Source organism: Ambystoma mexicanum, chromosome 11 (assembly GCF_040938575.1).
Source record: "Ambystoma mexicanum isolate Mex_15411 chromosome 11, UKY_AmexF1_1, whole genome shotgun sequence".
In the NCBI taxonomy this organism is placed as follows: domain Eukaryota; kingdom Metazoa; phylum Chordata; class Amphibia; order Caudata; family Ambystomatidae; genus Ambystoma; species Ambystoma mexicanum.
In genome coordinates this window covers 129744535-129888713 of record NC_090934.1, presented here as the reverse complement: position 1 = coordinate 129888713, position 144179 = coordinate 129744535, and positions in this window count along the sequence as shown.

Below are 144179 nucleotides of genomic sequence, written 5' to 3'. Positions count from 1 at the left end.
ACAGATATGGGCCTCGGGTGTCCAAGCCACCGAGGAAAACAGGGAACCCCAGGCATTTTTGAAAAGAGGACACCCGTGGGAATCTGCAGAGGTGTGATTTGCGCCCATCGCCCCAGATTTTTTTACCCAGACAGCCCTGCAAAGTCGGAAATGTGGGGAAAAAAACGCTTTTTCCGCACATTTCGCTTGCCGCACCCATCGAAACACGCCCCCCACAACACATGGCCTACCGTCCCGCGGTCCCACAGGTGTCCCGATGAAAACGGTACCTCACATGTGTGGGTGCACCTACCTGGCCGCCAAGGGGAAAGCCTAAAACACAAGTAACCCCAAGTCTGTTGGCAGAGGGAAATCTCAGACATTCTGCCGAGCGGCGCAACTTACAGATATGGGCCTCGGGTGTCCAAGCCACCGAGGAAAACAGGGAACCCCAGGCATTTTTGAAAAGAGGACACCCGTGGGAATCTGCAGAGGTGTGATTTGCGCCCATCGCCCCAGATTTTATTACCCAGAGAGCCCTGCAAAGTCGGAAATGTGGGGAAAAAAGCGCTTTTTCCGCACATTTCGCTCGCCGCACCCATCGAAACACGCCCCCCACAACACATGGCCTACCGTCCCGCATTCCCACAGGTGTCCCGATGAAAACGGTACCTCACATGTGTGGGTGCACCTACCTGGCCGCCAAGGGGAAAGCCTAAAACACAAGTAACCCCAAGTCTGTTGGCAGAGGGAAATCCCAGACATTCTGCCGAGCGGCGCAACTTACAGATATGGGCCTCGGGTGTCCAAGCCACCGAGGAAAACAGGGAACCCCAGGCATTTTCAAAAAGAGGACACCCGTGGGAATCCGCAGAGGTGTGATTTGCGCCCATCGCCCCAGATTTTTTTACCCAGACAGCCCTGCAAAGTCGGAAATGTGGGGAAAAAAACGCTTTTTCCGCACATTTCGCTCGCCGCACCCATCGAAACACGCCCCCCACAACACATGGCCTACCGTCCCGCGGTCCCACAGGTGTCCCGATGAAAACGGTACCTCACATGTGTGGGTGCACCTACCTGGCCGCCAAGGGGAAAGCCTAAAACACAAGTAACCCCAAGTCTGTTGGCAGAGGGAAATCTCAGACATTCTGCCGAGCGGCGCAACTTACAGATATCGGCCTCGGGTGTCCAAGCCACCGAGGAAAACAGGGAACCCCAGGCATTTTCGAAAAGAGGACACCCGTGGGAATCCGCAGAGGTGTGATTTGCGCCCATCGCCCCAGATTTTTTTACCCAGACAGCCCTGCAAAGTCAGAAATGTGGGGAAAAAAACGCTTTTTCCGCACATTTCGCTCGCCGCACCCATCGAAACACGCCCCCCACAACACATGGCCTACCGTCCCGCGTTCCCACAGGTGTCCCGATGAAAACGGTACCTCACATGTGTGGGTGCACCTACCTGGCTGCCAAGGGGAAAGCCTAAAACACAAGTAACCCCAAGTCTGTTGGCAGAGGGAAATCTCAGACAATCTGCCGAGCGGCGCAACTTACAGATATGGGCCTCGGGTGTCCAAGCCACCGAGGAAAACAGGGAACCCCAGGCATTTTCGAAAAGAGGACACCCGTGGGAATCCGCAGAGGTATGATCTGCGCACATCGCCCCAGAATTCATTACCCAGACACCCCCGCAAAGTCCGAAATGTGCCCCGGACTTTGCAGGGGTGTCTGGGTAATAAATTCTGGGGCGATGTGCGCAAATCATACCTCTGCGGATTCCCACGGGTGTCCTCTTTTCGAAAATTCCTGGGGTTCCCTGTTTTCCTCGGTGGCTTGGACACCCGAGGCCCATATCTGTAAGTTGCGCCGCTCGGCAGAATGTCTGAGATTTCCCTCTGCCAACAGACTTGGGGTTACTTGTGTTTTAGGCTTTCCCCTTGGCGGCCAGGTAGGTGCACCCACACATGTGAGGTACCGTTTTCATCGGGACACCTGTGGGAACGCGGGACGGTAGGCCATGTGTTGTGGGGGGCGTGTTTCGATGGGTGCGGCGAGCGAAATGTGCGGAAAAAGCGTTTTTTTCCCCACATTTCCGACTTTGCAGGGCTGTCTGGGTAAAAAAATCTGGGGCGATGGGCGCAAATCACACCTCTGCGGATTCCCACGGGTGTCCTCTTTTTGAAAATGCCTGGGGTTCCCTGTTTTCCTCGGTGGCTTGGACACCCGAGGCCCATATCTGTAAGTTGCGCCCCTCGGCAGAATGTCTGAGATTTCCCTCTGCCAACAGACTTGGGGTTACTTGTGTTTTAGGCTTTCCCCTTGGCGGCCAGGTAGGTGCACCCACACATGTGAGGTACCGTTTTCATCGGGACACCTGTGGGAACGCGGGACGGTAGGCCATGTGGTGTGGGGGGCGTGTTTCGATGGGTGCGGTGAGCGAAATGTGCGGAAAAAGCGTTTTTTTCCCCACATTTCCAACTTTGCAGGGCTATCTGGGTAAAAAAATCTGGGGCGATGGGCGCAAATCACACCTCTGCGGATTCCCACGGGTGTCCTCTTTTCGAAAATGCCTGGGGTTCCCTGTTTTCCTCGGTGGCTTGGACACCCGAGGCCCATATCTGTAAGTTGCGCCGCTCGGCAGAATGTCTGAGATTTCCCTCTGCCAACAGACTTGGGGTTACTTGTGTTTTAGGCTTTCCCCCTGGCGGCCAGGTAGGTGCACCCACACATGTGAGGTACCGTTTTCATCGGGACACCTGTGGGAACGCGGGACGGTAGGCCATGTGTTGTGGGGGGCGTGTTTCGATGGGTGCGGCGAGCGAAATGTGCGGAAAAAGCGTTTTTTTCCCCACATTTCCGACTTTGCAGGGCTGTCTGGGTAAAAAAATCTGGGGCGATGGGCGCAAATCACACCTCTGCGGATTCCCACGGGTGTCCTCTTTTCGAAAATGCCTGGGGTTCCCTGTTTTCCTCTGTGGCTTGGACACCCGAGACCCATATCTGTAAGTTGCGCCGCTCGGCAGAATGTCTGAGATTTCCCTCTGCCAACAGACTTGGGGTTACTTGTGTTTTAGGCTTTCCCCTTGGCGGCCAGGTAGGTGCACCCACACATGTGAGGTACCGTTTTCATCGGGACACCTGTGGGAACGCGGGACGGTAGGCCATGTGTTGTGGGGGGCGTGTTTCGATGGGTGCGGCGAGCGAAATGTGCGGAAAAAGCGTTTCTTTCCCCACATTTCCAACTTTGCAGGGCTATCTGGGTAAAAAAATCTGGGGCGATGGGCGCAAATCACACCTCTGCGGATTCCCACGGGTGTCCTCTTTTCGAAAATGCCTGGGGTTCCCTGTTTTCCTCGGTGGCTTGGACACCCGAGGCCCATATCTGTAAGTTGCGCCGCTCGGCAGAATGTCTGAGATTTCCCTCTGCCAACAGACTTGGGGTTACTTGTGTTTTAGGCTTTCCCCTTGGCGGCCAGGTAGGTGCACCCACACATGTGAGGTACCGTTTTCATCGGGACACCTGTGGGAACGCGGGACGGTAGGCCATGTGTTGTGGGGGGCGTGTTTCGATGGGTGCGGCGAGCGAAATGTGCGGAAAAAGCGTTTTTTCCGCCACATTTCCGACTTTGCAGGGCTGTCTGGGTAAAAAAATCTGGGGCGATGGGCGCAAATCACACCTCTGCGGATTCCCACGGGTGTCCTCTATTCGAAAATGCCTGGCGTTCCCTGTTTTCCTCGGTGGCTTGGACACCCGAGGCCCATATCTGTAAGTTGCGCCGCTCGGCAGAATGTCTGAGATTTCCCTCTGCCAACAGACTTGGGGTTACTTGTGTTTTAGGCTTTCCCCTTGGCGGCCAGGTAGGTGCACCCACACATGTGAGGTACCGTTTTCATCGGGACACCTGTGGGAACGCGGGACGGTGGGCCATGTGTTGTGGGGGGCGTGTTTTGATGGGTGCGGCGAGCGAAATGTGCGGAAAAAGCGTTTTTTTCCCCACATTTCCGACTTTGCAGGGCTGTCTGGGTAAAAAAATCTGGGGCGATGGGCGCAAATCACACCTCTGCGGATTCCCACGGGTGTCCTCTTTTCGAAAATGCCTTGGGTTCCCTGTTTTCCTCGGTGGCTTGGACACCCGAGGCCCATATCTGTAAGTTGCGCCGCTCGGCAGAATGTCTGAGATTTCCCTCTGCCAACAGACTTGGGGTTACTTGTGTTTTAGGCTTTCCCCTTGGCGGCCAGGTAGGTGCACCCACACATGTGAGGTACCGTTTTCATCGGGACACCTGTGGGAACGTGGGACGGTAGGCCATGTGTTGTGGGGGGCGTGTTTCGATGGGTGCGGCGAGCGAAATGTGCGGAAAAAGCGTTTTTTTCCCCACATTTCCAACTTTGCAGGGCTATCTGGGTAAAAAAATCTGGGGCGATGGGCGCAAATCACACCTCTGCGGATTCCCACGGGTGTCCTCTTTTCGAAAATGCCTGGGGTTCCCTGTTTTCCTCGGTGGCTTGGACACCCGAGGCCCATATCTGTAAGTTGCGCCGCTCGGCAGAATGTCTGAGATTTCCCTCTGCCAACAGACTTGGGGTTACTTGTGTTTTAGGCTTTCCCCCTGGCGGCCAGGTAGGTGCACCCACACATGTGAGGTACCGTTTTCATCGGGACACCTGTGGGAACGCGGGACGGTAGGCCATGTGTTGTGGGGGGCGTGTTTCGATGGGTGCGGCGAGCGAAATGTGCGGAAAAAGCGTTTTTTTCCCCACATTTCCGACTTTGCAGGGCTGTCTGGGTAAAAAAATCTGGGGCGATGGGCGCAAATCACACCTCTGTGGATTCCCACGGGTGTCCTCTTTTCGAAAATGCCTGGGGTTCCCTGTTTTCCTCTGTGGCTTGGACACCCGAGACCCATATCTGTAAGTTGCGCCGCTCGGCAGAATGTCTGAGATTTCCCTCTGCCAACAGACTTGGGGTTACTTGTGTTTTAGGCTTTCCCCTTGGCGGCCAGGTAGGTGCACCCACACATGTGAGGTACCGTTTTCATCGGGACACCTGTGGGAACGCGGGACGGTAGGCCATGTGTTGTGGGGGCGTGTTTCGATGGGTGCGGCGAGCGAAATGTGCGGAAAAAGCGTTTTTTTCCCCACATTTCCAACTTTGCAGGGCTATCTGGGTAAAAAAATCTGGGGCGATGGGCGCAAATCACACCTCTGCGGATTCCCACGGGTGTCCTCTTTTCGAAAATGCCTGGGGTTCCCTGTTTTCCTCGGTGGCTTGGACACCCGAGGCCCATATCTGTAAGTTGCGCCGCTCGGCAGAATGTCTGAGATTTCCCTCTGCCAACAGACTTGGGGTTACTTGTGTTTTAGGCTTTCCCCCTGGCGGCCAGGTAGGTGCACCCACACATGTGAGGTACCGTTTTCATCGGGACACCTGTGGGAACGCGGGACGGTAGGCCATGTGTTGTGGGGGGCGTGTTTCGATGGGTGCGGCGAGCGAAATGTGCAGAAAAAGCGTTTTTTCCCCCACATTTCCGACTTTGCTGGGCTGTCTGGGTAAAAAAATCTGGGGCGATGGGCGCAAATCACACCTCTGCGGATTCCCACGGGTGTCCTCTATTCGAAAATGCCTGGCGTTCCCTGTTTTCCTCGGTGGCTTGGACACCCGAGGCCCATATCTGTAAGTTGCGCCGCTCGGCAGAATGTCTGAGATTTCCCTCTGCCAACAGACTTGGGGTTACTTGTGTTTTAGGCTTTCCCCTTGGCGGCCAGGTAGGTGCACCCACACATGTGAGGTACCGTTTTCATCGGGACACCTGTGGGAACGCGGGACGGTGGGCCATGTGTTGTGGGGGGCGTGTTTTGATGGGTGCGGCGAGCGAAATGTGCGGAAAAAGCGTTTTTTTCCCCACATTTCCGACTTTGCAGGGCTGTCTGGGTAAAAAAATCTGGGGCGATGGGCGCAAATCACACCTCTGCGGATTCCCACGGGTGTCCTCTTTTCGAAAATGCCTGGGGTTCCCTGTTTTCCTCGGTGGCTTGGACACCCGAGGCCCATATCTGTAAGTTGCGCCGCTCGGCAGAATGTCTGAGATTTCCCTCTGCCAACAGACTTGGGGTTACTTGTGTTTTAGGCTTTCCCCTTGGCGGCCAGGTAGGTGCACCCACACATGTGAGGTACCGTTTTCATCAGGACACCTGTGGGAACGCGGGACGGTAGGCCATGTGTTGTGGGGGGCGTGTTTCGATGGGTGCGGCGAGCGAAATGTGCGGAAAAAGCATTTTTTTTTCCACATTTCCGACTTTGCAGGGCTGTCTGGGTAAAAAAATCTGGGGCGATGGGCGCAAATCACACCTCTGCGGATTCCCACGGGTGTCCTCTTTTCGAAAATGCCTGGGGTTCCCTGTTTTCCTCTGTGGCTTGGACACCCGAGACCCATATCTGTAAGTTGCGCCGCTCGGCAGAATGTCTGAGATTTCCCTCTGCCAACAGACTTGGGGTTACTTGTGTTTTAGGCTTTCCCCTTGGCGGCCAGGTAGGTGCACCCACACATGTGAGGTACCGTTTTCATCGGGACACCTGTGGGAACGCGGGACGGTAGGCCATGTGTTGTGGGGGGCGTGTTTCGATGGGTGCGGTGAGCGAAATGTGCGGAAAAAGCGTTTTTTTCCCCACATTTCCAACTTTGCAGGGCTATCTGGGTAAAAAAATCTGGGGCGATGGGCGCAAATCACACCTCTGCGGATTCCCACGGGTGTCCTCTTTTCGAAAATGCCTGGGGTTCCCTGTTTTCCTCGGTGGCTTGGACACCCGAGGCCCATATCTGTAAGTTGCGCCGCTCGGCAGAATGTCTGAGATTTCCCTCTGCCAACAGACTTGGGGTTACTTGTGTTTTAGGCTTTCCCCCTGGCGGCCAGGTAGGTGCACCCACACATGTGAGGTACCGTTTTCATCGGGACACCTGTGGGAACGCGGGACGGTAGGCCATGTGTTGTGGGGGGCGTGTTTCGATGGGTGCGGCGAGCGAAATGTGCGGAAAAAGCGTTTTTTTCCCCACATTTCCGACTTTGCAGGGCTGTCTGGGTAAAAAAATCTGGGGCGATGGGCGCAAATCACACCTCTGCGGATTCCCACGGGTGTCCTCTTTTCGAAAATGCCTGGGGTTCCCTGTTTTCCTCTGTGGCTTGGACACCCGAGACCCATATATGTAAGTTGCGCCGCTCGGCAGAATGTCTGAGATTTCCCTCTGCCAACAGACTTGGGGTTACTTGTGTTTTAGGCTTTCCCCTTGGCGGCCAGGTAGGTGCACCCACACATGTGAGGTACCGTTTTCATCGGGACACCTGTGGGAACGCGGGACGGTAGGCCATGTGTTGTGGGGGGCGTGTTTCGATGGGTGCGGCGAGCGAAATGTGCGGAAAAAGCGTTTTTTCCCCACATTTCCAACTTTGCAGGGCTATCTGGGTAAAAAAATCTGGGGCGATGGGCGCAAATCACACCTCTGCGGATTCCCACGGGTGTCCTCTTTTCGAAAATGCCTGGGGTTCCCTGTTTTCCTCGGTGGCTTGGACACCCGAGGCCCATATCTGTAAGTTGCGCCGCTCGGCAGAATGTCTGAGATTTCCCTCTGCCAACAGACTTGGGGTTACTTGTGTTTTAGGCTTTCCCCCTGGCGGCCAGGTAGGTGCACCCACACATGTGAGGTACCGTTTTCATCGGGACACCTGTGGGAACGCGGGACAGTAGGCCATGTGTTGTGGGGGCGTGTTTCGATGGGTGCGGCGAGCGAAATGTGCGGAAAAAGCGTTTTTTCCCCCACATTTCCGACTTTGCAGGGCTGTCTGGGTAAAAAAATCTGGGGCGATGGGCGCAAATCACACCTCTGCGGATTCCCACGGGTGTCCTCTATTCGAAAATGCCTGGCGTTCCCTGTTTTCCTCGGTGGCTTGGACACCCGAGGCCCATATCTGTAAGTTGCGCCGCTCGGCAGAATGTCTGAGATTTCCCTCTGCCAACAGACTTGGGGTTACTTGTGTTTTAGGCTTTCCCCTTGGCGGCCAGGTAGGTGCACCCACACATGTGAGGTACCGTTTTCATCGGGACACCTGTGGGAACGCGGGACGGTGGGCCATGTGTTGTGGGGGGCGTGTTTCGATGGGTGCGGCGAGCGAAATGTGCGGAAAACGCGTTTTTTTCCCCACATTTCCGACTTTGCAGGGCTGTCTGGGTAAAAAAATCTGGGGCGATGGGCGCAAATCACACCTCTGCGGATTCCCACGGGTGTCCTCTTTTCGAAAATGCCTGGGGTTCCCTGTTTTCCTCGGTGGCTTGGACACCCGAGGCCCATATCTGTAAGTTGCGCCGCTCGGCAGAATGTCTGAGATTTCCCTCTGCCAACAGACTTGGGGTTACTTGTGTTTTAGGCTTTCCCCTTGGCGGCCAGGTAGGTGCACCCACACATGTGAGGTACCGTTTTCATCGGGACACCTGTGGGAACGCGGGACGGTAGGCCATGTGTTGTGGGGGGCGTGTTTCGATGGGTGCTGCGAGCGAAATGTGCGGAAAAAGAGTTTTTTTCGCCACATTTCTGACTTTGCAGGGCTGTCTGGGTAAAAAAATCTGGGGCGATGGGCGCAAATCACACCTCTGCGGATTCCCACGGGTGTCCTCTTTTCGAAAATGCCTGGGGTTCCCTGTTTTCCTCGGTGGCTTGGACACCCGAGGCCCATATCTGTATGATGTGATTGAGTGACATTTCCGGTGTGAAAACAAACTTGGGGTTACTTGTGTTTTAGGCTTTCCCCTTGGCGGCCAGGTAGGTGCACCCACACATGTGAGGTACCGTTTTCATCGGGACACCTGTGGGAACGCGGGACGGTAGGCCATGTGTTGTGGGGGGCGTGTTTCGATGGGTGCGGCGAGCGAAATGTGCGGAAAAAGCGTTTTTTCTGCCACATTTCCGACTTTGCAGGGCTGTCTGGGTAAAAAAATCTGGGGCGATGGGCGCAAATCACACCTCTGCAGATTCCCACGGGTGTCCTCTTTTCGAAAATGCATCGGGTTCCCTGTTTTCCTCGGTGGCTTGGACACCCGAGGCCCATATCTGTATGATGTGAGAGTGTGACATTTCCGGTGTGAAAACAGACTTGGGGTTACTTGTGTTTTAGGCTTTCCCCTTGGCGGCCAGGTAGGTGCACCCACACATGTGAGGTACCGTTTTCATCGGGACACCTGTGGGACCGCGGGACGGTAGGCCATGTGTTGTGGGGGGCGTGTTTCGATGGGTGCGGCGAGCGAAATGTGCGGAAAAAGCGTTTTTTCCGCCACATTTCCGACTTTGCAGGGCTGTCTGGGTAAAAAAATCTGGGGCGATGGGCGCAAATCACACCTCTGCGGATTCCCACGGGTGTCCTCTTTTCGAAAATGCCTGGGGTTCCCTGTTTTCCTCGGTGGCTTGGACACCCGAGGCCCATATCTGTATGATGTGATTGAGTGACATTTCTGGTGTGAAAACAGACTTGGGGTTACTTGTGTTTTAGGCTTTCCCCTTGGCGGCCAGGTAGGTGCACTCACACATGTGAGGTACCGTTTTCATCGGGACACCTGTGGGAACGCGGGACGGTAGGCCATGTGTTGTGGGGGGCGTGTTTCGATGGGTGCGGCGAGCGAAATGTGCGGAAAAAGCGTTTTTTTCGCCACATTTCCGACTTTGCAGGGCTGTCTGGGTAAAAAAATCTGGGGCGATGGGCGCAAATCACACCTCTGCGGATTCCCACGGGTGTCCTCTTTTCGAAAATGCCTGGGGTTCCCTGTTTTCCTCGGTGGCTTGGACACCCGAGGCCCATATCTGTATGATGTGAGAGTGTGACATTTCCGGTGTGAAAACAGACTTGGGGTTACTTGTGTTTTAGGCTTTCCCCTTGGCGCCCAGGTAGGTGCACCCACACATGTGAGGTACCGTTTTTATCAGGACACCTGTGGGACCGCGGGACGGTAGGCCATGTGTTGTGGGGGGCGTGTTTCGATGGGTGCGGCGAGCGAAATGTGCGGAAAAAGCGTTTTTTCCGCCACATTTCCGACTTCGCAGGGCTGTCTGGGTAAAAAAATCTGGGGCGATGGGCGCAAATCACACCTCTGCGGATTCCCACGGGTGTCCTCTTTTCGAAAATGCCTGGGGTTCCCTGTTTTCCTCGGTGGCTTGGACACCCGAGGCCCATATCTGTATGATGTGATTGAGTGACATTTCTGGTGTGAAAACAGACTTGGGGTTACTTGTGTTTTAGGCTTTCCCCTTGGCGGCCAGGTAGGTGCACCCACACATGTGAGGTACCGTTTTCATCGGGACACCTGTGGGAACGCGGGACGGTAGGCCATGTGTTGTGGGGGGCGTGTTTCGATGGGTGCGGCGAGCGAAATGTGCGGAAAAAGCGTTTTTTTCACCACATTTCCGACTTTGCAGGGCTGTCTGGGTAAAAAAATCTGGGGCGATGGGCGCAAATCACACCTCTGCGGATTCCCACGGGTGTCCTCTTTTCGAAAATGCCTGGGGTTCCCTGTTTTCCTCGGTGGCTTGGACACCCGAGGCCCATATCTGTATGATGTGATTGAGTGACATTTCCGGTGTGAAAACAGACTTGGGGTTACTTGTGTTTTAGGCTTTCCCCTTGGCGGCCAGGTAGGTGCACCCACACATGTGAGGTACCGTTTTCATCGGGACACCTGTGGGAACGCGGGACGGTAGGCCATGTGTTGTGGGGGGCGTGTTTCGATGGGTGCGGCGAGCGGAATGTGCGGAAAAAGCGTTTTTTTCGCCACATTTCCGACTTTGCAGGGCTGTCTGGGTAAAAAAATCTGGGGCGATGGGCGCAAATCACACCTCTGCGGATTCCCACGGGTGTCCTCTTTTCGAAAATGCCTGGGGTTCCCTGTTTTCCTCGGTGGCTTGGACACCCGAGGCCCATATCTGTATGATGTGATTGAGTGACATTTCCGGTGTGAAAACAGACTTGGGGTTACTTGTGTTTTAGGCTTTCCCCTTGGCGGCCAGGTAGGTGCACCCACACATGTGAGGTATCGTTTTCATCGGGACACCTGTGGGAACGCGGGACGGTAGGCCATGTGTTGTGGGGGGCGTGTTTCGATGGGTGCGGCGAGCGAAATGTGCGGAAAAAGCGTTTTTTTCGCCACATTTCCGACTTTGCTGGGCTGTCTGGGTAAAAAAATCTGGGGCGATGGGCGCAAATCACACCTCTGCGGATTCCCACGGGTGTCCTCTTTTCGAAAATGCCTGGGGTTCCCTGTTTTCCTCGGTGGCTTGGACACCCGAGGCCCATATCTGTATGATGTGATTGAGTGACATTTCCGGTGTGAAAACAGACTTGGGGTTACTTGTGTTTTAGGCTTTCCCCTTGGCGGCCAGGTAGGTGCACCCACACATGTGAGGTACCGTTTTCATCGGGACACCTGTGGGAACGCGGGACGGTAGGCCATGTGTTGTGGGGGGCGTGTTTCGATGGGTGCGGCGAGCGAAATGTGCGGAAAAAGCGTTTTTTCCGCCACATTTCCGACTTTGCAGGGCTGTCTGGGTAAAAGAATCTGGGGCGATGGGCGCAAATCACACCTCTGCGGATTCCCACGGGTGTCCTCTATTCGAAAATGCCTGGCATTCCCTGTTTTCCTCGGTGGCTTGGACACCCGAGGCCCATATCTGTAAGTTGCGCCGCTCGGCAGAATGTCTGAGATTTCCCTCTGCCAACAGACTTGGGGTTACTTGTGTTTTAGGCTTTCCCCTTGGCGGCCAGGTAGGTGCACCCACACATGTGAGGTACCGTTTTCATCGGGACACCTGTGGGAACGCGGGACGGTAGGCCATGTGTTGTGTTTGTGTGGTTTTCATAACGTTTTGATCCATTTGCTGGAGCCCTTTGTCTCACAACCCTTTCTTTTCCCAAATGTGACCTACATTTAGTCGCTGCTTTAGCCACCATACACTTTTGTAACCTGCACAAGTCACCTACCCTTGAAAAGGTCTGCCTGTGCTCTTTCAAAAAATGTATGGCTGCTGTTCCTCACCACATTGGTTTTCCCAATTTACACATGCTAAGTGCGTCTGGTCAGGCCGTGAGCGTAAAACTCCTGTGTACCATGGCTCAGTGTTTGGCTTGTGGTATTGCTTGTTTTGTACAAACACTACAAAAATGGTATGCTTTCCTAACTGCAAGAGTCGGGGGAATGTAGCGGACCATTGCTTTTCTCAGAATTCATAGAAGCCATTGCCGTACCAAGCCAACCATGTCCAACACATACCTTTTTTTTCAGTCATTTTCCCGCTTTTCCCCCATTCGATGGCAGTTTCCCCTACCTTGTTGTTGCCTGACCTATACAAATCACCCCTTCCTAAACTTGGAATTTTGTCTACTTTCCAGAAATATATGCCTTTCTGTCCTCCAATTTGGCTTTCCTGCCCTTTTCTTCCATTCCGTCCATGCATGTCCAATTGGCAAAAATGGCAAAAATCGCCTACCTCTCACAAAACGGTTGATAACCCCATCAAAATAATTTTTTTCCATTTCCACTCAACCTGTTCCTGAAAGCCAACACATTGGGGAACTCAGCACAGCAAACCATTTGTTTCTAGCTCTTACAAGGAAAAAACCACAGGCTTCTTTGTACATCATTTTATTGGCATTTTTTGAAAAAACCCAAAATTTTCGCACTTTTTCCTTATTATCTCTCCCCCCCCTACAGCAACCTGGGATTCCTGGGTGGCGTTACGACCGCCTACATGTGGGAAAAAAAGGAGCCAAATTTGGCCGAGATATCTCATGTAACAAAAAAGTTACAAGCCATTGAATGGCCACATACCAAAATCACCAAAAAAGGCTCTGGCACTGGGGAGAAATACCCATGGCACTTAAAGGGTTAAACTAACATGGTTGACACTCTGTTTTAATTTTATCGGTCGGCTAGTCTGGGTCCAGAGGACCTTGTTTACACAATCTATTAGGGGTGACAACCTTCTCAGGAGGTCATTCCCTAGTAAACAAGGGGTGCCCTCTGGAGTCACTACTATGACCGTGTGTTTCACCTTGTGTCGCCCAATTTTAATGTCCAAGTCTGCAGTCCTCTCAACGGGAATTTCCTTCCCGTCAAAGTTCTGCAGTTGTCCAGGAAGAGAGGTGAGAGGAATACGGTAATTCTCCCCCCTTCCGGCATTTAGTTCCTCAAACACCCTTTTGGACAGAAGGGTAGCTTGGGATCCAGTGTCCACCAGTGCCAAAATTGTACCCTGCCCTGTACTTGTACTGGGGCATAGTATCTTCCCTCCTTCTCCTCAAGGGGGCACAGATAATGCACATTTTTGGACAACTGGAGGGCTAACTTTCTGGTTTTGGACATTGCTAGCGAAGAGATTTGGGCAGAATTCTGTGGAGAGCCTTGGGAATCTGAAAGAAAAAGTTGGCAACTGGAGATCAGAGCCATTGTGGGTTACTTTGGTTCCGGTTCTGGGCCGCCCCGCCCTTTTTGGAGGCAGTCATCAGGATGGGTTTGAACCAGGGGATTTCGGTATTGTGGGTTCTGGGATGAGATGATGGGCGGCGGTAGCTCAGTCTCCATATCTCCCCAGTCTGGATTGGAATCCCTTGGGACCCATTTCTCCTTGGGAGGAGTTCCCCCATCTCTGAAGGAGAAGATCCTTTTCCCAGGATCTTCTGAGGATCCCTCTCCCTCAAATTGGAAGATACCTCCTCTACAAAGTGGGTCTGTTTGGGTCCTTTGTTTCTCATACCCCCCTCTGCTCCTTGGGTGGCAGGCTTTCAGGGGTAGGAGATTTTGTTTCTGGTTCCTGGTTTTCCAGGGGCTGTTTACAAGTTGGGAAGGAAGCTTCCTCCAAGGCTTTACATCCCCCTTCCCCTTGTGCCTCCTCCCTGGGAACCGGTGTGTTATCGGGGTGCTGCCCCCGTCATTGTTCTGGAGCACCAGGTCCAGAGTTTGGGGCATTCTGCGGTGGCATGCTCATCTGAGGGTTCTGTTGAGCCCTCAGTATGTGACCCAGATCTCGTGCCATATTTTGGACCTGGCGCTCAAACTGGGAAACCCGCTCGGGCTGATACGGGGCTCTATTTTCTCCCCTTGGCTGATCCCGGGAATGGTAGCTATCCCTTCTCTGGTAGTACCCCTGGTTGGGAAGATTGGGAAGATTTTGGTACCCCTCCACCCTTGGCCTCCCCTCTCCCGGATTAGGTTGTCTGGGCTCAGGGAATTGGGGAAAGAAGGATGGATGATTTTGGGGTGGGAAATTGGGTGGATACCTGGGGACCAGGATTTGGTGAATTTCTGCCCTCCTGTGGGAAGTTAGGAGGGAAGTTCCCCGGGTCAGGTGCTTGGCTGGATCCCCCCCTTTGGGATGGAGGAGTCCACACATAACCCAGGATTGGTCGGTTTCCCTTGTAGCGGGGACTTACATAGTCAGGGGAGCGGGGGACCCCATTTGTGGGACTACCTCCTCGACTCCCTGTCTGTGACTGGCCCGAGGGATTTCTGGGTTTAGGATTATTAGGTGCAGGTAGGTTTTTAAGTCCCCCCATCTCCAAGTCTAAAACGGGGGCAACCTTTACCTCTGCCACCTTGGCAGCAGCAGGGGTGCTGTTGGTTTTGGGTTTTTTGGGCGCATTATTTTTATTTTCTATGGGCTTCTGCTCAATGACCCAGTCTAAAGATCTTTTCTCGTGAAAATCTCTCACGGGCTGGGTCATGATATATTTGGGCAAGGCATGGAAAAATGTATTGACAAATTCTCTGCTGTCTGTGCGCACCCTTCTGGTGGTCTGCGCAAAGGCACGTTTCAGTTCTTGCACGAATTCTTGTGGAGCCTGATCCTCCCCAAATTGCAAATTGTAGGCTGCCTTGCGAGCCTCTTGAGGATTTCTGTGAACAGAAAAATGTTTCAAGATGGCCGCCTTATAGGTGGACCATCTTAAATGATTTTGGTCCTCCAGCCCCGCAAAGAAACTGGAGTATTCTGGTGAGAAGGTCCACTTTACATATTGAATACAGCTTTGGCTGTCCTTCAAATGGAAAGTCTCCATCATTTGCTCATAAAGCTCCAAGTGTTCCCAAACAGAATACTTGGCGTTCTTGTGATAAGGCGTGATGACACTTCTTATTGCCTTTATTTGCTTCAATGGGTCCTTAAGCAAGGCCCTTTTTGCCTTATTGGCCTTTTTGGTTCGGGTAACCCTGGTCCATTCATCCTCTGACTCAGAGGTACTGCTCCCAGAGGTTCCTGTCTGATCTTCCAGGTTTTCCCGGATTCTGCGAGCCTGGGATTGGCTGGCAGAAAGTGGGGACCTGGTCTCCTGTGTCCTGCGCCGTTCAGAGGAGTCTTCAGATTCCTCCTTGCTGCCAGGATTTGATGGGTACCCCCCCCCCACTGACCTAACTGGGCAGAAGTTTTCAGGATGCCCTTAATGGGCCTATTCTCCTGGGGTTCCCCACTAAATTGCACTGTGCTTGGGTGCCCATACCCGGATGCCCGCCCATCCATTCCTGGGAGGTACTGGCCTATGAGCCCCATGCTTCTGGCTGGATAGTAATCTGCCATCCCTGTGGCCCGGTGCTCATGTGCACCAGGGGACATGGGGGTGGCAGAGTCCAGGGACTGAGAGAGATAAAGGCCTCTGGTACTAGAGCTCCTGAGGTTATGCTCAGGAGTTTCCCTTTCCCAGCGAACCTGGTCTCTATCCGCCCCTGCTCCCTGTGGCAATGCAAGAGCCTGCGCTTTCAGTTCCTCAGTTAAGGCCTTACTAGACTTTATCAGTCGCTCCTGCATCGCTACCTGTTGTTGGAGCCTATCATTGTGCTGACAGAGAGCCTCATTTTCTCTCTGGGCCTCCTGATTCGTCCTGGAGTACTGGGCCAGTCTCTGCTGCAGGAGGGTTACCTCCTGAGCTGTGTCCCTATTGGCCTGCTCCTTTCTTGCCAGAGCATCCTCCACCCTCCTGGTGTGCTCTAACAAGTTCTGTTGTTCTATTTGGAAGTCACCCAGTCCCTGGAGGGCCAGGTGATTTTCTTCCATTTTCCTTTTTAAGTGGCAGACTTCCTGGCCTAAGGTATCCCTTTCCTGACTAAGAGCCTGCATCTGTGCCGCCAGGTCGTCCCTTTGCCTTTGGAAGGCACCAGCTTTCTGGCGCTCCTGGTCAAACTCTGCCTGGGTATCCAGGTCTTTCAAAATCAGTTTATTGCTCTCTGCCTTCTCCCTATCTAGGTGGCTTTGCAGGGTGACTACCTGCTCAGCACATGCCCTATTGAAGTCTAACTGTTGCTCCAGCTTTTTCTGGCTCTGCGGTAGGGAGTCCAAACCTTCTTGGTACTCCTTCTGCAAGGCCAGAAATCTGTATCCTGGTCCGCCTTTTCCTGTTGCAGCACAACCATATCCTCCTTTATTTTAGTGATGTACCGTCTGCTGTCATTTTCTGACTCCTGGCTCCTGAGCAGCCTCTGCTCAGAAGAGTCCAGATCAGATTGGGCCTTCTGTAGTGCCAGCAGTTGCCTACTCGCCAGATCTTGGCCTTCAGCACATTTGTCCTGCATGGCTCCCATATGTAAATATAAATATGTCGCTACCCTGGCAATCTTGTTGTGCTCATCCTTGGCCTTAGGGGCCATGCATAGTTCACTCAGGGCCACATGTAGGGGACCCTGATCTCCCCATATATCTGACCCTGTTTCAGTGACCTGTTGCGCGATTGCCTGCAACCAGACCGTTTGGTCCTGATGAGTCCACTCACCTCTCACAAATAGCTTATGTAACAAGTGTTCTCTGGCTATTTTCATATCTACCAAGGTCATCATTCTGGAATTTGAGTTCCTTCCTGACTTACAGAAGTTTGTATTTTATTTTTGCAAAACAGACCTTTTCCTAAGCGTAACACAGCGTGGTGATCCGACCGGATATGTGTATATGGTCAGCTGGCACACTGTATTAATCTGCACAAGTGATAGATCTAACCCAAACGTCCGGCTCGAGCCCCCACTTTGTAAGAGGATTCAATTCAACACTACAGCTAAGTCAATGCCTAGTCTGGGATACTGAATGGAAACCCTTATTGATATATCTTTATGTCCAGTTCATGAGTTCTGGATGACTACCCCTATATGACACCCCTCTCTTGGAATCCCCCTGACCCCACTGAGCCAAGAAGTAGTTCTGTTTTGCAAGTTAAAAGGTTTATTTGAGAATTTAAACAATATATATATATATATATATATATAAATAAATTAATAATTGAATATCACACTTAATCTGAGCAGTAATCAATAATGGATAGTCTGGCACTAGCACACTTCTTTATAATCAATGATGAGTGGTTATAGGATGGATAAGATAGCAACAATACTTTTATGGTTTCAAATGGATGCAAGGTGGAATGAAAATGCAGTACAGAAAATAACTTGATATGATTTCAACAAAACAATGTAATCACTTTTCTCTAGCAATCCACTCCCCCCTTTATGCAATGCAATGAAATGGAAGGAAAGCACACAGTTCTCAGAAATGCAATCAAATGTAATTCAGTTCACCCAGCAAGCTTAGACTACAGAAGTTTGAAACACAGGCCCAAAATGCTTTTATATGTGCTGGCAATGAAGTGAGGAATATGCTGAAAATGGTTTTAATTCCCTTTAGGAGGTTCAGGGTGAGTGAAATATACTTGGAATGAGTTCAGGCTCACTTTAGCAAGGATCTAGGATGGTTCTTAAGAGGCAAACAAATTTTTAGCAAGGAAAGAGATGACTGCTGATGGTTACACGTGGCTGGATTTTTAACCAAATCGCAAATCGCGGTAAAATTTGCGAGTGCGAGAATCATGATCACGGCAAAATATAAGCAAGCGAAGCGAACCTGAAGGTTATAGTAACAAGGGGCAAACCAAGTTAATGGAACTCCAAGGGGACGCACCACAGGAAGAAAAAAATCTTTGGAAGCGGCAAGGGTGTTCTTTAAACCCCTTTGTGGCGACAAGACAGCACTGTTAAACCAGTGATGCATATAGCCCTATTGAAAATAGCATTGGAACAGTTGCATTATCCAGTGCACATGTCAAAAGAGAATCTAGCAGCGACAATTGCTGAAGACTGGGTTATACCGAACTTAGCAGAGCACGTTGCATTTTTTTATGGTGAACTATATAATCTGCCAACAGTTCACAGTTGGGCATACACTACGAGTAATTAGTGGAGTTATCCCAAGGCCCAATAGACCTTTTTAGCACTTGCATGTCTATTATGTCGATATGATTCAAGTATGTAACGGATACAGATATCTAATTGTTGTGGTGTGTCATTCTCTAGATGGAAAGAAACAGGTCCATGTGCACACTCAGACTCTACCTGTGCGGCCAAATTTCTGGTGAGGGAGGTATTTCCCAGATGGGGAGTATGTGAGGTCATGCGGTCATGAGGTCAGATAATGGGCCTCACTTTGTTAATGCAGTATTCAAACAGTTTAGCTTGCTGCTTGGTATAAACCACATGTTTTCTTTGGTGTATCATCCTCAAGGTAATGGCATATGCGAGAAGCTCAATAGCTTGTTAAAGTAAAGGATAGCTAAGTTAAAGCTTACTCTAAAGAAGGGATGGCTACACTGCCCTTCATTGGCACTGTATTCGCTCAGAAACCAGCCTGGTTCTGACCACCACCTTACGCCACATGAAAGCATAACAGGCAGAAGGATGCACATGCCACTGACACCCCGAGATATAGCTAGAGGTGATGCCCAGCCGACAGAGGACGTTTTAGGATCTGAAATGCAAAATTACTTGAATTGCATGACATCTTGTCTTACTGAAATTTCAGGACAGCTGCAGCGATGCAGAAAAGGGTGCAGGGCATCACAGAACACAGAAGGAGATACTTCAACAGACCAAATTCAAGGTTATCGTCTACCACAACTGTTCCCTGGGGACACAATCCTGGTGAGAAACCACAGGAGAAAGAAGTGGGACAAGCCAAGGTTCAAAGGACCATTCAGAGTGGAGGACGTCACTCCCTCTGCAGTCAAGCTACAGGGAAGAAGAGCTTGGATATTCCTGAGTGACATCAAGCTATACATCGGAGAAGGTCCCCTGTCCACACCCCAATGCGTAGAAACTACAGACGACAGGGAAGAACCACAGCACGTGCAGACGAGATCTATGACGAGGAAGAAGGATGCATGACCAGCAAAACAAAGACAAAGAACTTTTGTGCCAAGTTGTGGCTTTATTTTTTGACATTTCCTCTGAGCAAAACAAGGGGATAAGGATATAAACACAGACACTCTGTGCATCCTAGTTGTAGGGTGAAGAAGAATAAATTGTACGTACAAGCCACACCATAGGTTATTGACTTTGAACTTTGGACTGAGGCACACGGAAGCCTTATAAGAAAAGGATATGCCAAATTTTGATCGAGGACACACAAATTGGAAGATAATACAGTATCCAGACTCTTTTCAAACAGGAGCATTATTTGGACTCACTTATGGTGTCCCCAGCAGTGACATCACTAAGGACGTTTTAATATATTTTGAGTTATTGTTAAGATCGTACCTGTCGTTAGTGGGAAGGCTCACTAACATCACTGAATTTCTTCAAGACCCTGATAACGAAAAGACAATAAGGAGGCTGCTCATTATGATTGCCGAGCAGTTCCTTTTGCTTCCAGAATACACGAAGGACAAGACAAATGTCCCAAGCAGAAGAAGCAGTGAATAGGCTTGTCAGCGTGCTATTCTTTCACCTAATTAAAGACTGTCCAGATCTTGTTTGGAGACACATTGATGTCTTGATATTTCTTCGATATCCAGCAAACACAGAACGTTTGAGTATAATCCTGAACGGAATCATAATTCAGGTTGCTCTTCAAGCTCATCGAATTCACAAAAGCTGCTCACAGTGAGTGCTGAGCAGTTTCCAGAATTCAGCAAGTACAAGACAAATGTCCCTGTCACCAGAAGATAGCAGACTGGCAAGCAATTTATTCTTGAGGACTTACCAAAACTTGTGGTGGGGCCTGCCAGTGCTGACGTCCTCACTTTCATCAGAGACCCAGCAAATTCTACACAGGTGAGCATGCTCCTGCATGATATTGTAATGCAGGTTGAACTGTCTAATCATCATCAGAATTTCTGGAGAAGATTGTAAGACTTTCTGCTGAGGGACAGATCAAGAAAGCGTTGCCAAAAACTTCACTCCTGTTTATGCTGACAAGAACACAACATGTCTTCTGGAGTGAGACAGATAAGAGGCATTGACTGGGAGCTTGTTTATTTTGAACACTCAAACTAAGAGACTTGCTGAACTTATTACCTTATTTTGACAGTTTCGTAGACAGAAAAGAGAACTGTTTCCAGAGACAAGAGACAATCTGTTATTCAGGCAAAGAAGGACAATCGTTCCAGTATCTTCAACCTACAAACAGAAACAGCAGAAGACAGAGATAACGGTATTACCTAGAACATTTTAAAAAGTTTGATTTCTTTCCTTAGATGATCGAGATGGGCAACCAAAGTAGTAATGTTGTCATCCCTCAGGAGGAGAGGAGATCATATTATTCCCGGACTAAGTGTTGTAGGTTGACATATAGAGGAATTATTTACCTATGCATTATATTCATCGTTGTCTTACTTCCACTAACATTTCAAACTGCATTTTTTATTGGTGAACAAAGCGTTCAGATTCCAGTTCACCCACCTAATGATATAAGCATGAAACCCACAAAAGTGCCCAGACCTTACATAGGCCCTCATTACAACCCTGGCGCTAAACCATGGCGCTATTAGCACCATGGTTGGTGCCGGTGTTGTAACAAGTCCGCCATGGTGAAATGGGGAAATACCACCCCATTCCAAGGTTGGCGGGGTGGTATTTCCCCATTTCACCATGGCCCTTCCCCATTCCCATTTTCGCCCACAGGGCTCTATGGGACTGGGGAAGGCGCTCAGTACGGTACCGCAAATTGCACCGAGGTCCCTTTGCGGCACCCTACTTTAACGGCTGGTAAAACCAGCCGTTAAGGTCGGGTCCCGCAAAGGGAACTCGTAATCAGGCGTTAAGGGTTTAACGGCGCTGACACCTTTTACAGCGCCGTTAAACCCTTAACGCCAGGGTCGTAATGACCCCCATAGTCATTCCAGTCCCTAGAAGGTCTCATAGTGGAATGAGAAAACTTGAAATGGATGTGATGAGCAATAATACACACTCACTTGTGGTAACAAACAAATTGAAAAGCCGCAGACAGGGTCAGCAGAACAAGCATGAGAAAAGGTTAATGAAAAACACATACATGCAAACGATGAGTGCACATACACCAGGTTTAGTGTCAATAACTGCAGAACCACAGTCCAAAGAAGGGGAGTTGTTTGGACAACCTACTATGAGAATTTCCACACCAAACGAAGTAAAGAGACACATGGAGAAAGCTGAACTTTTAGAGAGATAAAAGGAGTTGGAGAATAAACAAACAGAGACAGCATTGACAAGCACACCTAATCCAATGAAGAGAACAAGCACAAGTCCTGCAAAACTATCACGTGAGGAGATGATAGCAGAATCAATTTGGTCGTTCATAACCAGAGCCAGGAAAAGACAAGAGGACAAGGAAAGAATTGCCAGACTTTCTCCTACTCAAATGGTACAGATGAAGATGCCTGGACCATGGATGGAGATGCCTGAGAATCCTCCAGAGAGAAGGAGCTACATGGATGCTATTAAGGATGTGATGATAGCAAACTACTTGAAAACCTTGAAAATAAAGAGAAGCACACAAGAAGACAACAAAGAACTAAACGTCTACTTTGACAGCACAGCACACTTGGGAAATAACATCTGGTACCAACATATGAAAGAAGTTGGACGGTGAAATTCAGATGAGGAATGCTTTGTTTGTGCACTCCTACCATACAGCATTGGGCAGCTGACGATCTTCCTTAGCTGTGGAAATAGATGTCCAGACAGCTCATTGTCTATCACACATAGCAATGTGCAAGACCAGAGACCAGTTAATGGGAAGTGATGATTCACTCAAATGGGAAACTGAAGAAATGGATCCAAATGAAGATGATCATGTTCCTCCTTCCAGGACATGAAGACAAGAAATAATGGGAAAAAAAGCACATTATAATCAGATATGAAAAGCCTGGAGTTAAAGGAGTCGAGATCAGAAGACAGGCAAATCAAAAACTGAACGTTCAAGGAAAAACTCCAGAAGAAGATTGGAGTTGGAAGAACAGAGACCAAATGCAAATTTGGGGAACAGTGCTTTCACCAGACGGATGGGAGAAAGGAGTAGTGATCTGCAGAGCATGGATGGTCTTCGGTCATTACCAGCCCACCATTGACATAGTACGAATTGGATGCAAGCCATTATGGCCAAAACTTGCTAAACTATTGACATGGGTCAAAAACAGAGGAGGACCCTTGCAGAAAGTGCCATTGGAGAGCCCATAATTCTGCTTCAGGAATAATGGCACAAGAAAAATGGGAGTGAATCAGAATTGTGACCAAGTCTTTGACGCTCCAGGAATGGTACATGGTACTGCAGTGATCATGGAACATTATTGGGAATGTGGATCCAAAGCATATATCGCACTGCCAAAAAACTGGGGAGGTGTATGCACACTGGTGAATGTCCATGTTCCAGCGTGGGTGATTCCAAAAAGTGATCTGAATATGGACAGTTTTCCGAAAGCAGATGCTCACCTAAGGAAGAAGAGATCTGTGGAGCTGTCATGGCCATGGGGCAAGGGCCCAGGCCTTCATCACCCCCAGGGGCTACATGGACCCAGTCCTGGTGCCTTTGGCGCCAGGCTCATAGAAATGTGTGCTGGGTACACTCTGTGCCTACAGTACGTGCATCAGGTCCGGTGTGGCCATAGAAGAGCATTGGGAGGCACGTGCTGGAATCCTTGGGCGGGGCAAGGTGGAACCACAAGGCATGGCTAAAGGGAGGGGCCAGAGCCAGCCTATATAAGGCCAGCCCAACCACATGCCCTCGCTTCGCGTTACTCTGCTTTGCAGCGTGACACTTACCGCCGTATCTCACCTTGATTCTGGTACTCCAGCTCTGAAGACCATCTTACATACCTGTGCCCAGCCACTCCATCGTTGAAGACACACCTACCTGACTCGCTCCATCGCTGAAGTGCGCCACCTGATCCCAGCTGCTCCATCGCTGAAGGCGCACCTACCTGACTCCAGCCGCTCCATTGCTGAGGCGCGCCCACTTGATTCCAGCCGCTCAATCCCTGAAGGTGCATCTACCTGATCCCAGCCACTCCATCACTGAAGGCACACCTACCTGACTCCAGCCACTCCATCGCTGAAGGTGTGCTTACCTGAATCCAGCCACTCCATCGCTGTGCATGCACCCAACCTGCACTACGTCGGAGTCGGGGCCTCTTCTCTCCCGATTTGGACTTCCAGCAACGATGGAGCCTTTCGCTTCATCTACGCTTCACCAAGGTGTCTTCCTCCGGAGCCACCGAACTGTCTTCAAGCATCCGGACTGTGCTCCACGCTGTCGGACCACTCCTACAAGGGAAACAAACACAACAGGTTAGAATAGCGAACTCTGGGCTGCATCTGTCGGACCACTCCTACAAGGGAAAAGAACACAACAGGTTAGAATAGCGAACTCTGGGCTGCAACTTACTTGAGTCTTGACTTCCATTATAATGGCCAGTTTACCTGTTGACCTTGAGAGTCCATCATCCTCAGGGGAATCCCAGGATTTGCGCCACGCTTCCGATCCATCATCTTCACACCTATAGGGAAGAGCAGAGACATGTGAGACATCATTATTGCTTACCACCAAGTCAAGACTCTTGCTAAGACATTATTGAAATAACGAACAATAACTAAAACCAAAGACTTACCCTCCAAGTGGATTGGTCACAGCTTGTTTGTTTGTTTGTTTCTTTCTTTATTTGTAATGCGCTCCATACCCAGAGGCAGCAGGGCGCAGCAGGAAAGAGAATGTGAAGCTTACAATGTTACAGAGTTATACACTTATGCATAAATATGCATGTACAAAAATTACAGAAATATACAATATACAGTATCCTGAACAGAATAATAGTTGATATAGAGGCACAGTGCAGTAAGATATATGTACAACAAGAAGGAAGACTAGGGGTTGTTGGCGTTCAAGTGTTTGATAAGGTTCCTTCTAAAGTGTGAGAAGGGTTGGTCAGCTCTTATGTTATGTGATAAGGAGTTCCAGAGGGTGGCAACTTTCACGGGGAAGCTATTGCCTCCTATCGTAGAGAGTTTAAATCTTGGGATTACCAGACAATTAGAATTCACGGTTCTGGGCTGTCTGATGGCTGGTTTCCTCTTGAGTTTGTCCATGAGGTAGCTGGGTGCAGCATTATTGAGAGCTTTGTGTGTTAGTGATGCCATTTTTAGATGGATTTTATTCTCAGTGGAGAGCCATTTATGTTGGCGTCTGGTAGCAGTGATATGTTCTCTTTTATTTATGCCAAGCGCAGCTCTAAGGGCATTATTCTGTAGGATTTGCAGTCTTTGTGTAATTGATTTATTGGCGCCGCTATAAAGAGCATTACAATAATCAAGTCTGGAGAGTATGAGGGCTCTCGCCAGGATCAGGCAACTGTCGTCAGAGATGAATGGCCTGCCTGCTCTGATTAGTTTGCAGGTGTACGCGGTAGTGGATGCTAGTGAGTTGACCTGTTTATTAAATGACATAGTGCTATCCAGGTAGAATCCGAGAGTTTTTACCTCTCTTGAAACTTTGATGATGTTGCCATCTATGTTATACGAGACATATTCAGATCCTAGTTTGTTAATATTGGCATGCATACCCAGGATGATTAGCTCTGTCTTATCATCATTCAGGCAGAGGCCGTGGGATGCCATCCAAGCCTGAATGATGAGATACACCCTGTTCACCAACTCTCTGTCCTTGCTATGATCCCCTGAAAGTGGGAGGAGAATCTGAGTATCGTCTGCATAGTTGGTGTAGGTGATACCCAGAAGGTCCAGATCGTCAAACAGAGGTTTGGTGAAGATGTTGTATAGAGTTGGGGAGACGCAGGAGCCCTGAGGGACTCCACATGTATTAGGAGAAGGGTCAGCTGCTGCTGAGGAGGAGAAGACTCTCATCGTTCTCTCGCTCAAGAAGGATTCAATCCATCTGATTGCTTCGCTCGAGAAATGGGCTGCTGAATCCAAGTGTCTGCATAGTACCTTGTGATCCACAGGTCAAATGCTGCAGAGAGGTGGAGTAAAAGGAGGAGAGCTGTCTTCCCCTTATCCCTCAATTCATCTATTTGGGTCTTTAGATCAATAAGGGCTGTTTCTGACCCGTGCAAGGGGCGGAAACCCGATTGTCTAGATCCTAGTAGTTTATGGACTTCCAAGTGTTTTTGGATCTGGACGTATGCCATTTTGTCCAAGATCTTCAGTAGGAAAGGTACCGTGGTGATGGGGCGGTAGTTGGTGGGGATGAGTGGGTCCAATGTCTGTTTCTTGAGAAGGGGAAGCACCCAAGATTGTTTAAGGTTGGACGGGATATTACCTGAGGCGAAGGAGGCATTTATAAGTTTGGCGATAAATGGTGATAAATCTCTGGCTGCACCTTTGATTATGTGTGCAGGGCAGATGTCACCTTTACAATTGGAGAGTTTGAGAGAGAGTATGATTTTCTCAACTTCCAAGGTAGTGGTTTTCGTGAAGGAGAATTTATTAGAATGTGTGCTAGGTATAGCGTCAGGCAGAAGTTTGGGTGGACTAGGAATATTCAAGGAGTCTTTTTTTATTTGGATTTTGTTTTGTAATGTGTTTATTTTATTGGCTAGTGCCTGTTGGATGTTAGCACACCATGTTTGATCCTTGGTACAGGTATCCGGTGTGTCGATAGGAGACTCAAGTTCCTTCAATATGGAGAAGAGTTCCTTCATGCTTGAGTTGGAGTTGGCAATGCGGTCATTGTAGGAATTCCGTTTAGCCAGGCAGATTTCATTTTTGTACTGTCGTGAGATAGTGGTAAGAATGGCTTTCTTATCTATCTTTTCGTTGGGTGGGCATGATTTCCAGGCGGATTCACACTTTCTCTTTTTTAAGCGGAGGACCTTAAGTTCAGGTGTAAACCATTTGTTTAAATGGGTTTTGGACTTACTGGTACAGAGTTTTAGAGGAGCTATTTTGTCCATGGTGTCCAACATGATTTTATTATATTCATGCACCAAGGTATTAGGGTCTAGATTATCTGGTAATGCATTGAGAGTTGGGAGGATGACTGGAATAATTTTTTACACTGTTATGTTTTTCTTATTTCTTGTTAGGCAGGGTGGTGCCGATGGCACGGCTGTAGTGGGTAGTCTGGAGGTCAGAATATTAAAGGAGATCAGAGAATGGTCAGTCCAAGGTAGAGGAGAGATGGACGAAATGACCGCCGAACAGTTAGCGTCGGCAACCCAATCTAAAGTTCTTCCCTTCAAGTGGGTGGAGGAGTTGACTTTTTGGGTTAGTCCTAGGGAGGTGATGGTGTTAGCTATGGTTAGTGCATGTAAGTCTGTGGGGTCGTTAAGACCGAGGTTAAAATCGCCTAATAGTAGCATTTGTGATGTGGTTTTAGCATTGTTGGTTAATAAGCTATGCAGATCTTCTTCAAAGGTCCCGAGAGGGCCGGGTGGTCTGTATACTAAGTGGATAGTAAGTGATTGGGTGTTGTTTATGGGGAGTTTGGCGGTAAGGGATTCACACGATTGCAGAGTTTGGGTGGTAGTTAACCGTAGGGCAAGCTTTTCTTTGGATATGATGGCGATACCGCCGCGGGTGCTGCCCACGCGGTCCTGCCTAGATATAGTGTAGCTGTCTGGGATGGCCAGCATAAGGGTGGTCCTGCAGCATTGTGTAGCCATGTTTCGGTTAGAGCAATGAAGTCTAATTTAGCTTCAGTGATGAGATCTGCTATATCGATGGCATGGGCAACTAGAGATCTTGTGTTAAGGAGTGCTCCTTTGTAGGAAAAACCATCCGTTTCTATGCTGAGATTTGACGAAATAGATGGTTTTGTCTTAGTTCTGGGAGTGGTAATGACTTTAGTGGCTAGAGGGGTAGTCTGGTGATAGGGGGCACTATGTTCTCTAGTATAGTGGCCTTTAGTTTCATTTTTGGTGGTGGGGAGGAGTCTTCTAAGCGGCTCATGCAGTTTAGAGAGTCTAGTGCGAAGTTTGTTGTTTCTATCTGAGACAGGGCAGGGTAAGGAGGCGAAAGTGACTGGTCCTGGCCTACAGTAGTGTTTAGCACAGGCAGGGTCAGGCATGGCTGTGTTTGATACATTGGGGGGCAACTCTGAGGGGGGAGCCCTGATATGGATATCCTGGTAGGGAATGTCCGGTGAGAAGGATATAGCCATTACGCATAGGGTGACTATTGTGCGTAACATATTATGCAGGCAGGCAAGGCAATGGTAAGGCAATGGGTCCTTTCCAGGTTGGGCACGAAGAATCTAGTATCTCAGGTGGGGTAGGGATCCTAAGAGGCAGATTACAGATGGTGGAGAATTCTAGTGATCATCTGTGGGCACATTAGCACAGTAGCTGAGGGTACTGCACACTCAAATTAATACACAGCGAGATTTGTAATGTACATCTAAGAAAGCGGTAACAGTGTAATTAAGATCAAAATGAGTACACAAAGTTACATCAACTTGTTATGCGTACCACTGCATGCAGCACAGAATCAAGCAATACAGTAATGCAATAGCATACAAAGCAATACAATACTGCAGTAGAATGCCAATAAGTGTAGTGGTTTAGCAGATCAATAATGTGATTGTGTCTGGATCGCCACTTCACGGGCCAGTGAATCAACTATGCCCATTCTATGCGCCCCTGCTGAAGGAAGGAGGACAGAGAGCCCAGCATTACAAATAACAGGTGAGCTTGCATGGGAAGGCTCTTGCGCACACCGTTCTGGCACAAAAGGGGAGAGGGAATTCATAACGCCTCCGTGCCACCCTCATTGCCGCTCCTATCCTCATAGGGGCAATACCAGCATCCAGAACAACATCCTCTGTGGCAGCTGGGGAAGACAGTCGATACAGGGCAGCCAAGTCGATGGAGGGCTCAAACTGTGCCCCAACGCCCCGCGGACACCAGGTGAGCGTAACAGAAACTGATGAACCAAAGGAAGAGAGAGAGAATTACTTTTCTGCAAAATCCATAGAAGCTTTCAATGCTATGCCCTGTGAACATCGACTGTTCAGTCAAACTTCTTCAGTGTTCACCTTGATATTGATGCCAAGATTTCAGGTTGGAGCAAATACTAAATGGTTGCAGATAACCATATGGGAGATACTGCAGACCATCAACACGATAATAAAAGTATTCAATGCAATTAAGGAAGAGTTGAGGGTGATTCGACTAATGACTCTCCAGAACAGATATGTCCTTGGCATGATCACAGTTTTGGATGGAGGTGTTTGTGCAAACATCGGAGAATCATGTTGCACATTTATATCATCTCACGATGATGAAAATGGAAATTTAACAGAGGCCACAGGTATGCTGACGAAACTACTGAAACAGATGATTGATGAAACTGACAAAGTTGACGATGACAGCTGGTTTGGATCACTATTTTCATGGGTTCTGCAATGGATGGCTGATGCATTAAAATTCCTAGCAGCCCTGATAGTGATGATATTGCTCGGATTCTGTATTATCAAGATAATAATCTCTCAGTGCCAGAAAACTGCGAAAACAGCCATAGGGATGAAGATCATAATTTACGTTGAGCCAGGATGGAAGCCCAAGGACCTGACTGATGAAGAAATAAGAAACTTTGTGAAAGCTAGCATTTATGCACCAGAATGAACAACGTTTAAATATCCAAGGAAACATATAAATGATGTGGGAAAATGGATCTATTGCAGTCCAAGTGGACAATGTCAACTAATGACGTGGAACAAAGATGAGCACGTAAGAAAGGCAGGAAGCTTGAAGGGAGTCATAAAGATATGGACCCCAAAGATATATTTCTTCAAACCTCTATGTGTGAATCCAGAGGATGAAGAAAAAGTGGATCCAGAGGATGAGAGGATGAAGAAAAGGTCGATACCAAGTAATAAGTGAAAGTGGTCGATGAATCACCCAGAGGGGGGAATGTAGAGGAGGTACCAAGCTTGATTCGCACTCCAACCACCCATTTTGAAATACCGGGAATGTTCACGCCACAATATGTGACGTATGATGAGCAAATAAACCAGCAGAGAGATGCAGTTGGGCTCTGTCCAGTACCTATCAGACAAATTGCACCTATTGAAGTACAGACAGCTAAAAAAACCTGGACAGTGAGGTACCCATTGAGAAAACCATATCGACACGTGAGACAGAATGACGATTATCAAAATGCAATACCTGAAGATACCAAGAAGATACTAAAAGATGAGGAATGGTGACATCATAAGAACCCGGACTGTCTCACGTACAGAAGATATAACAACCTGAGAATGATGAAAAGAGACGAAACACCATGGAAAAGTGACATCCCAAGTCTAAAGTGAAATAATTGATGTCAAATGTCAGAAACTATTCCATGAGCGTGATGAAGATATTCAGCCAGTTTAAACGTGTACATATGCACAGTAACCGCAAGAATGACAGAAAATTGTGAAACTTGCTTATGCTTAGTAGTAAGATAGAGTGCGGAACGCACCGCCTATACAGATCTACCTCAAAAGGAGCACTTTATTTAAGTATACTTCCACTATGCACAAGAGCAGAATCGACCAAAGGTTACTAAAGGTCTCAAGAGGAGAGCTTTGCAGCGAACAAATCAAGAATTAAAGGAGTGAAACTCAGACAAAGACAACCATGCCAAGAAGCCAAGGTCGTATCGGCTTAAATAGACCCCAGGGGATGCAATTAATGAAAAGAAGAACAGATTATCCTTTGCCGAAAGGTCAAGATAAGCCACAGATGGCAGATGGCTGACAGAATTAAATCAAATACAAGAACATGCATGGAGAATAAAATGATTTCACAGTGTTGAAATCACGGAACCAGACGAGCAAGAAGGGATGAAACTTTCACACCTATGCATGGACTCAGGCGCCTTAACTTTCCCAGACCAAGAAGCAAACTTGAGGCCAAAATACAAAGAAAAAATTGACACATGACCACTGAAGTGATGAGTGATTGTTGCAATAATTCGAGGGAGGCTTGGGGTGCAGAAGAACTCCCTACACCTGGCCGGCTATTCTGCACGCTGCTAAGCAAGTGCAAAAGTATGAGTGGGGTTGATGCCAACCCAATCATAGTGGACCAAGTAATCTAGGGTCCTATAGTTAGTAGAACCAATGGGACGTCGTACTTTTAGTGACGTCTTCAGTAGCCATTTTGAAGGAAGGGCTTAGATGCCCCACCTGACATTGTTTATCCAATCCCCTCACTTCGTTACCATATACAGATATAGTACCTATATTAAAGTTACCTTCCTGGAACCAATCAAGGTGCATGCTAAGGTTTGAGATATTACATGTCAGTGATGACAGTTTTCGGCATAAATGATGTGTTTTTTCTGAAATTAGTTGGAGTTGAAGCGAGAAGGAAGATCGAGCAATTGCTGATATTCGTAAACTCCCCGTTTTTTGTACTTGTCATTAAATGGACTCCTTTTGCCACACTATGGAGTTGTCATTATTAATTTGATGCAAGAGTATTCATCTGCATCCCCATCCATCTCGAGGGTGCTGCTACTCATCTTAAAGTGCTGTTTGGGAAACCCCCAGTCCTATGGGCCAGCTGGGGTCCCTACTGCACAACTACAAAATAAAATAAAATCCAATCAAGGTTCTATCAAAATAGATATGATTTAATTAAACAATACAAATACAATCAACTAACTTAAGCACAAGCAACCTCTTTGCCCCCCTGTAAAGAGAACACAGAAAATGCATACTGTTATGTAGTTTAGCTCTCTGGGTACTTGTGCAGTAGAGTTCAGGAAAGCAATTTCACCAATGCCTGAAAAGCAAGGTGAATTAGGGGGACAGGACCTCTTAGCATTACCTTCATATTTTAGAAGGCTTGCCAATGTCGAGCCAGGCCTATTGGTGCTTTAGCTACTCACAAAATGATGTCAAGATGGTTGGCGTCAATATGATCCCAATGGCATTCTGATTCGCAGGCCGAGGAACACTCAAGTCGGTGATAAGAACATATAGTTTCTGCTGGATTGAGTCGACGTTCGTAATAGCGAATTCGATCAGATAGAGTTGCTTCCTCACATAAAAGGTGGAACTTGCAGTTCAGGTTGTTTAAGATGGGCTGCAGCAATGGGTCAAGCAGGCATCTGTGTGGCTCGAGATGAAGAGCACCAATGATGCACCACACTTCTTGTGGCAGTTTGATGGTGTCGAGTGTGGTCAAAATGACCTCAAAGATGGCTCGAAGCAGCGAAAGAGGATTCCAGCTGCTCCTGAACCTTGGACTTTATGCGTGCTCTGAGTCCCAATCCAGGGCCTTTAGGACAATGTGAGTCCTGATGCACTCCCAATCAGAGGAGGGGTATGGCTGGCAGCTAGGGAGGGACTGTCACCTCCAGTGACAAGGTCCTGGTTCCAATGCAGCCAACAGTTTGGGCCTTATTGAAGCAGCGGTGCACCCCCCCCTTCCAACGGGTCATGTGCATGCTTCAGGTGCAAAGCTTTCCTCTGTCTTGCATGCCTTCTCTATTCACCTCTGTAGCCAAGGACTCTTGAATGAACTGCACTCCCAAATGTGTATTGTTCATTTTTCTTATGCCCAAAGTTAAAATGTTAAAAGAAAAAGGAGTTGGGGACCCCTGTCTTATACAAGACAAATGTCACATGTGATTGGTCGAGAGCAAAGCTGCTGTAAAGAGTCCCACCACTGTTGTAACAAGCAAACCTGGCCATTTGAACTGCAGGGAATAAAGGGGACACAAATTAAAAGAAGCCTGACAGAGAATCAAGGTGGCGGGACCCCTCATCATCCTACCATGCCCCTGTGCCTACTTTAACTCTGCCCCTTTCCCATTCTTGCTGACTTCAAAAGAAACTCTGACGTGCAGCACGCTGGTGTAAGGCTGGTTTTGTTGTGTCAGTGCTGCCTTTTAGGTTCTACTACCAAGATAGGTGTTGCCTTCCTGCTGGAGAATTCAAAGGAGGCAACATCCTTGCTATTATCCAACTTGCCAGTAGTGGAGACAACCAGGCTTGCAATACATACACATTGCCCTGATATATTTGCACCTGGACTCACAGAGTTGACATTTTTATGATATCAAATGTGCTGCTTCCATAATTGTATACTCTTATCAGTCACCACACCACACCCAGGCATGGCTTATTTTTAGAGATTACCCTGCCACCAGACTGATTAAGCAGGTAATTATAATTGTATAGATCATAGGTGCAGAAGTTCAAATGCTAACTCTGCTTGCGGGGACTTGGTGGCCCAGCAGCTGTCAGAAATGAACATGTGACATTTGAACATTCCCAGCACCACTAGAGAACAGGAGTTGCCGATGTCAGCCGATTGTTGCAGTAAGGGCACATGCACACACTATGCGTTTGGTGTGGAACATTTTATAAAAGGGGGGTCTGTTTAGCAGGCCTCCCTTTTAGAAGCCAGAATTAGCTGCACCATTTTATGTATTAATACAAATCAAAAAGGTCAAGGTTTTCACACCCTTGCAGATGGCAATCTGCCAGACTCTAAGCACATAAAACAACAGTGCATATATAAAGCAAATAGATTTGCCAAATTAACCTTACGGGTTTAAGCTTCTTATTAGAACCTTCACACCCCTCATGTTGCAGGGCTCCTTTGAGCAAGGGGTTATCCTAGGCCTGCATCCTTTTAGATCAAACTAATAATTCCCAGGCAAACGTATACAATGCCTGTTGCACCCCAGTGGCGTGTACATGGAGTGGCTGGGTGTGGCACGTGCTTCCTGTGGAATCTTATTGGCCACCCCAGGTGCCACCCTATTATCCTAAACAATGATCGTTATGTGTGTGTACTGGCACTTCATGTCACCCCTGCACAGTGGTGGGAATGGAAAAAAATGTGGTGGGGGTCCCTCAAGGTCCAGGTGGGGCAGAGTTTGGGGGCGGTGCCTGAGGAGGCGGGGTTGGAGGGGCAGAGCTGGCAGTTGACCTCCGATCAAAGGAAATGTCCAAAATAATAGTTTAAACCAGCGCAATTTCTTTATATATGAATTCCACTTTAAACCACTTCCATGGCACTGGTGATGAGTTACTTCGCTCTGCGGATAATAGTTTTGACCAATGTTGCTGAGTAAATATTAATTAAAATACACAATTTGCATCCCATTTTATTTATTTTTTAAACTCCCCATTTGGTACTATGCAAACGGGGTGATTTCTGTTCGCCAGAAGCAATGTTTTATTTTACTTGAACCACACCTGGCACAGCTCCTGCAGCTCCCCTCTGAAAGCAGTTGGGTGGCTGCATCGTGTGTCAGTGTTCCAATGTTAATAGGGCTATTTATTTATTCATGCAATGTTTGTAGATACCTATTTATTTATGTATTTATTTATTTATTTATGCAAGGTTTATCGGATACAAGCATATTTGAAAGAGAAAAGGAGTCAAAGGCTACCCTTGTCATTGATGCACAGCTGGTCACCTTCTGTTAGCAGTGAGGCTAGTTCAACATATATACTAGCTCATGAAAAGATCACCAAGGAATAGAAATATTTCCAAACAAAAACAAGAATTTAATTTCATACATAGAATATAGTTTAAAAGAACACATGTGCTTTATCAGGCACGAAGGATATGCATAACATAAAATCCAAACTGAATATGCATATAAGTGGGTTAGTAAATAGTAGGTGACTATTATTTCATGTATTGCTGAAAAACTAGAAATATGCAAACATTATTTGCATATTCAGGATTACTATTCCTTGGTGATCTTTTCATGAGCTAGTATATATGTTGAACTAGCCTGACCACCTGTGCGTCAATGACAAGGGTAGCCTTTGACTCCTTTTCTCTTTCAATAATCCTGTTTAACCCTCTGGAGTCAGGCCCCCACACAAAAAAGAGGATCCCTGCCCCTATCTCACACAAGATACAGCATCAGACAAACCTTGCATAAATAAATAAATAATCTGGGTCCATGGATCCGACAAACATTACATAAATAAATAGAGTCGTGGCAGAGCCGCCCGGAGAAAGAAAGCAGCAGGCGGCAGTGCCATGCTGTGTAAATGGCCACTTCAGTTTGCAGAGGGGCTGTGCTGGAGGCAGGTTGTCCCGACGGAAGTCGGGACAACCTGCGTCCCGCACAGCCACTCTGCAAACTGCGGGACAGAGTCCCTAATTGACGGAAATCCGGGACAGTTGGCCACCCTAATAAGCGGAGTGCTGTGTTGCCAGATCGACCCTTGGAATTCTGTGCATTAAGGGTAGTCCAACAATATGTAATTGACAGCTTTCCTGCCTAGATACTTTTTTGAAAAAAGTGAACATTAATGGAAAAGGACACAATGATCTTTGATCTGTTAAGTGGAACAATAAAATTCGAGTTACTAAAGACAGCAACAAAAAAACCTCCCAACGCGTTTCTCATGGCTTTGAATTTTCCAACTGAATGCAAATGGCCGACGCAGGGCAGAAAGCCCCCTGTGCGCCTGCGCGCCTGGCTCTTTTTAGAACACGCTTTGGGCCCTGTATGACAGGCACGAGGCCTTTTTGTAAGCGCCCCCGTAATGGAAAATGAAAACACAGAAGTGTAGCTTTGTGTTCCAGCAGCGCGAGCCGCGTTTTTAAGTCCAAAACAACAAAGCCGGCATCAATCGCTCAATCTGCATGTGAAATGGACTGCATTGGGCGAGCCCCGTCTTAGAAATAAACTAATATGGCTCCCCGGGGCCCCCTTCCTTTCTTTCTGAATGGAGCTGTCCCTGCGGTCTGCATCGATTTAACACATTAATACCTTTCAGTAGACCAGCGGCGCAATCTCTCGTATGAATATTAAATGCGGTGCCCCGGAGGCCCGCTAAGTGAGAGCCCATATTTTACACCGTGTGAGTCGCGTGTCATATTAGAGTGATGCGGTTTTAAAGGGCATCCCTTAAGCACAAACTAGCTTTTTACCACGCATGGCTGATAACACAAATAACTATGATTAAAGGTCAAGTGGCTGGCTCGCTCCATTTTACTCCTCAAAGAATGCATTTGTGAGGAGGAAACTGGCAGGTAACATAGCATGAAATTGCTAGGCAGTTATCAGCCTTTAACCACAGCGCTAAATGCGCCTTCATCCTCCAGGAGGGCAAAGGGAAGTGCTGAGATTGGGGGCCTCGTGGGTAGGGGTGGACTGAGGGCCCAATTCCGGGACTTGGGGCTAGCTTAGTATTTTGCCTGAACTTCTATTCGGGGATGTAATCAAAAGACTCGGGGGCTATAGCCCCCTCAGACGTCACCTCCCTCCCAGCTAAGCGTCGCCTGAGAGGACGGCCGGGCTACTGCCATACTCCATAGCACCCTCTAACATGTCCAATTACCCTTGGCATTGGGGCATGTTAAAACCACTTTTGTGACTTCCAACGAGGTAAAAAAAAAACATTGTTGGGGCGCTGGGGGCTACAGGTGTGGAGGGGAGAGGCCATGGGGAGCAGTGTTAGTGATAACAAGGGTAGCTTCTCACAACCAAAATTGATCGATCCATTTACGGGTCACCTTTGGTGGAGTAGATCACTAATACTCATCAGGAAAAGAGGAGACCACACTCAAGACCCAGTTTTCCCACACTCCACCTGATCCCCAGACCCAATGGTAAGCATGTGCCAAATTATTCGTCTGATTTCCAAATCACTCAAATTCGGCACCCACTGAGCTTTCCGAACTTTTAAGAGATATGGGCAAATTAGTTTGGTCAGGCAGATGTACCCGAGTACACCTATGTTTCTGTTTTGTGTCCACGCGCACTGATGCCTGAGGGCTTTCGGCACGCTACAAGCACATAAATAAATAAATAAAATATAGGGCACTTGCAGGAGTTCTTCAGGAGCTGTTGTGATTCTTTAAGAAGGAGGAGGGTGGTGTGGACTGGTGCCTGTTGCCTTTTGAGAGGTGGGGCATTTAACCTTCCTTTCAATATAGGGCTTTTTAGCCTTGTGCATTTAATACACTTATAGGGAGAGACAGAAAGATGAACATTTAAAAGGGAAAGGCGCTTTAGGTTTCTTTTGATGTTTGGGAGCTGGAGCATTATACTTTCATTTTTAAGTAAGACTTTTTGGACTTTAAAACAAAACATCATTGCCTGTTGTGCATTTAATATTATAGGAGCGAGCCTGTGTAAGTTGATTGTAGGCAGTACAGAACAGAATATAATTTAATGTTTTTATTTTTGAAAACACCACTTAAAAGCCAGCTGCATTCCACAGAAAGGCAGGATAGCCTTTGGAATTTTTTATTTCTCTGAGATTTCACTTTCTCAGTCAGCCAAGTCAAGAATTTACTTTGAATATATACACTGAGGCTCCTTGAATGACATAGGCTCACACACAGCACCCCTCTCTCTCACCTTTTGTTTTTCTCCAGATCTACCAGAACTATCGTCAGGCCTAGTATGGTAGTCGCCTGTCTCCATTTCCTTCCCACTCTCCCCCTCCCTTCCTTATCTATGTCTTAGCTCTTGCTCTATCTGAAATGTCGTCAGGCCGAGTATGATAGTTAATTTCACATCCTTACTGTTCATGGCCTGTAAGAATGTGGTTGTATTTTCCCTTGTTCCCTCCCTTGCCTTGAATCGCTTTGAAACACATTGTGTATAGGCGCTATATAAATAAACGATCATATCATATCCTATCACAGAGGGCCTCATCCACTGCCTAATATTCTGGTGCCGGTACAACATCCTTTCATCGCGGGATGTTTTTTTGCATGTTTTTTTACTGCACATTTTTTGCCGAAAAAAAGTATGAATTTTTTTGCGGGGGGTTAGAAAAATATATAAATTGGGTGTGGGAGTTTGAGAATATTAAAACAAATTAAAGGGGATGGGGGATTCGGTTTGGAACCACCCAAAAAAAAAAAAAAATAATAATTCTGAGTTTTTTCGTAAATAAATCTGCGGTAATAAACCCTGCCAAAAAACATCCCGCAATGAAATGACATGGAACCCAGGTGCCACAGGACCTGTCCCGGCGGCTAAGGATATCAGGCGGTGGAAAGTGTAACTTCCCATTCCCGTGGAGTCCAATAGCTCTCCACAGGAATGGGGACACGCAAGCACCGGCACTGTTGCTAACGGTGCTGGTGCTTCTGTGACAACCCCGCCTACCAGGGCCGTTGCGCACTTCAGGTCGTACTTGCTGGGCACAACGGCCCAGCAAGGCAGAGTTGGAGTGTGGCGGTCCAGAAAGGATGCCAGTACGGTGCGACAGGCACCCTTATTTCCAGACCACCACATTCGGTGTTCAATTTTATTGGTCAACAGATGCAAATTTCGGGTGCTGTAAAAATTGTCTTCATCACTGCCGAGTATTATGGGCACATAGTGGCTGTTGTTTTTTAGGGGGGATTTCCCCTTTATTTTGCCAGCCGCCAGTGCTTGATTTGTGCCAGTGTTTGGCGGTGTCCTGTGTCCAACACTGGAACTTGTTTAGTAGGTGGGGCTGACCACCCGCACTTCTAACAAGCTTGGTAGGCACCTAATGCAATACCCTCTTCGTGTCCAAAGCAACGCCAGAGGCGTCTTTTTTGCATCGTAAGTTGCCTTTGCTTTTTTCCACCCAAAATGCAGTCACCCACATGATGAACATGCCTGGTCAGAGTTATCTTAGCTAGATAACATTATTCTTGGGGGGTGGGAGCAAAGTAAGTTTGCAGCTCAGTTTGTTCTTCGGAAAGCATCTTAGCTGTATACTGTGCTTTCTCTTTTGCAGAAGTACTTTTGGTCCATGTTTTTTTTTCTTCTCATTTCTAAATTAGTAAATTAGTCTCTGCCTTCTAACTCATTCCCTCAGTCTCTCTCTCTCTCTCTCTCTCTCTCTCTCGCTCTCTCTCTCTCTCTCTCTCTCTCTTTCTAACTCTCTCCCTCTTCCTCTCTCTTCTTCTCCTAACTTAAACTCTTTTCTTTTTACTTTCCGTCCTCTGACTCAGTATCTATGAACATTTGCCTTGGAATCTCCAGCTCTAATTTAAATGGTTTCTGTCTCCCTCCCACTTGATTGATTCTGAAGGAGTTCGCTCAAAATGTCCCTCAGTGAACCCCTTAGTTATGTTTGGTGGCAGAGGCTGGTTTGAGGCCTATTGCACAGTGCATCCTGCTAAAACCACTGTGCCTATGATTTGGGATTTCAATGAACAGATCGCATGCTATTGCTCGCTCTGTGATTACCGTAGCTTGGAAGTTGGAGAGATCTGATGTACTTCCATAACTTGGCTGTTTAATAAAGCCCTCAATGGCTTTGGGTCTCGGGCAATACTGGGTCAACCCGCAGTCACTCAATAAAGAGGCATTTATGGATGTGAAAAGGAGCTTTTATGCCTGGCTGGAAGAGTTAAGCCTTGCAAGGGCAGGAAGGAGCCAGATCTGTGTGCATTATTTTAGACTTAAATTAGCGGAGGTCAACAAGCGATGGGCTTTTAGTAGGCAAGAAAGGTTGTTATTTTCACATCGCCGAGTGGGACAGATTTTGGTGAAGGCTATACTGTGGTGGTGGAATACATGGGAGACTCCAGATTGCTTGTGTGTTTGTAAAGGAAGGGACGTACAGACCTTGGCACACTTCACTTTGATTTTCCGCACTATTTGAGACTATGATCTGCATGGCTAAGGCCCACCCTGAGTTCAGAAGGGATGTGCAAAGTGCGGGAGGTCTTGGTGTTTCTATTGTCTGTCGTGAGACCAACTGTGTCATACTGATTGTCTAGTTACAGGAAGAGAACCTGGAATCACAGGGCGTGAATGCATTAAAAAAGTGGGGATCTAATAATGTATTTATTTGGGTTTGCCAGATTTTTTTAATTTTTTCATATGTTTTTTCCATCTAGGTGAACTCAACTTCTGCTTAGTGAAACACATTTTAAATGTAACAAGACTACCAGTACTTAATTTGTGGTGGGGTTTTCCCAGGCTCAGCCCTGGCACTTATTTTTGATCCCCGGCACTTATTGTCTCAGACTTACTTTAATTATGAAGTGGTGATAGTCAGTGCATCCATCAACCACAATGAGCAGGCGCAAGCTGTAGTGTCACCCCAAATATGTCAACAGTGTGGGGAGCTGCTATGGGTGGTGGCAGCAGTGGCGGGGAACTGCCCACCCACAGTGTCACAGGAGTGCTAGACAATATTTGGGCCCTGGCACTTATTTCTTTTACAAACTAAGCACTGCCAGACGCCTCAACATTTTACTTTGCATTTACGCACTGGGGCTGCTTGGTTGAACACACACTAACACACAAGCAGTTGTGTTCATTTGCCACAATTTGTTGGGGGCAGCGATGGACAATTAGTGGCAGGTGGATTGGCTATTTGCTGCTACACACAACCTGTGTGAGCACACTGTAATCTGTAGGCTGGAGCAGGAATTTGTACTGAGTCAGCTTACTGGAACAGGCACACACACACAAAACATTTAGTTGATTTGTTTTGGGGAAGAGACAATTTTGGGGTGCCAGGAACATTTGTGGAAACATTGGTAGGCAAAAGGTAGAAGGATGATTGGCAGTGTGATGTAATACACCACTTACTTGAGCACACTGTGTAGTTGGAGAGCAGAGGAATGTATGCCTTTCCAGATTGTTTGACTGAATCCATTCCCACACATTACAAGCAGTTTAATTTTATGGGGTAAGAGAACAATTCTGAGGTGCCTGAAAAGGTGTTGGATGCAGAGGTGATGATGGTGGTCACAAGCAGTAGACATATAGGCCAAGCGTGGTAAGTGGGAGGCGCCAAGAAAGTGTTAAACAGTTCATTGGCGAAACAGTAGCTGCTGCAATAGGGAATTGACGAATCCTGCATGGTAGAGAAGTACAAGGTCAGTCAATAACCATGAGTTGGTCATTCACCCCTGTTACAACAAGTAGTGCAAGCATGCAAACTCTGGTTGTGAAATAGCAAGCAGTTCTTCCAAAGTCATCACTCACTTAGCTGTTACTGACACTTCAGTGCAGCTAGCCTGAACCCCAAATTCCGAACGATGAGAGTCTGGCACACGTGAGAATGTATTCTGTATTATCGTGTTGCAACAGACCAGCTACACATTCAAGTTCTGCAGGGGTCTGTTTAGTTGCCTGCTGAAGAGACTACCTCTGAATCTGTGCCAGAAGGATCAGATGTTCTGGACTGGGGTTTGGATTTGCAGCTTTCAGCAGTAGGTCAGGGGGGGGGGCAAAGATCTGCCCAATTGCACATGCTATAGGAAACGGATGTTTCTCAGCCTAGCACAACCACTGCATCTCCTAACCCTCCCTGCCTTTGCCCTATGATTTCAATGATGGCAATGGTAGTGGTGGTGATGATGATGGTAATTATGATGATGAATGTGGTGATGATGATGATGATGATGATGATGATGATGACCAGGATCATCACTACACCACCTGTTCTCATAGGAGAAAACCGAGAGAGGTGCTTACAGCTAGAAGCACTAATACCGAGTCTGGACCCAGCAGTCACCTGCAAAGAGGGTTGAAGGAAAGAACAGAGCCTGACTGGGCACTAACAACCACCACAACCCCTGCACTGGCTTGGAGTGTAGAAATATCACCACAGAGCACTCATCCTGTCTACACTCTCTTTGCAACACCTCAGGGATCCAAAGGTGGAAGTGGTGTATGTCATTCAATTAATACACCTACCATGCCAGCAACCAGTGCTGCCACTAATACACCTACCATGCCATTGCAGCAACCAGTGCTGCCACTAATACACCTACCATGCCATTGCAGCAACCAGTGCTGCCACTAATACACCTACCATGCCATTGCAGCAACCAGTGCTGCCACTAATACACCTACCATGCCATTGCAGCAACCAGTGCTGCCACTAATACACCTACCATGCCATTGCAGCAACCAGTACTGCCTCTTGCACCTGGACACCTTTCTGCGTGATTTCACATCTTGTTGTGCCTCTGCGCGTCAACCAATGACAGATACCAGGAGTGCTCAGTGTATATCTAATGTATGGAATTTATTTGATAGCCCAGAGTAAAAGAACATATATGAGGTCAAGGAAAAGTCACCCTATTCAAAAATATCAAGTACCAAAAAAAGGGTTGGGACTTTAAAAAAAGAAAATGTCGTAAGCAAAGTGCAACTAGTAACTAGTGAAGTCCTTCAAGAAGAAATACTCTATCCCTGATATTGATTGTTGTTCCTAAAAGGTGGTGGTGTGCTGTCTTTCACAAAGCGATAGAATGACATCAGAAATGCACTCCTAATGGTTATAGAAGACTAGATAGCACAGACAGCAAACAAATCTACCCCAGTGTGACCCGCAACTGCGGTGGCGTTAAACAATCTTCCATAGGAAAATTCTTTCAGATGAGGATTTTGGACATTAATTCCACCCACATCTGAATATGTATCCTACAATAGATCCAATGATTAATCAAAAGTACAAACAGTAGTGAGACAAAAGAAGGGTATCTCCAACATATGAAAAGGATATCCGTTCAAGATATTGTCGACCGGTTTCTGCAATGTAATCAGTGATATTGCATTCATCAGGAAATCATGACAGCTGTCATAATGCAAAATTACTCCTGTACTACACATTTTTTTGTAACTCAAAAGGACAGGAATACTCCTTTGGATACACAGGATTAAATGCATGCAATAAGTACAGGCTTTTGACAGGTTCGTCCAAATGAGCTTTCTAGTGTTCCTCACCAAGTTATGGTTTTCCAGTGACCATGCCCTAGTAATTTATGAAGCTATCCCACCCTGCTACAAAAATATCACTGTCAACAACACTAAGATTTGGTGGTATTTCTGCAGTTTTCTAAGAAGTATTGCTGATCACGCATAATCCATAATTTCAGGGTAACTGTGAAGCACATCCCTTAAAATGCCTAATGATAGGCAGAATCACCTGCAGTACCTATTGGGAACACTACAGGCAATTAGGACTACAAGTGTAAGCACAATTTCACCTTTGGTACAAGCCCGTACTATACAGTACAGTGGTAGCGATGGCTAAGCAGCCAGACTTATCTCAAGAGTTTAAGTGAGCTTTAGAACAGGTTACACAAAGGACCAACAAATACAGTGATTCACATATACATTTACTCAAGGTTTCTTGGTAAAAGAATATACATTTATTTACACATTGACTTCAAAAACATTACACTAGCACAAGCAGCTCAATATCACACACTACTAAACCACAAAAAATCCAACCGGAAGTAAATGAACAAGTTTAGCTCCAAAATGAAGTGGGAGCAAAATGGCACTTCAGATACTTAGAAAAGGGAGGAAAAGACAAGGTTATAAAAATAGACACCCAAATACATTCATAGGCAGGGCAACGGGTTTCAGTTAAATACAACCAGCAATTCTTCTCAACAGGCCTGGGCTAAAGTCAATGGTTCAGAGTCTTTGTTTATAGGATAGCACAGTTCTGTTATATAACAGTTAAGTCTTTGCCACAGATTTTTAAAGGATTTGGCTAGATAAAAAGTTTGATGAATGTTTATAGAAGGACGAACCTTCGAAGTTGAGGAAAGTTTCACGCACTTTCTCGATGGCCGAAAAGATTTCGGGACTGCGTTTGCACAGTACCCTTTTTAACGAAGAAAGCTGTAGCGGAGGCAGTTGTTCCAGGCAGGTCCGAGCAGGTCTTGCAGTTATTGAGCTTCAGTCGTGGGGACAAGAAGGAGGACGTCGGTAGGTTCCTGCACTGCCCAGAGACGAGGCCAAAGCTGTAGCAAGATGTCGCTTTAAGGTATGAATGCCTTAAAGACCACACACTGGGTTCCTTCCCACTGGCTATCCGGTTTTTAAGCAGCACTCTGCTGAAATTTCGATCAGTCAGGGACGGTGTCCAGGTGCCTTATGAGTTGGTTGTTCCCACAAAACCTAATGGGACGAAGTTAACCTTGAAGGGCTTCTCTGTCGATTTGAGTTTCAGGCAATTCGAACCTGCAGCAGGGCTTCACCGGTCATCCAGAAGTTGCAGCAGTCCTCTTCCTTCAGCTCGTCTTCAGTTCTTTTGTTCCAGTGGTCGACTCTGCTTTCCAAGTCCCAGAGACCTGCTGTTAAACAGTTTCCCCCCATTCATTCAGCCTGGCTGTCACCCAGTAGGGTGGCTGTCCTTGCCAGACAGTCAGCCAGCCAATCACACAGAGTGCATTCTGGTCTCCTAGGAGACTAAGCACAGGGAGTTTGGGGTACCCCCTCAGATCCTGTCCACCCCAGACACTCTGGCACCGAGGAGGGCTTCAGCACAGAAGCCCGCCAAAGGGCACAAACAAAGGGACCAAACCTGGTTTGTTAAACACAAGAAGAACTTTTTAAAAAAGAAATGGTGAAAAAAGTTGACCGGAGTCTGTTTTTACAGATAGGTCTTGGGCGCCATATTGAAAAACATGGCTACCCTTGATTTTGAGCTACCGTTGTTAGCGGTCACGAAAAATCACGGTACTTGATCTAAACCACTTCCACCAGCCATTTAAAATAGGAAAAGGTAACATTTTAGTGTTTTGACTCAGGGGAAGCTAAGCAACCCCTCCAACACTCTATGGGAAGATAGTGTGTGCTGGGTCAGTAAATTTAAAAGTCTAGTAAAGCCAATTTAACGTTACATGCTCTGGGAGACGGTAGTCAGTCCCAGAGAAGGTATTTAAACCTTGGAGAGTCTGAAAGACACCTCTGTGCCACTGTACTAAAGGTGCTGTGTGACACAAATAAAAAAGATGATGCCACTGGAGTTGTTTTAAAATCCCATAACCAAAGAACACAAAAGTAAAACGCACACAAAATACATGGAAGAGTGGGGAAAAAGGCTCACACTCCTCCCAGGTAAAAAATTAAATCCCAGAAATCCAGCAAAGTTGCTGGCGGTCTCAAAAGGTAAGGGAAATTAGCACATTCTTGAGAATTCTCCCTAACACTCGTCCCCCCCAGACTAAGGACAGGAGGACTTAATCCACTCCTGGATGAATCTCCTTACTCCAGTGGGTCAAACATCCTGAAGAGACCATCAGCATTTTGGTGATGACACCCTGACCTGTGTTCGATGGTAAAATAAAAACCTTGCAGGCTGATTGACCATCTCAGTAGTTTTGGGTTTTCCCCTTTCATTTGCATCAACCATCTCAAGGGTTGTTGGTCAGTCTGAATCACAAAGTAGATCCATACAAGTATGGTCTAAACTTCTTCAGTGACCACACCATAGCAAAACATTCTCTTTCAATGGTTGCCCACCTTGTCTAAGGGACTTCAGCTTCCTGCTGATGAAGCAAATGGGGTGCTCCATACCTTTCTCATCCAGTTGGCTAAGGACTACACCTATACCTGTATTCGAAGCATTAGTTTGTACAATGAAGGTTTGGGTATAGTCAGGAGCTCTTAGGACTGGAGATTGACAAAGGGCTTTCTTTAGGCCTTCAAATGCGTGAGTGCACTCCTCATTCCACCTGAACTTTTTAGGGAATTTGGGAGAGGAGATCACATTCAAGGGAGAAGCTATGGTCCCATAGTTCTCTATGAAGTTTCTATAGTACCCAGTGAGACCTAAGAAGGCTCTCACCTGGGTTTGAGTAGTAGGGGTGGCCCAGTCTTGTACAGCTTGTACCTTAGTCCCTTATTTCACCTCCTCCTGCTTCATGTCCAAGGTAGATCTGTAACGACTACCAATGTACAACAAAAGCACCTTGCAGGTAACAATAGAAATGTCATACCTTGTCTTTGGCAAAATGAGAGTGTGAAAGTTCACCAGAGACCCCCTGCCCCACCTTCTAACACAGGTGTTGAAAAGGGGGTTTCCGGGAAACCCTCTTGGAGGGAAAAAACCCGGTTGTGGAATGTTGATAGATTGGTGGGTCTCGTAGATCCCTCACGATTGGAGTAAGATGTCTTGCAAGAGGGAGTCGCGTTGGTTTGTCTTGGGGTCTAATCGATCAGACTGTTCTGCGGGAATAGAATGGACAGAGTTACCTATTTGTTAATCCCTATTTCCTTGATGTGACACAAAGTTGAATAATTGGGAAGATACCTGCGGGGGGATGCCAAGGGGTGTTATGGAGAGTCTCTGGTGGCTGGGAATGTTGTCTGGTCTGTTACAGATATAAAGAAAATAGAATGAAGTGTCTTGAATAATGCTTAGAGATATGAGCAGTGGAAGAGAACAGAAGCACGAATGTTTAGAGAGCCCTACCTGCTAATGTACCGGAGTATGGGTTTAGCGTGCTGAACCTTGGGAGATTGAGTGTCAAGCCGAGATGAGATCGACCAGTGTTGATTACTGCCAGGAGGGAAAGCAACTAGTGAACAAGAGAATACAGACAGAACGGGAATCCTGCTTCGGGAGAAAAAGAGGACGGCTTACGTGGGTCTGCAGTGGGTTTGGTCCGTAATGTTGAGCTGAGCAGAACTGGCGGGTCGGAAGGAATAGGGATGGAAAGGGGGAAAGTTCCTGCAGGAAAATGTAAGCAAAGGAGAGTAAGAAATGCTAAACTGATTTAGATCAGTTTGACGCACGTATTGCAGTTTCGATAACTCACGGAGCGGAGCTGTCTTGAACAGTAGCAACGCGTAGTACTCCTGGCAACTCCCATTCATATAGCACTTCTGGAGAGGGAGGAGGAGTCTTGCTCTCGTCCTTCTCTCGATCCTCTAGACCGCTCCTCTGTGCTTTAGGCTCCATGTTGGAGGTATAAACTCTCATCCGTGGCTGTAGCCGCCAACAATGCCAGAGAGAGGTTTTCCGAAGTCCCGGTGTAACAAGATCACTTTACTCTGACCAATCTGACATTTACTAGCCTTTATGACTGCATTAAGAGCTCTATAGTCCACACAGAATCTCAAATCCTTGGATCCTGCCTTTGGTACTAGAACTGGACTAGTCCATGGACTGGTAGAGGGCTTTATTAACCCGAGATCAAGCATCTTGTTGATCTCCTCCTTTATGTGGGATCTTATGTGATCTGACATCCTGTAACCCCTGTATTTGACAGGTAAACCGTCACCAGTTTGAATATCATGCTGGCACCAAGGGGTCAAGCCTGGTGATAGTGAAAACAGGGAGGCAAACTGATTAAACAGGAACTTGCACTCCTCCTGTTTTTCAGGTGTCAAGTTAGAAGAGAGATTAACTCCTTCTATTTTCTCATCTAAAGGCTGGCCCCTGAGTAGGTCATGTAGAGGTTCACTCTCCTCCTCCTCTTGGGCTGAAGCTTGAAGCAAAGCTCCTACTTGTGGTCTTGAGACATAAGCCTTTAAACGGTTGGTGTGAAAGACTCTGGCAGCCTCCTTAGGATTGCCTAAATCCACCAGATAGTTGACCTCTCCAAGTTTACCCACAACCTTGAAGGGTCCTATCCACTTGTCCTGTAAGGCCCTCTGCCTTGTAGGTACCATAACCAAAACGTGCTGGTCTTGAGTAAACTTAACCATGTTCACATTCTGGTCATGCCAATGTTTGACCAGAGCATGACCTGCTTTTAGGTTATCTGATGCTTCTGCCATCATGTGTGACATTCACCTCCAGAGACCTATCACATAGTCAGTGACTCTCACTGGCTTGGGGGAAGGAGCACTTTCCAACCCCTCCTTAATTAGGGCCAAAGGGCCTCTAACTGGATGGCCATAAAGAAGTTCAAAGGGACTAAATCCAACTCCCTCCTGAGGGACTTCTCTGTATGCAAAGAGAAGGCATGGCAGTAGAAGGCCCCACTTCCTTCTAAGGGCATCCTCTAAACCACCTATCATGCTCTTCATTGTACAATTAAACCTCTCTACCAATCCATTTGTCTGTGGATGGTAGGCAGTTGAGAACTTGTAAATTACTCCACATTTCTTCCACATGGCCTGCATGTAGTGGGACATCAAATTAGATCCCATGTCAGAGATAACTTCCTTAGGAAAACCTACCCTGGTAAAAAATACCAAGTAGGGCCTAAGCAACAGCCTGGGCTGTAACAGTCCTCATAGGTATGGCTTCAGGATACCTAGTAGCATGGTCTACCACAACCAGGATAAACCTGTTGCCTGAAGATGCGGGAGGGTCTAAGGGACCAACAATGTCGATTCCTACCACCAAGGGTGCCACATTGTTGGCTCCACTCTTGTCAGAGGTTTGGCTAGTGTGACAGCTCCTACAGAATGTATCTATATCAGACCCCAATTTAGGCCAGCATAAATATAAAGAGAACCTTTCCTTGGTATTCTTGAAGCTCAATTGACCAGCCAAAGGTATCTCATGGGCTAACTGTATGAACTGGAGTCTGCTTTCAAGAGGCACTACACATCTTCTGTAGTCCCCTGGGATAGACTCAGTTGTTTCACTGTAGAAGAGGCCATCTTCCCAGTACAACCTATGCTTCCCTGGCTCTTGCCCTTCCAGCTGGGAAGCTGACTGTTGGTGAAGACCTCAAGTGTAGAACACTCTCTTTGACCTCTGCTGAAGTCTGCCCTACAGGGTCCACCTTCTGCCAGTAAAGACTGCAGCTCAGGATGGTCTGCAACATCCAGTACTCCAACAGGAGCAAGGTCCTCTTCCAGCTCTGATTCCTCAGCAGCTGATTCAACCACACAAGGTTGTTCCACACACTCAGCCTCAGCTGATGGAAGGATCACAGCTGTGATTTTGGACAGTCCTCTCAAGGCAGTCCTTGTTGGTTGCACAGGAGTGCTGGCTGGTTTCTTGTTGGAGGTTTTAGGTTTCCCCTTTTCCTATTTCTTTTTAGAAATTGCAGTCAGTAAGTCCTGTGGACTGGGAGTTATAGTTTCCTCTATAATCTCCTCTGTATAGCCCCTTTAGGTACTCTCTCTGGCCTTCCTAGTCTGCTCCTGTTTCCTTTTGCTGGGAGGCCTGGGGGTTGCTTGATACAACTCCAAGAGTTTTTAAGTCATTCCTCAACAGAACTCTGCAAGGCACTTCACTCTGCAGACTTACAGGTATCTTGACAGTCATGTCATTGCACTGGATGAGAGCTGGTAACGATGGAAGCATTTGGACAAGGCATCCAGCAAGCTTAGTTAAGATTTCTGGTGCCCTAGCAACATCCTCAATCTTTAAAAAAGATTCATCATCTACAGTTATGCTGGCCCCAGTGTCTCTGATGGCAGGGGTCTCCAGACCATTCACAAGAACACTGTATTTATAATACTCTTTAGTATTATCTGGGATAGAGTTGTACACAGCTAAATTCTGCTGTTCCCACAGACCCAGGGACACTAAAGCAACACTGGCTGAGACTTTCATGTGTTCCTCAGCCAGTAAGTGAAAGTTTCCACTTGACATTGGTTCTTCGTCCACAGGTGAGAAGGCTAGGAGACAGTGTGGACCCCTGAACGTTTACCCTTATATCTGGGATCCCCTTTCACATGGTCAGTTGACCCACAAGCATAACATTTACCAAATGATTTTATGAATGGGGATTTGTTCTGACCTCCTTCTGGTTTGTCTCCAGTAGGTACCTTAGCATGATTTGGTTTTCCCTGTGGCTTACCCTTGTTACGTTTGTGGCCCTCTTTTGGATTGGAGGTATTTGAATTCTCTTTGGTATCTTTCTTGTGCTGCTTCTCCACATCCTTCTTCTGAGCTACCCCGGAATCCTTGTGAGTAGCCCTGTTGGCAACCCACAAGTCAGCAGCCTTTGCTAACTTCTTGGGATCAATTTCCTTAGAGTCAGCCAAGTGCTGTCTCAGATCAGGAGAGCAGGCATCATACATAGATTTCAACATCAGTAAATTCCTCATACCTTCATAAGTGTTCACTCTGTAACCCTTAAACCAACCATCTAAGTTTTTCAAACATTCAGTCACCCAGGTAGCGCAAGGGGTACCATCATGCTTTTTGAGGGTTCAAAACCTCTTAAGATACTGTGATGGGGTCTTCCCAAATCTAGCTATCAAAGCTAGCTTCACAGTTTCATACTCCTTTCTGTCTATATCTCCCAACTTCATTACCACATCAGTTGCAACAGGGGGTAGCCTAGAAAAAAGCCAAGGAATCAGCTGATTCCCTGTAATGTCTTGAATCCCATGGTTATATTTAAAAGCAGCCGATTAATCCAAAATATCAAGCTTAACCTCATACATACTTACTACATCTTTGGACATGCGAGGTCTCTTGGGACTGGAAGACCTAGAGGACTCTGGGAGAGAACCAGTTTCAATAGACAACTTTTTCATTTCAAATGCATGGTTCAATTCCATTTCTCTGAGCCTAAACTCTTGATGTTTGCTATCAGTTTGAGCTTGGATACTTTTAAATTCTAAATCCAATCTCATCTTTTCAAGTGAGACAAATTCAGGACTTAATGTTGGACCTGGTGGGGCCCCTGTGGTCAGAGGTTGAGGCCTATGAGCAGGTAGAGGTAAAACAGGGCCTACATTTGAAGACTCTTCTTCCTAATCTAACTCATCCATAACATTTGAGTTATTCTCAGAAACATTATCATCCTCATCAACATTTTCCACATTTGCTGCAGGTGTGGGGGATTCAGACCCACTCCTCAGACTTTGGTATTCTAACAACCTTTCTATCAGTTCAACCTTTTTGCCTTTTACAGTGAGATTCCTGGCTTTACACATTTCTCTCAATTGATCAACAGTTAAAGTCACTAGGGTCTCCTATCTGTAGCTTTCCATATCAGTCATGATAAAACAAGTGCTTTACTAGTGTTGCTTAGCCTTGTGAAGATTATTTGAACAAAAGTAAAATTAGCACTCTAAATGTAACAAGTATACTTTATCCTCACCGCTGTACAACAGTGTTAGGCAGAATCACCTGCAGTACCCTTTGGGAACTCTACAGGAAATTCAGACTACAAGTGTAGGCACAATTTCACCTTTGGTACAAGCCCGTACTACACAGTAAAGTGGTAGCGATGGCTGAGCAGCCAGACTTATCTCAAGAGTTTAAGTGAACAGTAGAACAAGTTACAGAAATAACCAACAAATACAGTGATTCAAATATACACTTACTCAAGGCAGCTCAATATCACACACTAATAAACCACAAAAATCCAACCGGGAAGTAAATGAACAAGTTTAGCTCCAAAATGAAGTGGGAGCAAAATGGCACTTCAGATACTTAGAAAAGGGAGGAAAAGACAAGGTTATAAGAATAGACAGCCCAAATACATTCATAGGCAGGGCAAAGGGTTTCAGTTAAATGCAACCAACAATTCTTCTCAACAGGCCTGGGCCAAAGTCAATGGTTCAGTGTCTTTTGTATAGGATAGCTCGGTTCTGGTATATAACGGTTAAGTATTTGCCACAGATTTTTAAAGGATTTGGCTAGGCGAAAAGTTTGATGAATGTTTAGAGAAGGACAAACCTTCGAAGTTGCAGAAAGTCTCACACACTTTCTCGATGGCCGTAAATATTTCCGGACCACGTTTGCACAGTACCTTTTTTAACGAAGAAAGCTGTAGCAGAGGCAGTTGTTCCTGGCAGGTCCGAGCAGGTCTCGAAGTTCCTGAGCTTCAGTCGCGGGGACAAGAAGGAGGACGTCGAGAGGTTCCTGCACTGCCCAGGGATGAGGCCAAAGCTGTAGCAAGACGTCGCTTTAAGGTGTGAGTGCCTTAAAGACGACAAACTGGTTCCCTTCCCACTGGCTATCCGGTTTTCAAGCAGCACTCTGCTGAAAATTCGACCAGTCAGGGACTGTGTCCAGGTGACTTACGAGTTGGTTGTTCCCACCAAACTCAAGGAAAGAAGTTAACCTTGAAGGGCTTCTCTGTCGATTGGAGTTTCTGGCAATTCGGACCTGCAGCAGGGCTTCACCAGTCGTCCAGGAGTTGCAGCAGTCGTCTTCCTTAAGCTCGTCTTCGGTTCTTTCGTTCCAGTGGTCGACTCTGCTTTCCAAGTCCCAGAGACCTGCTGTTAAACAGTTTTCCCCCATTCATTCAGCCTGGCTGTCACTCACCCAGCAGGGTGGCTGGCCTTGCCGGACAGTCAGCCAGTCAATCACACCAGAGTGCATTCAGGTCTCCTAGGAGACTAAGCACAGGGAGTTTCGGGCACCCCCCTCACATCCTGTCCACCCCAGAGACTCTGGCACCAGAGGAGGGCTTCAGCACTGAAGCCCGCAAAGAACACGAACAAAGGGACCAAACCTGGTTTGGCGTGCAGAGTTAAAAACAAGAAGGACTTTTTAAAAAAAGAAATGGTGTTTTTACAGATAGGTCTTGGGCGCCATATTGAAAAACATGGCTACCCTTGATTTTGAGCTACCATTGTTAGCGGTTGCGAAAAATCACGGTAGTTGATCCAAACCAATGCCACCAGCCATTTAAAATAGGAAAAGGTAACATTTTCCTGTTACATGAGTGTTGTTACTCAGGGGAAGCTAAGAAACCCCTCCAGCACTCTATAGGAAGATAGAGTGTGCTGGGTCAGTAAACTTAAAAAGCCTAGTAAAGCCAATTTAACTTTACATGCTCTGGGAGACTGTAGTCAGTCCCAGAGAAGGTATTTAAACCTTGGGGTGTCTGAAAGACACCTCTGTGCCACTGCACTGAAGGTGCTGTGTGACACACAGAAAAAAGATGATGCCACTGTAGTTGTTTTAAAAATCCACAACCAAAGAACACAAAAGTAAAACACACACAAAATACATGGAAGAGTGGGAAAAAAGGCTCACACTCCTCCCAGGTAAAACATTAAATCCCAGAAATCCAGCAAAGTTGCTGGGGGTCTCAAAAGGTAAGGGAGATTAGCACATTCTTGAGAATTCTCCCTAACACCTACTCTCCGCATCTCATCCTTGTCCCTTTCTCCACATTGATGGGCCCTTAGGCTACAAATCTCCATTTGCCATCTTGTTCACTGATGAAATTAACAGCATTTTCCTGACCCACCCTCACCTAACTACATTGGGTGACTTCAGCATCTGGTTTGAAGGTTTCTCCCAAGCTATCATCCTCACAGTAGTGGGCAACACTAACACTCTCCAATACAATATGGGGTTGAAAGATCCAACCACTCTTCAGGTCGCACCAGTGATGCTATATTTGGCTCCACTGCTGTTCTTGCAATCTCCACACAAAACGCTCTGTGTGAGAAGGCTATCTGCTGATCACCCTCAAGTTTCAAGCCCCTGGCCCATCCCCCATACAACCCACCTGCCACAGTGCCATAAAAAGCACACTGTTTGAAAGACATGACGTGGTGTCCCGATCATGAATATAGGCCAGCAGTGTCAAAGTCAGTTTACGAATGTGTATAGCCCATGGACAAAATCAAAGTGACTTGCAAAGGTAATATTGACCTGGGGGGTGGGGGGGAGTGCTGCAAACTAAAGAGGAGTACTGTACAAATTTACAAAATTACATTATTACCCAGCACAGAGGGGTGGTATCACATAGGGAGGATGGTGGAGAGGGAATGGGGAACTTCGTTGTAGGCAAGTGAGTGAAGATTATGCTGTAGAGGTGGAGCCAAGTACCCCCACCAAAATCTCTGCCCCCATGTTGCCTATATGTTGGGAACCAGAAATGATGACACGTGCGTTTCCAGTAGGAATGCCAAGAACCTTCGAGATAAGATACCCAGTGAGAAAACCCTATATAAGTGAACGAAGAAATGGTGTCTGCCTGGCTGGAGTGCCAGAAGAGGTGTGCATTTGAACATGGAAGGAGACTGATGACATCATGCGAAGTAAGAGATGATGCACCTAGAAAAGATGGACAAGGTGAAAGAAAGAACATAAATATTCTCTAAGAGCTGAAGAGAAGATGGTAAAGATGACCAACATTTCGGGCTTGAGATGAAGATGCTCATGCTACAGAAATACTGAAGAATATGTAAATCAGGTTTACACTTGTATATATGTAGTAACGCAAGTAGGGAAAAGTAATCATAAGGCTGGCTACGTAGTGAATAGTTTTGCGGCGATGCACCAATGTATACATATAAGAATGTACAGAGCCGGGACATCACTGATGGGGATATGTCTAGAGCCAACCCATCAGATGATGACGTCGTGTTTGAAATGATCATTACATATTGGATCAGGACAAAGAGGAGAGAGATCCCACAGCGAATGGTGATCGTGCAGCAGCGTCCCACATTTTTTGATGAAGACATCCTCCTATGGACTACGGGCCCCTATGACATAGGTCTGTTGAAGGGGGTGGGAGAATTCAAGCTTAAGCTGAAGCCAGGAGCAATTTTACCTTGAGTGAGGCAGTATCCTATGTAAAGTGATGCGGATGAAGGGATTTTTAAGACTATATCAGCCATGATGGATCAAGGCATTTTAGTGACGTCAGAGTCACCATGCAATACCACAGTGTACCCTATCAAGAAATCAAAAGGGGGGTTGTGGCATTTAATTCAGGACATGAGGCTGATAAACCAGATTGTAGAGGCAGAGTTTCCTCTAGTTCCAAATCTGACGACGATCCTATGTAGTATCTCAGTTGAAGCACGATATTTCACAGTGATTGACTTGAAAAATGCATTTTTCTCAATCCCGTTGCATAAGGACTCCCAAAACCTTACATCATTTACGTTCCGTCAGACGAAGTTGAAAAGCACATGTTCGCCTCAAGGGTATTGTGAGTCTCCATCAATTTTTAATAGGGTCCTGCAGATGTACCTAAGCAATATTGATTTGCTAAGTGTCGTGCTGCACTACGTAGATGACATTGTAGTTTGCAGCACATCAGAAGAAGAGTGTAGATGAGACTAGTATAAGGTAGAAAAAGAGAAATTGCAGTTCTGCCAGGAAGAGGTGTTGTACATAGGGCAATTAATCTCACACAAAAGAAAGAACACCTGAAAGAGTGGAGGCGATTTTGAAAACAGAGAACCCCACATGATAAAGCAAATGCAGCAGTTTTTAGGACTGTGCAATTATGTCAGAGCATGGATATTTGATTAAAGTTCTTACACAAGACCATTGTAGCAAGCCCTGAAAAAGGCACAGCAGAATCAGGAAAAAAATGAATGGACTGAGGAAATGGAGGAATGGTTTGATGAATTAAAAAGGCAATATGTACAGTGCCAGCTTTAGGAATCCCCAATTATTCAGAGAAGTTCTTTTTATTTTCGCACACAAATGGAACAGTTATGACAGCAGTACTCACACAGAGAACTACATTGGAGTACAATCCCCTGGTGTATTACAGTGGGATTTTTGACCCAGTAATGAGTGGTCACTTCTCTTGCGTACAATCATTGGCAGCGACCGCGTTCGCTATTGAGAAATGTGCAACCATAGTAATGGGGTGTTCCATGACGTTATTTGTTCATCATGCTTTGTTTGCTGTTTTGGAGAAACCTAAAGGTACATTGACATCTCAAAGAGACTCTGTTTATGAAGTGGTAATATCGAATCGGCGATTAAAATAGTCAGGTGTAAAATGGTGAACCCTGCATGTTTCTTGCTGAACTACTGGCAGAGGATGAACAAGTGCATGATTGTTGAAATTATGAGGAGTTCTATAATAATATTCCGAGAGTGAAAGAAAATGCTCTCGCAGCAGGGGAGATTCTTTTTATTGATGGTCTTCGAGAATCAATCAAACTGATGGAGAAATGCATTCAGGTGCTGCTCTAGTAAAACACAAAGCTAATGGGGAGTTTGAAGTAATGGCGAGTGCAAGACCGTCTTACTTTTTAGCACAGGTTGCAGAGTTCGTGCTGCTGTCTGTCACACTCGAGAAACACGCAGACCAGGAAGTAACAGTGTAAAGCAACCATGCATCCAAGGCTAGCACATTGGAAAAGGAGGGGCTACTTCAGAGCAGGCAGTACTCCAGTGCAGCATGCTGCTTTATTGGATAGGCTCATGAAGGCACTACAACTGCCAGTAGCCATCGCAATAGTTACGTGCGCAGCACACACTAAAAGAACAGACTTTATTGCACACGGAAACCAAGCCACGGATGAAGAGGCGAAAAGGGTTGCATATTCATCTGAGATAATTAGGTTTGATACGCCTGATGTGAAAGAGAAGATTGTCATAATGATGATTGTGAATGAAACCTTTAATCACTTATCGAAAACGCAACTTATGGAAGTTCAGGGTGGAACCCCACAGGAAGAGAAAGACGTGTGGACACGGAGGGGGTGTTCCTTATCCCCCACCGAGGCACTGTGGCGACAGGACAGAACTGGTACACCGGTGATGCCTGTTGCCTTATTAAGGGTGGCGTTAGAACAGCTACACTACCCTGCAAATATCACTAGGGAAAGCCTTGTAGAAACTATTGTGGAGGACTGGTTTGTGTCGAACCTGTTAGAACACGTTGCTTTTTATGTAGTAAATTGCATCGTATGTCAAAAGTTTACTGCTGGGCACATGCTGCAAACAGTCAAAGGAGTTATCCCTCGACCAAATGGTCCATTTCAGCATTTACATATTGATTATGTTGATATGCTGCAAGTCTGTAATGGTTATAGGTATATGATATTGGTGCTGAGCCCCTTCTCAAGATAGATCGAAGCAGATCCATGCACACACCCTGATACCACTTGTGTGCTGCAATACATAGATGACATTTTCGACTGCAGCACATCAGAAGAAGAGTGTAGACGAGATTCGATTCAGCTAATGATCAGTTTAGCAGAGAAAGGGTATAAAGTTGACAAAGAGAAATTGCAGTTCCACCAGGAAGAGGTGTTGTACATTGGGCAATTAATCTCACACAAAAGAAAGAAGGTTACACCTGAAAGAGCGGAGGTGATTTTTAAAAACAACAAAACCCCACACGATAAAGCAAATGCAGCAGTTTTTAGGACTGTGTATTTCTGTCAGAGCATGGATATTTGATTATCGTTCTTACACAAGACCATTGTTGCAAGCTCTGAATAAGGCACATCAGAATCAGGAAAACATTTAATGGACTGAGGAAATTAAGGAATGGTTTGATGAATTAAAAAGGCAATATGCACAGTGGCAGCTTTAGGAATCCCCAATTATTCGGAGGAGTTATTTTTATTTTCCCACACAAATGGAACAGTTATGACATCAGTACTCACACAGAGATCTACATTGGAGTACAATCCCCTGGTGTATTACAGTGGGATTTGTGACCCAGTAATGAGTAGTCACTTCTCTTGCGTACAATCATTGGCAGCGACTGTGTTTGCTATTGAGAAATGTGCAACCATAGTAATGGGGTGTTCCATGACGTTATTTGTTGACCATGCTTTGTTTGCTGTTTTGGAGAAACCTAAAGGTGCATTGACATCTCAAAGAGCCTCTGCTTGTGAAGTGGTAATATCGAATCCGGCGATTAAAATAGTAAGGTGTAAAATGGTGAATACTGCATGTTTCTTGCTGAACTACTGGCAGAGGATGAACAAGTGCATGATTGTTGAAATTATGAGGAATTCTATGATGATATTCCGAGAGTGAAAGAAAATGCTCTCGCAGCAGGGGAGATTCTTTTTATTGATGGTTCTTCGGGAATCAATCAAACTGATGGAGAAATGCATTCAGGTGCTGCTCTAGTAAAACACAAGGCTAATGGGGAGTTTGAAGTAATGGTGAGTGCAAGACCGTCTTACCTTTTAGCACAGGCTGCAGAGTTAGTGGCGCTGTCTGTCATGCTCGAGAAACAGCATAAAGCTGACCAGGAAGTAACAGTGTAAAGCAACCGTGCACGCAGGGCTAGCACATTTGGAAAAGGAGGGGCTACTTCCGAGCAGACAGTACTCCAGTGCAACATGCCGCTTTATTGAATAGGCTCATGAAGGCACTACAACTCCCAGTAGCCATCACAATAGTTAAGTGTGCAGCACACACTAAGAGAACAGACTTTATTGCACACGGAAACCAAGCCGCGGATGAAGAGGTGAAAAGGGTTGCATATTCATCTGAGATAATGAGTTTTGATACACATGATGTGAAAGAAAAGATTGTCGTAATGATGATTGTGAATGAAACCTTTAAACACTTATTGAAAACACAATTTATGGAAGTTCAGGGTGGAACCCCACAGAAAGAGAAAGACCTGTGGACATTGAGGGCTGTGTTTTTTATCCCCCAGCGAGGCACTGTGGTGACAAGACAGCACTGGTAAACTGGTGATGCCTGTAGCCTTATTAAGGGTGCCGTTAGAACAGCTACACAACCCTGCACATGTCACTAGGGAAAGCCTTGCAGCAACCATTGTGGAAGACTGGTTTGTGCTGATCCTGTTAGAACACGTGGCTTTTTATGCAGTAAATTGCATTGTATATCAAAATTAACTGCTGGGCACATGCCGCGAACAGTCAGATGAGGTATCCATCAATGAAATGGTCAATTTCAGCATTTACATATTGATTATATTGATATGCTGCAAATCTGTAATGGTTATAGGTATATGACAGTGATGGTGTGCCCCTTCTCAAGGTGGACCAAAGCAGGTCCATGCACAAACACTGAGACCACTTGTGCCGCAAAGTTTTTACTCAGAGAGGTTTCTCCTAGATGGGGAGTATGTGAGGTGCTGAGATCAGATAATGACCCCCATTTTGTGAATGGGGTGTTCAAGCAAATTAGTTTGTTGTTTAGTATAAAACACACATTTTGTTCTGCTTATCACCGACAAGAAAACGGAATATGTGAGAGACTCAACAGGCTGTTCAAGGAAAGAATAGCAAAATTAAAGCTAACACTGAAGAAGGGGTGGCTGCATTGCCATTATATGCATTACGAAATCAACCTGGCTCAGCCACTACCTCACACCCCATAAACTAGTCAATTGGAGGCAAATGAGAACGCCTCTAACTCCTCCATCGAGGACTAGGAGTGATGCCCAGACAACTGCAGAGTTGTTAGCAGCTGAGTTACATGATTACTTAACATGTATGATGGCTAGTATATCTGTCATTTCAGATCAAGTCAAGCGGACGGGGTGTCAGACTCAGAACACAGAACATTCAGCAACCCGAGTTCAAGAACTATACCTAAGATTTTTCCAGGAGATCAAATGCTGATCAGAAATTTCATATGGGAGTGGCACAAGCCTAGATATGGCAACCGTTTTACTGTGGAAAATGTCACACCATCAGCAGTCAAGGTCATCGGAAGATAAGCTTGGATTCATCAAGGTTGCGTGAAAGTCTACACTAGAGAGACCCCCTCGCCCCTAACGCATTCAGAAGCAAGTCAAGAAGAAGCAGTTCAGCACGTGTAGACTAGATCGATGACAAGGAAGAATGACGCAGAGACTATCCAATAGATAGACAAAGACTATTTTGGACTGTGGCTCCTTCACAGGCCCTCTTGTAGCCATTTGATAGGAGTGCATACCAGCAATTGTTCTTCAGCCACAGGGATTGATGACTGTTAGGGAGAATTCTCTGTTTAGGCTGAATTTCCTAACCTAGTGAGTCCCCCAGCAGCTTTGCTGGATTTTTGGGGTTTATTTTTTTCTCCTGCCAAGAGTGAGACTCTTTTACCCTCACTCTTGGACATGATTTGAGAGTGTTTCTGTGACTTGATATGTGCTTATGGGCTCTGGGGTATTTTTTCCCCATAGGCTATCATTGGTTTTTGAATGTGTGTTACACAGCACCCTCAGTGCAGTAACACAGGGGTGTCATAGAGACCCCCAAACATGGACTCCACACCCTGGGACTGACTACTGTCTCCCTGGGTCTGTAAAGTCACCATTGACTTTACTAGTCTTAACTTAGGAACTTAACCAGTACAAACCATCTTATTTTGGAAGTACTGGTAGGGGCAATTAGATTGCCCCTGGGTCTGTTGTCGAGGGGGGTACTGTCCCGTCCCCCCCTCGCCGAGTTCTGGCTGGTGGCAGTGGATACCACGGAAATATTCCACCAGAATATTTCCCAATGGGATTTCCCATTGATTTTTATGCATCACTTTTTGGTGCAATGTTAAAGATACCGCCGGGTTATTTATTTAATATAAATTCACCGGTTGGGATTTTTTGCCAGAACTCACCGCCAAAATGGCGTCTAGGTTCACTTCAGTAACCCTGAACCCGAGTCGAGCCTTTGTTCCACTTTTGGCGGGCTTCTGCACAGAAGCCCTCCACAGTGGTGCCATTCTGTCTGGGTACCACAGGGGGTGTGGGAGGGGGTTTAGGCACCCTGGACTGAGTTGCCTTGCCAACTCATGTCGCACTCTAGTGTGATTGGCCCAAGTGGTGAGCCACCCCGCTCACCACTTAGCATGTTTGAGTGACAGCTAGGCTGTATGAATGGGGGTTTGCTGCATAAAAGCAGGGTTTTTGGGACTGGTTCTTCAGAAGTCGCCACAGGACCTAAGAAGCTGAAGAGGGAGAAGCCGAGCCGACCTGCCAAGACGACACCACCGGTGGAGCCCTGTGGAACCGTCTCACCACTTTTCCCGACGACAGAGGAGATCTCCCGCCGGAGAGTCTTCTTCCCTTAACTGGTGGGGACAACCAGTTGCTGCCTTCTTTTCGCCGTCCCGAAGCATCTCGTGGCCGCCTTGCCTGTGCCAAGCGCCCCGGCAACCGGGATACCACTTTTTACCTCAACCGCGAAAGAGGGGTAAAATCCTTTGTGTGCGGAAAACTCCACGGCTGGCCTCATCCCTGGTAGTGCAACGACCTTCAGCTTTCCTCCACGACGAGATCACCTCTTCCTCTGGACGACGCCGCGACTTGCACCCACTACCAGGAACGACTACCACCGCTGGAGGATCCTTTCCACTTTTAAAAGGTACTGTGTTCCGCCCGGCCTCCCTTGCCACCGATTGTACGGGGTAGATTTAGCCCTCGGCTCTCGAACCTGGATAGGCCTGGGACACCCTAGCTAAACTTTTCTGAACGTAGTAAAACCTTTTCTACTCACCTGCAAAGACTTGCAACATTGTGTGATCTTGGGCATATTTTCGCCTGGCTCCCTCTAAAGCGGGCCCCAAACTAATTCTCCTTGTTCCACAATTGACTGCCTTTTCTAACCTTCTGTGAAAAGTGTTTTACCTTACTGCTCCCTTTATTTCTGCCTTTTCCCTCCCTTTTTAATAACTTGTCGGAGTACCATCTAACGTTAAGCGCTCACCTCTGGTTGGAAATAAGTGGTGTTAACTTAGAATTGTCCAACAAGTAACTAGGGATGTACATATGAGTAATAGTAACTGTGTTTTGACTTTCTTACCTTTTTCTGTGCTAGTGTAATTTATGAGTGTGCCTTTAATAAATAAGTTTATACTTTTACACCTAGCTCTGGTCAGTGTTTGCTTGTACTACTGTGCCTCTGTATCTATTGTGTATCCTCTGTATACTGTCTAACTCTTCTTGAGGGAAGTCTGACTGCTCAGCCACAGCTACCACAGTGAATCTGTGTGGTACAGACTGCTACCAAGTGGGTTTACTGCCAACACCTGTAGTCTTAAATCTTTTGCAGTGGTCCCAGAGGGAACTGCACAGGTTTCTGCCTAACACTGGTGTACAGCAGTGGGATTTGTATTGAGTAAACACTTTAGAGTACTTTTGAGATACCTTAGTGCAACTAACCACAAAGCTTAAGCACAAGAAAGAAAAAGTCATTTTTAACCTGTCTACTATGGAAAGTTATAGTCAAGAGTCCCTTGCTACAAAAACTGCTGATTGTCTAAGACTTCTCTGTAAGCATAAGAATCTCATGACTAAAGGAAAGAAAATTGAGCTAATAGAAAGGTTGTTAGAAAACCAAAGTCTGGATGATGGTTCAGAGGAACCTATCACTCCAGCAAATGTAGAGAAAAGCAATGATATTGATATTGAACAAAGTATTGATGATCTTGGGTCAGAACCAGAAGAGGAGGATGAAACTGTTGTAGATGTTCCCTCTAGGACTCTGTCTGCTCTACCAGCTGTACCTACTGGACCCTTACCAGGTCCCACATTTAACCCTCAATACTTTGAACTAGAGAAAATGAAACTAGAATTGGAGCATAGAAGAATTAGTGCTCAAACCGAACATAAGCAACAAGAACTAAGGCTAAGGGAAATGGAGCTTAAGCATGAGCTAGAAATGAAGAACTTGTCTGTTGAGAATGCTTCTCTCTCTGGCTCCTCTAGAAGTACCAGTCCTAAAAGACCCCAGATGCCTAAGGAATTGATTGGTATGTATGAGCCTAAATTGGATGTGTTGGATTGGTTGTCTCAGTTTGAATATAATCATGGGCTCCAGAACATCACAAGAAATGCTTTACTTACCTGGTTGTTCTCTAGGCTTCCCCCTGTTGCGACTGATGTGGTAATGGAGTTGGGGGAGGAGGATAAGCAAGAGTATGAATGTGTGAAACTAGCTTTGATAGCTAGGTTTGGGAAGACCCCTTCCCAGTATCTTAAGAGGTTTAGGAGCCTCAAAAAGCATGATGGTACCCCTTGGGCTACCTGGGTGTGTGAAGGGTTGAAAAACTTAGAGGGATGGATTAAGGGTTACAAAGTGAACACTTATGAAGGAATGAGAAATCTTGTAATGATGGAGTCAATTTATGATGCCTGCTCTCCTGAGCTCAGACAGCACTTGGCTGATTCACAGGAATTAGATCCTAGGAAACTAGCTAAGGCTGCTGACTTGTGGGTTGCCAACAGGGCTACTCACAAGGATTCTGGGGTAACTCAGAAGAAGGATGAGGGGAGACAGCCTAAGACAGACTCCAAAGAGAATTCTAATAATTCCTATCCCAAGGAGGGCCCCAAACCACAACATAACCAGGGTAAGTCACATGGGAAACCCAGTCATGCTAATGTACCTTCTGGCCACAAACCAGAAGGAGGTCAGACCAAGCCACCCTTTCAGAGAGCATTTGGACAATGCTATATCTGTCAGGGTACTGACCATATCAAAGGAGATCCCAGGTGCAAGGGTAAACCTGAGGGATCATGACAGTCTTCTTAGCCTTCACTCCTGAGGATGAAGTACAGATGTCTAGTGCTCACTTTGAACTCTTTGCTGAAGATCCCTTGGGACTTCAAGCAACTGTATCTATAGAGTCCATGGGTCTGGTTAGCTCCCAAAATAGGGTAGTGTATAACTCCCTACCTGCAAACTCTAAAGTGTACTATGTGGACAGTGTTCTTGTCAATGGCCAGGATACTCCTGCCAGGAGAGACACTGGGGCCAGCAGAACAGTAGTGGATGAAAGCTTCTTTCAACCTGAGGATGTGGCCAAAGCACCCAAAGGTCCCACTAAGATGTCTGGAGGCCCTGTCCAAATGGTTCCTATTCTACCAGCCCTCATTCAGTGTAACAACATGACAGTGAGGATCCCTGTCAGTGTTCAGACTGAGGTACCTGGGAAAGTCCTGTTGGGGAATGACCTAAGAACTCTAGGAGTAGTGTCACATACCCCCAGGCCTCCCAGTATGGAGAAGCAGAACTTAACCAAATTGGCTAGAGAGGCTACCTTGAAGGACCCTCCTAAGCCTGTGGGACCCTCTACTGAGGACCCCACTGCAAGCCCTGGTGTTAGTAAGTTGACCTCTAACCCAGGCACATTTCAGGATAGTATGCTAGGAACATGGGAGCCCCAACCCAGCTCCATCATTGTTCCCCTAGTTTCAGAGTCTCTGACTCCCCCTGCTTCTGAGGAAGAGGTGGATAGACCAACTAGGCCCCTATCTAGACCTGAGAGAACTGGTAATTCTCAGTGCTGGTGGAAAACCAGAAAAGAAAAGTCTAAGGCCAAAAACCTTCAGACTGTTGGACCTTCTATAGAAGACCCCAACCAAAATCCTGATGCTAGGAGGGAAGCTCCTAAAGTAGGTAAGGTTAGATCTAAGAGGAAGGAGAAGCATGTACCTTGCTTATCTCCAACCCCTCCACCCAAGAGGCCTAAAACCCAACCTGCTCCCCACAGAGAGGTGGTGAGGAACCTTGGAGGGCCCTCTAGATCTAAGGGTATCCTTTATAAGGACCCCTTGAAAAAGCCTAAAGCAGGTTCAGAAGTTGTACCAACTTCTGAGGGACTGGTCAACCAGATCCCCTATAGTTTTAAAAAGACTGATGTGCCTCAAAGGGTTTGTAGGACTTATAGCTTACAAAGGAAAACCTTTGATGTAACCATTGAGCACAGGTCAGGGTGTCACCATCAAAATGCTGATGGACTCTCTAGGATGTATGTCATCGACTAGAGGTATGAGGTTCATCCAGGAGTGGATTAAATCCTCCTGTCCCTTAGTCTGGGGGGGGGGGCGAGTGTTAGGGAGAATTCTCTGTTTAGGCTGAATTTCCTAACCTAGTGAGTCCCCCAGCAGCTTTGCTGGATTTTTGGGGTTTATTTTTTTCTCCTGCCAAGAGTGAGACTCTTTTACCCTCACTCTTGGACATGATTTGAGAGTGTTTCTGTGACTTGATATGTGCTTATGGGCTCTGGGGTATTTTTTCCCCATAGGCTATCATTGGTTTTTGAATGTGTGTTACACAGCACCCTCAGTGCAGTAACACAGGGGTGTCATAGAGACCCCCAAACATAGACTCCACACCCTGGGACTGACTACTGTCTCCCTGGGTCTGTAAAGTCACCATTGACTTTACTAGTCTTAATTTAGGAACTTAACCAGTACAAACCATCTTATTGTGGAAGTACTGGTAGGGGCAATTAGATTGCCCCTGGGTCTGTTGTTCAGGGGGGTACTGTCCCGTCCCCCCCTCGCCGAGTTCTGGCTGGTGGCAGTGGATACCACGGAAATATTCCACCGGAATATTTCCCAATGTGATTTCCCATTGATTTTTATGCACCACTTTTTGGTGCAATGTTAAAGATACCGCTGTTTTTTTTATTTAATATAAATTCACCGGTTGGGATTTTTTGCCAGAACTCGCCGCCAAAATGGCGTCTAGGTTCACTTCAGTAACCCTGAACCCGAGTCGAGCCTTTGTTCCACTTTTGGCGGGCTTCTGCACAGAAGCCCTCCACAGTGGTGCCACTCTGTCTGGGGTACCTAGGAGGGGTGGAGGGGGGTTTAGGCACCCTGGACTGAGTTGCCTTGCCAACTCATGTCGCACTCTAGTGTGATTGGCCCAAGTGGTGAGCCACCCCGCTCACCACTTAGCATGTTTGAGTGACAGCTAGGCTGTATGAATGGGGGTTTGCTGCATAAAAGCAGGGTTTTTGGGACTGGTTCTTCAGAAGTCGCCACAGGACCTAAGAAGCCGAAGAGGGAGAAGCCGAGCCGACCTGCCAAGACGACACCACCGGTGGAGCCCTGCGGAACCGTCTCACCACTTTTCCCGACGACAGAGGAGATCTCCCGCCGGAGAGTCTTCTTCCCTTAACTGGTGGGGACAACCAGTTGCTGCCTTCTTTTCGCCGTCCCGAAGCATCTCGTGGCCGCCTTGCCTGTGCCAAGCGCCCCAGCAACCGGGATACCACTTTTTACCTCAACCGCGAAAGAGGGGTAAAATCCTTTGTGTGCGGAAAACTCCACGGCTGGCCTCATCCCTGGTAGTGCAACGACCTTCAGCTTTCCTCCACGACGAGATCACCTCTTCCTCTGGACGACGCCGTGACTTGCACCCACTACCAGGAACGACTACCACCGCTGGAGGATCCTTTCCACTTATAAAAGGTACTGTGTTCCGCCCGGCCTCCCTTGCCACCGATTGTACGGGGTAGATTTAGCCCTCGGCTCTCGAACCTGGATAGGCCTGGGACACCCTAACTAAACTTTTCTGAACGTAGTAAAACCTTTTCTACTCACCTGCAAAGACTTGCGACATTGTGTGATCTTGGGCATATTTTCGCCTGGCTCCCTCTAAAGCGGGCCCCAAACTAATTCTCCTTGTTCCACAATTGACTGCCTTTTCTAACCTTCTGTGAAAAGTGTTTTACCTTACTGCTCCCTTTATTTCTGCCTTTTCCCTCCCTTTTTAATAACTTGTCGGAGTACCATCTAACGTTAAGCGCTCACCTCTGGTTGGAAATAAGTGGTGTTAACTTAGAATTGTCCAACAAGTAACTAGGGATGTACATATGAGTAATAGTAACTGTGTTTTGACTTTCTTACCTTTTTCTGTGCTAGTGTAATTTATGAGTGTGCCTTTAATAAATAAGTTTATACTTTTACACCTAGCTCTGGTCAGTGTTTGCTTGTACTACTGTGCCTCTGTATCTATTGTGTATCCTCTGTATACTGTCTAACTCTTCTTGAGGGAAGTCTGACTGCTCAGCCACAGCTACCACATTGAATCTGTGTGGTACAGACTGCTACCAAGTGGGTTTACTGCCAACATCTGTAGTCTTAAATCTTTTGCAGTGGTCCCAGAGGGAACTGCACAGGTTTCTGCCTAACAATGACATTGGAATGTGGCTTCCCTGAAAATACTCTTTGTATCTGCTACAGCAAGGAGTGAGAAAGTTACTGTTTTTAAGCCACCGAAGTGTGTTGACATTCGGCTTTGGAGTGCAAAAGAAAAAGCAAGGAATGCCAGATTTGGATTTCCTGTTTGAGGATTGGAAGAGAGAGCAGTTTCCCAACTCTTTCCAAATTGAATTTCTATTTGGTGGGCCATACGGTGCTCAATGATGTCGATGTACACAGATTACGTTTTGCTGTCTTCATCTTTATACTCAGAGCTTACCCTGCTCTTGCTGGCCGTCGCGTTGAAGTGTGCATCCAAGATCCTAAGTATGGCCCAGTGATTAGACGTCTTCTGCTAGCAATTCTAGACCAGATCAGGCATTGCATGAACATCTGTTTGTACGCGCGATTGGTCCTGTCGAGTAATGACATTCACAATTTACTGGTTTTGGGGCCTCATTACACGGAAGGCTCCACCTTGGCGGAAAGGGGATTTACCTCCCCATTCCAAGGTGCCCTTCCCCATTCCCATTTCTGCCCCATAGGGCTCTATGGGAATGGGGAAGGCGCTAATTACGGCACCGCAATTTTGCGGTGCCGTAATTAGCTCCGAGGTCCCTTAGCGGGTTGGTTTTTAACGCCTGTAAAAAGCAGGCGTTAAAGCACCAACCCGCTAAGGGACCTCGTAGTAAGGCGGTAATGGTTAACGGTCACCGTTACCATTAACGGTGGCCGTTAACCATTACCGCCTTCCGTGTAATGAGGCCCTAGATCTTTTACTATTTGCTTTAAGCACAAGGTATTCCAGAAAGTGATCAAAGATGACGACGAGTGAAGCCACCATGTTGGTTGGGCGTAATGTACTGGTGCATCTTACATGCTTGCTCAATACTTATCATTGTTTTTCTGATCCTAATAATTCATGCTGCATATATTGTGGGCCCAAAGAGGGGAAGAGTTCCTCTAACATTGCAAGAAGGCCTAGGCCCTATGTAATTGTCCCCACACCAGTGGTGCATAAGAAAGCACCTATTTCTGTGACAAATGGGTCTGAGCTTCCCTTTGGGGGGAGATTGGCTTTACAGGTTCTTCACAATCTTTGTATGCCTAGTTATTATGCAAAGAATAGACCTAAGAGACATGCAGTAGAGGATTATTATGAATTAACTAATTATTTAGACAGTCCAGCACATTTAGGAAATAATGTGTGGTATCAGCATAAGAAAGAGGTGGTCAAACAAATGCTATGTATGTGCACGGCTGACTTATAGTATGGGGAAGTATGAGATTTTCATAGCCATTGAAATAGATGCCCAAACAGCACATTGCCTATCTCACATGGCAATCTGCCGGGCAAGAGGCCACTTCATGGGTCGAACAGCAACTTTGGTACGGGCGACAGAATGCTCATCCCCTGATGAGGATGACTATGTTCAATATTTAAAGACAAGAGCACATGCACATACCAGAAATTATGTGATAAGATATGAACAGCCTGGTAAGAAGGGGGAGGAATCAGATGGGAAATAAACAGAAGACTTGAAAGCCCAGGAAAGACTGCAGAAGAAATGTGAAGATGGAAAGAAAGAGGCCAGAGACAGAACTGGGTTCAGTAATTTCTGCGGGCGGCTGGGAGGAAGGTGTGGTTATATGCAGAGCTTGGGTAGTAATTGTTCACCGAAGCCAAACATTGGCATTGTGAAAAATAGATGCAAACCTTTATGGGTGACACTTGCAAAATGACTGACGTGGGTTGAAGACAAAGGAGGTCCTTTGAAGATAGTACCTCTGGACAATGCAAAGCTGTGTCATAGAAATAATGGCATGAGCAAAGTTGGAGAGAATCAAAATTGTGGTTGAATCTTTGATGTTCCAGGAATGAGCATTGGGACAGCAGTGACAATGGATCACTACTGGGCCTGTGGATCCAGAGCTTACTTGAAGCCACCCAGAGATTGGGGAGGACTATGTTCTTTAGCAATTGTCCATGTTACAGCATTGGTGATTCCAAAGAGTGACCTGAATATTGGTGAATTCCCAAAAGAAAATGCTCACCTGAGAATGAAGAGATCTGCTGAGCTCTTGAATCAATTGAAGAGGGAAGAGAGAGAACTATTATTCAGCAAAATCAATAGAAGCTTTTGATTCCATCCCATATGAACACAAATTGCTTAGTAAGACTTCATTGATATTCACGATAATCTTCATGCCCAGGATTCAGACAGATGCAAATACTAAATGGTTACAAATAATCAGATAGGAGCTGTTGCAGACACTACCATAAAGGAATTCAATGCTATAAAGGAAGTGCTGAGAACCATGCAACTAATGACTCTACAGAACAGATATGTCCTTGATATGATCACAGCTATAGATGGACGTGTTTGTGCCAAAATCAGAGAATCATGTTACACATTTATACCTTCTCATGACGAGAATGGCACCTTAACAGAGGCCATATCGATGTTGACATGCCTGCAGGTTCAGATTATAGACGAAGTTGAAGACATTGCTGATGACAGTTGGCTTGGACCGATCTTCTCGTGGATTCCACAACGGAATGCAGACCTGTTCAAGTTCCTAGGAGCCCTGCTGGTGATGGTCATGGTCAGATTTTGTGTGATCAGAATAATAATCACACAATGCATGAAGACTGGAAAGAAAGCAGTAGGAACGACGATTATGATTGATGTTAAATCAGTTGTGGAGCCTAAAGAGATGACAAATGAAGAAATCAGAGACTATGTGAAAGCCAGCATTCACGCACCTGAGCGAACAAAGTTGCTGTATCTGAGACACCACAAGAAGTATGTGGGGAAATGGATCTACTGCAGCCCGAATGGACAATTCATGCTTATGACCTGGAGTGTCGATGAACATTTGAAATCAGCCAGAGGTCTGAAGGAGTCATAAAGATATGGGTAACAAAGAAGCATTACTTCAGACGAAGATCTCTTGATGTGAAGAGTGATGAGAGAGTGGTTGATGAATTGTCTAGAGGGAGGAGTGTAGAGGTTGGGGCCAAGTACCCCCACATAAAAACTCTGCCCCCATGTTGCCTATATGTTGGGAACCAGAAATTATGACACATGCAGTTCCAGTAAGAATTCCAATACCGCAAAGAACCTTCGAGATAAGATACCCACTGAGAAAACCCTATATAAATGCACCAAGATATGATGCCTTTCTGGCTAGAGTGCCAGAATAGGTGTGCATTTGAACATGGAAGGAGACTGATGACATAATGAGAAGTAAGAGCTGATACAGATAGAAAAGATGGACGAGGTGAAAGAACATAAACATTCTCCAAGAGCTGAAGAGAAGATGGTAAATATGAGCAACATTTCAGGCTCGAGATGAAGATGCTCATTCTACAGAAACGCTGAAGAATATATAAATCAGTTTTACACTTGTTAAGACGCAGTAACGCAACTATGGAAAAGTAATCATAAGGCTGGCTACGTAGTGAATAGTTTTGCTGCGATGCACCAATGTGTACATATAGGAATGTACAGTAACGGATATACCATGATGCACTTTAGCAAGGCTCGAAATCCATGGGTGAAAAGTTTTTCAGTGTGTGGCGCAGTTGGAAATTACTAATGGCGAGGGCAAGTTTCGGGAATGGCTTGCCTGGCCCAGCACGAAGAAAACGAGGCCACAGGGAGTTGGGCGGCAAAAAAAAGCTACAACAAATGTGAGAAAAGACCAAACTTCTGTTTGAAGCAGAATGAAAAAACACTGAAGGCGTCAAGAGTTCATCTTTTAATAATATTAAATGCAGAAAAAGGCTCAAAAGAGTGGTCTCTAGTCACATGGGTGAGATCCAAATAGCTTGGGTCAAGCTACACTGAAACCAAGTAGACAGAATGATGCAACACTCCTTTTATTTCTCAGGTGCAAGCAGCTTCTGCAAGGCCAATTTCAAAGCCTTATTTGACTGGCAGAATGTAGGAGTGATGATAGATTTTGGGCTAATTGGTAGGGAGGCAAGACCACGCTAATACTCCATGCACCTGGAGTTGTAGCATGCATGCTGCTAGCGTGTGGAATATTCCAGAAGGGTGCAAGAGTGCCAAACCAATCATAGAGGATCACGTAGTAAAGAGCCCTATAGTTTGTGTAACCAATCAATCGTTGTGTATTTAGTGACGATAATGATGATCATTTATTTGGGGTGGGCTTAGTTGCCCACCTGACTTTAAATACCTAATCATAAGTTCCGGCTATATAAAACATATACTTAGATGTTCCCTGAAAGCCAACCACCACCTTTACTCATATGTTTTTGTAGTTTGTCACATAGGGCCTCATTACACGGAAGGCGGTAAACCATGGTGCTATTTGCACCATGGTTGCCGCCGGTACCATACCGGTACCACCATGGAGGAAAGGGGAATTACCACCCCATTCCAAGGTTGGTGGGGCGGTAATTCCCCCTTTCTCCATGGCCCTTCCCCATTCCCATTTTTGCCCCATAGGGCATAATGGGAATGGGGAAGGCGGTAATTACGCTACCGCAAATTGCGGTACCGTAATTAGCACCATGGTCCCTTTGCGGTCCCAACTTTAACAGCTGGTCTACACCAGCAGTTAAGGTCAGGTCCCGCAAAGGGACCTCGTAGTAAGGCGGTAAGGGTTACCGGTCACCGGTACCCTTACCAGTGACTGTTACCCCTTACCACCTTACGTGTAATGAGGCCCATAGTATGATATCAGCAATGACACATTTGTGTTATATAAGTACTGTTTTGTCTGAAATGTGTTGAGATCGTGTTGTGCGACGTCAGATGTTATCCGCTGTACTCCCTGTTTTAGATAATTGATAATAAGACAGAACATAGTTTTCCAACTTCATGAGTCGTTTTGATTATTGATTTTTGATTTTTGAGTAACTTCTTTATCCCCATCTACCTCTAAGTATTGCTACCTCATCTTAAAGGACTCTAAGGTCTATGAGTTCAATGCCCAGCTTTGAACTCTTTCACAGTCAAACTGGTTTTGATTGCGATGGGCAGCGGGTTCCAGGAAGAGATACAAGTAGGTAGGAAGAGCAGAAGTGAGAGGAGGGATGGAGACACATAATATGATATGATATGATATGATATTTATATGCACCTGTAAATAAGTGTTTCTAGGCACAAGACAAGGAGGGGGAAACAAAGGGAAGACAAAAACAATGATCTTATGAGGCCTTGTGTCTTCCAGATCGCACAAGAGCAGGGAGGAGGGGAGGGGATGGGAGAAGTGCAAAAAAGGGGGAGTGGGAATGGAGAAGTGCAAAAGCGTGGGGAGAGCGAGAAGTGCAGGTACCAGAGTGCAACCGACGGCTAAGTGCCGTTAATCGGAGGGTGCAGCTAGAGTGGGTGGGCTTTAGGGTTACAGATACAGACCAAAAGTGCTAGGGGGGCCAAGTGGCAGTGCAAGGTGCTACTGGACAGTCAGGGACCTGATCCCAATTTCAGTGGATGGCCAGGTAACTAGGTGCATGAAACAGATGGGTCATCAGCAGGGGGGAGGGTAGAGAGAAAGCAGAAGCAAAGAGGAAGGTTTTGAGTTGCTTCCCGAACTGAAAATGGTTCTGCTCAAGCTTGAGAGAGGCAGGGAGGCTGTTCCAGAGAGAGGCCCAAGCCCCCCAACTCTCTGCTTGGAAAAGTGATATCCCTCAGAGATTTGGAGGTGGATGAGCAAAGAGATAAAGGGCGATACCTAGGAAGAGAGAGTTGGAGGTAGTGCGGGCCCAGGCCAGAGAAAACCTTGTGGACAATGCACATGGTCTTTAACTTGATCTTAGCCGCCACTGGGAGCCAATGAAGAGATTTCAGAGCTGGAGATGTATACCGTGCAAAAGCCCTTAGGCATCCAGGCGCTTTACAATACAGAGGTATTATCCATTATTCCGATATTCAACCCTACACAAACAACCTAGTTTTCAGGTGCTTCTCAAATGTGATATGGCTCTCCTCTTTACACATGGACTCCGACAGTTTATTTCATGCTCGAGCGGCCAAAACCGGAAAGGAGCAACCTCTTCTCTGAGCTCTTTTGACATGGTCAGTTTTTAAAAGACAAGCTTTGGCTGATCGTACATTTCTCTTAGGTTGGTATACTACCAAACGATCTCTGCGGTACTTAGGGGCAGTCCCCATGACACATTTATGAGCCAGGGTCAGGATTTTAAAAGCCACTCTCTCTGCCACAGGTAGCCAATGTAGCTCTCTCCTAGCTGCAGATGTTGGATCTTTCTGTGCCAGCTTATGCAAGTTACGCACAGCAGCATTCTGGTTTTTTTGCAAGATTTGCATGGACATTTTACTTGCAACTCCCAATAGGGAGTTACAATAGTCCAACTGTGAGAGAACAACAGCTCTAGCCAACTTGGCACAGTTTTCTGTGGTGATCATTGGTCGTACTAACTTTAGAATTCTAAGGTAGTAGTTAGTATTTTGTACGATCCCTTGGACTTGGGCATCAGCATTGAGGCTTGCTTCCATAAAGACACCAGGGCCCTCATTACAAGTCAGGCGTTAAGGGTTTAACGGTGCCATCGGCGCCGTTAACCCTTAACTCCTGATTCACACATTAACGCCTGCTTTTTGCAGGCGTTAAAGTCCAAGGCGCTAAGCGACCTTGGTGATAATTACGGCACCGTAATATACAGTGCCGTAATTAGCGCCTTCCCCATCCCCATTATGCCCTATGGGGCAAAAATGGGAATGGGGAAGGGCAAATGGTGAATGGGGAATTACCGCCCCACTCACCTTGGTCCACCGCCTGACTTGTAATGAGGGCCCAAGAATCTCGACCTTGTTCACTACTGAAATTAAATTCTCTTCTATAGAGAAGCTTCCATAAAACAGACTTATCTTTTTCCTAGCCTGACTGGAGCCTTAACTCATATGTTCCGTTTTAGCTGCATTCAAGAATAGCCAGTTTATCGACATCCAGTTCTTGATCTTTGGTATATATTTTTGAGCTTCTCTTTTTCCTCTGGGTAGTCCCCCGTCAGCTCCATTGTGAGCTGAAAATCATCTGCATAGTTAGAGGAGAAAAACCCTAGTCTCTCCAGTTCCTGGCATAATGGCTGTATATATATTGCATAACGGAGGCGACAAGCAGGCCCCCTGGGGCACTCTGTACATCAAAATGATAGCCTCTGATGCATTGTCTCCCCAATATACTCTTGATCTGCATCCCAGCAAGAACGCTTGTTACCATGTTAGTGCTCTCTCTGAGAGCCCTCCTATTATTTTCAGCCTCTTCAGTAAGATCTGATGGTCCAAAATATTAAGCGCTGCTGAAAGATCTAAACGGGTCAGCAGCCCTTTTTCCAAGGCTTCGAGCATTTGCGTTTGTAAGTCCACTAGAGCACTCTCTCTGCCATTAGCACACCAAAAACCAGATTGTTTTTTATGAAAGACTCCAGCATCTTCCGTATGCACCTGAAGTTGGGTGGCAGCAATCTTATCTACCAGTTTCAAAAGGAAGACTGTGCACGTAATATGTCGCAAATTTGATGCATCCATTGGATCCAATTCTTGTTTTTTTACCAAAGTTGTGACTGCCACATCTTTTATAAGTAGAGGAAAGCTGGTAGGCTTAAATGAAGAATTTACAAATCTACAGAGAAATGGAACAAAGATGTCTTGATGTTTGAAAATAACTCTAGAAGGTGGTAGATCTCCTGGACAATGTGGTGGGTGCATCGTCTTTTATTTCCTGAGTTGTTGTGTCCTTAAAATTAAAACCATTGGATCGTCTCTCTTGGTTTTTACACTTTTGACCTGGAACACTTCTCTCATCCAGCCCTTTTTGAGACTTCACCCCAGATTTATTTTTTACTATATCCAAGCCATCAAGTTCCTTCTTGATTTTATACGGAGCCAACAAGAGTTTATCCACGAATGCACGTTGTACTCGGTCACAGTCCTCCTTAGAGGAATTTATATCTGGCGTCAGGGCTCTAGGTTTTTCCCAGGATTTAAAAACTCCAAAGTTCTTTTGTCTGATTCCCGGCCTTATTAATTAGATCATTATAGTGGCTTGCTTTTGCAATTATTTTCTTTCTTTATATTATTTTTCTTTGCATTTCCATGTAGCCTTATTAGAAGCAAAACAAAAGAGGTGATGGCTGTAAGGTTTAGAATGAATCTTAACCTCTGGCATCGCTCTGGGCAACCCTCCAGACCATCGTTCTTCACCTGCCAAGCCATTACAAAAGGGGAAAGACCATATGCAAATCAGGCTTGGTCCCACCCCCAAAGGAGTAGTCTAGCCCGAACTGCTAGGTCACATCCCTTCTGCACGAGACCACAAGCATCCCCAGACATGTTTCAGCCTTGTTGGGCGTCATCAGCGAGGAGTAGCTTGGGTCTCCAGGCCCAGCAGGCACGGGACCCACGTCTGGGCATACACGTCCCACTCGGGGTGACATTAGCAAAACAAAAGAGGTGATGGCTGGAAGGTTTAGAATTAATCTTAACCTCTGGCATCGCTCTGGGCAACCCTCCAGAACCATCGTTCTTCGCCTGCCAAGCCATTACAAAAGGGGAAAGACCATATGCAAATCAGGCTTCGTCCCACCCCCAAAGGAGTAGTCCAGCCCAAACTGCTAGGTCACCTCCCTTCTGCACGAGACCACAAGCATCCCCAGACATGTTTCAGCCTTGTTGGGCGTCATCAGTGAGGAGTAGCTTGGGTCTCTAGGCCCAGCATGCACGGGACCCACGTCTGGGCATACCCGTCCCAATCGGGGTGACATTAGCAAAACAAAAGAGGTGATGGCTGGAAGGTTTAGAATGAATCTTAACCTCTGGCATCGCTCTGGGCAACCCTCCAGACCATCGTTCTTCGCCTGCCAAGCAATTACAAAAGGGGAAAGACCATATGCAAATCAGGCTCCGTCCCACCCCCAAAGGAGTAGTCCAGCCCGAACTGCTAGGTCACCTCCCTTCTGCATGAGACCACAAGCATCCCCAGACATGTTTTAGCCTTGTTGGGCGTCATCAGTGAGGAGTAGCTTGGGTCTCTAGGCCCAGCAGGCATGGGACCCACGTCTGGGCATACCCGTCCCACTCGGGGTGACATTAGCAAAACAAAAGAGGTGATGGCTGGAAGGTTTAGAATGAATCTTAACCTCTGCCATCGCTCTGGGCAACCCTCCAGACCATCGTTCTTCGCCTGCCAAGCCATTACAAAAGCATTTTGATCTTTAAGCCAAGCTTGTTCCGCGTGTCTCTTTTTAGTTTTTAATTGTGCTAGTTCAGTAGAAAACCAATCCTGATCATTTGGCTTTACCTTCACACTTCTTAGTTTGCGAGGAGCGAGCCTATCCAGTAGTTTCTTCATCTCCTCATTATAAGAGTCAAATCTCCTGCTGTGATTTTCCGGTAATTTCTGCTTACTACCTTACATGCTTTTTCATGTTGATGTTTTAGCGTAGCAGGGAGCATTACTTGGCATTGTATTGTGGCGTGATCAGATCATATACATCGGCTGAGTCGCCCATGCCTCCTCCGTGCCAGAGGCCCAGGTCACGGCAGACAGCCACTGTACATGTGTGGGTACTCGGGGAAAGAGCCAACATAGCAGAATACAGCTCACAGCGAGTAGCATGCATAGCCCTGCCAGTTTTTGGGAATCACGGCCAAGACCGGGAAAATCATGAAAGAGACATTTCAGTGGGGATGGAGTAATTGCGTGGTCTAGGAAAGCTGAGAGTGTGGAGCATGTCTCAGCCCAGAATAGGGTCAGGCAGGTGCAGGACCGATCATATGAATATAGGTTGCATCCTTGGATCTACACCTGGGGCACCTGGGAGAGTGGTCCGGCAGCATCCAATGTAATCGAGGTGGGGTGTAGAATCTGTGTAAGATTTTAAATTGGATGAGTTTAAAATTGGCCAAAATATTACCTTTAATATGTGTAGGCTCGGAATTCAATATCATGAAACTCTCATTATTTAAAAGGGGTTCTAATTCTATGGGCCTCATTATGAGGTTGCCGGTCCGGTAACAAAGGTACCGGTATGCTTCTCGGTACCGTTGTTAGCGGACCGGCAAACTCTGAGTTGTGCTCGTGGGTGCCTTTCATTCCGCCAGGTCTGCCCTGGAGGAATGAAAGGCACCTGCGAGCACAGAAAGCCTGTAGCACCGGCACCGTAATGAACAGTGCCGGTGCTACAGGCATCCCCATTCCCATTGAATGGGGCTGAAATGGGAATGGGGATATACCGGCACCTGCGAAAGGGCAATTACCGGGTCCAATGGGGCCAGAATACCCCGGTAATTGCCCATTCGTGGGTGCCGGATTTTCATGCCGGTGGCTGCCTCCAACCTCGTAATGAGGCCCTATGTCTTTTTTGTCCCCTTTCCAAAGATCAAAATCCCCCAATAAAATCACTGCATAATTTGAAGTCTGCATCTGAGATAATACATTGATAAGATCATCATTAGAAGTCGTCAATTCCCCAGGTGGCCTGTATACCACCAGACAATTAATACTAAAGTTATGATTGGGGTTTACTATGGAGTGTAGTATGTCACAGCCCTCACAATCAACTTTCTTTTCATAGAACCCTAAGTCTTTCTTACAAATTATATCTACCCCTCCTCCAAGCCCTCATTTCGGAGTTTACGGAAGAAGACATAACCAGGGGAGTAACTTGCTCAATCACAGGGCCATGGGATTCCGAAAACCAGGTTTCAGTACTACACATTATGACCACCTTCTGTTCAAGAATATAGTCATGGTCCTCCTGCAAGTGTTTTACTAGAGATCTAGTATAAAGTAGGACCAGATTCAAAGATATCATCGGAATTTGCATAGTAAGGGGTCAGACTTCTGAAGAATCTCCTGATCTCTATGTACACTTATATCTCTGGCTGAGCTACCCGAGGCCAGCTCTCCCACATGAAAGGTCTTTGGTCTATGTGTGGAAGAGGGTGTTTCATTGTCCCAACTAGTATGGCAACCCTCCACATGTGAGTCCTTTAAGACTTCACATGACTCCTTTGTCTTATGGATCGGTTGTAACACATGATGAACATTTGCCTTGTCCAAAACATCTTGAGATTGAGGAGTTGACATGTCTTCCCTATTAACTATCACAGGCGAATCTTTAATCGGCAGTTTTGGTCGCCCTCCCCACTTCAGGCCTTTGGAGTTACTAGCAGTTTCCTTATCACTTGTTACTTCCTCCATGCTCCTAATGTTTCAGTATATACTGCCTTCAAGTTACCATGTGGTTTCTCCTGTTCGTTAAACATATTGTGGAATGGCGAGAGATAACGAAAGGCTGCGTAATTTAACTTACCCCTTGCTGCTGCTATTGCCCTCAACACCTTAGCTAGAAACATGATTGTTTCTAATACAGCACCAGCACGCCACACGGCCGGACACGGACTGGCACAGACCGTCTAAACCTGTCCGCGCCGGCGCGTTCATCTTGGGTTCCTAAAGAAGTGCGCTCCGGGAACTACAACTCCTACTGGGGGATGTAGTTCCAGAGTGACGGTATGTGCAGAGTATAAAGAACTCTGATTCAAGTCGTACTGTTCCCACTATTATGGGATTTGGGTTTTAGCCAGCACCTGTGGCACACTCCAAAGAACAGAAATATATTTCAGAGCTAAAAAACAAGAATTCGTAAAAACACAGTCCTAAAAGATATAAAAACACAGGTATGGCAATCAGCAGTCATTTTTTTGTCTATGAGGACAAACACACTAAGGGCTTTAAATACCTCTCCGCAGCACGGCAAGTCTTGCAGTCCTCTTCTGGATAAGTTGCAGACGACAGAGAGTAGAGGCAGGAAGATTTAGAAAGAGGCTGTTGCAGTAGTCCAGCCTTGAGAGGACCAAAGCTCTGAAGACAGTGATCTTCTGGGGGAGAGTGAGAAAGGAAGAATACCTCTGATGAGGTGCAACTGATAGTTTGACTTCTTAGAGATGTCAAAAATATGAGGAGAGAAGAAGAGGGTGCAGTTGAAGATGACCCCAAGGTTCTTAGCCCCACAGGTAGGAGAAGAAAGAGGACCCAGAGTGGGTGGCCAGAGAGAGAAAGGAAGGGAGGGAGCTGGTGTTCCGATGAGGAGGATCTCTGACTTACTGGCATTGAAGCAGAGATCATCAGTGTTGCACCACTCATGAATTGCAGATAAACAGTCAGTAATGAGAGAAGGAGCAGAGGTGGCCCCGGGGAGCCTGACCGAGAACTTGGTGAGTTGGAGCAGAGAGCAGCTATGCGGTGGGCCAGAGGAGCCAGGTATTGATTGAACAGAAGAGTTTAGACCCCTGGTACAGCGAGGCTGAGTGCACAGTAGAAGGAACAATATGTTGAGTAGAAAGACATATAGTCAGACAATACTAAGGGGCAAGACCGTGGAACGTTTTGTAAACTTAGAGAAGAAACTGTAATAGGGAGCGGTTGTGCATGGAGAGACAACTAGCATGCTGCTGGTAGGTAGAAGTGGTGGACAATGTAGGCTGGTTGTAGAGAGTCTGGGTAGTGAAGTTGGAGACTTGTCTAGATGGAGGAAGGAGATGAAAGGAAGGCCAAAGATAAGGCATGAGCACTAGTCAAATGGGTGGAGTTTAAGATTTTGATAGCATAGAGTGGTGAGTAAGAAATTGAAGATCTTTCTGAATGTTAAAAGTTTATAATTAGTAGCAGTGGTGGTGGGTGCAATGAATTGTTGCAGTCAAAGGTTACTTTTAAAGAGGACCCCAAGATTGCAAGTTTTGGCAAGGGAGCAAGAAGATTAGGCAAGATGGAGATAGGACTTTCCCTATTTCCTCTCCTATTTCCAGGGGAGGGATGGTGATGGAAGCCAGAACAAAGATGTCTTCCACTTTTGTGGAGATCAGCCTGATGCAGTGGATAGCCATCCAGAGACAGATTGCAGTGAACCAGTGGGTAATGTGTATAGAAATGTGTGGAGTGAAGGAGTGAATAGAGAAAAAAGATGTGAGTGTAATCAGCAAAGAGGTATTTACCTGTCTACTCATGCAAATCTGTGAGGATGTAAGAATACAGGTAGATGCCTGGGGATGGGGGCACTAGTTTTCTCTTACCAGTAAATGGCACTTGGCAATTCTAACCACTCTAGCTTCCTGACTTTGCCAGATTGTATTCTGCGATAGGACGCTTGACTGGATCATCTTATCTATATTAAAACTCTCACAGCCAGTGCCCCTCCCCACTTTCTACTCCAGTCCTTATCTAATGACATTCTGTGCACAGTGGGACTCTCCTTTCTCTTTCCTCCATTTGAACATCTACCTCATCCCATTTCCAGCACACATTGGATGCTTGGGACTGGGCTGCTAGACTTTCTCCAATGACAAACAAGTCATGTTCATGATCTGGATCACACCCCTCCAACTTTACATCTTGAGTGCAATCTGTAGACCTCAGCATGACACAAAACCAACTGCTGCCTAGCAACCAAGCCTAACTGGAATCCTGTTTGGTGCCAAGTCATCTCTGATTCCCAATACTTTAGCTTGACCTCCACCCTTGAGAACCTACATGCATCCTCCATGAAGGTGAATAATCTGGTAGTCCTTTTGCGTCCACAAGTTAACTCTGGTCACATCCTCTTTCTCCAATGTCAACTTCCCTATATATCTGCCATTTGTTAGTCTTCTTCCAGAGATTGACGGTGGTGAAGGCCATAAGCCTCTCCCGTGTCGATTACATAAATAGCCTCTACCTTGGCTTCCCCTCCGATAACCATGGCAATGTGCAGAGGGGCCAGAACACATCTGTTGTTTACCAGAGAACAAGGGATGTCATTAACATGGCACCCCACTCCTTGAACTTCCTTCCATTGAGCTGCCTTGCCACCTTCAACACACTCAGGCATTATACATAGAACGACCCAAATTCCCAAGACTAAGTCATTGTGAAACATTCTGAAAGCAAGCTTTAGTTCTTCTGACATTTGTCTTCAGCTAAATGATGCTCCAAGAAAATTCGACAAGGAGGCAATACCACCAGTTTCTGAACATTCAGGAACACTGTGAAGACCTTGCTAGTCTCCCTGGCAGGACATCACGCCCTGTTTACGTAATTTAAGAAGGATCTGACTACCATTGATAGGGCTTGAAATTCTTGGTAACTCAGCTTGGCTAGCTGGCACATCCAGTCACTTGCATTCCATCACTCAACCTCATGCTGCCCCTCGGCCCATGCATCCACCCTCATATCCCACCCACCCTCACCCATTTACTCTTTCCACAATCCACCCAAACTGATTTAAGGTGAACCACTTCTAGTTTTGTATAAAATTCTATGGAGTCAGAAAGAGACAGAGGTTTTTGCAAAGGGTCTTGATGGTCTAATCCTTTCTACCAATGTTTTCTAATATTTGGAACTTGTTCAAATGTAGAATGTTCCTGGATGAACTGACTCATCCAGCACTGTACTAAGGATTCGTTACCGAGTGTGTTAGTTGCCCATGAGGTAGAATTGACGTATTTGTCAGCATGAGTGTAGGAGTTTTTAATTCTGCCACGATGTGAAGGGATGAACAATGGGGACAATTGTACACGGCCGGTCCCTGGAATAGTGACGTACTGTTGCATAAGAGATCCAACGCACTCGACGCCCCATTCCATTATGGTCAGTCCGGCTCGCTCCCTGACTCAGACCGTTGCCCGTCACTTGCTTGCGCTGCTCTGCAATGCTTTCATGTGATTGTGTGCCTGAAGGCTAGTGATTGCTTGCCTTGTCAGCAGGTGTCCCGCTGAGTCTTTCCTCAAAAGAATCAGAAGGCTTTAGCAAAGAAATGTTCAGACCTATTAAATCTCAGTTCCTCTTAACCGTTCATTCCTGAATCACCCTTCTGCAATCTGAAAACTAGCAGGATGTGATGTATAATTACACAATGAACCACGGTTTCTTCGGGATAATAATAGCAGAAGAAACCACATACTGAAATAATGGCCACGACGACACAGCAAACAGCTATGCTGGATTCTGCAATCAGAAATGTTTTTATATGTTTAGGAGTTTTCTACATATAGGGCTGCATCTGTGTCATTGCAGGGAAAGGCAGGAGGCAGCAGGCAGCAGTCCCTCCACCCCAGTGAATAACCACAATCAATAGCAATAACACAATCATTTGAATTGTACTTATGTTATGTTATGTTACTTGGCATTTATATAGCGCCTTATGTATCATTGGTATGATCTCAAAGCGCTGGTAGGTTGAACACCCTCGGGAACCGCAGTTCAAGTCAGTAGAGAGAGGGGGTGTCGTATGGTGCATGGGCACTACGGATATGTGTGCAGCTAGTGTGGTTGTTGCACGATAGCTGCTTATTAGCGGTAGGTGTGGTGCTGAGGAAATCAGTTGGATGGGTTCAGTCTGGAGGGTGGACACCCAGACTGAGTTCTGGCTGCGTTATGCCTGAGGAGACGCTTAAGCTGGCCGGTCTGTGCTCAGCTAACTGTGTTTTATTAGGATGATGAGGTATTCGTGGGGTCATGTTAGTATAAGAACAGCTAGGCCGAGTGTGTCATAGCATAGCTGTGTTCTAGTTGAATGATGGTGTATAGGAGAGAGTAAACATAGTGGTGTGAATATAGTGGTTATCAGTAAAGGGCCTGCAACCAAGCACGAGAGCAGGACCGGGGGCGTGCATAGCGGCATACGTATATAAAGCGAGAGGATGGATAGGGGCAAACATGTGATACAGATAGCATGGGGATACAGGTACATAGCATATACATTGCATAAATAGGAGATACATAGATATACAGAGATATATCCACTGCATCCACTAAACTTTAGCGCAGTGATGATATTAGGGACACTTTCTAAATGGCAAAAAACACCCTGCCACTTGACTTAGGTTTAAAATAGGCTGCAACCAGCCTCTGATTATTAAACATTAGCAGATAACTTGATATGGCAGGAAAAGCCCCCACTTTAGAAGAGTGTACCTATTTACCTCAGCCCCCAGCAGTTACCTAAAGATGACACCAGGGGGAGTTATCACTTTTATCTGGTGCATCCTGTGAGGAACTCATGGTGGAAACAAGAAAGACAGACACAAGTGATCACAGTTGAAGGGTGTTTATTGAAGAATGAATGCTGTATGCAGGTTGGAAAAACGCTTATTCTAAACCTAAATCTAAGATGAGAGCAAGAATCGACCATCAAATGAAAAGAAAAGGCAGTCCTAGTGGCGTTGTGTCAAAATAAAAGGCCTTTACTAAGAAACCTATTGCCAAACCTTAGAACTAATGCAAAACGGGGTGTAGGATAGTTCTCAAGAAAAGAAAGAAGTGTTCTCAAATAATATGTCAGGATGCGGTAGCCTGGGCCTCCCTTCCCCACGTTTTGAGCACAGGGTAAGGTGGATCTTGGAGCACACTACAGTGTCAGGCTTCTCCAGCATGAGACAACAGTTCCAATATCAGCTCTCAGGACACTCCCTCAAGCTTTTTTAGAATGAGATGACAGTTCAGCTTTTAACTGTCGTGTTTTCAGCTATCAGGGCCATCGATGGCCAAGTCTCGTTTCACTTGGAAGTTTCTTGCCTTTGAGGACCTGACGTGTTCAAATAACAAAACAAAATTTCCTTTAACAAATGAAAGTTTGTTTCCAATGTTCGCTGGGTGATGGGTTCAACCCTGGTTGCCCCTCTTCTGGGCGCTGACCCTTCTCAATTGTTTATCACAGTTTCACATGGGGTGGTGGTTTCACCCCTGGTTCCCCCTCTTCTGGGCACTGACCCATCTCACAAGTTTATCACAGTTTCAACTAGGGTGATGGCTTCACACATGGGTCCCCATCTTCTGGGCGGTGACCCTCCTTACATATCTCACTCCACAAATTATATGACAGTCATTTTCCAGTGAACTTTTGGGCAAAAGCTTCAACCCTGGATCTCCCTAGGTCAGGCTCGTACCCTACTTGACCGCCAATAATTGAGTGAGGACTTCACCCCTGGATCTCCCTCCATCGGGCTCGGTCCCCTCTAACTGCCAATATTTGGGTGAGGACTACACCCCTGGATGTCCCTCCGATGGGCTCGGATGCCTCTTGACTGCCAGTTTTTAGGTGATGGCTTCACCCCTGGATCTCCCTCTGTCAGGTTCAGACCCTTACCAACTTCACATTTGGTTGTATTTGCGGGATTCACTTCCCTTGTTTCCTCTCACTGCGGGATCACTTCCCTTGCTTTCATGCAGTTTATAGATCAATGTCTTTCAATTGTATGGGGATTTTGCTTGACCCTAAGTATGACCACTTTGACCTATTGTTCTGGCTCTCATATGGCCTTCTGGTATCTGTAGTTTCTCTCATATGTGGTTCGAACAGAGTCTTTCGAGTTAGCACCCACATGAACTGGCCTCCCTCTGCAGCAGGTCTCCCTTTCAATACTTGTTACAGTTCTTTACACGGTTCATCAATCTTGATTCAAACTTGCCACTTTGCACTTTTCATTCAGCAAACCCGTTCTTATCGATTCTCCACTCGGCTCACGCGCTGCAGTGAACTGTTTGGCTTTTGGCTTTCCTGGAGTTAAGGCTGGTACCACGGGTGCGGGAGCTTCCCTCGCTCCTGCTTACCGGCATAGGCTTGCCCTGTGTACCGTTGACATCTGCTGCAAGACAATTGTGCTATTGTTCTCGGTCTTAGGCTTTCTTCCTCTGAGATTCTGCAGGTCTTTGAGGAAAAGGGCAAGGTCATTTCTCTCCTGGCCACCCTCTTGATTCCTGCTGTCTTTCTCCTTCATTTGAACAGCCGCTCCTGATTAGCCATCTCATTGTGCTGTCTGCTGTGCTTGCTTTGCTCGTCCTGCTCGTCCTGTGCTCTCTTACTCCAGCTTTTATCCTTGTGGGGACAAGGAAGGGCCATCAGATGTGCGTGATTCAGGCTAATTGCATGACTTTGCCTGACCTTCTGGTTGGGACATGTCAGGTACACAGTTTTATTCGACCACTGTTTGTGGTGTGCACAAGTGTTTGTGTCGGACAAGGGGAAGGGTTGACTGTCAGAGCATCCTACAAAGTCGGAAGGTAAAGAGATGTTGTATGGGACCTTATCCTTCGTATTTGGATTTGGGGTGCTCTTGGAAGGGTGGGTTTGGGATGGTTTGTTAAATGGATGAGAATGACCGAAATGGAAAATAGAACTGAGGGGATTGTGGAACGGTAGTGTTCTGTTTTAGTGGATTGGGTGTTTGGAAAATGACAATCCGAGGGACAGGATTAGTAGAGTTTGTGGGGATCGTGAAATGGACAAGGGGGATTGTGGGAATGGTAATACTTTATCTGAGCCGTTTGGGAGTGTGGGAAAGAATAATCAGAAGGACGTGGAAAAGAAGGATTGTGTTTATTCGGGTGCATAACAGGAAGCCAGGGCTTCTGGGAGATGTATTTTCCCACAGCAATGGATTTTGGGTTCTTATATTGTTTGGGAAAGATAGATGGATTATTGACTTTGGCTTCGGAAGATTCATCGGGACGAGGGGTTTTAGAATTGGAGTACCCTACAAAGGACTTAAGGATCTCCTCATCCTCTTATTCTTCTTCCTCAGTATTATGCCGCATCTCACCTGGGGCATTTCCTCGAGCGCAACCCCAGGTTCCCTTACCTAGATGATCCTCCCTCGCTCATCCGCCCCCAGGGTTGGGTTCTGAGAGAGCCAGCCCTTCCATGGCCACCTGAATAAGGGATTCTCAAGGTCTTGCGAGGAGGATACCCTCAGGTTTCTCACAATCCCCATTCCTTTTGGGGGTCATCTGTCATCCTTTATTGGTTCTGCATCCTTCATCCTAGGCCTACCTCTGATTTAATGTGTTCCTTATAAATTGGTTTGGGTGGTTAGCGACCTCTCTCGGGTCTCTATGTTCTCAACAGAGTGACCCGGGTGAGTGATCCTGGTGGCTGGCTCATTGAAAGCGGACAGTCATCAGATAATAGCATTGCTTCCTTTAGCTCATTGTGCCTAGCCTGGTAAGTAGCTAAATAACGGCCTACCAACACCGGGGTAGTTGGCAGAACTATAACACTGCTCAATTCCCTGATTACAAGTGAACGCACTACTGAGCAGTAACTCCCTTTATTGGAGCTAATTGAGCAAAAAGCCTCCTGCATGTGCTGCATGCTGTCGCAAAATTGTGTTGTGAGTAGCCGGGGAAGCCCTAGAAGAGTTCAACTGTGAGAGAGGGACAGAGAGAGGGAGAGAGAGATTGGGGGTCAGAGGCTGTAGAAAAATCCAGGGAGACTAATGGGAGAGAGGGTGGAGACGTGTAAGGAATGAGGTATGTTAGAGACAAAAGAGAGGTTGGAGGTAGGGTGAAGGTGAGTGAAAGTGTAAAGAGAGATATACTGACAGAGGAAACCGTTGATAGAGAAAGGATAAACAAGAGAGAGTGGAGCAAGTGGAGGGAATGTCAGGTTTCAGTGTCAGGAGTGTTATGCTTACATGATTAGATTTTACCTAAAATAATCTGCCAGTTTTAACTTTAATACCCAGGGCCAACGTAAACAACGTAAGCTTTTAGGAGCGTGACAATCAGGATTCCGACCTCAACATGGAATTGATCTGAAGGCACAAATTGATGAGCATTGAGATAAAGGGAAAACAGCCCTCCTTCCGTTGCTCGACCTCTCGAATGCATTCGACCTTGTAAACCACAAGGTCCTATGCTGCCACCTAGATTCGGCCGCCCACTTTTCCAAAGAGGCTATAACGTGGATTGAGTCTTTCCTAAGCGACAGGACCATGATGGTGTTCTCCCCATTAGTAGTGGCAGACCTGATCCCTATTACCTGCGGTGTACCACAGGGTTCTTGCATCTCCCCCACCCTAGACAATATATTGACTAAGCCCCTTTTTGATGATCTGGACCTTCTTGGTATCACCTACACTAACTCCGAAGATGATACTCAGATTCTCCTCCCACTTTCCAGGGATTACAACAAGGATTTGGCCTTGGTAAATAGAGTGTATCTCATCCAGGCATGGATGGCAACTCACGGTCTATGCCTGAATGATGATAAAACCGAGTTATCATCCTAGGTACCCACCCCAACCTCAAGAAATTAGGCCAAGACTACTCTTCCTTCGCAGTCACAGCCTACACCTGTAAGCTCATCAGAACAGGCAAACCATTTCTGTCGGACGACAATTACATAATCTTTGCCAGAGCCCTTATTCTATCTAGGCTAGATTATTGTAATGCCTTATACATTGGTGCTAACACATCCACTATCCATACTATTCAAATCCTTCAAAACAATGCCTTGAGAGCGGCTTTCGGTGTGTCTAAAAGATCTCACATATCCATGATAAGGCGCCAAAATAATTGGCTTTCCACCCAAAATAAAATTAATTTAAAAGCTGCATCGCTTACTCACAAAGCTCTGAACAATGCAGCCCCTAGTTATCTCACGGACAGATTCCAGAGGAGAATCTCCACCAGACCTTCAAGAACAATCAATACAAATAGCCTCATCATACCGAGATTTAAGTTGTCTAAGGCCGGGGGCGGCAGCTTTCCAGTCAGAGCGGCACAACTCTGGAACTCCTTGCCACATCTTATAAGAGAAGAGCAGCCCTACCTCAAATTCAGATCTAACTATATAAATTGGCTGAAATCTTTGGATACTTAGTTCCACACTAGTGTACACAGGACTCCCTGCTGCACCATATGTATCTATTTATTTGACCTACTATTGCCATGTATATACACCTCTGCTTTTCATACTGTGTAACCCTGTAATTTAAGCTTTGCATATTCTGTACTGTTGCGCCCTGGTACCCTCAGGTTCGGTGCACATTCTAAATGAATAAAGAAAGAAACAAACAAACAAACAATTTCAAATACAGCCAGATTTTGATAAACTTGTTTTCTCATGGTTTCTTTGATGCTCAAGGTTAGTTTTATGTAAATGGGCTGTCACATCAAATTATCCATACTATGCTTGATTAGAAGGACTTATAATTGTCCTTTTTCAGACTCTCTATGGTAACGAGGACCCAGGGCACACTGGGGAGGCATGCCCTGTTGGCTGAACAGCAATGTGGACTATGTTCACCAGGGGTTCACACATGGTATGTGTTATATGAAAATGTTTTTAAGAGTACGTCATGTGTTCACTTTGAGGTTTGTTTGATGGCTGTATTGGGCTTGTATTTAAACATAGATACTGTTGTCTTCTGTAGGTCTTTTAACCTTCACTTCCCTGACTACAAATGTGTTTTTTGTCCTTATGATGTCCCGGGTCACCCTCAAAATATATGGTCATTCCAAAAGCCGAAACTCAAGTTGGCATGTTATGAAGATTACTCATAGTCATGAAGTGCTTCAGCAGTGTTTCTTATGCAATCCTCACAAATAATAAAGCATTTATTTTTTACTAGTGTAAAAGCCTGTGTACATGGGCTAATGTCCATAAAGGAAGACAGTCAGGCATTTCAGAAAGTAAGTATATTATGTGGTGTATTTTAAAATCATTTATGTCTCTAGAAAATTAAACATTTGTAAAGGATCTTGCTACTTTTACATGGAGGAGTAGCCTCAAACAAAATCCACAGAATCCATTGAAAGTTCAACATAGTGCATACAGACAATTGTTGTATCGGCTCCTCATTGTCTTGGATTCCACATTTGAGTTTTGGACTCAAATATATAATGTTGAGATTGCCAGCATGATACAACTCACATGCAGCATGATTCAAAACAGACATGAGATCATAAAATAAAGCAAATTGAAGTTAAACAAAGTATAAAACGTACATGAAGAATATTATTGATGTGAAATCCCATTACCCGTAAACTTAAATGGTCTTGTTTGGAGGGGCGTTTGTGGGAGAAGGTTCTGGTCCTTTCCATGTCCTTACCGATAGCTCGTCTGTGGTTCAAGCTTGGTTTGGTTTATAGTCATTATGTGTGTATTTTGATTGGCGGATAATCGCACGTCATAGATCGGTCAAACTGCCCAGACAGAATTCATTGTATGAAGATGTAAGAGATCAAATGGAGCAGGATAAATGTGGGTTCTGTCCACCTTAAGACAAGATGCTCTTAAAGTTTTAGAAGCATTTGAAATTACAGAAGAAATCCTTATTGAGAATCCAGAAAAAGTTAAACAAGCACTGATGAGATGGGATTGGATATTAACAAAGGAGGCCTTCAGTGAAATGAAATTCTTTAAAGCATTTCTAGTTAGCGATAAACCAAGAGGTTCTGTGTTACCATACATACGTAGATTCCCCAAGCCCAGATGCAGATTGGAACTCCTAACATTCTGTTTGAATTTAATTTCCACCTAACAAAAAGAGAGAATTAGGTTAAAAAAGGAACCACAGTAAGGTTATTGTGATCTCTGTGGAGAGGGGCTAACCCAACGTCTAAACATCTACTTATTGATTGTAGGGCTTCAGTTGATATTAGATGTAGACCATTCGCCCATTTTGTACATCATGAGGAATGGCTGGACACAGAAGATTTCTGGTTTAGACTCTCGGTGGGGAATGAAACTTTCTTATCCCTGGAGCTGCTTAGATTGCTGAATGAACTTGTTTTAGTGAAATGACATTGACGAATTGGATATTTAATCATGAAGGGAAAATATATGTATTTTCTCTCTCTTTTTTATCTAATTTTTTAAACATTTTATTTGGTATTCTGTTCTGTTTTTTGTAATATATAAATGTTTTAATTGCAAATCAAAAATTGATATGATAATGCATACAGGAAATATTATAATGAATGGTTGCATAATACATAAGTACATTAAAACATGAAAAAGAGATTGTGGCAGAAAAGGACAATTGAGGTTTTGGCGCACTTGACAAAGGGTAAGATGGTTGCCGGGCAGAAAATAGGAGCAGTGTGTGAACACCCTGCCTACAGTGTGCACATAAATAGAATATGATGAGGGTTGTTTTGCTCCCAAGAATTGCGCACACAACCAAAAAATTAAAGTGCTCAGTTGGGCGTAGTTTAATGCAATTCAAACAACAGCCGACACGTGTTTCGAGCAAGAGCTCTTCTTCCAAGGCTGAGAAGACTTGGCACTAGTTCTTTATATATGGTAGGTAGGTATCCAATAAATTTGCAATTGCGGCTCCGCTATATAAACACATGTGCGTATCCAAACGTAGCAGCGTTTCCACCCGACTGATGAGAAGAAATCATGCTTAATCACATGAATTTTCATTTATAGTTTTTATATGTTTTTCTAATTTATATATTTTCTTAGTGTATGCAACTTGAAGTATGCTGTTAAAGTGGAATCCCTGTCTTGGGACTTTTCTGCAGCTAATTGTATCTTATCATTGTTGAAATACACATTTTGTCTGCCTGGAAAATGAAATTGAAGACTTATTACTGTATGTCTAAAACAACAACTCCCTCTTGCAGTGATAACAGGCAAAGCGGGCAGGACGGCTTTAGACAAAAATACATCAGGCCTTTTATTATATAGTATGATGTATCTTAATAAATGTATTCAAATTGGTCTGCATACCCATGAGTTGGATACAGTAACAGATGTTTTTCTTACACTGTTATAGGTTGACATTGTTTAAACCCTTAGATATCAAGTTTTTGTCAGTGTCTTTTTAGTTATTCTCCCAACCCTACAGATTGTGTGCATGTGTGTTGGTACACTTGTGTTGGGATTGCACAGGGAAGTGTTTAATTGATTCTGCCCTTTGCCAGTTATATATGTGAAATATTGTATTAACTGACTACGAGAATGTCTTTTTCAACCTTTTTCCAAACATCCATTTGTGAATGTTGTCAATATATGAGCATGAAAGCCAATATTCTCTATTGAGTAAGTAGTGTTCAGTAAAAGACATTGGTATCTCCATGTGTAAGTTCATATGTGTTTTTTCATTTGCACCAATCACTTTTTCCCAAAACGTGTTGACAAAATAATCTTTTTCTAAATGCAATCAAGTGATTCATTCCGTTCAAATGTACAGCCACCTTTGATTTTTTTCCTCTGTCTCTGGTTTTGATCCCACTTCTAAAGGGGCTGCCTTCCAATTCAGTAATGCGGGTAACCTTTCTTTCCCTTGTAATATAATGAGGAAGTCCAGCAGGGCAAGAAGGATGAACATTACACATGGAGAGCACCTGCAATGATAAGACCATTTGACTGTGGCATCTCTTGATGTTTCATAAGCATCTGCCTAAGCAAACCCTTCCAGTGTGGTGAGGAAGAACCTGCCTGGACATCGGGAGATGCAGGTCACTCCCATCATCACATATAGCACATGAGTGTGAACAAGTGTGAAACAGACAGCTGCCAGGCCAGTATAGCCTACCTATGGTGGAAAGGTTGGCTGTGTCTATATATGGGAGTGTAAGAGGATTCAATTCAGCACTACAGCTAAGTTAACGCCTAGTCTAGAATACTGGATGAAAACCCTTATTGATATATCTTTATGTCCAGTTCATGCGTTCTGGATGACTACCCCTATATAACACCCCTCTCTTGGAATCCCCCTGACCCCACTGAGCCAAGAAGTAGTTCTGTTTTGCAAGTTAAAAGGTTTATTTGATAATTTAAACAATAGATATATATATCACACTTTATAATAAATTAATAATTGAATATCACACTTAATCTGATATGATAAATATTAACAACGGAGAATCTGGCACTAGCACACTTCTTTATAATCACTAAGGAGTTGAGATGAAATGGATAAGGTAGCACACTGGTAAATAGGTACAGAAGTATAATGTGGTAGAGAATGCTTTATAGGGTTCAAGGAAATGCAAGGTTGAATGAATGAAATGCAGTATAGAAAATACTCAATATGATTTCAACCAAACAATGTAATCACTTTTCTCTGGCTATTCACTCCCCCCCTCTTTATGCAATGCAAGGAAATGGGAGGAAGCACACAGTTCTCAGAAATGCAATCAACTGTAATTCAGTTCACCCCAGCAAGCTTACACTACAGAAGTTGAAAACACAGGCAAAATGCTTTTAGATGTGCTGGCAATGAATTGAAAAATATGCTAAATTGCTTTTAATTCCCTGTAGAGGTTCAGGGTGAGTGGTATCTAGTTAATATTAGCTCAGGCTCACTCTAGCAGTGATGCAGGGATAGTTTTTATGAGGCAAACGAATTTCTGGCAAATGGAAGGCAAGCAGCAGCTGTTTTTACACATTGAGAAATTTGCAAATCGCGGTAAAATTTGCGAATGCGCCGGGCGCTATTACAGGAGAACTACAAGTTCCCATGAGTTGGATACAGTAACAGATGTTTTTCTTACACTGTTATAGGTTGACATTGTTTAAACCCTTAGATATCAAGTTTTTGTCAGTGTCTTTTTAGTTATTCTCCCAACCCTACAGATTGTGTGCATGTGTGTTGGTACACTTGTGTTGGGATTGCACAGGGAAGTGTTTAATTGATTCTGCCCTTTGCCAGTTATATATGTGAAATATTGTATTAACTGACTACGAGAATGTCTTTTTCAACCTTTTTCCAAACATCCATTTGTGAATGTTGTCAATATATGAGCATGAAAGCCAATATTCTCTATTGAGTAAGTAGTGTTCAGTAAAAGACATTGGTATCTCCATGTGTAAGTTCATATGTGTTTTTTCATTTGCACCAATCACTTTTTCCCAAAACGTGTTGACAAAATAATCTTTTTCTAAATGCAATCAAGTGATTCATTCCGTTCAAATGTACAGCCACCTTTGATTTTTTTCCTCTGTCTCTGGTTTTGATCCCACTTCTAAAGGGGCTGCCTTCCAATTCAGTAATGCGGGTAACCTTTCTTTCCCTTGTAATATAATGAGGAAGTCCAGCAGGGCAAGAAGGATGAACATTACACATGGAGAGCACCTGCAATGATAAGACCATTTGACTGTGGCATCTCTTGATGTTTCATAAGCATCTGCCTAAGCAAACCCTTCCAGTGTGGTGAGGAAGAACCTGCCTGCACATCGGGAGATGCAGGTCACTCCCATCATCACATATAGCACATGAGTGTGAACAAGTGTGAAACAGACAGCTGCCAGGCCAGTATAGCCTACCTATGGTGGAAAGGTTGGCTGTGTCTATATATGGGAGTGTAAGAGGATTCAATTCAGCACTACAGCTAAGTTAACGCCTAGTCTAGAATACTGGATGAAAACCCTTATTGATATATCTTTATGTCCAGTTCATGCGTTCTGGATGACTACCCCTATATAACACCCCTCTCTTGGAATCCCCCTGACCCCACTGAGCCAAGAAGTAGTTCTGTTTTGCAAGTTAAAAGGTTTATTTGATAATTTAAACAATAGATATATATATCACACTTTATAATAAATTAATAATTGAATATCACACTTAATCTGATATGATAAATATTAACAACGGAGAATCTGGCACTAGCACACTTCTTTATAATCACTAAGGAGTTGAGATGAAATGGATAAGGTAGCACACTGGTAAATAGGTACAGAAGTATAATGTGGTAGAGAATGCTTTATAGGGTTCAAGGAAATGCAAGGTTGAATGAATGAAATGCAGTATAGAAAATACTCAATATGATTTCAACCAAACAATGTAATCACTTTTCTCTGGCTATTCACTCCCCCCCTCTTTATGCAATGCAAGGAAATGGGAGGAAGCACACAGTTCTCAGAAATGCAATCAACTGTAATTCAGTTCACCCCAGCAAGCTTACACTACGGAAGTTGAAAACACAGGCAAAATGCTTTTAGATGTGCTGGCAATGAATTGAAAAATATGCTAAAATGCTTTTAATTCCCTGTAGAGGTTCAGGGTGAGTGGTATCTAGTTAATATTAGCTCAGGCTCACTCTAGCAGTGATGCAGGGATAGTTTTTATGAGGCAAACGAATTTCTGGCAAATGGAAGGCAAGCAGCAGCTGTTTTTACACATTGAGAAATTTGCAAATCGCGGTAAAATTCGCGAATGCGCCGGGCGCTATTACAGGAGAACTACAAGTTCCCATGAGTTGGATACAGTAACAGATGTTTTTCTTACACTGTTATAGGTTGACATTGTTTAAACCCTTAGATATCAAGTTTTTGTCAGTGTCTTTTTAGTTATTCTCCCAACCCTACAGATTGTGTGCATGTGTGTTGGTACACTTGTGTTGGGATTGCACAGGGAAGTGTTTAATTGATTCTGCCCTTTGCCAGTTATATATGTGAAATATTGTATTAACTGACTACGAGAATGTCTTTTTCAACCTTTTTCCAAACATCCATTTGTGAATGTTGTCAATATATGAGCATGAAAGCCAATATTCTCTATTGAGTAAGTAGTGTTCAGTAAAAGACATTGGTATCTCCATGTGTAAGTTCATATGTGTTTTTTCATTTGCACCAATCACTTTTTCCCAAAACGTGTTGACAAAATAATCTTTTTCTAAATGCAATCAAGTGATTCATTCCGTTCAAATGTACAGCCACCTTTGATTTTTTTCCTCTGTCTCTGGTTTTGATCCCACTTCTAAAGGGGCTGCCTTCCAATTCAGTAATGCGGGTAACCTTTCTTTCCCTTGTAATATAATGAGGAAGTCCAGCAGGGCAAGAAGGATGAACATTACACATGGAGAGCACCTGCAATGATAAGACCATTTGACTGTGGCATCTCTTGATGTTTCATAAGCATCTGCCTAAGCAAACCCTTCCAGTGTGGTGAGGAAGAACCTGCCTGGACATCGGGAGATGCAGGTCACTCCCATCATCACATATAGCACATGAGTGTGAACAAGTGTGAAACAGACAGCTGCCAGGCCAGTATAGCCTACCTATGGTGGAAAGGTTGGCTGTGTCTATATATGGGAGTGTAAGAGGATTCAATTCAGCACTACAGCTAAGTTAACGCCTAGTCTAGAATACTGGATGAAAACCCTTATTGATATATCTTTATGTCCAGTTCATGCGTTCTGGATGACTACCCCTATATAACACCCCTCTCTTGGAATCCCCCTGACCCCACTGAGCCAAGAAGTAGTTCTGTTTTGCAAGTTAAAAGGTTTATTTGATAATTTAAACAATAGATATATATATCACACTTTATAATAAATTAATAATTGAATATCACACTTAATCTGATATGATAAATATTAACAACGGAGAATCTGGCACTAGCACACTTCTTTATAATCACTAAGGAGTTGAGATGAAATGGATAAGGTAGCACACTGGTAAATAGGTACAGAAGTATAATGTGGTAGAGAATGCTTTATAGGGTTCAAGGAAATGCAAGGTTGAATGAATGAAATGCAGTATAGAAAATACTCAATATGATTTCAACCAAACAATGTAATCACTTTTCTCTGGCTATTCACTCCCCCCCTCTTTATGCAATGCAAGGAAATGGGAGGAAGCACACAGTTCTCAGAAATGCAATCAACTGTAATTCAGTTCACCCCAGCAAGCTTACACTACAGAAGTTGAAAACACAGGCAAAATGCTTTTAGATGTGCTGGCAATGAATTGAAAAATATGCTAAAATGCTTTTAATTCCCTGTAGAGGTTCAGGGTGAGTGGTATCTAGTTAATATTAGCTCAGGCTCACTCTAGCAGTGATGCAGGGATAGTTTTTATGAGGCAAACGAATTTCTGGCAAATGGAAGGCAAGCAGCAGCTGTTTTTACACATTGAGAAATTTGCAAATCGCGGTAAAATTCGCGAATGCGCCGGGCCCTATTACAGGAGAACTACAAGGACTATCACTATCGTTCTGGGGTCCTAGGAAAGCCTAGGATCTCAGCTTCCAAATGAAAGTTACTGCAAGTCTCTAAGACAAACGGTCGCGAAGATATGAGCGATTTTGTGAAGGTCGTTTTTCAGATTTGAAATTTTAAAAGCTCAAAATGACAAGTGACAGATTTTGCAGCTAGAATGACAGGTGACAGATTTGGAGCTATCAGGCAGTTCTACTTAGGTTAAATAGATTGAATTAGATGAATTTAAACTAAGAGCTTTGGTTTGGTACAGTTTTACTATGTACTCACACTATATTCTTGAATTAAATGGGCCTCGTCACGGATCTGGTCAGGTTTTCTGCACTCGCCACGGACGGTCTCTGGGCACAGCGCTGCTTTCTCTCTGGGTACAGCACTGCTTTCTCTCTGGGTACAGCACTGCTTTCTGGATTCTGGAGATGGATGGATTTGAAATCTGGATCTCTGGATGTTGTATGGTCCGGCAGAGTGCGTTGCAGCAAATGGAATTGAAGGTCCCTATCTGTCCTGTCTGTCTGCTTTTATGTGTTTTTGAAAGTGGGTGTGTATGCAGCATCACTAGACTTTACCCCTCTCACTTGTCATTGGTCAAATTTCCATTTCTCACTTGATTGGGGAAGGAACTGTGAGTCAGAGTGATGTCATTTTATGGCTTGCAGAGAGGACACTCCCCTGTCAGATTGCACACATTCTATATTTGATAACAAAAGACATATTTCACAGTTACACAGTTGCTTGAAATTACATATACATGGTGTGGCTGAATTTAGCCATGTCTCTGTCCAAATCTGTTGTTTCTAAGAGCTTGCATTCAGAAATGGCACATAATTGACTTTTTAACTGATTTTTCAATTTCTGACATTGACCCAACTTTACATACATGTGCGCAGGGAGTATGGACATTAACTGATGAAGTTTCAGATTTTTAACATGCACACATTTAGAGTAATATCCTCTTTTCCGCTAAAACCCCCCTGAACATACCACCGGTTCTAAAAACCTCTTAAACTGTGGGCAGAAAAATCACAAGAATTATGGTATCAATTATAACATTTTCACATGTCCGCACCATGAGTTATTCATCTTTTTCTAAACAATATTCTGGCTACAAAGGGGTGTGGTTTCCTCTCAGCACAAGGTTGAATTTCTGGTTTTTCCAGTTCTGCCAAGCCAGCTTGCTCTCACAGGCAGTGCCCCTCCCAGCTTCTTCCAGGAGGAAGCTACATTTTACGACCGCTGTAATAAAACCTTTGCCTGAGTCAAGACAGGCTTTGTTCAGAGCTCCTGTATTCTGTGGGGCTCCCCTTAATTCAATTATCAGAGAGATGGCATATCCTTAGTGTGGCCAGCAAAAGGCAGATAGGCCTGGGAACACAGCTGTGACTCAAGTTTCACTCCTGATGGGGGTAGCTGTCAAGCAAAATCAAGTTCCTTAAGCCAGACTTTCAGCTAACTGTCATGTTTTTTTGTTGCTTTTTAAATTAACTTGTAATTTTACACATGCAGCTAGAATGCTGATTCTAAGTGCAAAACTATGACATTTCAACAGTTACAAAGGCATGTGACACCAAACATAGGTCACTCATTTAATCTAAACATTTTCGATTTTAGTGTCTTTAAATCCAGTGCAACTTAAACTGCTGACTCCATAGCAGTTTTGTTATAAGCATTGTTTTGGGCTCTTCATTTCCCAGATTTTGTAGGCACACAAAACTCCATTCTGCCAAATGTCTGCTGGTGTTCAGTGAATATTTTGCACATATTGCAATGTTGGAAAATAGGCATTTTGAGCCTGCCTTCAGAGAAACACAGGGTGGTTTTAAAACGCCGGCTTTTGGATAGTGGTGAGTACTGGTACTGCACCCATTTTTGGGATTTAAGAAATGAATTCCCCACAATTCTAGGTTGCATTTGGCAATCAGCATTGCCATTCCCAATGGTTTCAGACTACTGTGCGGGTAGTCCAATGGTGGTTTTAGGCAGTGCCCTTCTATGCCCATAACATCGGCAAAAATGGGTGGCAGCCTATTCTTCATGCACTTCCCTAGGCATTTTCTGGGAAGCTCTGGCCATCATGATGTTTTCCATGTCAGTACTGCACAGTTTTGAGGTAGGGCTCGAATGCATGGGTAAATACATCCCACAGGAGCAGCCAGTGCGATCGCCTTTTCCAAAGAGCAAGCACATATTGCCTGCATTGCAGTACAGTAGTGAGATAGGGGACATGGAAACTTGCCTAAATTCCCATTCCCACAACATCCACAATACATTGAGCAAGGGTGGAAATGTACGTGCACTTGCATGCCCCACTACCTGGCTACCCTTAGCTCTCTCCACTCTCCTCCTGACACCCACCCCATTATCTAGCACCCTCCTCAATCTCCCTGGCTCTCAACCACCTCCTGTGCCAACCCACTTTCAAAGTTTTCACTTCCTTTCAGTCACACCATCATTGAAACTCTCCCAAAACATCCATCAAAAACACAACCAACAAAGTTGTTTTCAAGTTGGCTCACCAACTCCATCGCTATAGTTGCAATGGACTTCCAGACATTCCCAGCACATTGTTGTCCCCCTTAACACCATCTGTCTATATGCTTGCTGACAACTGCCTGTAAATACTCCTCTTTGTTCCCTTGTTTTTCTGTTATCTGTCCCTAGTTCATGTCCTACCCTCCGCTCACCATCACCAGGTAGATGGCGAGAAATGGTATTTCTGGGTCTCTATCATGTAGCACGGGGAGCACTCAAAAACCTCTCTCATGTTGGGAACTCTAAGGGCACTGTGGAAAACCCAATACATTCTCATTGTGGTGCTTTTTATCGCTTCATGCAGGCAGCTCTGAGATAGTAGGGAAAGCCCAAGTAGATCTCATGTTTGTTACTCTCTACCCCGGTAAAATGTATCTCTGCTCAAAAGGACTGCGGTGTAACAATAGGAACATTACTCGAGAGTAGGGCTTAGGGCCAGAAGAGTAGAAACACATATGCTAATGGGAGCTATTCCTGTCAACATGTCACTGACACCAGTAATCAATCACTAATGGTATCCATTTCACAAACACATAGTCCCACTATTCAATCATGCTCCATTTTACCATGTGTAACCTGAAGCGGATAAGTCTTAATCATTGGAGTGCATATATTGGCTTTATTGACTATGGCTAGGTGTCTTTCCATAGTCTTGCTAACTGTAGTGCGGGTTCATTTTAACAGATGCTATTTATTCAAAATGGGGGCACTGCCAAGTGGCATAACACAGGGGGCAGCTTAGTAATTCAATGGCAACTCTTTTAAGTGGTGGTGGAAAGACATACCTCTTACTGAGCATGTGCTATTGTGTAGTATCACCCTGACATATGTGAGATTCATTGCATAGATATGCATCCAGTAAATTAACCTCTGAAGTACCACTTTATGATCTTTTAGACTTGTCAGCATTGAGGACCCACAATGGAGTGAGGTATGTATCATACAGCTCTCCGTCCACACAGAAGGTGAGTCAGGTGCTGTAGACAACAAGAGTAATGCACTCCCTGATGATGAGGATTATAATGTTCTTGACATCTCTGGTAGTGTGGTGTCACCGTGTCTTCCTGACTGTGCTTCACACAAGTTCATTTCTGCCTGCTTCATCAATGCACTGTGACAGGGCTGCCTTCATGGTCCTGTCAAGGGGGGAGCAAGTCTAACTTCCATCAACTGTATAAGGTGCTGACAAGCGGGGAAAAGGGTGGTAGTAGCAAGAGAGTGGTAGCAGTAGAAGTGAGTGGAAGTAGGAATAGTATAAAGGTGTGACCATTGAGATGGAGTAGTCAAATAAGGAGTGGTATTAAGAAAGGAGAAGTAATAGTAGAAGCAGAGGAGTAGTAGAGGCAGGGAGGGAACATAGGAGGGAGGAGGGAGCAGTAGGTACCATCTGAGATAGTAGGTGGGAGTGACAGTAGCGAGCGGCAGAACTCAGAAGTAGCTAGAGTTGTAAGATCAAAGGGTGGCAGTAAGAAGGCTGAGTTAGATTCAAGGGACAATAGAGGGGTGGGCAGAAAACACCTTGGGACCCAGGATACAGAAGTGTCATGCAACAAAATGTGCGAACGACGAGTCGATAGAGCGGCATGGAAGAAGGCACCATTCCTAACATCCCTAAAACACTAAACTGGGCAATGTTAGGCAAAGTAAGTTCATTAGTTAGGGAGACAGTCAACCAACTCCTTAGGGAAACCACCAACAGTGTAAAAAAGGAAAAGACAGACAGGTATTTGTATTTGTATTTTGTTTATTTGTAAAGCGCACCAAGCCCTGAGGCATCTGGGCACATTTCATACATTGAGACAAGGTTACACATTTAAGTTACATACATATATTACAGGTTACATAGGTTACTCATTTACATATATATCTTACAAAATTGCATCATTTACTTATTCATAATCAGGTTACACAGTTACATTTAAGAATGGTACAGGTGACTGCACAAAGTGAACTGGTGCTGGCAGGGAGTGAAAATCTAGAGCTTTCGGGCTAAGAGACAGTTTTTTACATTACTCCTCAATGAGTGGTAGGAAAGTTCTATTCTTAGCGATGTATGTAGGGTGTTCCACAATTTGGAAGCAAGCACAGGAAAGCTACTACCTCCTGCCTTCTGTAGCTTGAACCTGGGAATTTTGCGGCAGTGTGCTCGGGCAGATCTGGAATGGCAATTAGGGGTGCTGCGTGATATTTTGTTGGTGAGATATCTCGGTGCAAGGTTCGCAAGGCACTTATGTGTGAGTGACAAGGATTTAAAGGCGATTCTCTGATTGACAGAGAGCCAGTTCAGATTCCGTCTGAATTCCGAGAAGTGTTGGGCTCTCGGGTTATTTAGCGCTGTCCTGATGGCATTATTTTGTAGAACTTGCACCTTTTTTAAGTTCTTTTGCCTAGTTCCTAGGTATAGCACATTACAGTAGTCTAGTTTTGATAAAACTAGGGCTCTGGCTATAGAGGTGGAATTATTTGTGGTTAAGAACGGTTTGCATGCAATGATTTGTTTGCATGTGTAGGCCGTCTAGGAGGTTATTGCATTGATTTGTTTAGATAGGGTAAGGGAGGCATCATTATAGATGCCAATGGCTTTCACATCCTTAGAGAACAAAACTGAGTTTCCATCTATATTGAAGGAGTCAAACTTTGCATCTAACTTGTTCAGTTTAGGTTGGGAGCCTTGAAGGAAGAGCTCTGTCTTATCGTTGTTAAGACAGAATCTGTGCTTAGCCATCCAGGCCTGTATGGCGAGGTAGATGTCATTGAGTGCTTTGGAATCTACTTTATGGTGTCCGGTGATGGGGATGAGTTTCTGGGTGTCATCCACGTAGTTCATGTAGGTGACACCCAGATAGTCAAGATCATCGAAGAGAGGCTTTGTGAACACATTGTATAAGGTTGGTGACACACATAAGCCTTGTGGGACACTGCAAGTGACTGGTGCAGGTTTTGGCCGAGGCTGAAGGAGAGAAGACTCTCATGGATCTATTGTCAAGGAATGACTGGATCCACGTGGTAGCTTTATCGGAGAAGTGAGCTGCAGAGGTTAAGTGGTTGCATAGGATGTTGTGGTTAACTAAGTCGAATGCCGCAGACAGAAGAAGGAAAGCAAGTTTGCCATTGTCTTGTAATTCTTCTATTTGTGTTTTAAGGTCAATCAGAGCTGTTTCCATACCGTGTCTCAGTCTAAAACCTGATTGCCTAAAGCAGAGGAGGTTGTTTCTTTCTAAGTGCTCCTGAATCTGCAGGTAGGCTGCTCCGTCCAAGATTATCAGTAGGAACAGGACTGTGGTGATGGGTCTATAATTGGTAGGGATATTAGGGTCAAGTGACAGTTTCTTAAGTAATGGGAGGACCCAGGCGTCTTTTAAGCTGTTAGGGACTATGCTTGTATTACATGAGGCTATAGAAGTAATAAAAGGAGCCAATTCCTTAGCTGCCTCTTTAATGATGGGGGCTGGGCAGATGTCTCCCTGGCATTTTGAGGGTTTTAATTTAGAGTTTATGTCCTCTACATCTTTGGTAGAAAGTGGAGAAAAATTGAATAACTTGCGGGTGTTCAGTTGTGGAGCTGGCGGGGAAGGTTGAGATGTGGCACAGGAGAGACTAGTTTTTTGGTTTCTATTTTGTCTTGTAGCATAGTTATTCTATCCAGAAGTGCTTTCTGAAAGTTGGTGCACCAGGTGATGTCTATAGTACAAGTGTCAGGTGGTGTAGTTGGAGATTCTAGCTCTCTGAGTATATTGAAGAGTCCTTTAGTACTCGATTTGGCTTGAATTATATGGTTATTATAGGTGTCTTTTTTTCTGGAGGATGGCCTCTTTAGGAATTTGTCCTTGTTAGTTGCTATTGGGAGGCTCTTCCAAAGGGCTTTTGCATTTCTTTTAATTTTGCGTAGGGATCTAAGTTGTGGCGTGAACCATGAGTGTAGGTGTGCACAGGGTTTGGATTTACGCAATTTTAGTGGAGTGATAGTATTGATGGCCTCGAGTAGGGTCTGATTGTATAGGTCTACTAACAGAAGGTTGTCTGTGTGAGTGATTGTGGTAGCGTTAATAATGAGTAGTATCAATGGAAGCAGTTTCTCTATTATTATGTCACGATTGTTCCTCGTGCATAGAGGTGGGGAGAGGCTTTGATCAGAACGTTGGTCGTCATTCTTTATAGTGAATGATATCAGGTGATGATCTGACCAGGCGCTAGGCATGTTGGAGGTGATGTTGATCTCACAATTGAGCCAATCTAGAGTCCTACCTTTGTTGTGGGTAGGTTCAGAAATGCAAAGAAGAAAGCCAAGTTCTGTAATAGTATTGGTAATGGCCAGTGCCTTTACGTCCTTAGTGTCTTGATAACCAAGATTCAGGTCAACCAGTAGGAAGATTTGTGCTCCCTGCTTTGTGTTAGCGGTGAGGAGGAGAGTGATATCTTCTTCAAAGGTAGATATGAGTCCAGGTGGCCGGTATAGTAGGCGCATTGTGATTGTTCGGGAAGCAGATATGGCTAACTTGAATGACAGTAGTTCTGCTGAGGGAAGAGAATGATTAGATATGTGTCTGAGGCCTAGGGACATTTTTGAGATAAATGCAACACCCCTGCCTTTGGTTTGATTTTAGTCTCTATCATGTCTGATGATGGAGGCCCTCATGCAGCATGGAGCCAGGTCTCTGTGATAGGTAGGACGTCAAGGTGACGTTGGTGACATTTAAGGCATGGGCTGGTAGGGATCTGGTGTGGATAAGTGCACCCTTGATGGGTGTGGTGGTTTTGTTGCTAATATATTTTGAGTTAGTGGAAGTGATATTTACTCTTGGTGCAGTGATCTTGTTCACTATGTTCTTAGGGAGATCAGTGGCATTTGTTAAAGAAGTGTGGTGTTTAGAAGTAGTGGTGGTTTTAAGATTAGGAGATGAGTGGACAAGTTGGAGCCTGGAGCCTAGTCTATCATTTCTGACTTTGAGTGAGCAAGGTTCATTCGGTGTATGTCTTGTGGCACATTGTTTGATCCAAAGGGCTGGTGTGTTAAGGTAAGGGTTGTTTAATAAAGTTGGTGTGGTAGGTGTGAGTTTGGAGGCTGGGTGAAGGCATGGAGATAGGAGTGCTGAGTGGGGCACACTTTCTGCTTTCTGAGGCGGGGAGCTTCGGGGTCATGGAGAGAGAAATGCTGATGGGCAATGGAGGGTGAGTACTGGTCTCAACGGTGTCCATGGTAGGCTGTAGCAAATGCTTACTCAGTATTTGTAGGCAGCAAGAAAGTAGGTTATACCAGTGCATGGTTTGATACTTATGATTATAGGCTAGGGTCAGTAGTGGAGCTCCGTAGCTAGGGTGACATTACACATATTGGCATTTCAAGAAGGCTACTATTGTTTTTGAAATGGGGGTAGAGTTGCAATCTAGCTAAGCATATAGGTATTAAGCGTACTCATGCATTTATACTATGGCTGAGTTATAATACAGTTTTGTACCTGTTTGTATTTAAAAGAAGGAAGCAGTATTGCATTCTAGCTAAACATGCAAATATCTGACATATTCGTACAAGAGTGCTATGCCTGAGTTATAATACAGTTTTGCACATGTTTTGCATTTCAGAGGGCTGCTACAGTTTGAACTCTAGGTACTATGACAATCAAGCTAAGCATGCGAGTAACCAGTGTGCTTGTGAAAGAGAGCAGTGCCTGGATTGAGGTAGGTGTATCAGGTGTATACTTGCAGTGGGTTGTGATATATACCAGGTAAGTCAAATAGCGAGAAGTGTGTTGGGAGCTATGCACAATACGCTCTCAGCGAGAAGGCGGTGTGATCGCAAAGTACAGACAGTCACATCGCTAGTGAGAGCATGGGATGTGGTATGTGAAAATAGCTCTCTATGACTTGAGGAAGGGGTAGCAGCACAAGTTGTTGCTGTTCCTATGAGGCATAGACACCGGTGTTCGAAAATACATATGCATGCAGAGTGGGAATAATGCTGAACTTAGTCAATTGATCTCAGAGAGAGGCGAATGGACTGGCGGACGAGCTGTAAACTGGACCCAATAACGAGTTGTATAAGAGTTAGGAATTGGCTGCTGCGAGGCAGGCATACAGTATTTGCTTACCAAGTGGCATGGTGATCGCGCCATGAGAGAAACGAGCAGAGTGACGTGTCCCACAGCTCCATTAAGGCCCGGACAGGCACAGACAGGCTTGGGCCTTTTGTAGTGGGCCTTTGGTAAAGGGGCCAGCTCATGCCTTCCGGTGGTGCCTGTGAAAACAAATATGGTGCGACAACCAATCAGGGCACGCGGCTCGACAAGGGCGGTTGCTTAGCGACTGGTAAACAAACAAGCTCCGCCCATTTTCCGAGGACTGCACGTGTAGAGACGCAGCGTTTCAACTGAAGAAGCTGGTCTTTGCAGATCGTAAGGTGAGTTGTTGCACAAATGTCTTCTCACTTGTCACCTATCAGTAGCAACTAACACCCCATTATGGACGCCTGGGCTAGGGAGGAGTGAAAGGCCGGGGTAGGTGAGTAAGAGAGGAACAGCCCTAGTGCCATGATCCTTAAAAACCCGGTAGCCTTAAAGATCTCCTATTAGACCCACCACCAATCTGTTTGTAATTTTGGAATAAACACCTTCGAACTTCTAACCGGAGACAGAGTGGTTATTTGTGGTGAACAACCCCTCACAGCATCTTTGCACAGCTTTGCTGTGTCTTGTTCTGCTGGATTTTCAGAGGTCTCTTCTGTCTAAAATGCAGCCACTTTGATCTTGAAATGTGGGTCAATAGTGAAAGCCAGGAGATATTCAGTGTCTGTCATTAGGTCTGTGAGTGGAGCCACACATATGATCAAGAGCCATCCCTCTCCAGCTGTTCTGTATCCCCCCGCCATGCAAATCATGGGCCCTTATTATGTTGGATAGGGTGAATTCTAACAGGCACACCAGTGGCTGCACTTCACTGAGTAATGCAAGGTACTCACAAACAGGCTCGAGGCTCTCCTCAAAAGGCCAAAGCTAACAACAGACATCAGGGGGCAGCTGCTACTGTCTTTGTATAAAGAATACTTAAAGTAAATATTGGCTATGATTAGTTCATTAATCAGTAGTGGCAGTGCATTGTACACAGGTGAATTCCAGCAGGTGGTAATTGTTATCTTCAAGTGGTGCTGTGTTAACTTGTGGAACACCTGGAATTGGGCAGCACATTCTTTTGACTGTAGGTCCAGCTGAAGTATGAGCTGATCGCCTGGGCCATAGCAATCATGTATTTCATGGGCTGGAAAATGTAGATGAAACATGTCACCACAAGGTGAAGGACCTGCACAAAGCACAGAACATGCATGTTCTTGCCAATTCATAAAGCAGCACGGAAATGTAACTCATTGTCGGCAGCAACAAAGCCCGACTGTTGGTTTTGTGGTCTTAACCACTGCACCAACATCACATCAAGTGAAGTTCCTGAAGACATTGCTCAGTAATCAATCAATAATACACTTGAATCGGAAATGTGTTCAGTGTTAACGAATGTACCGATACAAATATTTTATAGAAAATAAAAATGCAATCCGTATCGGGCTCATTACGAGTTAGTTGGTATGTTGTCAAATTGGTAGTAACGTAATTACTACCACTTTTACCACACCACCAAATTAGGGGTTGGCGCTAATTTAGCAGGTGTCATTAGCCCCAACAGAATTACCGCTTTTTGAATTACCACCATCATCAGGTGGAATTAGCAACAGTGCTAATTCTGCCAGCGGAATTACCACGAAGGTGCTAAACAGTATTTCTGCTGTATCACAAATTGAAATAATGGCGAAATACTGCCAAAATGGGTGGCAATTCCACTCAAAACAAATGAAAGCACTAAAATGTGCAGGTAAATGCTTGCAGGTGATGAAAAGAATGCACCCAATCCACTCAGAAACTGTACATAAGGCCTCACCTGACCCAAAAGCACTTTCCAACACCATGCTGTCATTATTAGTCGCTAACTGGGACGTGCAGCACCCCCTGCTCCTCATTGAGCTGCAAAGGCAGGAACTTCAGCACAGGTTCCGGCCATCAGCCTAGGCGCTAATAGAAGGAGAGCTCCTCATTCTCTACCAGCTCAACAGGGAGACCATCACAGAGCTGATATCCCTGATCCAGGAGGAAATCCAGAGCTGGATACACATCCGAACATCCCTATTACTGCTTCTAAAGCTTGTGGCGGTGTTGCATTTCCCTGCAGCATGCACCCATCAGCGCACAGTAGGTACTCTGCCTGGGTACATGGAGAGACACTGAGTGCAATGCACATGGCTACTAGGTAAGTACAAGGGCCATCACACATCCATAAATTGCATGACAAAGAAAATGGCCCCTCAAAGGGGGTCACAATCCAATGTAATCTCAATGCACACCCTGTCACACACCTGTGCATGAAGTACCTGCTCTCACAGCCCACACATACCAGCCGCAAACCAACACAACTATGCCCTGCATGAAAATGCCACAGCACTACAGTAAAGTACTATGCCATAGCAAGTGACCAAGGCAGCACTACAGGTACCACAATGCATAGGGTCACCACACATACACAGTCGGCATGTACCTTGTTAATCCTGTCAGTGTATGAATGACACAACTGGTGGAGGTGAGATGTATGACAGGAGTTTCCCAAATAGTAATTGCACATGTACCCCCATAGAACATGAAGCGTCAAGTCCTCGCTGCAATTCATAACGATATTGTTCCACTATGCACCCTAACGTCAAAAGCACAGGGTATATGAACATGCCATGCACTAGTGCAACACATACTCAATCAATTGCTACTGACACGTGTGTCCTTTACAATTGTCTCCACATGACAGGAGGGTCCCCAAATTACAACCCAGAGAAGGTAGGGAAAATGATCCTTGTCTGTGCCATGCTGCACACCATGGGCCTCAGGCGACATGTATTCCTGCCCTCAGATGTGGACATGCCTCCTCCAGAGGACAGCACACTATGGATGACTTAGTGCTGCCACGTAGTCTGCGTCATGAAGTTAGGGATGACCGCCTAGTGCGGCAAGAAGCCATAGATAATTATTTCTAGTGTGCATATAGGCAGCAATTAAATTGTACACTGCCCCTCAAAGACAGCATTGTACTAGCATGTGTGCAGGTGAACTATTGGTTTATTGTTTCGTCCCGACACCTTCTTCCCCAACACAATAGCCTCTCCACACCATCATTCCCAACACAATACCCTCACCCCCAACACAATACCCTCCTTCCCAGCAAAATACCCTCCCCACAGCCCAACACAATACCTTCCCTACAACCTCATCCCCAACACAATACCCTCATCCCCAACACAATACCATCAACAGACACTCACTGCCAGCACAATAGCCACCCCCTCATCCCCAACACAATACCCTGTCCCTGCCCTCTTTCCCAAGTCAGTACCCTCCACACACACAATGCCCTCAACACACACTCACCGCCAACCCAATACCCTCAACGCACACTCATCCCCAACACAATACCCTCCCCACAGGTTTGCAGGCCGTGTGATAAATGTGTCCATTACGTCCTCTTGGCACCATTGGTTGTCAGAGTAGCAGCACGACTGGTGCGGTTGGGAGTGCCTTGGTGCTGTGTTTGCCACATGCTGAAGGGCAAGGGTTATGGCCTTGGAGACAATATCATTTGTGGCCGCCTGTTGCTCACGCATCTCCAGTACCATTTGGATCATGAGGGTGTTGCTAGCAGTTCCCTCAGAAACAGTGGCAGTAGACACCCGCCTGGAGGCACCAAGCACCACCTCACACATTGTCTGTGAGTGAGACAGTTGCTCCTGAGATTTGAGCTCTGCACTGTCCTGCTGCTGCTTCACCTGTGTGAGCCCCTCCCAGATGTCAATCACAATGTGTTGTGACACTGGCCTGAGAGAGTGATAGAGTTGCCTTCCCCAGCTGCCAGATGCCTACTCACCTTGCACCTCATCAATCTTCAAGTGGTGATTCATGTCCTGCGTACAGTACCACCTGGGGAGCACAGTGAGATGACAAGGGGAAGAGGGAAGACCGCATGGGCAAGTGGCTGTGCAGGGAGGATAATCCCTGGGACATATCCCTCACAGGGGCAGTTGGAGAGGTGAAGCCAGTGGCAACAGAGTCAGATGCTGCTGCAACGGTGGGTATAGTGCTTCTGTCCAGTGTCGTGTCCTGTCCCACTGCCTGTATTTCATCTGTACTTAAGCGGGTGGTTTGCACAATAGACTAGCCAACAGTGGTGGGAGATGGCACAGTGGTGGGAGGTCCTGCAGGTCTGTCATGGGTGCTGTTTTAGTGACGACTGTGGCATGTTTGCCTGTGCCCCTTGTGGTGCCAGCTGCAGGGGCCTTGGACTGAGTGGGTCCTGGAGCTCTCGTTCTGGGGAATATCCTTTCTGGGTGTGGCATGGCCTGATCCCTGCATTGCACTTGGAGATCCGGGTGTGCCGGACCCACTGGTGCCCTCTATGGGGATCTGGGGATCTGGGAAACAGGAAACATGCATCAAACATGCATACAACCCTTGTTGGAATGTTTTAGGGTGTGCTCTCATGCAGTTTATGCAATGTACAAAAGGGTCACAGTGAAAGGGCGCCCCGTCGTGGCCTTTTTCATGTGACAGGCAGTATGATGGATTAGAGGCTTCATGATTGGAGGTAAATCTCAGCTGGTCGGAATGCGTGCCTTGCCTGGACTGTGGTTTAATGTGTTTGACACTATACAATGGAATAGGGGCTACCATGCACTGATGTTCTGTCCCGAGGTGTTTCATTTGTTGCTTTTGCTTTGGCTGGGTACATTGCTGCCTGGTGAGTGCAAGTGTGACTGTTGACATGCCATTATGCGGTGTTTGAATAGTGCCCATGATTCACTTATGTACTGACCAGAGTCCTCCTTGCTGCTGGCTCCTGCCTCTGTCATAGCCACACCCTCCAGGCACGCCATGTGAGCTGTAGCAAGGCCATAGTTTCTCTACCTGTGGCCGCTGTGTCCCTACCGTGCTTTGAGACAAGCATCCGCACCCTGGCTTTAAGGTCATTCCAGCACTTTCATATGTCCTCACAGTCCCTTGCGGCATTACCCAAGGCTGCAACCTTGTCCCTTATTTCCTTCCAAATGGCGTGTTTGCACTGGGAGGGCGTCTTTTAGTTGTGTGGCCCGCATAGATCCTCTGCATGGGTCACCACCTCCTCTGCTGACACAGTGAGACCCCCCCCCCCCGATCACAGAATATGGCTTTTCTCTGGTGCATTTCTGGCACCTTCCCTTTGCCTGCAGCCATGTTTAAAGTGTCTCTTGGGCTTTGAAGGCAATACTTTAATGGTGATTATGAGTAGATGGGATTTTCAAGATTGCTGTTGGCAGAGTTCCCATTCTGGCGATGACGCTATTTCTACCGGCGGTAATTCCGCCAGTGGAATTAGTGCTGAATGTGGCAGTGTTAACAGTAATTACACTGATGCTGGGCAGAATTACTGTGCACAACTCATTTACTGCTCTAGTTCTGCCAGATGGAATTACTGTTACTGCCAACTGTGTGTGCACGCTCCCAACAACTTGTTATAAGAGCTAATTCTGCCAGACACCGCAGCGGTAACAGAAATTCGGCCAGGGTAGAATTACCACCATATTTCCACCCAAATCGTGTTGAGGACCTTTATATTTATGAGAAATCCAAATATCACAGTGTAATTGAGCTAAACCATACACCCTGAAAGAACATAAACACGCAAAACAAAAAAGCTCAACACAACAAACCAAAAATATTAAGAAAGCAAGATGGACAGTCAGGAAGATTTCACAGGAGTTTTTTATTTATTTTATTTTTGCATTTATTACAGCGCACAAAACCCTTGGTTATCTGGGCGCAGGTGACATTAGGGTACAAAGTAACTTTTTACATTATAAAAAGTGTAAAACTGAAACGCAACCACTCCCTGTGGTAGGGCGAGCTTAATTTGACAAACCTGAAACAATACTGCTTAATTTCCATGAGAAATTCACTGCGACTCTTGACATTCTTGCTACGATAGCTATAAAAAAGATGCAAATCTGATTTAAAAGCAACCAATCAATAGTTTAATCTGCAACAGGCATAAAACGATAGGATGGCCTAATTGATTTAAATAAAAGACTACAAGAAAGCAATCTGGCTCAGAAGAAAAATAACCTGTATCAAGGGTGAACCACAGAGTCAAACAATACATCTGCAGAGAAGTTTAACATGTGCAATGAGATAACACAACATGACTATGTAAAACAACAACATACCGGTGGCGTAACTCAAAATGGCGGGGTCACCCTGTGAGCCACGCTGAGGGCTCCCCTCAAGCTCTGCAACAAAGAACTGCTCATGTCACACTCCGGTCATGCTTAAGCCACCATGCATGTGCAAGGACATACTGCTGCAGGGACACGCTGCATAGCACACTTGGTGAAATATGGAAGTATGTGTAGTAATCAAACATTAAATATCTCATGCCAGTCTAGACATAATGACATATGCCATGCATGTTTTATCATAGATGGCCAGCAAAAAATGTCATGCCACAGTAAGAAATTACTAGAGTGGCTGCACAAAAATAAAAATATAACCCTAATGCCATAGATCATGCCTGCTTGATCATGGACGCCCATTAAAATTACATTTTAGTGCATCATCAGGTCCCCCACACATCCCCTTTTCCTTTCACCCCTTTCCCCCAACCAAAACATCAGCTTCTCAGCCCGGCACCCAATCACACGCACACCCAGCCATACCATACATCATACATTCACTCATTCACACACATTACATAATATAAATATGCCCCTACGACACATCCCCTCCACCTCCATACCCTACGCCAACCACCAAAAAACAACTCCTTAGCATAGCACTAAACATTAGCACACACATTCACACATAATTCACTTGCTTGCATACATTCACACATATGCACACCCAGCCACCCATACATCATAGGCTCACTCATTCGCACACATTACATAATATACATATGTCCCCCATGTGCCCTCTCTTCCTCCTTCCTCCCCAAACCCAAAAAGCATCTCCTCAGTCCAGCATTAAACATAAGCGCACACGTTGACAACCATTCACACACTCATTTACACATGCACCCATTCACCATAAAGTCACGCATATGCACACCCAGCTACCCATAATTTATGCACATGCTCATTTGCAAACATTGCATAATATCTGGATGATTCCTGTTCTTCCTCTGGACTTTTTCTGCGACCTTTGTGACTCTCTCTCACTTTCCATTCTCCCCTCTGGCCCAACTCACTCTGCAGGTCACACTCTGGATGTTCTGATCTCTTCAGACCTTCCCCTTTCTTTCGATCCCTCTCACCACTCCTCTCTCCTGGAGTGACCACTTTCACCTTTCCTCCCAGCAGACCCTCTCTACCCCTCAGGCCAAGCCAACCCCAGCACTGCCAACTACCTTCTTGCTTATCCGACCCATGAACCGTGTGTCAGTTGAGGCTTTCACTGCCACTTTCTCACCGTCCCAACCCCTTCGGCTGACTCACACTCTGACACAGCCCTTTCCATGCTCGACTCTGCTAAATCTGATACCCTCGATGTTCTTGCTCCTGTCATGAAGATCTGTTTCAAGTCCAAAGCCAAGTGCATCTCTTGTTATGACTCAGACTTCGTCACTCTTAAACGCAAGTGCAGGGTGGCTGAGAGAAAATGGCGTGTTTCCGGTTCACCCTCTGACAAACTGGCCTGCGCCTGCTCCAAAGGCAATACCGACTCTCTGTCAGCACCAAGAAGAGAGCCCACATTCCAAGCCTGCATCTCTGCGGCATTTAACAACTCAGCTGAACTCTTTAAAATCTGCAAGGAGCTGGCCAATCCTGCTGCAGTCTCTACCTCTCCTGTCCCCTCCCAGGCCCTCTGAATGGCCCTTGCTTCTCATTTCATCTAAAGAATCAGGACATCCTGTCCTCTATCTTTTCCTCTCCCCCTCCTCCCTCTACTCCCTGCCCTTCTTCTGGCCCTTCTGCGACCACTTCTCCTCCCTCCTTCTCTGCCTCTCCCCTGTTCTCCCCAGACGAGGTTTCTAGACAAGTCCGATTTATGAAAGTCTCGTCAAAACAGGTTCACACCTATCAAGGACCACATTGGCACCCTGGCTCCTGCTCGGGCTTACTTCTGCAACCACTCCCTCACAACTGGAGTCTTCCCTTCACCCCTGAAGCACTCCCTTGTGCACCCTCTTAAGAAACCCTCTGCCGACCATTCTGGCCCAACTAACTATCGCCCAAACTCCATCACTCCTTTCCTGGGAAAACACTTGGAAAAGCTGGCCATCTCCCAGCTTAATCTTCACATCAAATCTGTTGGTTGTCTCCATGACCATTAGTCTGGCTTCAGAGCTTCCAGACCCATGGAACCCGCTCTCCTGAACATCTGTGAAGACCTGCTCTCCAACCTTGATTCCAACATCCCCTGTGTCCTCATCTTACTCGATCTCTCTTCTGCCTTTGACACAGTCAACCAAGCAATCCTGCTCAACTGTCTCTGTGATAACTTCTTTTCTCTTCGATCAACCCTCCCAGGTCCAACTTAGATCCTTCCTCTCCTCTATCTATACTCTACCTGTGGTGTTCCCTAGGGGTCTAACCTCTCTCCCTGGTTGTTCAACCAATACCTGGCACTTCTTGCCCACCGCATTGCCGGTCTCTGCACCAACTTTCAGTGCTATGCGGATGACACTCAACTAATTTTCAGGCTCCATTCCACCATCTCTTCTCCTTCTCTCATCCCGACTGTCTGTCTGCTATCCAGGAGTGGTGTGCAGCCAATGATCTCTGCCTTAATTCCAGTAAGACCGAGCTTCTCCTCATCGGCACACCTGCTCCCTCCTTTCCTGTCACTCTCTGGCCGTCCTCTCTTGGCCCTCTTCCTGCTCCCACCTGTGAAGCTATAAACCTCAGGGTCACCTTCGACTCCACACTCTCCTCTCCTCAAATCTCTGATGTCTCTAAGAATTCACACTACCAGCTGCACCTTCAGAGGTATTCTTCCTTTCCTCTCCTTCCCCCAGAAGCTCACTCTCTCCAGAGCTCTGGTTCTCCCTAGGCTGGACTACTACAACAGCCTCTTTCTAAATCCACCTGCATCTACTCTCTGCCATTTGCAACTCATCCAAAACAGGACTGCAAGACTTGTCCTTGGCCTCAAGGCCAGGGATTGTATCGCTCCAGGACTGAAATATCTGCACTGGCTCCCATTGGTGGCAAGGATTCAGTTCAAAACCCTCTGCATTGTCCTCAAGGCCTCTGGGGCATGTGGCCTCAATACCATCAATGCTCTCTTCCTAAATACTTCCGTCTCGAGCTCTTCGCTCATCTGCCCCCAACTCCCTCAGGGTCAGTCGCTTCTCCAAGCAACAAGTTGGTGGTAGATCTCTTTTTGTGGCTGGAGCCTTCCTCTGGAACAGCCTCCCTGCCTCTCTGAAACTCGAGGAGCACCATCTCCGGTTCCGGAAGCACCTCAAGACCTTCCTCTTTGCTTCTGCTTTCTCTCCTCCTCTCCCCTGCTGATCTTCTGGCTGAAAATGAAACTTCACTGGTTACCTGGCTACCCTGCGATCTCAGGTCCAGGTCCCCTGCCCACCAGCTGCACTCCTGCACTGCCCCCTGGCAACCCTTGCACTAGGGGACTGTTTCTGTATCTCTAGAGCCCCCTACCTGCACTTGACACCTGATGTCTGCATTTAACCTTGCACTTGCCACCATCTGGCCGCACTTTTATTAATTGTCTTTTTTTATTTACTGTTATCCTATGCACTGCACTGCCCCCTACCCTTTCCCCCGCACGTTTCCGCTTCCCCCCTCGCCTGCACTTGTGCAATCTCAATGTCACTGGCCTAGTAAGATCGTTGTCTCTGTCTTCCCTCTGTTCCCCCTCCCTTGCCTCATTGCGCATTGAAACACTTGTGTATAGGCACGTTATAAATGCTATATCATATTCCAATACACACACCTTTGCATGCATGCACAGACAGTTGTGAAAAATAAATGGTTCTTATATTTTTCAGATCTGTAGCTCTGAGGAACGCCTGTGCAAACGGGCTTCTGGTTCTGTGCTCCACGCCACAGGAATGCAGAGAGCAGAGGAGCAAGGCAGTTGGCTGTAGAGGTTTTAGGAAGATTAAAGTCCCCCATCATGACAATGGTGATGTCAATGGGAAGTAACACAAGGAGAAATAATTAGTTCAGAGGAATGGGGTGGGGTGGTCAACGAACAGTCAGAACAGTGAGAAGAGAAGGATGACGGGTTGAGTAATGTCATATTCAACAGAGGAAGAGGTGAAGTTATAGGGGGAAGTGTGGCAGTGTTGAGGGCCTTCTAGATAAGGAACCCTACACCAGAACCCTTTCCCAACAGGTTGCAGAGAATGGTAGAAGGTAGCAGAGTTAGTCGGGGGAGCTGCTGGTGTAGCAGAGTTAAGAAGAGAGATCCAGGTTTCTTTGAAAGTAGTACATGAACGTTTGGAGTGATAAGAGTCAAATTGATCCATAATGTAGGATAACATGCTGCAGAGGAATTGTTCATTCCAGAGGCCAAGTGAAAGAGTGGTAGGAGGTGGGAACGTGGAGCAGGTGTTGTGCTGTAGGTGAGGGGGATAGATGTTATGTGGTTGTTAATATAGTACAGCAATCACCCGAGTGTATCTTGGCACTATTGGCTATAAACTAATGCAAAGACTGAACACTGTCCCCTAACGATAGATTATCTGATAATTGATTAAACAGAAAAGTTGTCAGTTTCTTCTGAAACGGTAATAAACTGGATTCTCTGGAGGAGAGAAAGATCCAGAATCGGATTGTCTGAACCAGGGAGGCGCGTCCACCAGTTCTTTCTATCTTATAACCTGGAATTATCAGTCTTCTGTTGGCTCTTAAACGTAAGGAGTAAACAGCGGTATGAGTACCGATTTTTACCAATAGAGGAGCAGCCTGGATTTTATTCTGGTGGTAATACGAAATTGCCGTTAATGGCACTTGGTCTGTTGGAATTACGGGCAGATCACAAGTGCTGGTAAGGGCGGTATATCCCCATTTCATGGGGGGATTTTCACGTTATTACAAGCAATGCCATTACTGTGCCAGTATTACAGGTTGTTTTTTGCCGGTAGGGGTGAGAATTACCTCCATCTCTTAGCTGAAGGTTAATCCTTGACCCTTACCGGAAAAGTTATTGTTGGCCGGTCAGTTAAAAGTGCTGGTAATCGTTATTACAGGCACTTTTGCTGTGTACCAGCCAAATTGTAATGAGGCCTTGTAGTTCAGTGATTTGCTTCACTGCCTCTCTACTAATCTGTCACTGGCCCCCGCAGGTCTCTGTGCCCAGGTTATCATCAGGCCTCCTTCTGTAGCCCTGCAGACTCATCCTGGCCTCTTTAGCACTTTGACTTGCTGGATATGGCCACTTTCTGGCTCCCATCTCTCATGTGCTCACCACCACAGATCCTGCTCTACTGCTTCTCCTCCTCTCACAATCTCACCACTCCGGACCACTGTCCCGTCTCCACAAAGTCAGAAGGTTTATGTTTCCTTTTATACTGTAGAAAAAAGAGTGATTGGGGCAGCAAGGTTAGGAGGAAGTGTTGAGTATCGTCCCCACTCCAGTTGCCCCCCCTCCCATTGCCTATTGGGTTCACACCAAAGTATGTGACGTATGGAGAACAGGAAAATCAGCAGAGAGCAGCACTTGGGCTCTGCCCAGTACCTATCAGGATGACAGCACCTGTTAATATACCGACACCTAAGAAAACCTGGACAGTAAGGTATCCTTTAAAGAAGCCATATCTACATTCTAAACAATATGATGGACGTTTGAATAAAATACCAGAAGAAGCAAATAAGATAATGAAGGAAGATGAATGGGGACGTCATAATTGTGGGATGTTTTTACCCATGCATCCGAGCCCTACCTCAAAAAACTGTGCAGTACTGGCATTGAAAACATCATGATGGCCAGAGCTTCCCAGAAAATGCCCAGGGAAATGCATGAAGAATAGGCTGCCACCCATTTTTGCCGATGTTATGGGCACAGAAGGGCACTGCCTAAAACCACCATTGGACTACCCACACAGTAGCCTGAAACCATTGGGAATGGCAATGCTGATTGCCAAAAGCAACCTAGAATTGTGGGGAATTCATTTTCTTAAATCCCAAAAATGGGTGCATTACCAGTACTCACCACTATCAGAAAGCCGGCGTTTTAAAACAACACCAGACATTGTGTAAAACTGAATAAATGAACCCAAAGCAGGCCAAAGAAAGACTTACTGAGAGGTGAATACAATGTAAAGTTATATTCTGAAGAGACTTGAAGGTTTATAACAAGACTGGCTGAGCTGTGGATTTCAGCAGTTTAAGTAAATTTGGACTGAAAGACACTAAAAATCTAAATGTTTAAAAGAAATGAGTGACCTACTTTTGAGTGTCACATAGGTTGCAATTGTTTCAATGTCATAGTTTTAAACTTAGAATCAGCATTCTAGCTGCATATGTAAACATTGTTAGTTTTATTTGAATGCAGAAAACTGGGTAACTAAAAGTGACATTAGCTGGGGCCTGGCTTAAGGAACTGGATTCTGCTTGACAACTTCCCCCCAATTGGAGTGAAACTGGATCCACAGCAGTTCCCAGGCCTAGCTGCCTTTTGCTGTTCCCACCAAAAGGGATATGACACTTCTCTGATTGAATTACCTGGGCTCTGCAGGAAATTGAACAAAGCCTTGTCCTGACTCAGGCAAATGTTTTATTGGTGGGAGTCGTAAATGTGGCTTCCTCCTGGAAGGAAAGGGGAGGAGCACTGCCTGTGAGAGCAAGCTGGCTTGATTGAACTGGAAAAACCAGAAATTCAACCTTGTGCTGGGGGGAAACCACACCCCTTTGGGGCCAGAACATGAATCTAAAAAGATGGATCATTCATAGAGCGCACTTGTGAAAATGTTATAAGTGATATCATTATTCTTGTGATTTTTCTGTGCACATTTGAAGACGTGTTAGGACCCGGTGGTATGTTCAGGGGGGCTTTAGCGGAAAAGAGGATATTACTCTAAATGTATGTATGTTAAAAATCTGACACTCCACCACCTAATGCCCACATGCTTTGCGAACATTTGTGTAAATGCGGGGACAAATCCAATATTGGTAACCCGACCAAAAGTGAAATATGTTGCCATTTTTGAACCCAAGCTCCCAGGAAGAGCAGAGTTTGAACAGGGGATACCTCATGTGATATGTGATGGGTGCATGTAATTTTAAACAACTGTGTACCTGTGCAAATATGTCTTTAGATCAGATATAGATTGTGTGTAATTTGACAGGGGAGTGTCCTTTCTGCAAGCCATTAAATGACATCGCTCTGACACTCCACTTCTTTCCCCAATCAAGAGAGAAAGGAAAGCTTGGCCAATGACAAGTGGAGAGGGGTAGGGCCTAGAAAGCTAGCCTCTCCACCCACTTTCAAAACACATAAAAGCAGACAGTCAGGACAGATAGGGACATTCTATTCCATCTGCTGCGGGACGCTCTGCCGGGAAAATCCATACTTTACCTCCATCAACCTCCAGAGAGCCAACATAGAGACTTCAATCTATCCACCTTCAGAGACCAAGACTTTACTTCCGAATTTGTAGCAGAGAGGTCAACTACAAGCTAAATCCCTCTTTAGCAGGCCTCAAATCATTGCCACTATTCACAGCCAGGTGAGTTGTTTGAATTCTTTGCAAGAACTCTTGCCATTTGCCAGAGGCAGTGTTGTATCCAGAGAGAGACCAGCTGAACCAGAGACCGCTGTATCCGGACCCACAGACCTGATCAGAACCAGAGACCCAGACCAGACCAGCAGAGTAGAGCTGACCCAGATCACTGTGAAGTGCCAAGACCAAAACCGGAGTCCAGTCCAAAACCTGACCAGATCCGTGGCGTGACCTATTTCTAAATATATTGTGAGTACCTAGCAGAACTGTGCAGAACCCAATCTCTTAGTTAAAATAATCTAATCCATGCTATTTTAATCTAAGTAGAACTGCCTCCTAACTGTCACTGTCATTTGCAAAGCTGTCACCTGTCATTTTCTAGCTGCAAGCTGTAACCTGTTGCTTTGAACTTTTAAAATTTAAAATCCGAAAAACAACCTTTATTTAATCGTCCATAACTCTGTAACCGTTTGGGCTAGGAACTTGGTTTAACTTTCCTCTGAAAGCTGAACCGACTTATACTTTCTCTGTAATCACGATTCTCGCACCCGCAAATTTTGCAGCGATTTGCGATTTGGCCCAATTTCTTTACTTGTAAAAGATAGCTGTGTTGCCTGAACTGCTAAATTCGTTTGCCTCTTAAGAACCATCCCTGAATCATTGCTAGAGTGAGCCTGGACTAATATTAACTAGATACCACTCACTCTGAACCTCTAGAGGGAATTAAAAGCATTTTAGCATATTTTTCACTTCATTGCCAGCACATATAAAAGCATTTTGGGCCTGTGTTTCAAACTTCTGTAGTCTAAGTTTGCTGGGGTGAACTGAATTACATTTGATTGCATTTCTGAGAACTGTGTGCTTTCCTTCCATTTCCTTGCATTGCATAAAGGGGGGGAGTGGATTGCCAGAGAAAAGTGATTACATTGTTTTGTTGAAATCATATTGAGTATTTTCTGTATTGCATTTTCATTCAACATTGCATCCATCTGAACTTATATAAAGCATTCTCTACCACCTTATTCTTCTGTTCCTATTCACAAGTGTGCCAGTGCCAGACTATCCATTATTGATTACTGCTCAGATTAAGTGTGATATTCAATTATTAATTTATTATAACGTGTGATATATATATCTATTGTTTAAATTATCAAATAAACCTTTTAAACTTGCAAAACAGAACTACTTCGTGGCTCAGTGGGGTCAGGGGGATTCCAAGAGAGGGGTGTTATATAGGGGTAGTCATCCAGAACGCATGAACTGGACATAAAGATATATCAATAAGTGTTTCCATTCAGTATCCCAGACTAGGCATTGACTGTAGTGTTGAATTGAATCCTCTTACAAATTGGGGGCTCGTCCGGGACGTTTGGGTTAGATCTATCACTTGTGCAGATTAATACAGCGTGCCAGCTGACCAGATACACATATCCGGTCGGATCACCACGCTGTGTTACGCTGTAAAGCAATCCTCAAAAGGAACGCTCTAAGGAAAAGGTCTGTTTTGCAAAAATAAAATACAAACTTCTGTAAGTCAGGAAGGAACTCAAATTCCAGAATGACGACCTTGGTAGATATGAAAATAGCCAGAAAGCACTTCTTACATAAGCTATTTGTGAGAGGTGAGTGGACTCATGAGGACCAGACGGTCTGGTTGCAGGCAATCGCACCCCAGATCACTGAAACAGGGTCAGATATATGGAGAGATCAGGGTCCCTTACATGTGGCCCTGAGTGAACTATACATGGCCCCGAAGGTCAAGGATGAGCACAACAAGATTGCCAGGGTAGCGGCATATTTATATTTACATATGGGAGCCATGCAGGACAAATGTGCTGAAGGCCAAGATCTGGCGAGTAGGCAACTGCTGGCATTACAGAAGGCCCAATCTGATCTGGACTCTTCTGAGCAGAGGCTGCACAGAAGCCAGGAGTCCGAAAATGAGAGTAGACAGCACATCATTAAAATAAAGAAGGATATGGAAATCCTGCAACAGGAAAAGGCTGACCAGGATACCAGATTTCTGGCCTTGCAGAAGGAGTACCAAGAAGGTTTGGACTCCCTACTACAGAGCCAAAAAAAGCTGGAGCAACAGTTAGTCTTCAATAGGGTATGTGCTGAGCAGGTAGTCACCCTGCAAAGCCACCTAGATAGGGAGAAGGCAGAGAGCAATAAACTGATTTTGAAAGACCTGGATACCCAGGCAGAGTTTGACCAGGAGCGCCAGAAAGCTGGTGCCTTCCAAAGGCAAAGGGACGACCTGGCGGCACAGATGCATGCTCTTAGTCAGGAAAGGGATACCTTAGGCCAGGAAGTCTGCCACTTAAAAAGGAAAATGGAAGAAAATCACCTGGCCCACCAGGGACTGGGTGACCTCCAAAAAGAACACCAGAACTTGTTAGAGCACACCGGGAGGGTGGAGGATGCTCTAGCAAGAAAGGAGCAGGCCAATAGGGACACAGCTCAGGAGGTAACCCTCCTGCAGCAAAGACTGGCCCAGTGCTCCAGGACCAATCAGGAAACGCAGAGAGAGAATGAGGCTCTCTGCCAGCACAATGATAGGCTCCAACAACAGGTAGCGATACAGGAGCGACTGATAGAGTCTAGTAAGGCCTTAACTGAGGAACTGAAAGCGCAGGCTCTTGCATTGCAACAGGGAGCAGGGGCGGATAGAGACCAGGTTCGCTGGGAAAGGGAAACTCCTGAGCATAACCTCAGGAGCCCTAGTACCAGAGGCTTTTATCTCTCTCAGTCCCTGGACTCTGCCACCCCCATGTCCCCTGGCGCACATGAGCACCGGGCCACAGGGATGGCAGATTACTATCCAGCCAGAAGCATGGGGCTCATAGGCCAGTACCTCCCAGGAATGGATGGGCGGGCATCCGGGTATGGGCACCCAAGCACAGTGCAATTTAGTGGGGAACCCCAGGAGAATAGGCCCATTAAGGGCATCCTGAAAACTTCTGCCCAGTTAGGTCAGTGGGGGGGGTACCCATCAAATCCTGGCAGCAAGGAGGAATCTGAAGACTCCTCTGAACGGCGCAGGACACAGGAGACCAGGTCCCCACATTCTGCCAGCCATTCCCAGGCTCGCAGAATCCGGGAAAACCTGGAAGATCAGACAGGAACCTCTGGGAGCAGTGCCTCTGAGTCAGAGGACGAATGGACAAGGGTTACCCGAACCAAAAAGGCCAATAAGGCAAAAAGGGCCTTGCTTAAGGACCCATTGAAACAGATTAAGGCAATCAGGAGTGTCATCACGCCTTATCATAAGAACGCCAAGTACTCTGTTTGGGAACACTTGGAGCTCTATGAGCAAATGATGGAGACTTTCCATTTAAAGGACAGCAGTAGCTGCATCCAGTACGTCAAATGGACCTTCTCCCCAGAATACTCCAGTTTCTTTGCGGGGCTGGAGGACCAAAATCATTTAAGGTGGTCCACCTATAAGGCGGCCATCTTGAAACATTTTTCTGTTCACAGAAATCCTCAAGAGGCTCGCAAGGCAGCCTACAATTTGCAATGTGGGGAGGATCAGTTCCCACAAGAATTTGTGCAAGAACTGAAACGGGCCTTTGTGCAGACCACCAGAAGGGTGCGCACAGACAGCAGAGAATTTGTCAATACATTTTTCGATGCCTTGCCCAAATATATAATGACCCAGCTCGTGAGAGATTTTCATGAGAAAAGATCTTTAGACTGGGTCATTGAACAGGCTACCCGGATCTATGAGGTGCAGAAGCCCATAGAAAATAAAAACAATACCCAGAAAAATCCAAAAACCAACAGCACCCCTGCTGCTGCCAAGGTGGCAGAGGTAAAGGTTGCCCCCGTTTTAGATTTGGAGATGGGGGGGCCTAAAAACTTACCTGCACCTAATAATGCTAGGCCCAGAAGGTCCTCGGGCGAGTCACAGACAGGGAGCCAAGGAGGCAGCCCCACAAATGGGGTCCCTCGATCTCCTGATTATGTAAGTCCCCGTTACAAGGGAAATCGACCCATCCTGGCTTATGTGTGGACTCCTCCAGCCCAAGGAGGGGGATCCAGCCAAGCACCTAACCCAGGGAACTTCCCTCCTAACTTCCCACCGGAGGGCAGAAATTCTCCAAATCCTGGGCAGAACTTTTTCCCCAGATATCCACCCAACTTCCAACCCCAAAATCATCCATCCTTCTTTCCCCAGTTCCCTGAGCCCAGACAACCTAATCCGGGAGAGGGGAGGCCAAGGGTGGAGGGGTACCCAAATCTTCCCAATCCGGGGTATTACCAGAGAAGGGATAGCTACCCTTCCCGGGATCAGCCCAGGGGAGAAAACAGGGCCCCGTATCAGCCTGAGCGGGTTTCCCAGTTAGAGCGCCAGGTTCAGAACATGGCACAGGAGCTGGGTCGCGTGCTGAGGGCTCAGCAGAACCCTCAGATGGGCATGCCGGCACAGAATGCCCCAAACTCTGGACCTGGTGCTCCAGAACAATGACGGGGGCAGCACCCCGATAACACACCGGTTCCCAGGGAGGAGGCACAAGGGGAAGGGGGGTGTAAAGCCTTGGAGGAAGCTTCCTTCCCAACTTGTAAACAGCCCCTGGAAAACCAGGAACCGGAAACAAAATCTCTTGCCCCTGAAAGCCCGCCTCCCAAGGAGCAGAGGGGGGGTAGGAGAAACAAAGGACCCAAACAGACCCACTTTGTGGGGGAGGTACAGATCTTCCAATTTGAGGGAGAGGAATCCTCAGAGGATCCTGGGGAAAGGACCTTCTCCTTCAGAGATGGGGGAACTCCTCCCAAAGAAAAATGGGTCCCAAGGGACTCCAATCCAGACTGGGGAGATGTGGAGACTGAGCTACCGCTGCCCACTATCTTATCCCAGAACCAACAATGCCAAAATCCCCTGGTTCCAACCCATCCTGGTGACTGCCTCCAAAAAGGGGGGGGCGGCCCGGAACCGGAACCCGGGGAACCCACAATGGCTCTGATCTCCAGTTGCCAACTTTTTCTTTCAGATTCCCAAGGCTCTCCACAGAAGTCTGCCCAAATTTCTTCTCTTGCAATGTCCAAAACCAGAAATTTAGCCCACCAGTTGTCCAAAAATGTGCATTATCTGTGCCCCCTTGAGGAGAAGGAGGGAAGATACTATGCCGCGGTACAAGTACAGGGGCAGGGTACAATTTTGGCGCTGGTGGACACAGGATCTCAAGCTACCCTTCTGTCCAGAAGGGCCTTTGATGAACTGAATGCAGGAAGGGGATCAGACAGGAACCTCTGGGAGCAGTGCCTCTGAGTCAGAGGACGAATGGACAAGGGTTACCCGAACCAAAAAGGACAACTCCAGAACTTTGACGGGAAGGAAATTCCCGTCGAGGGGACGGCAGATTTGGACATTAAAATTGGGCGACACAAGTTGAAACACCCGGTCATAGTTGTGACTCCAGAGGGCACCCCTTGTTTACTAGGGAATGACCTCCTGAGAAGGTTGTCACCCCTAATAGATTGCGTAAACAAGGTCCTCTGGACCCAGTCTAGCCGACCCATAAAATTAAAACAGAGTGTCAACCATGTTAGTTTAAACGGCACATGCCACATGGTTGAACAAAAATCTGACCGAGTAGAATTCCACTTCCAGAATAACCAAATTCCAGACGTGACAGTAATAGCAGTAGGACAACAGACTGTTGATGGGAGGTCCTCTCTATTTATGAAAATCAACCTCCCTTCCAGTTTAAGGTGGTATTCCACACTGGAAGGAAACACCCTGAAATTCTTTACTAATCCACAATCAGAAACTCCCACTCCTATAGTCCAGAAAGATGTGAAATCAGCTCAGAGCCTGGCTGATATTCAGCAAATTGGAGAGCAGTTGTTCATCCCTGTTCAGTTAAATGATGGGAAGGACTCTGTTCTCGCTCGAGTGTGTGTGAACAACAGTAAGAGCTTCATCAGCGAAGCCATGTTCCGCCAACTCCCAAAAGATCCAGCCATTCCCACATTCAAACTGATAGACAAATGGGAAATGGACCTGGAAGCAACCAATTCCAAACATCTCCTGCCAAGCAGGTGTATGCTCAAAATCTCCATTGGCAACAAGAGCATAGTCCACAATTGTTGGGTCGTGCGAGACGTCACTGCCGCTTTTTACTTAGGCAGTGACATTCTCAATCGCTTTGCCATTAGTTTGGACCTAATAAACGTCAAAGCTTGGTCCCGATTAGCGGATAATCCCATGGGCTTTGATGATCCAGAAAAAGCATTTAGGTCAGCTCAATTGCTACCTTATGCAGTTGAAATTCAGATCAAAGAGGAAATCACCATCCCAGAAAAAACCCGACAATTCTCCCTGGAAGTGAAAGCTAAAAGAGGACAACTTTTGAAAAACACTGATGCTTAATTACATCTAAATGCTTCTCTCCAACAGCAAGGGTTGGGGGTAAACCCAACTCCATTAGTCAACATAGAACATGACACCATTCTAATAGAGGTGGATAACAGCGACTTAAAGAGTATTACTCTAGCCGCAGGCACCATTATTGGAATGGCGGTTGATGACCGACATTTTTCCATTGATCTAGGAAATTAACTGTTAGGACCAATCCCCAAGGACTGTTTTGACAGTGACAGTGATGACAATACAACACCAGACAGGATTTTTACCCGGCATGGTGTACACTTCTTGCCCTTATGGTAAGGAAGATGTGACTTGTGACTTCAGGAGGGATGAAGTGATTTTCCAGGTCCACGAGGGCTGCCTTTCCCACCTGAAGCCTCCAGTCCAAATCAGTGCTCTGACCAGGGACTTCTCCACCCAGCTGGAGGAGGCTGCTGAGATAGCCAAACCAGAAATTTTTCCAGGCTTCAGGCAGATGGTGGAAGAGAGAGTCAACCTAGCTGATGCCTGTGTGACTCTGGAACAAAAGCAAAAGTTGAAACAAGTTTTCTTGGATTTCCAAGATCTCTTTGCGGTAGACTCATAGGACTGTGGCCGCACCGACATCCACACAACAACAATCCCCAAGGACCCTGGCATGACTCCAGTGTTTGTGAAGCAATATCGCTTGCCTCTCGCATCAATGGAGTCCCTTACTGAAATAATTAAGAACCTGGAGTCCCGGGGCCATAATCCGTCCAGTTCACAGCACCTTCAATAACCCGGTGCTGGGAATATTGAAGCCAAACGGCCAGTGGAGACTCTGCGCCGACCTCAGGGAGCTCAACAAACGGCTCCATACTTCCCGATGGCCTCTGCCCTACATTGACCAAGGGCTGGCCCAGATCCAGGGGTCACAGGTATTCACTGCAATAGACCTGACCAATGGATACTGGACTGTGCCTGTCAGTAGGGAGGACCAATACAAACTGGCTTTTACCTTTGGGGGCCAGCAGTACACATGGACCCGGACTCCCTTCGGATACCTTAACTCCGGTAATGAGTTTAACATTTTCCTACATAAGGCCATGCCCGACCTGGGTGCGAGGGGTAACCTGGCTTATGTAGATGATGTCCTCATCAAAAGTTCATCTGTGGAGGAACACATAGCGGAGATCCGTTATGTTCTAACCCAGTTGAGGGCCGCCGGAGCAAAACTTTCCTTTCAGAAAGCACAGTGGTGTAGAACCCGTGTTAATTTCTTGGGGCATGAGATTACTCCTCAGGGTCTCTGTCCCCAGGAAAAGAAAGTGGAAGCACTTCAGAAACTGAAAGACCCTGCAACTCTGCGGGAACTAAGGAGCCTCCTTGGACTGACTAATTACAGTAGAAAGTTCATTGAGGGCTACGCAGAGATCACCAGACCCCTGATTCATCTCTTGAAGGGGGGGGTCAAGTGGGAGTGGGTTCCAGAACAATCCGAGTCAGTAAGACAACTCAAAAGAAGCCTCTCACAAGCGCCTTGCCTAGCTTACCCTGTCAGAAACAAGGAGTTCTTCCTGGAGACGGGGTTCTCTAATACGTGCTTGACGGCAGTATTATACCAAAAGCATGACAAGGTCAATAAAGTGATCTCCTATGCGAGCAAAACTTTATCCTCTGTGGAGGAAAAATTCAACGAGTGTGAGAAGGCACTCCTTGCAACGGTGTGGGCATTGAAGAATTACCGCCCGTTTATCCAGGGGGAACACATCATAGTGGAGACTCCACACCAGCCTCTGCAATATCTCCAAAGTGACAGAATCCGGGCCGGGAATGTGAGTAATTCCTGAATTACTTCCTGAATTCTGTCAATGCAAGGCTTTCCTGTGGAGGTCAGATATGGCCAAAACAAGAAGAGTCCCCTCGCGCAAGGTCTGGCTGACTTGCATGATTGTGCCAGAGAAAACTGTCTCGAGGACGAAAGTCTAAAAATCAAGGACAACATGGAGGCATACCGTAATTCCCCACACAAAGTCTTTGAAGAAGACAAGTGTGAGGGAATGCCCACTGTGTATGTGGATGGATGCTCTTACCATGTTGACAACAACGGGGAGAAAGAACTGGTGGCCGGCGTAGGGAATGCATGGGTGAATGAGTCCCCAGAACCCTCCGCTGGATACAGAATTGGTCCCCGAAGTAGTCAGGTGGCAGAATTGATGGCTGTGCATCAGGCCATCCTCACTGCTGTCCAGCATCAACTCCACGAACTGGTCATAATCACAGATTCGGATTATGTACGGAACGGGTTCGTGGAGCACCTGGTTAATTGGAAAACCAGAGGCATGTTATGTGCTAACAACAAACCCTTGAAGCATGGGAAGTTGATCCAAAACATTGATGATCTGGTCACCTCGAAGGGAATGACCCTCTATTGGAAGAAGATCAAGGGTCATTCCAAAGTAGAGGCACCAGACAAAACTGGAAATGACTTAGCTGATCAGCTGGCCAAAACCGGGGCCATCCAAGGGGATCTAATTGAGATTGAGTCCCTGTTGGGGGAAATCCAGGTCACTGCTATCACTAGGTCCCAGACAAATGCTCACAACGACCTTTCAATTGCACAATGGAGTAAGGAGAACCCTGATGCTGATTTGATTACCGCTCAGAAGGGGGGTCCAATAATTGGTAAATTTTACCAGCACCTTGAGGACCCTGAGAACTTTCCCCTGACGGATACCGATTACACTGGGAAAGAGGACCTAAGAGTGTTGATGAAATGTCCAAGAATGTTCCGGATCCAAGACGGTTTGTTGGTAAGGAAATCCAAAGCTGGCCACGATCAGTGGGTGGTTCCTACCTCATTCCGAAGCCTGATGTTAAGTCACGCCCATGATGCGGCCACAGCCGGTCATAGGGGGTTTCACACAACACTGGAAATCTTAAGAGAGGTTGCATACTGGCCACACATGGGGCAGGACCTCGACCAATACTTGAAGGGGTGTCTTGTGTGTGCACAATTTCAGCCATCATCCCTCACACACCGTGCGCCTCTCCAAAAGAGGGGGATGACACTGCCATGGTCAGATTTACAAATCGACTTTGTAGGCCCCGTGATTCGCTCTGCTAGGGGGAATAAGTACATGTTGACTGTGACATGCTTGTTTACCAAGTGGGTGGAATGTCTCCCAGCCCCAAATTGCAAGGCAGAAACTGCAGCTGCCCTGATGATTAACCACATCTTTTCCCGTTTCGGTCTACCTCAAAGGATTGAGTCAGACAGGGGTAGCCACTTCACCAGTGAAGTAATGACAAAGATGTGGGAGATACTGGGGGTCAAAAGGAAGTTGCATATTGCTTATCGGCCAGCTTCTTCTGGAGCAGTGGAACGCTACAACCGGACAATTGTGAGCATATTAAAGAAGTTTGTGGCAGATTCTGGGCCAAGTTGGGATATCCGATTACCTCTGGTCCTAATGGCCATCAGATCTACCCCTTCATCTGCAACCAAAATGTCACCATTTGAGTTGATGACTGGGCGCAAGATGGTGCTTCCTCAGCATTTGCTCTACAGGACCCAAGAGCAGACACTAATAAATGCCTCCACAACTCATGAGTATGTGGAGAATTTAAGGAAACACCTTCAACATGCTTTTGCCTATGCTCAGCGGAATCTAGAAAGATCAGCTGAGAGTATGAAGACCCACTATGACCTGAAGACTTACAGGAAGGAATATCAGGTGGGGGACCGGGTCTATCTATAAAATTTCAAAGGAACCAGGCCAAACAGCAAAAATGTTTGCCTACATGGAAGGGACCCTTTGAGATTATAGACAAGATCTCCCCTGTGGCCTACAAGATCCGCATCCCCAAAGTGGTTTGGCAGAGACGGAAGACAAGTGGGTCCACATTAACCAGTTGAAGTGTTGCCATCCCAGGCACACTTTGCAACAACTGGAGGAATCCTCTGGAATCCTAGAGGGTACTGTCTCAGATTAATTCAGTTCTAACTTAAAAGATCCTTCATATCGCCTATCAAATTCTGAGTTTCTCAATGTGGGTGTTTTCGTTTTTGAATGCAAAAAGAAATGTGCATGTTCATATGTTTTGACTCTAAAATATATATGCCACCCCACTATATCAATGGTGGGGGAAAAATGTCTATGAATAGGTATTGCCGCTCTTCCTTTGTCGTCCTAGGAGAAAGAAAACCTTGAGACTGGCCAGGGAGAATGATCCGGAGACCGGGAGCAGAGACGCAAGGGGCCCGGGGTACCGCCCAATCTTCCCATCAGGACCGGCGAGGAGAACCGATCGATCCGACCGGATGGAGAAAAAGATGCTGAACTGTGCCATCTACCGGAAGAAGATGAGGAAACATCCCAGATATTGCGAGTTCCATCAGTGAAACAGAATGGCCATCGCAAGAGGGGGGCTTGTGGGATGTTTTTACCCATGCATCCGAGCCCTACCTCAAAAAACTGTGCAGTACTGGCATTGAAAACATCATGATGGCCAGAGCTTCCCAGAAAATGCCCAGGTAAATGCATGAAGAATAGGCTGTCACCCCTTTTTGCCGATGTTATGGGCACAGAAGGGCACTGCCTAAAACCACCATTGGACTACCCACACAGTAGCCTGAAACCATTGGGAATGGCAATGCTGATTGCCAAAAGCAACCTAGAATTGTGGGGAATTCATTTTCTTAAATCCCAAAAATGGGTGCATTACCAGTACTCACCACTATCAGAAAGCCGGCGTTTTAAAACAACACCAGACATTGTGTAAAACTGAATAAATGAACCCAAAGCAGGCCAAAGAAAGACTTACTGAGAGGTGGATACAATGTAAAGTTATATTCTGAAGTGACTTGAAGGTGTATAACAAGACTGGCTGAGCTGTGGATTTCAGCAGTTTAAGTAAATTTGGACTGAAAGACACTAAAAATCTAAATGTTTAAAAGAAATGAGTGACCTACTTTTGAGTGTCACATAGGTTGCAATTGTTTCAATGTCATAGTTTTAAACTTAGAATCAGCATTCTAGCTGCATATGTAAACATTGTTAGTTTTATTTGAATGCAGAAAACTGGGTAACTAAAAGTGACATTAGCTGGGGCCTGGCTTAAGGAACTGGATTCTGCTTGACAACTTCCCCCCAATTGGAGTGAAACTGGATCCACAGCAGTTCCCAGGCCTAGCTGCCTTTTGCTGTTCCCACCAAAAGGGATATGACACTTCTCTGATTGAATTACCTGGGCTCTGCAGGAAATTGAACAAAGCCTTGTCCTGACTCAGGCAAATGTTTTATTGGTGGGAGTCGTAAATGTGGCTTCCTCCTGGAAGGAAAGGGGAGGAGCACTGCCTGTGAGAGCAAGCTGGCTTGGCAGAACTGGAAAAACCAGAAATTCAACCTTGTGCTGGGGGGAAACCACACCCCTTTGGGGCCAGAACATGAATCTAAAAAGATGGATCATTCATAGAGCGCACTTGTGAAAATGTTATAAGTGATATCATTATTCTTGTGATTTTTCTGTGCACATTTGAAGACGTGTTAGGACCCGGTGGTATGTTCAGGGGGGCTTTAGCGGAAAAGAGGATATTACTCTAAATGTATGTATGTTAAAAATCTGACACTCCACCACCTAATGCCCACATGCTTTGCGAACATTTGTGTAAATGCGGGGACAAATCCAATATTGGTAACCCGACCAAAAGTGAAATATGTTGCCATTTTTGAACCCAAGCTCCCAGGAAGAGCAGAGTTTGAACAGGGGATACCTCATGTGATATGTGATGGGTGCATGTAATTTTAAACAACTGTGTACCTGTGCAAATATGTCTTTAGATCAGATATAGATTGTGTGTAATTTGACAGGGGAGTGTCCTTTCTGCAAGCCATTAAATGACATCGCTCTGACACTCCACTTCTTTCCCCAATCAAGAGAGAAAGGAAAGCTTGGCCAATGACAAGTGGAGAGGGGTAGGGCCTAGAAAGCTAGCCTCTCCACCCACTTTCAAAACACATAAAAGCAGACAGTCAGGACAGATAGGGACATTCTATTCCATCTGCTGCGGGACGCTCTGCCGGGAAAATCCATACTTTACCTCCATCAACCTCCAGAGAGCCAACATAGAGACTTCAATCTATCCACCTTCAGAGACCAAGACTTGACTTCAGAATTTGTAGCAGAGAGGTCAACTACAAGCTAAATCCCTCTTTAGCAGGCCTCAAATCATTGCCACTATTCACAGCCAGGCGAGTTGTTTGAATTCTTTGCAAGAACTCTTGCCATTTGCCAGAGAGCAGTGTTGTATCCAGAGAGAGACCAGCTGAACCGGAGACCGCTGTATCCGGACCCACAGACCTGATCAGAACCAGAGACCCAGACCAGACCAGCAGAGTAGAGCTGACCCAGATCACTGTGAAGTGCCGAGACCAAAACCGGAGTCCAGTCCAAAACCTGACCAGATCCGTGGCGTGACCTATTTCTAAATATATTGTGAGTACCTAGCAGAACTGTGCAGAACCCAATCTCTTAGTTAAAATAATCTAATCCAAGCTATTTTAATCTAAGTAGAACTGCCTCCTAACTATCACTGTCATTTGCAAAGCTGTCACCTGTCATTTTCTAGCTGCAAGCTGTAACCTGTTGCTTTGAACTTTTAAAATTTAAAATCCGAAAAACAACCTTTATTTAATCGTCCATAACTCTGTAACCGTTTGGGCTAGGAACTTGGTTTAACTTTCATCTGAAAGCTTAGAATCTTACCTTTCCAACAAGCCTAGAACCGACTTATACTTTCTCTGTAATCACGATTCTCGCACCCGCGAATTTTGCCGCAATTTGCGATTTTGCCCGATTTCTTTACTTGTAAAAGATAGTTGTGTTGCCTGAACTGCTAAATTCGTTTGCCTCTTAAGAACCATCCCTGAATCATTGCTAGAGTGAGCCTGGACTAATATTAACTAGATACCACTCACCCTGAACCTCTAGAGGGAATTAAAAGCATTTAAGCATATTTTTCACTTCATTGCCAGCACATATAAAAACATTTTGGGCCTGTGTTTCAAACTTCTGTAGTCTAAGTTTGCTGGGGTGAACTGAATTACATTTGATTGCATTTCTGAGAACTGTGTGCTTTCCTTCCATTTCCTTGCATTGCATAAAGGGGGGGAGTGGATTGCCAGAGAAAAGTGATTACATTGTTTTGTTGAAATCATATTGAGTATTTTCTGTATTGCATTTTCATTCAACATTGCATCCATCTGAACTTATATAAAGCATTCTCTACCACCTATTCTTCTGTTCCTATTCACAAGTGTGCCAGTGCCAGACTATCCATTATTGATTACTGCTCAGATTAAGTGTGATATTCAATTATTAATTTATTATAACGTGTGATATATATATCTATTGTTTAAATTATCAAATAAACCTTTTAAACTTGCAAAACAGAACTACTTCGTGGCTCAGTGGGGTCAGGGGTATTCCAAGAGAGGGGTGTTATATAGGGGAAGTCATCCAGAACGCATGAACTGGACATAAAGATATATCAATAAGGGTTTCCATTCAGTATCCCAGACTAGGCATTGACTTAGCTGTAGTGTTGAATTGAATCCTCTTACATAATAAATCGGACTGATGCACATATAGAAGATAGAATGACCTGAGAATACTGACAAGAGACAAAATACCATGAATAAGTGACATCTTGAGCATAAGGTGAAGACGATGATGTCAAGATAAAGAAACTTATGCCACATACATGATGAAGATATTTAGTTAGATTAAACGTGTACAGATGCAAGTAATTGCACGAAGCAAAGAAATCTTGAAGCTTGCTTATGCTTAATAGTTGATAGATTGCGGCAAGCGCGAATGTTTACAAGTATATACCTCAAGAAGCACTTTATGTATGAATGTATGTCCACTACGCATATGAGCAGCATTGAACAAAGGTTACAAAAGGCCTCAGATGGAGTGTGTTGCAGCAAGAAAACCGAGAATCAAGACAGAAGAAAACTCAGCTAAAGGATGACCATGCCAAGAAACCAAGGTCTTATCTGACTGGAATAAGCCGACAGTGGATACAATTAAGTAGAAGAGAACAGAGGACCCTGTTCAGAAAGGTCAAGATAGGTCACAGATGTCAGAAGACTGGTAGAATTAAATCAAATATATGAAAAGACACAGAGAAAAGCCGACTTCACAGTGTCCAGTCACGTGACAAAGGCAGGCTGGAAAAAGGAGACTTTCACACCGACGCATGGAACCCCGCCATGCCCATACTCCTTGAAAGTTCTCAGGGTTTCGAACAGACACAAGGCTAAACTACAAAGCAGTAACTGACACGTGACCACTGCGGTGATGATTGATTGTAGAATAATTGGTGGGAAGCTGGGGTGCAGACGAGCTTCTCTGCACATGGATGTTCTTTCTGCATGCTACTAGATGTAGTTGGAAAAGTATGAGTGGGGTTGATGCCAACCCAATCATAGTGGACCGTGTAATCTAGGGTCCTATAGTGAGTAAAGCCAATGGGATGTTGTACTTCAAGTGACGTTAATAGTGGCCATTTTGACCCACCTGACATTGATTATCCAATCCTGTCTCCCCATTACCATATGCAGATATAGTACCTATGTTAAGTTACCTTCCTATAACCAATCACGTTGCATGTTAGTTTTGTTAAGATTGCCACGTAGGATTTTGCTATAAATACTGTTTTTTCTAAAAGTAAAGAAAGCAAGACGATCGAGATATTGCTGTTGTTCGTTGTGCCCCACATTTTACGAACTTGTCCTTAAATTGACTCACTTTGCCAAACTATTGAGTTGTCTTAATTATTTGATGCATGAGTATGAATCTGCATCCCCATCTATCTCGAGGGTACTCCTACTGATTGTAAAGCACTGTTTGGAGATCATCCAGTTCAAAAGGCTGCCCTGGTCGTAACTGGCAATGGCACTCTAGCACTTTGCTAGTGTATGTGACCATTCCTTGCCTAATTCCAGATGTGAGGATTTCTGCATTTTTTTATTCCAATGCATGCTATGTCAAAGTGAGACAAATTAATCATGGCAGCGTCTTGATCCTGAATTCCACCTGTTTGGTTTGCCGCGAACTAGCCCTCTTCTGTCATTCTTTGCATGTAATCTAAATGTTCACGCTGAGTGTGAGCACCTGCATTCTGCCTCTATCCTTTCTGCTGAAGGTGTTTTTCCTGGACCCGATCCGTGATCCTTTCCATACTTAGTCCCACTAATAGTCTATGGCAAGGACTCCTGTTCTACAAGTCAACCTGCAAACTGAGCCCTGAGTATTTGTCAAGAGTCTCTTTCTAAGGCCTCTTTCTGGAAACCAGTTTGGAGATAACGGTAAGTGTGGCAGTTATTGAAAAATATTCATGAAATTACCACGCAGCTGATTAATTGTTGGGGATATGGAACAAACACACTGGCAGTATTCCAAGGTGGACTTTCAGCCAAAAGTCTTCTAATTTTTATGTCCATCTCAGAGATTAAGGTAAAAATTCAGAAGAGGCTCCAAAACATTGTTGTACTGAAGGTAAGCACAGCCTCTTCTCTTCAAAACAGTAAATATTGGATCTCTACAAGTCCGGTGGTAATTTGGCAGTAAATCTTTACGGTATTCATATTACGGGGTCTGAACGACTGGGTTTACTGCACCCAGTCTTTAAGTATATTACGAAGAGGAATCAGGCAGGGACAATCAATTACCTTAAATACTTTCATACTGAACACTCTGATTCAGTTTGCCCGAGCCTTGGGTGCAAACATGCCCCCACCCCCGCTCATGCGATTTGTTCATAGACTTTTCAGCAGCCTTTGATTTGATTGATAGAAGTAAGTTATGGGCTAAGTTAATGCAGTTGGGGATCCCCAAAGGGTTGTTGCATCCTGCGAGACTGCTCCACCACGACACTAAAACAAGGATTAGGATGAACACTATGTGGGAGTTCTCTGGCCCTGATTGACATCAGAAGGGTCGTCAAACAAGGCTGTGTCCATACCGCCATGTTTTTCAACCTTTTCATGTCTGATCTACGGAGCAGTGTTTCTGCTATTAAGGATTTTTTACCTCTGCTGGGGCACACTGCTATTGATTGGCTAACCTATGTGGACGACATGGTGATTTTGGACTTCACATATGTTGGCATTACGAGGAGCGCACTGTTTGTTTTGGATTGTGCAAAAATGAATTGTTAGTCGTTAACATGAACAAAACGAAGTGCATGTGTTTTGGGAAAGCGAAGTCTGACAGGAAGGTGATTTCCACTCAGGAGAGGAATATTGAAAAGGTGGACAAGTACGGATATCTGGGCTATGATGTAGTCGAAACACCTGGCGAACCGGAAATTAATCCAGAAAAGGAGAGCAAAGGGTCTAGTAACAATTTACATGATCAAGAAGTTTGTCCAGAGGACCTCTGGGTATATCCTAATTGGCATAATTAGGCTATATAGAAGAAAGTTGGTCGCAGGATTGGTATTTGGCCGGGAAACCTTGTGCGTGGACCTAGATACTTGGGCTAAAAAGCTTGAGCAACTAATCGGGCGAAGAATCTTGGAATTTACGAATGCCACTCCTGTGAAGGCGATAATATTAGAACTGGTGCTTGCGTCTTTGGCTGCAATAATTAGGATCAATAAAAGAAAACGTTTTATTAAAATATTGACTACTGAGGATGAAGCAATTGTGGCTGGTATGTATCATACTGTACATAAGTTTAGGGATAGTAATGATCAGTAATTTGATCTGATTGCTTGGACTCTGAATTGGAAAGATTCTGTGGGAGTGTTATTGTATACATGTAAGAGGAGAGTGGAAAAATGGGATTGGGCATCGAATCATGACTATGTGAGGAGAATAACATCCTTATCGACTTTTTGCCAGGTTATATTTTGTATATAGGAATCTTCAGCATTACATATACCAATTACCCTCTCCAGTGTTAAGGAGAATATTCATGTTAGATAGCACAAACTGAAGGCAATAGCGGTACGGGGACGTGGCTTGGAGTGCCGGTAGAAAAAAAAGAGTATGTAGATTGTGTGTTGATATTGCCTTCCAGGAATCAGTCAGGCATGTGTTAACTAGCAGTAAGCACAAATGCATTGCATTATGGGAAGCATGTGGAGGATTTGAATATCATTAGAGACAAGGCTTTCTGGCTGCAATGTGTATCTGGATATAGTCTCTCCTAGTTTTGGCCATCACTAGAGTGAGCCAGGTGGCGTAGGCTAAGATAGGGCTGGACACCATTGAATGCGTGTGTAGGTTGTATCGCGAGACAGACTGAAAGAACCAAGTGGAAATAACTGCAATCCTTTGCCCACGTGTAGAGGAAGGTCACCTCTTAATCACTTGTGGGCTAATCACTCGGAGCCTGAGGAGTGGAATACCTGAGAGTGTAGAGAGAAGAGATGAAATTGAATGCAATTAGTATCAATCGTTATGGCTATCCGGAATCCAAATCGGACAGCTATCTCGATTTTGTCTGTAATATGAATTGTTTTTAAATTATGTTGTGATACTATGTCCGATTTTATTATTTATGCGTAATCCGTGTGAAAGGTTTTAATAGCTAGAACACACCAAATAAAAAATGTGGCAGTAAACCTGCTCGATTGCCACCAAACTTGATTACTGTACAGCCTCTTGGTCCCATGAAGTTAGCATGGGGTTAATAATGATGGTAGGGTGTTGGAATTCCCAGTTTATGGACTCCATGGGTGCTTTTCGTGGATTTCACACTGGCGTGGTAAATTCAATGATTTTTAGAGGTAAAGTGGAGCTTTTATCTCCAGCAATAAGCTGGAGGTGAATATGCCGCTTTCCTTCAAAAATCAATGCCACAAGCAGCAAATCTGGTAAGTGACAGTGTGGAAAAAAGTAATAATTTCGTTACCACCCAAATAATTGGTGCTAACGGAATTACCATCACTTGTTTCCAGCATCGCCAAACCTGGAATGAGGACCAAAGTCTTTGGAAAGGGTCGTTTTAGAGGGTAAAAGGATATGCACCTCTGATGCCCACCTCACCCATCTTAATCATGTAATGTATATAAGGGTCACGGTTGACCCTTTCTACATGAAAAAGCTGTGCACTGGGGTATACACCACTACAGTATATTGTTAATTTCGACTTCACATTTACAGTGCGGATGGACACAAAGAAAATACTGAGTTATTTCTGGAATACCACCAGAATGATTTCGGAAATACTGCCTTACTCCGTGGTAAAGTCTGAATAGAGCAGAATTTTAGAAATACCACCTATGTAGGTGGTATTTGCTGTGGAAGATTTTTTGCATACATGTCCACCCCCATGTGGTTGCTGCTCTGAGCTTTCCTTCCCCCTAACTCTCTTGGCGGCCCTCTCTGGATATCTTTAGGAGAAAACATTTTTTTTTTATTCTGGAAACAATATTGCACACCCCAATTTCCACCTGCAGGGGTCACAGCAGGAAGCGGGAGGATGTTCCCGCCCCCAGAGTTCTCAAGTCCCCAATTGCTGATGCTGGTGGATGAACTTCGTCATAACAGTGAGTATCCATATGACCCCTCATGAGTTCCAAGTGCCAAGGAACAGAGCTTAAGAGGGTGCTGTTTCACTATACTTGGCCTTTAGTAAAGTCTATACCGAGCCTCATCCTCAAGTCAATGGGTCAAATGGGGAACAGTACATTTCAATGTACACAATCACCCTAAACAGCACGCATTTGCGTCACTTAGTCAAGCTTTCTGGACGACAGCTTTGTGAATGATAACTGTTAAGTCCTTCACCTATTTCCATAACATCGTGATGGCCTGTCAGTCAAGGGACATGCGAATGATTCAGGAAAGACTGGCCCTGTTGCTGAGACATCAATGGATTCATTCAGCCTACCCTTATACCTGTTGTCCCGCCTTGGAATATAAGCAGCACATCGCAGCTGAGAAGCATCTTTCCAAATCTGCTCTGTCTCCTGCATTGCTCCATTAGCACGCCTTTGCATGAGGATTTTCCCATAAACTCCCTTCCAAATTGTACTCATGCTCTGCACTAGGCTATTCCCTCGGTAAATATAGCCCTATAAACGGATGCAGATACGCAGCTGGCGATTAGGGAAAAGATATGGATATCCGTCCTGGATTTTCCCCACATATGCCGCCTTTAGCATTCCGCCGCGTACCGCGTCAGCTCAGGGAATACATGGTGTGTGGTGATCTCCTCTGACAGGAGATTTAACTATCACAATCTAATTTAAAAAAAAAAAGGCTAACAGAGATTAGATTTCAAATGCAGTGTCATTTAGAGAAAGATATCCCATGTGTGTTGCAAATCCTCTGCATAGTAGTGTTGTTGGATTGTTCAACCCAGATTAAACGTGTGACTGGGGTTCAGATGAGCTCTCGGTAGGATAGCTCAGAGGCAACGCGCTAGCCTTGGAAGCAAGATGGCGAGACACAGGTACGATCCCCGGGTCCGCGCTTAGAAACCTCTGGGTATTAAGCGTGTTCTAAATAACCAATTACAATTACTTGAGCGTCACTTTCAATGGGGGGGTTAATATTTTACACCACCCATGTCTTCCACTGGTGCCATGCAGTAAGGGAAAAGCCTAGCTTGAATCAATATGGGGGATTTAACTGTAGAGGGGCTTTAGCTGTGGAGAGTGCACTCTTTGGTGCCAATGGGGCGGGGGAATCTGAGAGGGTAAATCCTTTATGAATGAATGACTTAGGGTCAGCGTTGGGGTGGCATGTGTTTTTTTGATGTATGGCACATTTATATTTTCTTTGAATAATTGCAAAACAATTTAGGAGTGATCAAGGACCTCCCCCTCACAGAATTTCTTTAATTTTTTTGAGTAATGCTTTGAAATAATGCATTCTAGAACACAGGTTTTGGGGGAAACTAGGTGACAGCCATTCAATTTATAATCGGTTTTCAGGGTGACACATTCGGTAGCGGGGGCACCTTTTGGTGCGGAGGGGGCTAAAAGGGCACCAGCGGGAGGCTGGATGGCACACTGGGCACCTTAGGAGAGGAGTATATGTTCGGGTTGGCATGACCCTCAGTAACAGCACGAATACAATGGTGGGAAATGATATTTAAGCAATATGACCCGAGCGACAGGAGCATAAACAACTCAGATAGTGAGGGCCCCTGCCGCAAGGGTCATATTGCTTTTAGTACCCCGGCCCCCAAGATCTGCGTGACCGGGGTACTAAAAGCATTTTTTTCTGCCCCGAAATGTTTCGGGAAAGAAAAAAAGAAAAAAAATGACCAAGAAAATGGCCGCCGGGAAAGGGAAAATGGTCTCCGTTTTCCCTTTCCATGGCGGCCATTGGGACTGGACGCACTGGGAACACTTCTGTTCCCAGCGCGTCGGCTCCCGAAATAAAAGACAAGAAGGTAAGTTGGGTTGGGGTTGGGAGGGAGGAGGAAGGGAGGAAAAAAAAAACATACCTGGGCCCCCCTGCGGAGGACGATGGAAGCTTCCAGACATGTGGAGGCTTGCAGCGATGATGGCCCCGCTTCGAGTCTCCACACGGTTGGAGGCTGCCATAGTCTCATGCCGGGGACAAAGCAGGCATTAGGTAAGTGGGGTGGGTGGGGTGGGGAGGGCTGTGAGGTGGGAGGAATACAAAAAAAAAACACATACCTGAGTCCCCAGCGGGGGGCGAAGGCAGCTTCTCAACCGTGGGGAGGCTCGGAGTGGGGATGGCCCCGCTTCAAACCTCCTCCTTGGCTGAGCGGCTGCCACGCCCCCCACCAGGGCAAAGGCGACTGGAATCCCGGCTGAGAATCGAGGGATTCTCGGCCTGGTAAAGCCCGGGCGAGGGCCAATCAGAATGCTTATGTCATTCAGATCGCGCCCTCGGCGGGTACTAAGATATGGCATTTATAACGCACCTATCCACAAGTGTTTCAAGGTGCGACCAGGCAAGGGAGGGAGACAGAGCGAGGACAGAGACAACGATCTTACTAGGCCAAGTGACATTGAAATTGTGCCAGTGCAGAGGGGAGGGGAAAAGTCCCAGGGGAAGGGGAGCCCGAAGTGCTGTACATAGCCTCTAACAATAACAAGAAATGCAGCCAGCAGGGGCAAGTGCAAGGATAACTGCAGACAGCAGGTGTCCGTTAAGTGCAGGTAAGGGGACTGCAGGGTTGCAGATACAGATCCAAGTACAAGGGGTTGCCAGGAGGCAGTGTGGGTGTCCAACTTGGCTGGCAGGGACCTCGGCCCGAATTCAAAGGGTAGCCAGGTGACCAGTGCAGTATCAGACAGGGATCACCAGGGGAGAGGAAGAGAGAAAGCAGAAGCAAAGAGTAAGGTCTTGAGGTGCTTACGGAACCAGAGATGGTTCTCCTCAAGTTTCAGAGAGGCAGGGAGGGTGTTCCAGAGGGAGGCCCCACCCAAAGAAAGAGATCTACCACCAACTCGTTGCTTGGAGAAGCGACTGAGCCTGAGGGAGTTGGAGGTGGAGGAGCAAAGAGCTTGAGTAGGAAGGTATTTCCGAAGAGAGAGTTGGAGTGGACGGACGGGCCAGGATCGGCCCAACCTATAGGGCAATAGGGCAATCCTGACAATGTTAGTGTTGGCCTGTTTTTTGGTCGAAGTGGCCAAAGTGGGCCACTTTTTTGTCCCTTGTGGGCCAGTTTGATAAGTTACTTCACCATCTAGCTAGTAATTTTGACCAGTGTTACTGAATATATATTCTTTAAAATGCAAAGTTTGCATCACATGTGATCAAAAACGTCCCCTTTGGGTACGACTCAGACAGTGTATCACAAAAAGAATGACTTGCCATTTTCAACTGTGGGCCACTTTTTCCTTTGTGCCTGAGACTCCCTAAGCTCACCTCATTTGGAATTCATTTAAATCCAACAAAAGTTGCATTTTAAAACACATACATTTTTGGTATAAAAAGCTGCATAGTTATTAAATGCAGCTTGGATGCATCACTCTTGCAGCAAACCACTACTTTACAATCCACCCACCTCTGCTGCAGCAATGGTATATTCCATCGCAGCAGAACATACAGCAAGCTGTGGACGCAGCCGCTGCTCATTATAAATGACCTCATCATAGTCCATGCTGCAGGCAAGTATGCCCATCAGGATTCCTGTGCCAGGGAATGTTAGGCTGCTAATGGCTGTAGATATGCATCATTCGGCACAAGAACATGGACGACGTAACGTGCTTCTAACAACGTTCTACATGAGCGTGTACAGACATAAGCTTGTCTGAATAGTTCAACATGGACACGCTCTCTGTGCCCTGTGACAGAATGCCTGCCCATTAAATGGAGTGCCGCACGCAGGTTGCCAATCATTTGCTCTGCTGGCACTTTCTCAACTGGTAAGATAGCTCAGCGGCTTCAGCGCTTGTGCTGCAATCTGAGCGTGATCTACAGGTTGTAGGTTCGAATCCCGGCAAGGCCAACTCAGCCGTTCATCCTTCCAAGGTCGATAAATGAGTACCAATTTCGGTTGGATGATATTGTATGTAAATATGTACTCGGTAAAGGGCCTTGGATAAAGGCGCTATATAAATACCACATCGTTATCATTAAACCCTCAACTTTCTCTCCATTTCCCATTAGTCAGTGCTGCCCTCCTCACAAATGCCTGGCATAACCTCAGGCACTTTGACAGATATGCATGACAGACACTGCCTGTGGCAGCATATGTATTACTACATACTGTGCCACTGAACTGTATGTAATACACCATGTTTACATAGCGCTTAATATTGTCCCACTTCTAAGCGCTGTAGGTAGTAGGCGCTGTAATGCTTGCCACCATCTTGTGCCACAGCCTCGTGGGACGGTGGTTACCTTGCCTTATACATTGCTCTACCAGAGAATTACCATCAACAGGTTACTTTCCATGGCATGTGTGCCCATCCTTTACGATATGTCGCAGTGCCCCCAAAGGTCCGCCCATCTGTTACTCTAGCACAATGCTTGCCCACCAGTTTCTGTGAACTTAATTCGTCTGCATCAATGTCTATGCTTGTAAAGCACACCCCGTTACGTATGAAGCCCAGATCCGTGTGGAAAGCAATGCTTTGCAGTAAAACAAATTGTTGATAAGGTTAGTGGCCAGTGTACACGCCATCAATCATGGTAGCAAGTCGAGCAACAGCAATACAAGTGGGCATCAGATATCAGAGCAGAGTCTCACCCACACGATGCACATCTGACTCCTGAGAGGCCAGTCCCAGTCGGTGGGAGCCTCTCAAGCTGTACCGGTCACACACACACTCACTGCGGACAACAGGATCTTCCACTGTGTGTGAGTAATACACCGTAGTGCAGTGCTACGTATTGTTTGTTTGTTTATTTGATATTGCGCAGAACCAAACCCGCAGGTAGCCGGGTGCAAACATTACAAGGATACTTGAGAACTTAGTTACTTTGTTACAGTGGCAAGCAACAATAGGCAGTAGGACAGTTCAGCAGCATTACAGTCTGAATATACTTGTATTTTTAAAGCCAGGTGTAGGAGGCATAAAGAGCTAAGTAGCAGTCACCACAGTTTTATAGTTTTATAGTCCCGGTAGCGTCCAGTGAATTCCTAGATGCTAGCAGTGGTAGTCGGAGGTCAAAGGAGTCAAGTTAACAGAGGGCATAGTCGGGTGGTGTGACTCAGGACAAGTGGTTTTAGTAAAAGAGGGTGATCACGTTAGATGTCATTAGATCGTGTCCATGAGAGAACCTTATGCCTGAAACGTAGGTAGGGTTGGTCCTTTCTAAGTTCTAAGGGGAGTTTGTTCCAGGTTTGGGCAGCTATGACTGGAAAGCTGGCACCGCCAGCTGTACTCTTTTTATATCTAGGCACCATCAAGGTATAAGCGTTAGTCATTCTCGTGGGACCGTTTGAAATTCTCTTATTAATTCTATTTGCTAGATACAGAGGAGCTGTATTGCTGAGGCATTTAGACGAGAGCGAGAGAATTTTGAGGGTAATCCTGTCTTTGATTTTTAGCCAGTGGATGTTCCTTCTGGAGGTAGAGACATGGGCTCTGTTAGGAATGTTTAAGGCTACTCTAAGAGCGTTATTTTGGAGTGTTTGGAGTCTATCCAACTTGTCAAACAAAGGTTTGGTAAAGACGTTGTACATAGTAGGAGACACACATGATCCCTGGGGGACACCGCAGGAGACTTGGATGGGATTGGCATCTGCTAGGGGGGAGAAGACTCTCATTGTCCGGTTAGCAAGGAAGGATTTATCTTGTGACAATCCTGTCCCACTCACCCACAGAACGTCCCATAACGTGTAAAACAGTCACACTCATTGAGTAAATAGCTCTCACAGCTTCCCTCTTCTGAGTTCTGGGATCCCAGGGCGACTTCAAGACCAGTCTCACTTTTTTACGAAAGCGTGGAGCCTAAGAAGGAAATGTATATGTTAAGAGTGTTGTGACTAGCCAAACTGTTAAGAAATCATTCGTTTTTAAATTGGGCTTTTAGAATGCGATGCGGCTAGACGTAAGTTGCATGTTTTAGCTTATTGATGTGTAATTGTATCTGTATGTATTTGTGACTTATATAGCGCTTTACACCAAAGCGCTGAACAGAGAACACGCTTAACAGTACAATGAAAAGACAGGGTTGAAAAAAGTATTGATGGATCTTGTTCTAAGTGAAGAAGATAGATCTTAAGAGCAGTAGGAAATGGGGAGTAAGAGGTAATAGAACAAAGAGATAGGGGAAGAGTATTCCAGTGAAATGGAGCTAGCTAAGTAAAAGAGCAAAATTGTGATTTGGCACAGGAAGGATGAGGAACTGATAATATCAATGGAGACTGAGAACGAAGAACATGTGCAGGAGAATAGAAAGAGACAAGCGAGGACAGATAAGAAGGCGCAAGGCCGTGGAGAGATTTAAAGACAAGAGAGAGAAAGTTAAACTTGAGATGAGAGTGAAACAAAAACCAGCCAAGAGAAGGTAATGGCGAAGAAATTGAGTCACAAGAGGAAAGAAGATGTAGGAGACGAATAGAAGCATTGAAAATGGACTTTAAAAGGGCCAAGTGAGCGAAGGGGGCACAAAGAGTGTGGCAGAACAATACAATAAACAGGAAAATATAAGTGAAGGAATCAAAGCTTTGTGGCATCAAAAGTAAGAAACGGATGAGATTTGCAAATGTTAAACAGATAAAAGCGACAAGCATATGACATAATAGAGATGTGATGAGAAAGGATAAATCAATATCAAGATAAAGATCGAGATTACAAGCAGAAGAAGAAATATGTAACTGTGAAGTGGGAAATGAGAGAAAAGAGGCAGGAGAAGGAAAAGGAATAGTATTAGCAGGAAAAATGAGAACTTCAGTTTTTGTAGAATTTAAGACAAGAACAAGATCGGACATCCAGGATTTAATAGCTTGAATACAAGAGGTAAGTTTATTATGAATAGAAGATGAAAAGGAAGACAGTGGGCCTCATTACACAGTAGGCGGAGAACAATAGCGCAATTAGCGCCATGGTTCATGCCGGTAAAATACCGGCACCGCCTTGGTGGAAAGGGGAATTACCGCCCCATTCCAAGGTTGGCGGGGCGGTAATTCCCCCTTCCACCATTGCCCTTCCCCATTTTTGCCCCATAGGGCATAATGGGAATGGGGAAGGCGCTAATTACCGCACCGCAAATTGCGGTACCGTAATTAGCTCCCTGGGTCCCTTTGCGGGTTGGTTTTTAACGCCTGCAAAAAGCAGGCGTTAAAATCCCCAACCCGCAAAGGGACCTCGTAGTAAGGTGGTAAGGATTTACCAGTACCGGTAAAATAGCAGTACCGGTAAACCCTTACCGCCTACCGTGTAATGAGGCCCAGTGACTGAAAAATCTGGGTATAATCCGCATAGAAATGATGGGATATTTCATAAAATGGGATGATAGAATAAAGAGGAGATGTGTATAGAGAAAAAAAGAAAAGGTCCTAGAACAGGACCTTAAGGAACGACGGAAGAAGAGGTAGTGTGTCAGAAGATGATCTAGCCCAAGATACTGAATATGCCTGGTTAGATAAATATGAACAAAACCAAGATAAAACAGAACCAGAGAACCCAAAAGAAGAAAAAAGAAGATAGGAGAACAGTATGATCGACAGTGTCAAAGGCCGCTGATAAATCAAATAGAATCAAAAGAGAAGAGTGTTTAGTTTAACAAGCTGAAAGCAGGGAATCACAAACAGAAACAAGAGTAGTTTCAGTGGAGTGAAGAAGACGAAAGCCAGATTGGGATCATGGAAGACTAGGAATACACAAGATGCTCGAGAAGCTTAGAGACATAAAGAAGAAGAGAACTGGGTCGAAAATTAGTTGCAAGAGAGGGGTCAAGGGACGATTTCTTTAGAATGGGGAGAATATAAGCATGTTTAAATGAAGAAGGGAAGGTGGAGGCAAGAAGAGAAATATTAAAGATAGCGTTAAGATAGAAAACCCGCGAGGGATAGACCTTAGGAATAAGTAAAGAATGAATTGGATCAGAGGGAGAAGCAGTCGGGTGGGCTCGAGCAAGTAAAGCAGAAGTCTCAGAATAAGAGATCTGAGAGAAAGATGAGATAAACGAGGTGGAGGAGGAGATTGGGGAAGAAATGCAAACAGTAGAGGAAGGGACGATGGTCACCCTGGAAGACAAGTAGGAAGAAAAGCCAGAAGCAGTTAGAATGGAGTTAAGTGACTATTCATGAGAGGGGGGAGAAAGTAGACGAGGTAGCGATTGAAACAGATGCCTAGGATGAGTAGATTGAGATTGCAGATGTGGCTCTGCCACGGATTTTATATCATGACACTGTGATGAATTGTCCTTTTCACATTCTATGTCGATTTTATGGCTCAAATACCGAAATAAATTGTTGTTTACTATTATTAATAATCATTGAGGGAATATGAAATGTGGGACCACTATCCCACTCACAAGGCTGAAGCCTTACTTTGTGTCAGAGTCTGCTCTATTGATTGTGAGCCTCAAACCTGGGAGTATCATCTCACTCAATGAGTGTGAGCCTCTTACCTCATTTTATGGAATTGTCACACCTTGCGCAAAAGTATTATTCATTGGTTGTGGTAAGGGTTTTTCACCTGGCACTATTTTTGCACGAATTTGAAGTAAATCTTCCACCTTCGACCTCAGTCCCACCAAGTGCGTTTGTCACACCTCAGGCAAAGGCACGCTGGTTGAGTGTGCAGCTCATGTCCAGGAGCAGAATCTAAATTCTTTGGTGCAGATGTCCCCCCTGATAGAAAAGGAACCCATAGTGTGCGCATCTTGCATACCTTGAAGTGCATTCTCACTCATTCTGTGTGAAACTCAACCCCTGGCTTATTGGACAGGAATATTCCTCTTGGGAACAGTCTCATCAATTCGTTTTGGAGTCCCATACCTTCTAACAGGGTTATGTTATGTTATGTGTTTGTTTATAACGCGC